This window comes from Cygnus olor, chromosome 2 (genome assembly GCF_009769625.2).
Source record: "Cygnus olor isolate bCygOlo1 chromosome 2, bCygOlo1.pri.v2, whole genome shotgun sequence".
Taxonomy (NCBI): domain Eukaryota; kingdom Metazoa; phylum Chordata; class Aves; order Anseriformes; family Anatidae; genus Cygnus; species Cygnus olor.
The window spans coordinates 15,456,453-15,600,631 of NC_049170.1; the positions used below are offsets into that span (position 1 = coordinate 15,456,453).

General features: G+C 40.4%; 1 protein-coding gene across 6 annotated transcripts; it reads left to right on the forward strand.

Moving 5' to 3' along the window:
• Nucleotides 1–2,401: 2,401 nt before the first annotated feature.
• On the forward strand, nt 2,402–114,497 carry NRP1 (neuropilin 1). 6 transcript variants are annotated; one of them, XM_040550382.1, is made up of 18 exons: nt 2,402–2,581; nt 2,779–3,276; nt 6,469–6,643; nt 48,009–48,190; nt 52,825–53,052; nt 60,365–60,520; nt 63,474–63,640; nt 81,137–81,292; nt 84,134–84,278; nt 85,857–86,188; nt 90,817–90,961; nt 93,872–93,976; nt 96,974–97,033; nt 104,217–104,354; nt 107,070–107,341; nt 107,845–107,938; nt 109,443–109,499; nt 110,767–114,497. In XM_040550382.1, the coding sequence occupies exons 2-18, from the start codon at nt 3,210–3,212 to the stop codon at nt 111,054–111,056; spliced, it is 2,769 nt and encodes a 922-aa protein (XP_040406316.1). In that variant the 5' UTR covers nt 2,402–2,581; nt 2,779–3,209; the 3' UTR covers nt 111,057–114,497. The 6 variants fall into 6 exon arrangements, with proteins under 6 accessions (XP_040406316.1, XP_040406315.1, XP_040406317.1 ...); XM_040550381.1 differs by having other exon boundaries at nt 2,417–2,581; nt 107,067–107,341; XM_040550383.1 differs by having other exon boundaries at nt 2,417–2,581; nt 93,872–93,955; nt 107,067–107,341.
• Nucleotides 114,498–144,179: the final 29,682 nt, after the last annotated feature.

A 144,179-nucleotide genomic window follows, 5' to 3' on the forward strand; every position in this document is an offset into this window, starting at 1 on the left:
CAGCACACTGTGCCCACATCTGCAGAAGGTGACTTTTTAAGCTGATATGGAAACAAATGGAAAAAACTCCGCTGTTGGTTGGTTTGTTGGTTTGTTTGTTTGTTTGGAGCATCTTTACAACAGGGAATGGGTATTCCCTCTCTTCAGATTCATAGACACCACCCGACAGGACAATGCTAACGATGGCAAGAGAGCCATCTGTAATTCACAATATGCACAATCTCTGGGTATCTGCCTGCTACTTTTCACTTACAAAATTAATAGTGGCTTCTGAGACTGGGTTTTTTAAGCTAACATTTATGTATACACTTGCATATACACCTATTAGCTATCATCAGCAGATAACTTCAGAATTTAAAAATAGATGTACTTTAAAGTGTATATTGTCGCTCAGTCAATGCAGACTACGATGTGCACACATTGGACAGGACCAATTTATCTCAAGGACTGCTCAGCAGCATAAGAGTTTTAATAATCAGAGAGCACTGTTACTTCTCACCTTCTCCCTTGTTCTGGTTACTTCACTAAGAGAAAAACAGAGAGAGGGCTTAATGTGCTACCCAGAATGTATACATCCCAATCAATCACAGAAGTGCGTAGGTATTGTATATGACGATCCAGAGACTGCCTAAAGACAGGGAAATGAGCCTGAAGTAAGTCAATCTGACTACCTCCAGCCTGCCTGGTTTCCAGGCAAGGACCACGGCCTGTCTGGAGGCATGGACACATGGACATGGGCACAGACATGGGCATGGATGTGGGCATGGCCACGAGCAAGGTCGGAGGTTGAGGAAGGAGAGGATGAAGTGTGCAGAGAATGTAACAGGATCAAACTCTGCTTTAGTGCATGATATTGCAGAACGGCAATCACAGAGGAGAGCGGGAGTGGCTGCCAAAATTCAGAAAGTAGTGATGAGAGAGCGTGCAGTATGAAAGCAGCAGACAGATTTCCTACAGAGTTAATCTCCAGACTTCAGCTGACCTTAAAGTCGGGGGCTTCAAAAGGGCAGCGAGGGAGAGTGAGTGTGGAAGGCTTAGACTCGGGGCAGGAGACAAAGGGATGGAGGAGGCTGAATCTGTGTACGATTTCTGAACACAGATGTAACACATTTGTAGTTAATCTGTGTGGCTGCAGACTTACAGCTATGTTTGAAAATTATTTCAAACATGGTTACATCTTCAGAGCAGACAGAGATTTACTGCTGCGGCTGCACTGGGGGGGGGTGACCCTGCCCCAGCAAAGCCCGGCTTTTTTCCCTCTGCATCCTTCAGAAATCCTCCTTGCAGAGCAGGTCCTCTAACAGGCCCTTTTCCTGACGAAGCGTTAACAGTTTTCCTCGGCTGTGCACCAGTAACAATTGTTTTCAGACTCTGCTGTGGGAGATGAGAGTGGCTGACATCCACCGCTGGCCACAGGTCATTTTCCTAGTGCAGACCCATCTTTGGGGACCATTTAACACCGTGTTTCAGTTTTCAGCCTTCAAGCTCTTCATCTATCTCCTACCCCTGTGACTGGATTGCCTCCACGCAGCGGGAGCTCAAAGCGCTCCACATAAAAGAAGCGGTCAGGCTCAGCTAAGTAATAACTCCCGGGGTGCAGGGGCAGCCTGTAAGGCAGGGCAATGGGGCACGAGAGGGACAGGCCCCATTGCTGGTGAGCGCCAGACCAAGCAGGCAAAGCAGCAGGATTCAGAGCTCGCTGGTGCTGGCTTGGAGGGATTGCTCAGAAGACAAGCCCTCCCTGATGGAGATTTCGTGCTACGTAGCCTCCCTGGGGAGCAGGGGGACCCCGGCCACTCCTCAGCTCCTGGGGGAGATGGACAGGCTGGGCGACAACGGGGATGGGAAGGAGGTTGGGAGGCAGGGAGTGCGGGAAGGTCCCACCCCGGAGATGCAGGTGGGTCCGGGTGAGCCCACGACCCGGGGCTCCCCCCAGGGGAGGCATCCCCACAGCTCAGCCCCACCAGCACAGCCAGCACCCCGCGGCATGGCAGGGCATGGCGGTGCCCCACGGGGGGACAGCGGGGGCTCGGGGGGGACACGCGTGGGTCTGGGGGGGGGAGAAAGAAGGCAGGGGGTGAGGGATGGCGCGCCACGGAGGGTAGTGCAGAGAGGGGAGGTGAGGGAAGGTGAGCGGAGGGGCACGGCTCGGCACGGCTGCGAGGAGCCACGCAGGAGCCAACGGGGCGCAGGTGGGTGCCCCCGGCCGGCTCGGCGCTACCTGCCGGGGCGGGGAGGCCGCTCCTCTCCACCCCCTTTATCCCCTCCGCGCCCCCCGCCTCGGCTGGGTGCCAGGGCTGGGGCTGTGCCCTGTTTGTTCGGCGGCTCTTCCGCGCTGCCGATGTCTTGGGGGGCTGAGGAGGAGAAGGAGGAGGAGGAGGAGGAGGAGGAGGAGGGCGGGGAGGGGGAGGGGACTGGGGCTTGGGAGTCGGCGGCTCCTCGGCCTCTCTTATTGCCGCTGAGTTGCGCTCCTCTTCCTCAGGCTGCGAGCAGGAGCCGCCCGGCCGCTTCCCCCTTCCCCGGCCGGCCGGGACTCCCCGCGGCAGCGCCGCGCCCGCCCGCTCGCTCCCCACCGGGGCAGGTGAGTGCGGGGCCGGCCCCAGACCCAGCCCCGGGCACCACCGGGCACCTCCGGGCACAACCGGGCACCGCCGACCCCTGGGGAGCCGCGGCGGCGCCGCAGCGGGGAGCGGGGCAGGCGGGGGGGCCGCACTTTGCCAAACTCCGGCGCCCGTCCCCGCTCACCGCCGCTCTCCTCTCCTTCTCTCCCCTCCGCAGAGCACTCCCCGGAGCCCGCCCCGAGGTGCCAGCAGCAGCCGCCGGGATTTTTGTCTGTCTTGTTTGTGTGTTTTTTTTTTTTTCCGTTTTTTTTTTTTTTTTTTTTTTTTTTTTTCCCCTCGCTTTCATTTGGCTTTGTAGTCTCGCTGGGAATGGCAGGGGCAGCGGCGCCTGGAGAAGGAACAAGTGTGGGGAAAGGGAGAGGGAGCCGGAGCTGAATGACAGGATGCGGGCGACTTGAGGCACGGAAAGAGAAGCCAGCCTCCCTCTGCCCCGGGGACTGCTCTTGCGGACCGTGCTTTCTGCTCCTCGCTCCGGCCGAAGGATTTAAGACCTAGGAAGAGTTGTGTGTGGAGGGCTTTTTTTTTTTTTTTTTTTTTTTATTGTTATTGTTATTATCATTCATCCTCTCCCTGCTCTCGGAAGGGAAAATGGATTGGGGACTTCTCCTGCACTGCGCAGCCCTCACCTTCACCCTCACCAGGGCTCTGCGAAGCGGTAAGTGCCACGGGGGGGGAACGTCGGGTCTCAGCCTGGGGAACCGAGGGCTGGCGACGGGGCCCGGCGGTCCCGGGGCCGGCCCCGACCCGCGCCTGGTAGCAGGGAACTTTGTGCCCGAGGACCGAACCCGCGGAGTCCGAGCCCCGGTGCCCCCCGGCCGGGCACGGTCGCCGACTTTATTTTCCGCTCTTTGGGGTCGTTTTATCAAGCAGGGTGCTCGTTCTCGCAGGCTCAGGACAGCCAATTACCTTCATAGTGGTTCCTCCCATAGGCAATTAAATAAGTCTCGCCTCCGATATCTGAGAGATAATGAGCATTTAGAAAGGAAGGCTCTTTCTTCCCCCTTTCTTTTTTTTCCAAAACGTAGTATTTCAGAGTACCGTGCATGTTACTAGGTGTATGTATACCTGCGGGCAGCCCTCAGACGGAGAGCCCTCTCGCCTACCCCTTTGCGAAGTCTGCAGTTTACGTGCAACTTGCACGGTGCCAAGAGAGAAGCTGAGCCTCTCTGTGAAGGCTCAAGACTCTCCTTTCAGAGAGAAATCCCGTAACACATGACCGATGTAGCTTAGTTTACTATCAGGCAGCCCTCGAAAATACAACTAATTAAAAGCACCGCGCTCCTCCTTGCCCGCACAATGCCCGGGCACCGTGAATCTTTTACTGCATGATGCATTTTTAAAGGCGGTCTAATTGTAGGACTGCTTGATGTTTAGCTCTCGCACACGAAACAGTTCGTGTGAGTTTTCCTTTCCCGGCAGATGCTGTGCAATTATTATTAACTAATTATCAAATATTTACTTTTGCCTGACTGGGTTTTCAATCAAAGTAATTAAAAGAAGAGAGCACCCTCCACTTAGGCTGGTATATTGTTTTAATAAGAGACCACAAGTGGAGTGTCATGTAAGAGAGAGTATTAAAATCGCGTGTTTTATGATGGAAGTTAATCTCCTTCCCAATATGTTTCGAGGAGGCTGCTTAATTTAATCAGGACGAGCTGCCTCCCCCAGTGCCGTGGCACAGGAGCGAAGGCATCAGAGGTGTGCACCAAGCCAGGCACGGGGATGTTCCGGGAGCGCTTCACTCACCCCAGGCAGGTGGGGGGCACGGGCAGCCACCCCCTGGTCCTACGTCAACCAGGAGTGCCCCAAGCCCTGCACCCTATGAGGAGTGAGAGGGGGCATCCTGCGCTCCTGTTGCTCATTTCTTCCCTTTAGAAGATGGGGAGTGGGGCAGGGTGCTGGGCAGAAGCCTCCAGTATGAGCAGTTAATGTGGTGGCCCTGCTGGTGTCATCAAGGCCATCAGCCTCCTCCGTAACCTCCCAGACCCACTGATGCCACCTTCACCTATGTCCAGCACTAGTGTCTGCTAAATTAATTCATTAACCTTATTTAGAGCTAATGGTCCAAAGTCATTAGAAACTGCTCTTCTTAATCAAGTGTGAGAGAGATTGCACAGAGCCAGGGAGTCTAGCAGACCGCATTATCTTATTACACTGTCACTTTCCCAGAAGTCGCAGATTAAGGAGCGCTGGTGGTAGCGAGTCCACCTCAGTGTCCTCTGAAGTGACTCTGTCAAGTGACTAGAAGCAGCACTGCTTTATTTCAGGCATTTAACAGATGCCAGACTCTGCCATGTTGTTTGCAGGGCTGGAGTGGGCTTAATGAGACAGGATCACTTTCCGAGTGTGCTTACACAGGGAGGAAAAGGCAAGATTCCCTGAGAGCCCCAGACAGCGGATTAGCAAGATCACCAGTGACAGCTTTTGAGCTTTGAGCTGCAGCGCCTTTTGTTTTGGTCACAGGAAAACAGTCTGTTTTGCAAAGGCAAAGCAGAAATAAATAATAAGATAGCCATTCCCAGCAACATGCTTAGCAATATCTGATTGTGGACCACACGGCTGAGTATGTATCATCTCCTTCAATCTTAATTTACAGCAAATAATATCTATAAAGTGTGTAGGTTTATGCATTTTTGATGTATACTTCTTCATTCATTTCCATTTGACCTGGTTTTCCTGCAATAAAATCCCTTACATTTATAAATTCATGCTGAGAGCAAAGAATGCCATTTTGCTTTCACAGGGAGGGTATTAGATATAGCATTGCAGTCCCTATGTATCATTTTGGGGATGTAGTGATGTATAGGCTCACTTATGAGTGCAGACAGTCTTCCTCTCTGTAATTTACTGTCATATTTATTGCTCAAAAGTAAACAAATAGTGTGTAGGGAAAGTTTTTCCTCCCCAAAGATTTGTATGTAGAAAACCATAGTAGTAAAGAAGTGAAAACATAAATCTGCACTGGACAGTGAAGCAAGCAACCACATAGATTGGGTTTCTTGCCTCCTTATATTTTTCGCACAAGCCTTAAAATGCAACCTTGACAACACTGGCCAAAGGACCAAGGTGCAGCATGCCACATGTCAGAGTTACACCCAGTGATTTTGAAAACTTTGGCAACTATTTTGTTATTAGAAATAAACCTTTGTTGTTGTTGGGGGGAGGGAGGGAGGAACAGAGGGAAGAGGAAAGGATGTTGTTCTGCTCCATTACTTTGATGCAGTCTCCAAGCATGAACAAACTTCCTTGAAGGAATAAATAGTGGATGATTTCTGCTTCACTAAAACCACTTTGTTCTCTGCTAGCCTGGGTTTGAAGAGCACAGATAGTTTCGAACTGCCTAGATTTATGGACTGATAAAACAACGGGAGGGTCTGCTGCAAGCGAGCAGGGATCCACCAAGACAATCCCAGTGGTCAGTGACACAGACCAGGCTTCTCACGGAGCCGGACAGGGGGTCAAATGGCAGCCTTTTAGCTTCCCCACCCCCAGCTTCCCTTAAAACTTCATACTTAAGCAGATTATAGTTGGGGGGATAATTGAGGCTCTGACACCCTTCTGAGGCAGCACTAGCACTGCTGCGAGGAGGCAAGGATTGAACGCTGTATGGGGCGGTGTTTCCTCAGGGGAGCTTTTAGAAGTTGAGGAGCGGGGGATCTTCTGCTCCTTGCTGGTGGGTTCTGCCGGTGGGTTTACGGGTGGGCAAGGAGTGTCAGGCCCTTGTCCTTCAGAAAATGCAGCCTTCCCTAAGTGTGTGGTAAAAGTTTGCTTGAAGAAGGCTGCCGTGCCGGGTGATTGCCGGGGGGCAACCACAAAAAAAGCCAAATCTGTTTCGTTCCCACTGCAGACAAATGCGGCGACACCATCAAAATATTAAACCCCGGGTACCTCACCTCTCCGGGCTACCCCCAGTCCTACCACCCCAGCCAGAAGTGCGAGTGGCTGATCCAGGCCCCGGAGCCCTACCAGAGGATCATGATCAACTTCAACCCCCACTTCGACCTGGAGGACCGCGACTGCAAGTAAGTGCGGGCGCCGCGCTCCGGAGCGCCACGGCGCCACCTGCCGGCCTTCGAGGGGCAACTCCGGCCTCCCCCGGCCTCCAAGGGGCTCCCCCGACTTCCAAGGGGCTCCTCCGGCCTCCAAGAGGCTCCACGGTGCTTGCCCCGCCGCCGGCTGCAGCCTCCCTTCTGCCGGAGCCTCCCTGCGGAGCCTCCTCCGTGGGGCGAGGGGAGGCTGAAGGGAGGCTCGGCAACTTTTGCTCCGGGGGATACGGATATGGGTTGGATTTCGGCCTCCCCGGGGTGGGGAGAGGCAGGATGTTGAGGTCGCGGGTTGCGCTTTTTGCCACGCCAAGCACCGTTCGTTTTCCTGCTTGCTTTTTTTTTTTTTTTTTTTTTTTTTTTTTTTGAACGAGGCTCTAAAGTGTTAAAGAGCGGTTCTGTGTCGTTTTGCGTCCCCACAGCTACTGGCAGCCTGTGGCAGAAACGGGCACCTTATAATTTGCCAGCTCTGCTTAAGGCAGAATTAGTCTGGAATTTACTCTCACCCATTAAGATGCAGTGGACTGCAGGTCCATAGATGTATTTCCCTCTTTCTCCCCTTTTCTCCCCTTGCTGCTGATTTATAGCCAGTAGCTCTTCTTTTCCCTCCTCCTGCTCTTCTGTAGTGCTCTGAGAGGAGGAAGGGGAAAAAACAAGGCTCCTGTGCTCCTCTGTGCTTGTATTCCCACTGACCATCTATTTCCAAGAGTGGGAAGGGGAGTAAGAGCCTCCCAGAACACTGTTCTCCACTTTTCCCCAGGTCTTTGACTGGAAACCACATAGTTTGCACAAGACAACACATGGTCAGATCACTCCCCTCTTTAATACACCCTCTAAATTCAGCCTACTTATTTCATGAAGAAAATATTTTAATGATTCACTGTTTAAAAATTTGAGTATCATGGGTTTTTAATCCCCTTCTGATAACTGCGAGACTCATTGTTTATTAATGCTACCAGCTAAGATTTTCTCTGCATGTCAGAGAGAGATTAAACTCAGTTGCCATTGATGCTTGACATTTCATGTGCGTATTCAGTATTTTACAGGCTCTGGTACTGTACAGTGGTGCTTAGCATCATCAGGAGTGGTAGTAACAGACTGTGAGGTTAGAGTGTTGGACTTAGGGACTGTACTCAAGCACTTAATTTTTATCATGCAAGCCTGTGTTCATAATGTTTAATAAATAGATTACTTAGATCATAATTATTGATTTCTCTTAAAATGAAGTTCTTTAATGATGCAGTGTGGTGGTGCTTAGCCGCTTTGTTGTTGTTTTTTATAATCTCTTATATATCAGCATTTCAGTACCACAGTCAAGTGATAATGCAGGAAAACCCTGTGCTCATAAAACTAAACTGACTCTTTGTTAAAATGAATTTTTATTGTGGTGTTGGAGCTGTGGCTCATATTCACACCATATGTTCACACGCTCACTTCCCGTTCTTTAATTTTTAATTTGCTGTACTCAGGCAATGATTCACTTCCCCATGCCTTCTTGATACAGATTTACTTTCTTTCTGTGGGACAGTGCTAATGCTTAAAAATGTCTGCGTGTGTCTCTCTCTCTTTGTCTTTTAGACAGAGATTAGGAAATTAAATCAAACATATTTCAGTGTCAGCCCCTTTTTGTTCCTTGCTAGAATACATGTTTTTCCAATGCTATAAAACCAACATGGTCTTTGACAGCAGTAAAGTGGTGTACAGCATACAATTATTTAAGGAACAAGTAATCTTTGTGGCATAGTGTTGTGCTAAACAGTGCCAGATTGAGCTGAACTGGGTCCAGGGAAGAGATTGACTCCCTCCCTTCATCGCTCCCTTCTCAATATTCATTGTCCACTCTCCCCCTTGCATTATTTCTTCCTCTGAAAGGGGGCCCAGTGCAGTAATGAGATGGTAGTGGGTGGAAGGAAGTCTCTAAACAGGGTTGTTTGCATTGTCTTTGCAGTATGTGATGGTGATGACTTTACCGTCATTTGGTCTATGCTGAAATGCTAATCTTCTAGGGTATGATAAATTACTCAGCTGCTACTTCACTTATATTTAAAATTGCTCTTTTTAACTTGAGAGGGATTGTGTTTGTGCCAAGAACCTTAGGACCAGAATAATAGAAAATGATTTCAGCAACAGGAATTTGTCAACAAGCTCTGTGGTTTCAAATTTCACTGTCTACTTACAAAATTCACATTCCTCATACCAAATATTGCGTACAAATGGAGAATAATGCAATAAAACCTATCACAAGATTTTTTGGTTTTGCAGCTAAGTACATTTTGGTTTCCTAATATTCTTCATTTATTATCAACTCAGTGTGCAATCTAGAAATGTGCAATTTCGGTTACACACTAGCTTATTGAAAGGTTTATCACTGGAAATTAATAAGCACTTAAATATGAAATGCAGATAGAAAATGAGAGATAGGGGAATTCATGTCTGGGAACAAAAAATGCCCCATACAATTAAAGTGGACTAGAAGAGAAGATTAGCTTTCTGGCCCAGCTCCCAAAATCCTCTTTATAATGCTGTTCATTGCATCTCATACCTTGGTTAGAGTTGGAAATAACTTTAATAAGAAGAACCCCTGAGCCCAAGGGGGGAAACAGTATGACTTTGGAAAGGTGGAAAGGTTACCATCTTCTTCTGTAGTGTCAACAAGAAAATCAGGAGGCCTTGCCTAACTTTTGTAAATATCACTGTATATAGAGGGCTAGGCATATTGAAATGTAAAACTGGTGAAAGGTTGATTCTCTGAGGAGAATCAAAAGAAGCAAATCTAAGTGTTAGATGTACTGAAGCTGTTTGCAGTGAGTCTCTTTGTATGTTAGGGTCTGGGATTCATTTTAAAAATGTGCCCTTGATTTACCTACTTACTATGCTGTGCTTTAGTGGATAAGTATTTCTCAAATGACTCCTAATAAAATGCATATATGTATGATTTTCTGATGATCATTTGAGTTGTTTCAAGCAAACATGGTGAAAAATCCTGTTTTTCTGGAGACAGTCCAAAGGACTCAACTTTCACAGTTTCGAAGAATAAAGATATGCAAATTATTAAAAATATGTTCACACAAGCTATGTTCATCTAACAAAAAATCTTCTAGTCAGAACTACTGAAACAGCACAATGGAAATACTGGGTCTCAACGGGAAGCATACAATCATGTCAACCACAGATTGTTATCAAGAATATTAATACATAATGAAAAAATACACAGTCTCTTTTTAACTTTTAACTTTAATGAATGTTATGCCTCCTCTTCAGGAGGCAAAGAAACAGAAATTATGGTTTACTTTAAGGGAAAACCAGTTTCTGTTTGCTGTTTTGCCTTTTTTCAAGCAAGCTCCGATAACATCCATGCATTTGTTTTAGCCAGGAACACGGTAAAAATCAATAGAAGAGACAAAACATATGGCGACATATTAGTTAAAATGCTGCAATGTTTGTTGCATGTGGTAAATGCTTTTCAGCGCTCAGTGCAAGCTGTACAAGTCTCGTGTTGCTGAAGTATCCTACTGTGTAAATGTAGCCATCTTGAATCCAGTAAAACTTTATACCTAGAAAATAAACAAGAATATCACTGATACAGTACTTTGAATTTATGGAACTTTTCCGGTTTCCCAGCAATGCACACTATCAGCATGATAATTTATAATGGTTTGTGACAAATGTTGCTGAGCAAAGAGGTGTGTGGTTACATTCAGATCAGATGTCATTATCTAGGGAGCAATAAAAATTTCACAGACACTAGGTTAAAAACATTAAGAAAATGAATGTGAAGCTTCAGAAGAAAAGGGCTTAAGAAAGGTGGAGGGCTGTGTAGAGAAAGCCCAAAAGTGGTTTTCTTACTGACAAATTATTGACTTTGTTGCCAGACTTGACTGTATTGTTTTACAAGGTTTTCATAGACGTACCACACGGCACAATTGTTTTATTGGCCATCATTTATAGATGTATAGAATAAATATCATCCTTACGCGACAATTATAGAGTATATATACAATGCTGTCAAATCAATTTGGGTGGAAAATTTGGCCCATTTTGGGAACATTTCAGTCGTAGGAGAGATGTCATATGTAATTATTCTTTATATTGTGTTTACCAAGGATTAGTTACACCAATGAGATTAGGGCTGTATAGAAATTGCCGTCAGTTATAAAATGCAGAGCAAAAAAATACCTATGTTTGTTTATATAGAAGAAAGCAGTTCCTCCAGATCCTTGAGTCTGGAAAAAAGCATGGCTAGCCAGACATGCTGAGTGCAACTGTAGCCCCGCAGAACTTCTGTAGCCCTTAATGATGTTAGAAATTCATCCATCTTTTGTATTTCTAAATAATGTCAATGGATTTATGCTGTAAATCTGTAGGCATAACAAACTGAGGCTGGTAAAATAAACAGGAGCAAGGCAAGCCATGGCTCAGCCTTTCTTTAGTTTCTGCAAAGTTTAAGCTTTCATTTACTTTTGTCTAAATCCTGGTTCCCATTCCTCCACATGGCGAAGGCTGCTTTCTGCAGACTTCATGGTTTGTATTTCTCTTGTGCAGAGGCAGTTTGAGCCCCAGGTGGCACTGAGCTGCTGTGGCAATGCAGCGATGTCCTACGAGACCTGTGCGCGAAGGGCACAGCTGGGCTGCCGTCAAGCCTCAAGTGTCAGAAGGATCCTTTGAACTACTAAGGGCTGCACACGTTATAGCTGCTTTCTGACTGCCTGGAGCTGTGCCTGGAGCTTGGCTCAGGGCTTTCCAGCCCTGAATTGCTCCCAAAAACTGTTCAAAGGTCATCTCAGGAGTAATGCAAGGTCTGGACCCCACACTGTCTTGTTATCGTTGAAAGCAGTGGGAATTTTGTCTTCCACTTTCGCAGAGCTGTATCCCATTCTTCTTTCTGGCTGTGAAGAAAGGTGGAACACTGGCTCTGTAAGACTTTTATAACTGCATCAGTCATGCTGATGTCAAATGACAATCAGAGTTTCCCAATTTGTTCTCCTCAGCTGCTGTTGAGCTTGGTAGGCAGTGAGGTGACTGCAGTGAGCTGACAACACCAGCTAAGCAGCAGAGACAGCAAAGGAGCAGATTACTTTGGGCCTGTGAGAGACAGGAACAATATTTGACCATGGTTGAGCACAGTAGAGAAGCCTGAATGAGTTAAGGCCTCTGAGCTTTCAACCAGAAATACAACTTTAACAGCCTGGCCCTGCTCCTCTGGGCATCAGGGCTGGACTTTTAGCCATTTGCCTCAGGACAAGGTACTTAAGAAAGGTGTGAATGTCCCCTCATCATCTGCTGAGGGCAGCTGGAGTAATGCCCATGTCCATGTGTGTCTTTTGATTTGAATGAGCTAAATCACCCATCCCACATACCTTGAGCCACCCCACCAAGCACCTCACCACAGGAGGCTGGCATATGCCTGCCTCCCTGTCGAAGCCAGGCTCGATGTTGCCATGAGAGGGATGTGGAGCTCAGCACTGACCTGCTGGAAAGGCTGCACCAGGGCCGAAGGGGTGGCTTCTCCAGACCCTTTTCTGTATCAGAAACCTCTCCTTCAATAGGAACACCTAGCTGCTTGGGGCTACTAAGAGATTATTTGGGATTACTGAGGGGATGGAGGTGCTCATCCTTCATTCTGGTCCCCACAACAAGAAAAAAAGCATTTCTGGTGGAGTTTAGGGTGAGAGTTGCTGCAGTGGACTTGAGGGACATATAATATCTCATGTTTCTGGGTGCAGTCCTAGAGCATTTCTCTATTTCATTTAAAGTACATGAAAGGCTTTCTCAGGTAGTGAGCTGTTGGTGACCACCACTATGTGATACTCTCTGGAAGGCTGTGGTAAATGGTGCCAAGGAAAAGAGTTAAGCTAGAGCGTGCTCAGGATCAGGGAAGCAAATAAAACCTGTTGCAGTAGAGTCAGAGTATGTTATTGCTTACACCTGTGTGCACATGGATAATACTTTTCCTTAACTTAAAGGTTCTGAATCATAGTATTTGGTCTTTGCTACAGGATTCAGTGTGTATTTCCATACATGTATCAGACACAAGTATCTAAAAATAGTTCTGCTATTTTATTGTGCTTTTGATACCAAATAAAAGTTGAAAGAAGTTGGAAATTAAATTGTTTTTCTGATTACACAGTATAATAAATAGATTCTTTTGTTGTTTATCTAAGCAGTTAGCTCTTGTGAAAGTCTCTATTGTTAACCTGGCTAACAATTCTTTCTTTTAGAGTGGTGGCTTAGGTTTGAGTTTTCTCAGGAAAAGTTTTTAGGGGAACCACGTCCAAACTACCTGGCATCTCTGTTTGTATGTGTTAGGGATGGAGATGCTGGATGCAGAGCCTGTTTTTGCACTCTGTGGACATGGGTACATGCCTGGCACTGTAGAGCCTTGATTTGGGTCCCTGTATGATGTAGCACAGTGCAATTATAACAACAGTTTTATGCAGGTGTTTATATTAATCCGGACAGTTAAGTGAACTGTGGGGAAAACTCTATCTTGATGTGCTACAACCAGATGCCCTTCAGACAGGAAAAAATCTAAGGGTCAGATATGGATTCCCATGAGCCTCATCCTTCAGCCTTTCTGCAGACACAGAAACAAATTCAGAACAGAGAGCTGAGTCCTTTCTAAACTGAAACCCAGAATCATTGGCATTAACACCATGAAACACTCAATATGCTTCCAGTCAACCCCACCCCACTCTCATCTTCACCCCCCTCCCCCGTGCTAATCTAATTAAAACAAAAATCTACGTGTTGCTGAAAATTAGTTTCTTAATTATAGTTTATTACAAGCTATAACATTGATAATTATGATATAGAGAGAGCTGATGTAAAACCAAATTCAATTATTTTCTTTTGTAGTATTTCCAAAGAATGAAATTATGTCTGAAAACAGGATACACATGCACTCACATGTATATGTCTAGACTTATGTGTCATACAGAACAACTTGGATACAGATGTATACGTTACGTGCACATCTCTTAAGATTGTGCATACATACATACATTTATACATATAGTATAGATTTGTTAGTTTATTAGAAGTTCCTAAAGTAAATCTACTAATTAAAGCGCTAATACCCATCTTAAGGCTGATAATTAGGTATAAAGAGAAAAGGAGACAGGATTAGTGTTCAGATCATGTTCCAAATGCCTCTTAATTGGGTGTTTGTAATCAATCCTGATTGCAAGAGGCAGTGGTTTGGCAGTATAAAGAATGAAAAAGGCTTAGCCCTACTATTTTCCTGTTAGTTGACTTGGCCGTAATATTTAGGTCAGGATCCACTGTCAAACAAGGTAATTTTGTCAGCATTAGCAATCCTGATAAAATATATAAAAAACTTTTCTAAAGATATTTTCTTTCAAGCTAAAAACTCTCAATCTAAAGAGTTATTTTTATCCCGAATCTTAAAAGTGTTTTCAAAGTGAACCACAGAAAAGATTTTGTTCTCCTGGCCTCCATCCACCACTGACTCCTGAAATCAGGTCTGAGTTCACTGTGGGTCTTTCATTGCATTGACCTTGGCACTTTTCTCACCAAGCCACAGTTTTCCATCACAAAACCACACAGTTTGGTATAATGATTATTTCTTTATCCCAAGTAACCAAACAATTTTTTAAACAGGGTGACAGATTTCCCTCTTGCGTTGTGGGAAGCAAGCACCTGGCCATTTCCAAATAGAGTTTTAATGAACTTCCTGAAGGAGATTTGAGAGTGGTTTATTAAGTCACCTGCCAACTTTCTGGGAGCACAGGTCATTTTCTTTTTTCTGTACGAATTCACAAAAATGTGAGAATAACCCCCCTTCCCAAGTCCTAAACTTCCACAGAGGAAATTGATTTTCATGGGCAATATCAAAGGTTTTTAAAATCGTAACCTCAAAAAATAAAATTTCTGATCATTTCTCACACATAAGGTACTTGGAAACTGAGCCACAAAGCTGGTTGTGAACTGTGTGATCATAATACATTTAAACAGAAAATGATTGTCCTTATTTAGACTTATCTTGCATGTTAATAACATTACAAATGTTACGTAATGCTATAAAATGAAGAATTTAGATGGCTCAAACGGACCATTGAGAAAATATATGCATATATGGAAGAGACACCCACTTGACGTGGTGATTTCTTCCAGAGGAAACTATGCACATCCCAGAAGTACAATAACCAGCTGTTGTACAGGAGAAACAGGGGCACTTGTCTGCTGCCTTCCACGCTGATGTGGAGCTGCAGTGGCCCCATGCCTCCCCTAAATACATATGTCTCACACTGAATGGGAGCCTGGGACAATCCCTTCCTTACGTTCCCACCAGCTCGAGCTCCACTGCACATTTGCCCTGTGGGCTGCCCCCATGTGCAGACACAGCCCATCAGGGCTGTGGGGCGGGAGGGGAGTTGAAGCACCCCACTGCAGCTGGGAGCACCCACACTGCCCACAGAGCTCAGCCCTACACTGGGGCTGCTCCCCACTGCTTTTCATATGGGAAAAGAAGATACAGATATTCTTTTTTTTTTTTTTTTTTTTTTTTTTAATATACTCCTTCAATTGGAAGCTAGGCACCTAGGGAAAATTGAGAGGTCTGTTCACACGCACGTGATTGTTCTGCCTCAAGCTTTGAGAAATGCTCCCTCAGCCAAATTCCAGATTTTTCCTCATCATGTTCACATAAACAGTCCCACCGAAGTCAATTAAAACAACAGACTCACTTGTGCAGGGCTAGCAGTGCTTGAAAGCTAGGACATACATTTGTGGCACTATACAAATTAGTAGTCACTTTTGTAACAATGGATTTCAGGTGCTTGCAGAGAAATTTACTGTACAGTAGAAAACTCAGCTTCAATCTTTATTGTCCCCTCAATTCATAAATCACCATATGTAACTTATAATTTGTGCTCCAGAATCTGAGCTCATAAAAGTGAAGGTTTGGGACAAATTGCTAAGTGCATTGGTAAGAATTGAAGTTTGTCTCAGTGTAGAATCTTGTGCCAATCTGTCATTAAGCCAGGCAACTTCTGCCGACTCTCGTCTGATGTATTCATCTGCAACAAGGGAAGCAGATCAGCAATTTAGAAAAGCTTTAGCTTGATCACCATGCAGAAATTTAGACTGTGCTGCCTATTTCCATAGCGATCACTCAACTTTGCCAGATGCAAAATGGGAGGCTTACGTCTCCCATGCTAAAAACCCTTCTTATAGGAAATGCTAGTCTGTTGCTCCATTTGAGTAGCTTTAGTTAAGTCTGGAAAAATATGCAAAGGTGGCTCTTAAATAAAAGCTTTCTTTTTCTTTTTTTTTTTTTTCTTCTGTTTCATAGCCATCTCCATAATCTGTTTTGGAGACAGAGGCATAAGATGTTTTAGCATGGAAGGCATATGTTCTGATTGCTGAGCGTTTTTTTGTTGTTGTTGTTGTTTGTTTGTTTGTTTTGACATTCCCACAAAACCCCTGAGACTTGTGTCACAATTCTATAAACTTTATCTATTTGTATATTCCTATTTGGGCTCAAATCCAAAACTTCTTTACATATATTTATAGCAGAAAATTTAGGTTCATCTCTGTGTATTTCAGATGGCAAACAGTTAAAGCAGGTACATATTTTAACCACTCTATATAGTCTAACATCATTCTATTGCATTTCAAAAATCTTTTTGTTTGTTTCTTTTGTTTTGTTTTATATACATAGCATATGTACTATATAATGTAGGTGTATACAACAGATACAGGACCACAGGGAGCTGGGGAGCAAGTGAAGACTGTTCCGCTGATGCCCAATAGTCTTGCACCTGCTAGCATCTCAAACATAAAATACCACAAACATATTGTATTATGTTCCTTACTGGTTTCCATTTTCATTTATGCTCCACAGCTATACTAGATGATGGCCTTCAGACAGTATAATAGTCTTCTTTATCTCATCTCTCTGACATCATTTTCAAGTTCCTTATTACTCTTGAACAGTGTAGCTAATAGTGCCCAAATTGCTTCTCATTCTTCCCATCATAGCATGTCATTATTCAAGAAACCAGTGCTCTTCAGCCTTTCCCACACAAATAGCTCTCCCCCAAACTAAACTTAAACTTACTACCAAGATCCAGTCTCAAATTTCCCAGGCAATCAGCGTACCCCTGTTGCCTAATACATTTTTACTTTCTAAGTTTTTACATATATATATGTATATTTTATTAACAATACTTGTGTGCTCCTTGAGACTTGAATCTTTGTCTTCTAAAGCCTAGTCTTCATGCACTGATTTTTGTACTGGTTTAATGACTTCAATTAGGGATTTGTTTGTGTATAGTTAAAACGATTCAGCACACACAGGGGGATGCGTTTATTCTAGTATAAAGATGCCTTATGTCAGTACATTTGCAGAAATAAACCTTACTAGTGTCAGCAGTTTGTAGCAGGGGCTGTACTGCTTTATCCATAATGGTTTCTAAACTGGTATAGCTAAAGTGGCTGTAAAAACAGTGTATAGACTGGTACATAACACTTGTAGAGATTTTTGTGTACTGTAATAGCTAATTTTGTGGGCAAATTTAATAAGATTCCCCTGCTGCTTGCAAGTTTTGGATTGCAATATATATATATATACATGTACATATTTATGTGTACTTATTGGGGTACTTACCGACAAGTAGATTTTTTCCCAGCTTTTACTCTTTGAACGCTATCTCAGGCAAAGTGTCTAAGCTAAGCAGTTCCTCTGCGTACTGTAACTTATTCTTTCCAGGAAGGTTTTTTTTTAACTTGCCTCACTAGGCAGCTAGATAAATTACTGTGGTGTGACCTTCAAGCACCTCACTCACTCCATGGAAATCATCCATATGCACACTCTCACTGCATGATATTCCATATGATGTGCAATGTAGTTTATCCCTTTTTTAGTTATTCCTCCCCCCACCCCCAAGGCTGCAAACTGAAAACACATTCATAGGTGTAACCACAGCTCAGCTGATGCTCTGAAATCAAATTCTGAGTGCTCTGAAAATAAACATCTGATCACCGGGTAACTTTTGCATGTCCCCATATGCTCAGCATAGAAAGGAAAATATATCCTTCCTTGCCACATCTCAGCTTCGGCTATTTCTCATCTGAAAGATTTCAGGTTATTTAAATTTATATATCTAAGGAAAGGAAGCTGGTTTTCTTGGTCCACAATCTTAATTTGTCCAAAGAACACTCCACTGAAGTTAGTGGATCTACAGAGATTTATGTCAGCTGAGCGAGAGCTGACTGTACACTTTAACAGCGCCCTAGAAATTTTCAGAAGACCAGCATTGTAGCTCAAACTGTATTAACTTAGAGTGAAGTCAAAGTTCTGCCATTCAGCAAGATCAGACCTCAATACTTGTGGAGAATGGGTAGGAACTTCTTAAAAGAAGGTAGAATATAGACCAAAGTCCTCTTTCTCATGTTTTCAAATATATTGAGGGTACATTTATTGATGTTTGTGAAGTCCCTAGAGACTTCTGGGTGGAAGTGTAGTGCAGTGTAATAGTTATTTGCCATTGTTTTGCATTTCTTAATCTTCTAGCTGTTAATTTATTTTTTTTAAACAATATACTGCTGTATAAAAATGCATGTGGCAATCTATCGACTTTCAGAGAGAAGTGTTATCCAAACAAAAATGAAGAATAGGACTCGTGCTCACAAGAGACATATTATCCGTGATGAGAAGAATCTATAACAGACACAGCACTAACTCAAAACTGAACACCAAATAGCATCCAAATGCAAGCAATTTCCAGTGTGTGCATATTGCCAGTACGAAACCAGGCCATTCTGAAAGCGCGGCGGCCCCCGAGGAGCCGTGAACCGCACAGCAGCAGCGCTAATGGCTGTCTTCTCATGTGCAGCGAGGGAAAGCAGCACTTTAGAGCTGCCTTGGGCAGCTTTTAAGTTATTCATTCTTAACTTACTTCTATAAAGCTGTTATTGGGTGGAAGCAGATGACAGAAAGATTTGGGGCCTGCTCTGTCTGCAGCAGGGGAGACTTCTCCCTTGCACATAGGATAAAATTCTGGCCTTCTTTAAGTCAGCAGCAAAATTTCTCCCCACCTGTGTGAGACTGGGTTCTCACTTGAACTGAATAAAATGATTTTAGGCTCCAGAAAACCCTTTTTTGAAGAACATTTTTCTGGTGCCAGTATATCTTGTAAACCTTTTCTGACTTTGGACGTTATTTTCTTTCTAGCACACAGTGCACGTAGGGGAGCAAAGAGGCCCATGAGTTTTCAAATGCATTTGTACTGCTAGAGCAATAATGAAATACAAAAAATACCCCATTTTCTCTTGCACATTTAATTCATGGAGTATGGTGCAGGTTCTACCTGTTTTCCTAACCTATTTTCAGAACAATTAGGGCTGCTTTTTGATTTGCTTGATCCCCCGATGCCTAGTCCTTCCCCATCTCCTCTCTGTGGGTGATTTACTCTCCTGACTAAAACACAGTGGTTTTCTTTCTTAATATCATCCTCTCCAAGTTTTGGATATCATGTCAGGTCTCAAAATATTGTGAAACTTTATAAAACTCCTTGAATCTCAAAAAAGACTGAGGATTTCTTTTTTATTTTAGTATATTTTTGGTGATTTTCCCCGTGATAATAATAGCCAGAAAATTCCTTCATCTTAAATGAGAAATTTGCCAATACCATGATATAAGCAGCTGATGCTTTAAAACCTGCCATCAAATTTCATGACACTGGTGATAAAAATCATGAGAGCTGGCAATGCTGTATTCTTGTTACAGTCCCAGCTTTCTGATGCTGCTTCTTTCCTCAGCCACAGCCCTGAATCTTCTATCACTCAAGTGATAGATTGTTAGAAAAAAAATAAATAATCAAAAGGAAAATAAAATATTAACTTCCATTGATTTCACTGCTTGTCTATGTTTCTTCACCTCTCACTGCATGACCAAAACTTACAGAAAACAGAATTCATCCTAGGAAAAAAAAAAAAAATCCCACTTAGTCTACCACCCTTATCTCTGAGTATATATATATGTAATAATATTAGGCATCCTACAATTATGGAAGTAAAATTTTTGTTTGACTTCAAAATGAATTTACAGAGATGAGGAGAAAAAAATAAAAATAAAGGCCAATAAGCACAAGGACATGACTTTTGGCTAAGGAAGGCACAGATCTGTAAATTACTGGCATATTTTGGGCAAAGCTCATACTGGCTGCTGCAGGGTTCTTGCACTTTCCCACTGCTCTTACCTGGCAAGTGTACCGGAGATAGTAACTAAGTGGACTGACAGAAAAAAAAAAAAAAAGAAAAAAAAAAAAAACACTTTCTTATTCCATTTTCTTTTATGCATTGCACAAGCTTATGTTTTCAGGCGATTGCTCTTTTTCAAGTATTACACACACACAAAATGTACAAAACAGCAAATATTAAGGGTCCCACCCTCACCCTAACTATGCCATTTTTATGTTGGCATGTTTCAGGTGAAGACAATAAAGTTGTGACTGATGGCTTTGTATTTCCCTCACAGGCTGGATCCTTTCCTGCTGCAGTTACGTTAACTGCAGTGGAGCTGCTCTGATGTGCACCAGCTGAGAAGCAGCCATATAGTTCTAAACTCAGGGGCTGTTCTGAGGACAAAACTAATTTTCAAAACATTTTTATGAAGTCAAGGAAATCTTAATGCCTTTATTCTGTTATTACTCTAAAATAATAATCCCAAACTGACCTGGGAGCTATTACTCGGTGAGCACTGGCCCCTTGGAAGGTTTCAACTTGTCAAGTTTATCCATTTTTTGAATGCACAGAGGAAGTCATTAAGGCACATCAGGCTGCTGATTGCTATTAAACTCTGCAGAGAATTCTGTGTAAAAATCAATGCCATAACAGGGCTACAAGAATCTAGGAGTCAGGAAAAGCACTTCTTTACCCTCTGGATCTCAAAAATGGATTAATAGATTTCATGAAACCTCAGAAACAATATCGCCTTTGAGCTAGGGGCCACATGTAAACCTCCATGACAAAATAATACAGCTCAGAAAGCTCCAAGCACGTGAAAATGGGATTATAAAAGAATTGTCACTCCCGTGGCCTCAGCTGTATGTGCTGGAGAAATCTCACACATCTGCACATGTACCCATGCACATGCTCATTTATTGTATCCCAAGGAACACCTTTTTTGCTGTATCTACACTAAGGAACTTGGAGAGAAAAATTCTGTCTAGTAAAGCATGATCTTACATAGTTCTTGCCAGAAGAGTACTGAAGAATTTTCCAGACAAGTTCAGTCTCAAAAACAGTGAAACTGTATCTTAGATGGCTGGTGGGTTCTGCTTGTGTGGGAACAGCACTGAAAAATGCAACACAGCTTACTACTAGTTGAAAACATTTAACAATATTTTTTTTTTCCATGGGAAGAAGTAGTTTAAATCCTATTAGGAAGCATTATTGTAAACATGTAATATATAAACAGGCAAAGTCCTTTGGCTCCAAAGCCAATTGCCATGTAATGGCTTAAATTCAAACCGTCCAGTTCTCTTCCCCCAGAAAGAGAAGTGGCAGCATTCATTTCAATTTTTGGCTTGAATTTCTTTCAATTTTTGATGAGAAAATGTTGAAACATCTTTTTTATTTGATTATTTTTCTTTGATTCTTAGATGAAAATATAATTTCACTGAGTTGTAATTAATTTGCTTCATTCCATCATAGGATCATTTGGGTTGGAAGGGACCTCAGGAAATCATCTCATCCAACTTCCTACTCAAAGGAATTGCATTTTATATGTACAAAGGCTAAAATGAAGTAATCCATATAAACGAAGTGCTTCCATAAAAACAAAAGAAGACCTTTTCATTCTGAATTAGGATGCTTAAGACCCTTTATTTCATGTCATATCCCAGCCTTTTTGCCCAAGTCAGTACTAGTTTCTCACTAGCTCTCCTTATTCATATTAAAACCTTAGATTTCATGTTTTTAATTAAAAAAAAAAAAAGTCCTCTTGTTTTTCAATTTTAAAACACATGAAAATGTCAAGTACCTCCTGGCCATCCCAGGAGGAGAGCTGAGGGGTAAGGCCACAAGCCTGTCCCTGCCTGAGTGGGCCTTGGTCCACCATCTCAGCTAAGCCCAGAAAATGCCTTTTTAAAGAGCCCAAGGATGAGCTATCTAGCATCAGGGCTTGGGGCAGGCAGGATGCAGGGCCAAAACTGCCAGCTTTGGTCCAGAGGGAGGTAACCTTTGCCCAAAGCTCGTGAAGGTTGCAGATGTCCAAGAGCTCGCCCACAGTCCTGGGGAGCTGCTGCTGTGCATCTCCCTGAGTCCATGGCAAGAGCACGAGATTGTGGATGCAGCCAGTGTCAGCAACCCCACCCAGAGTATCCAGGCCCAAGACTAAGGTCTGGAGAAAAGGATCAAAAATAGGCTTTCTGCTAAGGGCTGGATCAAGCGCACGCAATGAAAAAGTTCTTAATAAGTGAGTTGTTAAAGCCTGTTTTAGTGTGTATGGTCTGGAGCGGCTACAGTGAGGGGGCAGATTGCAGCTCAGCATCGAGGATGGAGGCTCCTACACTCTCATTATAGCAGGGAAAAATCCACTCTTCTTGCATGGATAATTTGGAAGTTATGAATCAGCCTGTTGTTTTTATTTCAGTGGAGTACAGACAAGAGTTGTGTAAAATGAGGCTGCTGCCTGTCTGTCAGGCAGCTGTAGTTTTTTACCCTGCAGCCTCTTTTAATGCGCATTCTTGGCAAATTCTGAAGAGAAGCAGTCACAACTGTGCGCTCAGACATTCGAGCAGATCTCATACCCTTGTCATTGAGCTGAGGACTTCACTCGTGCATCGCCCTGTGTTTGATGCAGCCATTAAGCATCCTGACCCAGTGACCAGAAAACTGATTTGGTGTCTAAATCAAAAGGCACTTTAAAAATATGTTCTTGAATCATCTGGTTTTGAACAGAGGTTAATATTTTCTTGCAGTATATCTACTTTTCCCAGGTGTTAAATAGATCATTCGCTATCTGCTGGTTCTTAGTTGTTTTTTTAAAGTACGTGTTAAAGGCTATTTCAGCCTAACTCTACAGGGTTTTAGGGCATAAGAGATAGTTATCTGCAGAAAAAAAATGCCCTTCTCTCAAATAATTAGCAATTATCTGTAAAAACAGGAGTAAAAAAAAAAAAAAAAAAAAAAAAAAAAAACTTCTGAACTTACTATGGTTAAAATAATTTTAAAAAAAAGTAAAAAAAAAAAAAAAACACTTTTCATCTTTAGCTTTTTTCATCTCACCCTTCCTCCCCCTTTCTCAGCACCCTCCCCTTTTCCCCTCACATTTTCTGAGCAGGCTTTGCCAAAGGAAACACTGATGAAAGTAACTTTCAGTGGCTGAGCAGTTCCCTCCGTCACCTCCTCCCTGTCCACCCCCTAGATTGCAACAGACATCTGCCTTTGTGCACACCATGTCAGAGTCCAGCAGAGACATTTTATGTTCATTGTTTCTCCAAAATAAATAAAAGCAGCGCAGACGATGCGAACTGGCTGTAGACATCCCATTGCTAATAATGGAGCTATGTTGGTAATTGCTAATAATGATGCAGTGTTTCAGCATGGGAACGCTGTTCTATCTGTAATGTGGATCTGGCCTGAATAAAGTGGCACAGATGGTAACATTATTGCATATTTCTTTGTAGTGGAAGTTGACATTTTACTGTGGTGGAAAAAAAAAATCTATTCCTATATTTCTCTCTAGTTATTTCTTTAGCATTACTGGCATACTTGATCCATGAACTGTGTCAGTGGCACCTAAGGAACTTGCAGAGGAGCCTGCAAAGAGAGGAGAAGCAATTGTTTCCACTTAGGGAAGAGCTTAGATGCTGTTTGACAGAACGGTATTCAAGTCCCTTGGCAGGGATGACCCATTCTGATCACACGCAACAGCCCAACAACAAACGGCCAATTTGCAGTAAATCAGACATCAAACATCTCCGTAGCTGCTATCTGCAAGACGGGTCCTGGAGTCCTCTCTCATCAAGAAGAGCTCCCACATGTGCACCGGGAGTGTTTCCTTGCATTTTGCAGGCTGCAAACAGCAGGGACATGTGCTCTGCTGGCTGGCTCCTGGCTTCAGCTGCCTTTAATGCGCACTAAGTACGTGCTCCTCTGGGAACGCCCGGCATTCTCCGTGCTTACGTGCCCAAGCCCTTCAGCACCCTAGTGAGCCAAAACCAGTGGAAGGGCATGCAGCTACTTTGGCCTGACTGCAGCACATTTCCTTTGAAAGGTGTTTGTAAAGCTGTGGCAGCATGTCAAAGATAAGAGAGGCAGGAATTGGTTGTATTTGCCAAGTGTCTGCCTTTGTTGGCTCTGGCCACAAGAGCAGCTACCCTCACTTTTGAACTCTCCAAACTTGCTGCGTGTTCCCCCACAAAAATCACTAAGCTCACTCAGAGCATGAGTGTTGGAGCCAGAGTCGTCCTTCCTGCAAGATTAGGTCACAGCATTAGATCAAAGCCCTAATATGCCATTTTACACCACGCGGATGCAACTACCAGCCAAGTTTCAAGTCCCCAGCACAGGTGTCTACTAGCTGCACTGTGTACACATGAAAGTAAGGGCCAGAAGCCAAAATTATGAGCTAAATTCATCTTTGTTCCCCAGCATTACACCTTTCTCATCCACACTGATAACTTCATCTCCAATTTAAATTCCAGAAGATTTGCAGGTCATTGCTAGTGTCTAAAACTTTGCTGTTTGCCTTTCCCAATGCTGCAATCTTTTGCAATTTTCCCTCTTCCTCTGGCAATTCAAAACTGAGCTTACTAATGCTGTCTAAAAAGAAACAGTTGTGAAAGAACAATCTACAAAAGAAGCTTCTTGCTGGCAAAAGAAGTGCTGCACAATATTAATTACTGTGTGGAGGGAACATGTAGCAGAAAGCAGTGTTAGCATGTGTGTAGGAAATAAACAGTATATTTGCTGCAGAGTGGCCATGCAGCTGGAAGTGCAAGGCATGAGCCAGAGTGACAAGCAAGTGCTACTTAGAAATGATTATGAGTAAAATAGTGACAAAATGCAGAGAGTATCCTTCATCTCATTAATTTACACTCCTAAAAGCTGGGTGTCTCCTCTAACCTGGATACTTGGGCTTCTCTTCTGATTTATGGGAGGGGAAATACTTCCAGCAAAAATACTTTCCATCCTAAGGCTGATCAACAGGCTAAATCATTCTTTATAGGTGCCTCTATCTCTCTCCCCAGACTACCAAGGGATAACTAGCTCAGAGCACCTCCCTGACTTTTAGATAACTACTGTAAGGTGAAATAAATTCCTCCTGAAGTCCTCAGAAATAGCTGCCTGAAGTGGGCTGGAAAGGTGGCAGACTGAGATAGCTACAGCCATTTCATTTCTGTCGTGGTGGGCACGGAGCTGGCTGCCAGGGCTGGTACAGTATTACCCATGTCAGCGAGGCGAAAAATTTTGCAGAGGTTTGGAAATAGTTCACCACGTGACAGGCTTAATGCACAACAAGTGCTACAGTCAGGTTACCAGTAAAAATGAAAACAGAAAATGAGCACAGGAACTTTATGTTCTGTTTATTTAGCAGTAAACATTTTCTTCAAGAACTGAAACTCCTGTTTTAATACATATCACTTGTTGATGTGCTTACAGTGTAAAAGCGCGCTTGCTGGGACAGTGCTACATGCAGCTTCTGAGATGAGGCTTGCCACTGTACTTGGCTCAAAACTGTCCTGAATCCCCCTGGGGCAAGCTGACAACCTGTGCTCACTGGTCTGTGGCATTCAGAGTCGCTCCTGCAGAGCACGTGCACCACAGGAGCACACTGGTTGGCAGTGAGGGATCTTCTGTAGCAAAGAAGAAATTTGACAGGACATAAGAATGTGAAGTAGAAGGGAATGGAAAGAAAATACCAGAGTATAGGAGCAGCATACAACATAGACCGCCTAACTCAGCAAACACATTTCATTCACTTGAGCTTCCTCAGCCTTCCCTCAGTGCATCCTCAGCTCTGTTTAACATATGCTTAAACCATGCTTAATTTAATGTGGCCAACAGGTGCTTACAATTAGGCACGTGCTTAGTAACGTGACTGAATTAAGGTCCAAATATTCCTGCTTCAGCACATGAACAAGACTGTTTCTATTAAGAAAGAGCATTGCATGCTAGGGCTTGTAATCGCTGTAGACCACACCGTGTGGAAGATGAGGCACTACAAAATGCTTCTAATTCAGAAGACTGTTCACATGCATCCATTTAGATCTGAGCTTGAAACTTTCCTAATCAGGGTCAAAGTAATGACCCTGTCTTAGACCACGTTCCAAGATCAAGAAGCCCAAATCCTGAAGTTGCTATTGCTGCAAAACACCAAAAGACTTGAAAGATGCAGGTCAGACGCAGGTCGTAGACTCCTGGCAAATTGTCAGGGCAGCCTCCTCAAGTTTCAGATGTTTTGCTAAATTATAATAAGTAGTTGTGTACTTTGAAAGTCAGGAAAAATAGAGGACACTAAATTGTCACTTACAGACTGATTTGTTGTCTTTCTACCTTGCATAGTTAAAATAGGGTGGGTAAAATTAAGCAGCAATAGGGTAAGCAGCAATGATGCCAGCATTTTATTTTGCTGAGGATTTAGCAAAGCCAAGGATGCAATGCTAATCTAGAGTTGTTTCTCTTTCTCCTTAAATAATACTTTTATTGAGCAAGAAGCGGATGTCAGAGTGGCCTTTTGATCAGCTAAAAAAAAAAAAACAGTGTTTCTAAGGGAATCTTTCGTGTTTATTGTATGTTGCTGCATTTGAAAAATGCTGGCCTACAGTAGAAATAGACTCCTTAGCATACAAGAAGTAGGACAAAACAGGATGAGGCCAAAATGGGAACTGTATATCACAGGAACTCAGAAAGGCAGGAAGTAACAAAAGAAGTTGAAATTCTTGATTAAAAGTATAATTGTACCAGCTTGTGCAAGAGGATAATGACTTTAAAATGTCAGCCTTTGTGCCTGTTCATAATGATAAAGCTATTAGACCATATGTACTGTTCTTAATTCCATTTCTCACGGCAAGTCATTTAGGATCTGCATCTATTCTGTCCACTAAAATCTAAAGTATTTCTTAAGCAGTATATTCAAACAGTAGATTAAAAGCAGTGCTAGCTAGAGCAGTGCCAGCCAGGGCTGCTGCACAGTGGTTTAGAACATGTCAGAAATTCTGTTGTAAGCCCCTATTTTTAGGGATTTAAATTTGAGCTATAAATTTCAATCCCAAAATGAAAGTCCGCCAAAGAGTGAATATTTAAACCTAAATTCTTAAAAGAAAAATACGTCATTTTTGTATTTTAGAAGTTCTATATGTAAAAAGGAAGGCCTTAAAATACTGTCTGCAGATCTGTAACTGAAAAATGGGTCTATTTCAAAAATCAGCGCAATAAGGAATGAATTCTTAAAGCAATCAATGGCTTCTTTATTTCAGAACATAAGTTGTAACTAACAAGTTACCCTGCTTTAAAGCTGCTGCACAGTTGAATTTGTCCATCTCTGTGTAGCTATTGGAAGAAAAGAAAAGAAAAAAAAAAGGAAAAAAATAGCATTTACTTTCAATGGTTATTAGATCAAATGCTAACTTCTTCATCAGGAAGTTAGATCCTGGAAGAAGAACTAAGAGCTCAATTTTGCGACCACAATACTTAGCAAAATAGTCACTTTTAGTGTCAGTAAAATTGCCTTCAAAGATAGGAAGACAAATGTTGTGCTAGTGTCCCTCAGAGTGCTTTTGCCTTTCCCAGCATTTCTGTCAGAGTGTCAGGGCTTCTGATCCCCAGACGTGGGTTGTGGTGCTTCCAGACTGAAGCTGGTAATAGCATGTTTTGTAATTATAGGCACATGCCAACAGAAAAGCTATAGAATAAAGCATCATTACCAGATGGTTCAATGTTTCGGGAGTTGGGGAAAGATGTTAGCAGAGAATTCTGCAACAGCTTCCTCAAGCCCTACCCAGCAGGTGATATTTATGGACTATTTACAAGATTTTCGCATATGGCATGCTAAAGAAGTTTGTAACTTTTATACTCTCTCATCCAGTTTATTTATTTCACAAAAATCCCACTCCAAAGGTCAGCTATGTTTGGTCTGTCTCAACAACTCCAGGCCTAGGGAAAAATACTGAATGTAATCTCAGCATGGTGTAGTTAAACAAATGTGTTTTTAAACATAGTAGAGATGTGTCTGTTTGTGTCTTGTTCTCATACATCTTAGGCCCTGCGTCTCTTGGCTCTAGCCATCATTTAAATGAGAGGACTGCTTAGCACCTCTTTCACATTCAAATGATATATTTGTGTTCTTTTGTGTAGAAATGTCTGTATATTTTCAACACTGTTCAATTCATGTGAAAGTAGACAGGAACAAACCAAGGAGACAAAGATTATGTCAAAAAGGGTGAATAATACTGAAGTGATCATGATGCATCTATTCTTCTTTTCAAAATCCTCAGAGGAAACCCTCCTTTCCTTTTCTAGCTTGCAAGTGGCATGAGGAAGCTCATTTCAGACTCTCCCGGCCTGATGCTCTTCTCTTAGTGCTGGGTTTCCATCCCTGAGCCTCCTCTCTTGCATTCAGTTCAGGAATGGAGAGCAGACCCAGATTTAGTGACTTCCCTCCTCACCTGGCAGCAAAACAGGATGGCTTCTCTTTCTCTGTCCACCTCTTATACACATACTTTAATAGATCCCTTGCTAAGTGACAAACTGCAAGTGAAATTCAGGTAATGAACATGCCACCACTCTGGTCTGCTCAGTTCAGTTTTGAGGGTGCAAAACGTGCTTGCACACAGCCACAGATCAGCTTTTCAACTTGCATCCCAAACATAGCTGTAGCTGGGAGTTATTAGTATCTCAGAGTTAAATTTACTGTAGAAGACCAGTGAAAAATTTCAACAATTGCTTGAACAGTTGACTCTCTTGATTCACAAAAGCAGTATGATTACAGGGCAACTATTATATATACAAAGTCTGATTTGTGATATATGTATATAATCAATTGCAAATTATGTGCCTTTCAAACATCTGCTGGGGTTTATTGTGAGTCTATTAGAGGATATCTAATATCCAGTAAGAAATGATGTGTAAGAAATCCATCACCTCTGCTCTGGCAGGAGGGGTTTGCAATTCAAACAAGATGCTCTGTCTTTGTTATATAGAGCCTCTGCATTGGAGGATCTGAGACTTTCCGCTGAACCATCATGAAAATATTACAAAGACATTTCTGCTATAAAAAAAGCCCAGTACACAAACATACAGTACACAAAAATGTGTACAGCTTTAAAACAGGTAGTTTTCAAGTCAAAATTACAAAACCATTATTTTCATCAGCTGCTAATATCCCAAGGACTGTTCCTTTAGGAATACTGTCTGAGAACATAGATCCCCTTTGCTCTTAGGAGTCTGATGTACAAATCTTGGAAGCAGGATGTGTACAATGCATAGGGAGGTTTGTGATTTCTGGTTTTAAGCACGTTTTGTCAAACCACCTCAATTTACAAATTCCATGTTCTTCACTGGAGCAAGAACACTTGAAACTGCATTTCAGCTGCAAGACATAAAGGCAGCTATTAAATAAGCCTTGTGCTACATGTTTCTAGGTGTACTAAGGAGGACTTGCCTTGGGCAAGGCCTCCAAGGGTTAAATTGTGTCCACTTAAATTGATAGAGCCATGTCAGTTTTTGACTCTGGTGGAGCTGTAGCAGCCAGACAGGACACCAAGTGAGTCCCTCAGCTACCAGCATCCATGGGGTTCCATAAAAAGAAATAGAGACAAGGAGGGTGTGATGGCTGAATGCAGATTTTTGGGCCTCCCTTTTGGGCCAGGTTCCTGCCTGGTCCTCCATGCAGGAGCACCGCTGCTCAGCTCCCCTGTTTCTCCCAGGTTGATTTGCATGGCAGACTGGTCTGGCTGTGGTTTTCCCTTTTTGTTCTCAGCCTAAAGTAAGTTCCATCGTCTCTGTGAGAATTTAGCTTATGCTGAGACCGTGGGATCGGGACTGTGGCTTACCCTGTTACACCTAATTAGCCCTGGGAGTTCATCTCCACCACACAGAAGGCCAAGAATATAGGTAGCTTTAAGAAAGAAAATTCAGGATTTGCAAGGAAGATGTAGAATATCCACAATTACATTTCATATGATACAAAATAATTAAGGGATATAAGCCATAATGGTTTGTGGCACAATCCAAGTTCTAACAGATGGGGATACGATGAAATTTCCCCACGGGAAAGTGATTTTGTAATTGTAGAGGTGGGTGTATTCCTTTTACTTCTGTATTTATTTTAGCTGTGCATTTATGTTTGTATAAACATTAAGGAAAAACATCAATCTATAACCTCTGGGTATTTTTACCATTTCTTTAAAATACAGAAGCAATTGCTGCATACTTCTTAAAGAATAAAAGGGGAAAAAAATTAAAACCCTCATTTTTCCCCACCCACACGTTTCTCTTCACTTCAGAGATCCCAGCCCTCAGATTGCCCCTCCCTCTGCAAAAGCCTGGGAAAAGATTCACAGGCACATGTGAAAAATGATAGTTTCACATGGCTGCAGTAGGTTCACATCCTTATTATGTAAATGAGTGGTTTTGGTTTGGGCGTCTCTTTTGTGGTTTTTGTGCAGATGGTTAAATACTTAAACACAGTGGGCCAAAGTGTTCCTACTGGAATTTCACTGGCTGTGGCTAAGCTACACCAGGAATTGAAACAGGCAATGGAACCCAAATCTACTTTTGCTCATAATGAAATGGCCAAATGGGTAATGGGATTGCAGCACAGTAGCAGGGAGGGAAAAAGCAACCACGGACAGATTTCCCTTTGTCTGTTCAGTAATTAATGAAGTACCTGGTGCACAATAGATCTGAGGAACCTCGCCTTGCTGCTGTGATCTGCACTTCCTCCAGACAGGTAAGCACAGAGCTGTGTGTGCTGGAGACTGAGTAATTAGCCCAAGCAAGCTGTAAAATCTTTAGGAAGCAAGTGGTGTCTGTTTTCGTTTGCACAGGATGCCAAGAGATGTATTTAAAGTGTGAGAGTCAAAGGTCAGTTTGACATCACGTACTCTGAGCGAGATTCCTGTTTCGTGTTAGAAATACCAGCTGAGAGCCGTGAAGCTATTGTGCTTGATAAGGAGCAGGATTAATCTGCAGCAAGGAAACTTTAGGTTCAATATTATGAAAAATGTTGTAACTGCGAGATCACTTAAGCAAAGTAGCAGGCTGTCAAGGGAGACAGCCGAGGCTAGAAGTGACACTTTTCCATCAGAGATGGCTTGCAGAATAATTAATAAGTGTTTCTCTTTGAACAAGGAGGGGTGTGGGGCTCCGCTAGAGGTCCCTGCCAGAGCAAATGAGCCCGCCAATGGAGCAGGCAGGCTGGGGCTGAATGCCTCGCACAGATAAAACGCAGCTCCCTGAAAGGAGTCTTCCAGCCTCTTCTCAGCTTGTGTTACATATTCTAAATGTAAATTGAATGCAAATACTTTGAGCTGCTCACTACAAAGCAGCCTACAGTCTCCTGCGCCACATCTGACCCGCTGGAAATTTAAGGGGACATAATAATGGTTCGTATAATTCTTTCAGAACTAATTGGGTTACGACAGGGAAAAAGGCTGCCCCAGTCTCTATGATTTCTTGTGCCTGTTTCATATTTATGTCCATTATTTCTTGTTTCAGTTACAGTATTTCTAAGTTTTTCACCAGTCCCTTCCACTTTCAGAGTTAATGAATGTGTTAACATTGCATTCAGTGACAAAATGCATAGGCTGTATGTGAGGCTGAAGTTCTAAATATTCTGCTAAGGTTTTTATCTTCAGATTGTTCAGGCTTATCCGCTTGCACTAAACCGGTGATAACAGCGTATCTTTCTTTCTGTCTTTGCTCTGGAAAGATAAAATTTGTCATTTCCTAGCATTATATCCAAGTGCAGAAAATTGCAAAACAAATACATTACCTCTGAATTATTTGGGGGGGACAGTGTGTGTTAAATTCAATTTCAAAATCAAATTACGTGAGGTTAAATCTCAGTCCCTAATTCGTGCCAACAAAATTGGCAAATCATCTTAACAAAGGGCCAAAGAATTATTGCCTTGATGATAACAGCAAATTTGAACTTGGCAGTTTTATAGATTGGCCTGTGTCTAAAAAGCCCATGGCTTTCAGAAGCTTTAGTAAAGGTTGTTCTCCACCATCACCAATGAAGCGGTGCTTCGCAAAAGCAAACATTCATTTTGCCCACTAGCAGGGGGGTTGGCAAAGTGAAGGGGGGCATATGCAACACAAAAAAATAATCCATAGCTTTCCATCCACTGCACCCTAGAAAGCCACAACCCAGGGAACTAGAAGAAAGAGATCAAAAGGCTTTAAAAATGTCAGGTGACAGGATCTTATTTAAATTATTAGGTGAGATGCATTCTTGCTTTTAACTATAGCAAAACATATCACGTGGCCTGTTTACCTCTCTCCCTTTTATGCTGTTTTTGACAGGCTGGTGCAAATTGCATGTAGAAATTGTATTTCTGCTTTCCAGCATCACTTTGGATAATGTTTGAAAACATGTTTTTGTAAAACAGTGTAATATTCAAAGGTACTTGAATCATGTAGAAGCTGGAGGATTTGTAACATTCTTTACCAGTATTGACTGAGATAAAACTAATTTGAAGCTAAAGGAACCTGCCTTAGGTGAGACTCAGGGAATGTAGGCACTTGGGGAATATAAGAAGGCTTATCTGTAATTTTGTTAAGTGATTCAACTTCAAGAATTACGCATTTCTAATTCACATGCATGTCTTAAAAGTTTGGGGGGTTTTGAGCTTGCAACAACTGAAATCACTAAATCCATATAAGAAGAGTTTTTTTGTTGTTGTTATTTATGTTGGCTTATTTGCAGCAAGTTAGATGCTGGCCCAACTTGATGTCATGCTGAGGAACAGTAAAACCTTTCTCCGCAGCTCTGTGTCCAAGCTCTATGCGGCTAAATCCTTTTTCACACGAGTAGGCTCGCTGACATAAACAAAACCAGGGTGGTACAGTCTAACTCTTAAAGTACTTCATGAACATATCAGTTCTTGATACTGTTGTTCTTATCGCAGGTTTTGTAAGGTAAAACACATGGCCTGGGTAAGAGACTGGCTGAGTATTAAACTTCTCTGGTTTACTGAGTAATTTATGTTTCTACATCATGTGAGTAGTGGATAGTACAGATTTAATAAAGCACCAGTCAGCTGAGACTGATGTGTTTAAAATGAAAGAAATGGAAATAAAAGGTCATCGATTTACACATGATTGACGATCACACTTAAAAACAGTTTTCTTCATACCTTCTAATTAGGGGTTTGCATGTCTCCATGTCTGTGTATGAAGAGTGGGCTGAAATGAGTGCAAAGACCTCTGCACCATTCTGTCTTCCTTACTTATGCTAATGCCCCAGGGATTCTTCCATAGAATAACACAAATATTATGGAATAAGGAAAACAGGATGGGCTATTTTTAGGATTCATAAGAAACCATTGTCACTTACCTTATAGCAACTCTCTGTTTTTCTTCATGCAAGGGGTGTTGGTTTAAAGCATGGGCAGGGGACTGCAAAGCTGAAGCGAGCGGGACTTGCATTCTCAGGGATTAAAAGCATTAAAATCTGTGTTGGAGAAGAGCAAGCTTAAGCTCTGGGTGTAAAGGGCACCAGTCATACTGGGTGACAGGCACTTCACAGACAGCATGACTTGCTGTAGGGAAGTGTTTCGCTAATGGTGCCTGCTTCCTCTCCTGATACCCCAGGTAGCTAAGGCAGCACCTGCATGGCAAACAGAGAGAGTCCTTACAACGTGACAGGCTCACGGCAAGGCTGGCAGGGAATACTGTTAACCTTACAAGCCCTGATGTGACTGAAGAGCCTCGGGATCTGTATGGGAGACAAGTCTCAAAATTAACAGCCTCATTAATCAAATCACAATGTTTTGACAACTTCATGGTGTGTATGCAATCTATCTTATATACAATTTGGCTACGGCTTTCATGAAACAAGATGATTTTTGCTATAACTTTATGTGGTAAAACTCCATCCCACAGTACAATTACTGGGTTGTATGCTGATTATCAAAGGGTGAAAAAGCTTAATCAGCTGAGCTTTGAAACTAAAATACTGCCAGGAATGTGAAGGAGGTATCGCATCTCCTTGTTTCCTGTTTGTTTTTTCTAGCTGATGCATAGCCATCCTCATCACTTGCTTAGAAAGTCTGGGTTAGGGTGTCCAACCTCTCACACCTGGGCTCAGGTACAGGACATAGCCCTCCTCACAGAAGAAATCCTTTGAATTCATTCACCAATTTGTTTAGTCAAGAGTGAAACACGTGGAAAACCTTCTGGGTCCCCTTAACACAGCACACCAGTGCTTGTCCCTCAGCTCACCAGATCACCAGAGCAGCAGGATGCTCAGCACAGGGTAATTCAGGGCAATCCTTGGTCCCTCAGATGTCAGACAATCATTTTCTGCTTAAAAACAGACTCTCCCCCAGATCCTTTGTTCTTCAGGTTTGTCGTAAGTACCTCTTCTAAGGAGCTTAGGGATCACAGTAGCCTCCTCCCGCACCTAGGGATGTATGCAGAACACTTATTAAAGCTTTGGGGTTTTAATTGTGTAAATGTCTGCACACCTAGACAAGACTATATCCACAAGTATTTCTGGGTTATAAAGAAATGTTACTGCTTGTTATAATGTGCTTATGAGAATGAGGCATGATGTAGTGGCAGGAGTCGCACAGTGCCATATTTCATTACGCACATTTTGAAGTGGAGACTCACAAAAATACATAGTATTACAAGTCCCTTTGTCCTTCTTGCTCATTGTCCATTTGCAAAGGTAAAAATTTAAATCAAAGTTAGAAAGGATTAAGAGCAAGAACACAGTTCTTTCAACTACATTTAGCTATCTACAAAGGATGTATTAAATCGCTGAGTTAATGACAGTGTCACTGTCGTAGCCATCTCACTTCATCCAACACCTTCGAATGCTTTCAGGGAAATATCACTGATTTTCCAGACTAGGAAACTGAAGCACAGAGAAGTTAGCTGACACCTGGCTTCACTGAATAACAATGCCATGGGAACAGAGCCTGTGCTTTCAGCCTTCCAGTCCATTGCTTTGTGCTCTTTCTGCTGTCATCTCCCATCTCCATGAATGACCCAAGCCCCATCACACTGAGGGTCAGACTCTGGCAGCTGATTGACTCCCAGCTTCTAACCTGCCACATGTTGGATGTCTGTGTCCACACTGCAGTTGAAGACATGACTGCAGTATCAGTAATGGTGCAAAAACTTTATCCAGTTAGTGGCAAAGCTGTAGTGGCATAGGTTTTATTGTCCCCAGTGGGAACATCCAGCACTGAACAGAGCCTATGACATTATTAGTACCTCAACCGGTTAAGTAAAAATAGCTCAGACATGTGTCCCTGTGCTGTAATCACATCTCCAAATGCAAGAATAGCAAATTCTGGTGGAAGTTATCACTGCTCTGAGCAGCAGCATTAATGAGAAATACTGTGATTTTCCCAGAGCATAATTCTGCACAGAAACCTTACTCAGATTCTTTCCAGCTCATATATCCTTTTGTTGTTGGCACACGAGGCTCTTCCATGATCCTTATTCCTATGGGAAAAAGAGACAATCCTTCATGAATTCCTCTCTTATCCCGCTGCTAGCTCTGATTTTGGTGAATTGCCATGCGGAATTTTCACAGGGGAAGGACCAAAGGTTTGAAATATTTCTCAAAGTCGTCTGCCTGGTGTGCTTCCTAAACCAGACATGTGGCAATCATGCAAGGAGGGGGAAGGACACTTCATGGTGTCTGTTTTAGGAGAAATGTGTCGTAAAAGAGAAAAAGATGAAATATGGGATATTATATGCCAAGGACGTGAAAATCCAATTCTTTGGAGCTGTTTCAGGAATCTGTTTGCCTCAACATGTGTTGTTACTGTGAGTCGGGCAGAGTTTTGCCTCAGTAATATTCTGCTAGTCTCTTAACATCCCTTTGTTCAGAGAGAGAAAGGAGGACCAGCTTTACAGTGCCCGTGAGACCCAGCTCAGGTTAAAGCTAATGAAGAACGCGTACATTTAATTTGTTGAAGGGGTTTTCTGCCTGTTTCAGGAAAGAGGGGGGGATTATTACCATTTCACCCCCTAATAAAAAACAGGATCCTGTATCTTGGAAATGTTTACAACATAACAAAATGAGGTTATGTTATGTTGTAAAATTTTAAAGGGGGCTGTGCACTGACACCTAGGCTCAAGGGGCGGGCAGAGACTTTGCTGCCAAAAGGAGTCCCGAGCTCCTTCTGTGCAAGCCAGACATCTCCGTGAGCCAGCTCAGGGGACTCGGTGCAAGGAAAGGGATGGGGCATTATCTCATTTCCTTCCCAGACTTCCTACTACTGTTTTGGACAATTTATACCTTTAAGAATGCATAAGGCAAACAAACCTTGTTCTCCCCAGTGTGTGAAAACCTGTCTTTTGCATTATTAAGCTGCAAAGGAAGGCCTGGCTTATCTTGCTCAGATTCTCTGCACGTACAAGAGGATCTGGCCCAAATGTATTTCACGGCTTGTCTGTCTGGGTTAGTGTGCTGCTTGCCGTGAGTGAAGGAGAGGAAAGAATCAATGCTTAATACCACAGAGCCTTACAGAGATTGCTCTTGTATGCTTATCACTACCAAATAGACAAACAAAAATAAATGCATTAATAGATACCTGACTGGAAGTGTAAATGAAACAAAAGCTATCGAATCAGGATTTTATCCATTTAATTGCAGAATAGGTGTTTTCATCAGCCTTATAATGGTTTATTGCCTTTCAAGGCTTGTTTATTGTAATTGATTAATGAAGACTTAGAGCACCACTCTCTTATGGGTTAGAAGGGGAATGAAGTTGCAATACCATCTATGTTCGTAATTCACTGTGTTACTGCAGGCTCCCTTGATATTTGAGATAATGCATTATTATAGCTCCATGTCACACTGTCCATCTCCCGGAGCAGAAAGCAAGGACAGAAGCCTGACCCATGAAACACAGAAGGCAAGTCTACACCATTACCCCATGCTTGCTTGGGCCCGGTAACAGCTATTTCCAAAAGACTATGTTGTTGTCTGGATCACAGTTGCAGAAACAGACAGGACAAGGATGAGAGAGAGTGGTTCCAGGAAAACATTACTGTAGACCTGAAAAACAGCAATTCCTGTGTGAGTGCATTAGTTCTGACTTATGTTTTGTGTATAGTGTGTATATATCTATATATTATATAGATAATAAATATTATAATATACGTATTATGTATAGGTCCAAATGCTCAGAAAATTTAAAAGACTGTATCTCAAAAAGTTGCACTGATGAGGGAAGAAAAGGAACTGGAAAGACAAACTCCATCCCATCTAATGAATACTTCCTTGACATATGTGCAGCTCCCGCTGGGGATTTGAGCTGGTGCATTTATGCAGTATGGTCCCAATTATTGGAGCCCACGAGCTGTGTATGTGTTTGGGTTGTGTGTACGTTCATTACCCTGCTTACTTTCTCAAGTAAGTATTTAGTACTAGAAGAAAACTATGCAAAAATCCTTAGCAGACACTTGTGAATTCTGGCGGGTTTTCAACTCAGTTTCAAAACAGTGTAGGTCAATGCACCTCTGATGCAACTCAACTAAACCCTGTAAATTTGCACCAGGGATGACGCTGATCTGCTGTGCACATTTTCCTTCCTGAAAGTCATTGTCACATGCCTCTCTTTCTAAGGAAGACATTTTTATGAGAGGTGGATCACTGGGGTGGGTTTCTTTTGCATGGCTGATTTGCCCCATGCTCCAGCCGTAACAATGCAGTTTCACTAGGCGCTGGGTCATACGGCTGACCTCAGCTAACAAGCTGTTCCTGTTTGTAGGCTACTGGGAATGTTTATTGGCCACTGTTTTCCTCCATTCTAAACACAGTTATTTCTCAAGACCCATATAAATCATAAGGTCACAAAACTCATAAAAACTGTGACATTCACTGTGATACAGGATACAAATGAACTAACTTCAGGCTTAGCAGCTTTAAACATCTATGATATATTTCACCATAATATAAATATATTCTTTGAAGTTATATATACTTTTTAGTTCAATGATACACACATTAAAATGGTAACAAAATTGCTCAATGGGACAAAATTTTATATACTGACGTTCCAAACTGGTGCAGTTTAACCGAGCTGTCTTAATAAAAAAACAAATGTACTAGAATTGTGCTAAACTGAGCTTAAGAGAAATACTGGTTTGTTTGCAGTAAACATTAAGTATCCATGTACTTTATAAGAAAATGATGCTGAGGATGTTATTGAATTTCTTAATGTAGACTTCAAGACCAGAACCTTATGGTGAGGTTTGAACTAACATGCTGGATTGATAAACCCATGTGTGCAAAAACCAACTATACCTATAAGAAACACACTCAGTTATCAATACTAGTTCTATTCATAATGTCTGTACTGAAGCTGGACAACATATCAGTAGAAAATAATTGGTAGCCATTATGTATAATATATATATATTATATAGTTTAATTTGCAGAAGTTTTCATTCTGCTTCTCTGTTGTCATTTGCTTTAGTTGTTTTGAAATGCCTGTGCTGAAAGTTTCTCAGGCTGCTTCTGTGCACAATAATGAACTTTGGAAAGAGAGAGCTAAAATGATTCAGGTCTTTTTCAGTTCAAGGAATATAAAAACTCATGCAGTGGGAAGCACACATACATGCATTCACATGTTCCCATTGCAAAACAGAAGAACCATGGGACTTTTTTCAGGCAGCTCTTCAGACCAGTTACTGAGACCAGGAGGATGAAATTTGAAAGCAGCCTCCATGAGCAAATGTTCTTTGCGCTGTTCTTGCAAAATATCGTTTAGATTTCCCAAAGCCATGGCTTCTTTAAAGTTGCCAGCTACACATATTACTCATGCTGCTTAAGGGCTGTTTGTTAAAGTGGCAATGTACACAACCAGATGATTTTGTGCTGAGATAACAGCCCGCCAGGAAGCATGCAGACATTGTAAGTGGGTTGATCTCTGAACTACAAATGCTTCTTATTCAGCTTTGTGTGCCTCCCGTGCCAGAGAGTGCTTCTAGATGCTATGGTCAGACACTTTGTCTTTCCATGTTTGTATTATATGAGAGAAGTAAGGAGAGAGGGTTTTCATCTCTAAGTGTTACAAGAAACTGCTAAAGGTCTTCTCAGTATTATGACAATATTTAGCTAGTAATTCCCCAAATTTCACACACCCTAGGAATTAATTTTCAAGCTAGAAAAGCTTTGAAAATTTTGATCTTCTTTATTGAATTCAAATATGTTTTTTTTTCTTTGACAATAACTTACGAGTCCATGTTCCCCACCAAAAACAAACAGAAAGGAGTTCTAATTAAACGCTGACAGCTCAAAAAAGTCAGCAATGAAGCTGTATGTTCTCCAATAACTCTACTTCTTTGTAAGTATGCCTTACACCCTAGTTGTGTGACTATATACAGGTTTTAGATCCAGTTTCAGCAAAAATCAATGCATTCATTTACATGCATCACACTTCCAGGCAAGCAGGACCAAGAGAAATCATTTATATCAATACCAACTGTGTATATGAAGACACTAATCCAACAGTGGATTTTTCATTTTGGCCAATGGCCTGCCCAAAGGGAAAGTGATGCAGAAAACAGAACAAAGAGAAAAACATTGAGAAATATTGAGTTCTGAGTCCCTAACACTGCATCCTTAATGCTCTCTTAATACAGTTCCTAACTGAAAATAAATGAATAAATACCCATCATTTTACTGCATTTACAGAGCTTCAGGACATGGTTGCCATGGAAGAAAATTGCCGTAACTTGTGTCCTAATGCTGATATGTATGTCTGCAATTTCCTTTCTCCTTTAGCCTCTTTTAGTTTCATTAATTACGGGTGTTGCTCAGAGGGGTTATAGACAGCCCACAAGGGAAAAATATTTGAGAGTTTCAAAAGCGTGAAACTTATTTTATGTTCTGAACTTTCACAGTTTCTGTGAAAAGCTAACATCTACCTAATACTTTTGAAAGTCAAGTTCCTTAGGTTATGATTAATATACCACATAGATCCCAACAGGATAATTACAAATTAATCAGCAGTTCAAAACTCCCAAATGGAGTACTATAAGGTTGCCATCCCTTTAAAGCATTCCTTTTCTACTTTCATAGAAAGAAAAAATAATCACAGAAGAGCCTGATTTTGGTTTGATTCAGCCCTTTCTCTGTTCTTCAGGCATTTGAGGAACCAAACCTGAAGCTTCAATAACTTAGCAATTAACCAGGCTTTTTAGTGAATTCAGCAGTACTTGCTAACAGCGCTAATCCAACCACAAACCATTAAACTAGTTAGGCACATGAAAACAATGTTTAATGGATATAGAGGCATACAGATAGAGTTTGGCTCCCTGCAACAGTGCGTGTGTATATAAGCACGAGTCTCTGTAAGTAGTTTAGTCTAGCTCTCCTACAGAAATCACACAAATGTATTTGATTTTTAATTATGTGAGACTTTTCAGCCCCTTCTTCTAGTTGTATGGTTTAAGAAAACTTCCAAGTTTTGAGCCTCTGTTAAGAAGCTTTATTTGACACCCACAGAAGCTGCTAGGAATCTTTCCATTATTTCAGAAGGAGCTAGACTGACGTTACTTAAAACACGATATCTGGCTATCTAGGCTTTGTTCCTTGCTGCTTGCAAAATTTCTAGAAGGCTGTTGGCACTCCATCTCTCTCTTCTGTCTCCACATATGTAAAATGAGAATGACAACTTTACCTCAGAGGAATGTTGCAAAGCTTCACGTATAAACAGATTGGCATACTTGGGTGAAGTTGCTCAACTAATGAGAAGTGTTCTGATGGATGGGCATCTCTTGGGAGGTCATAAAAACAAAAACAAAACTCTGTAATTGAGTTTGGGGAAATTATTTTTGGGGCTTTCATAAGCCAAGTCTTATGCAAGATGATTGATTGTGCCTCCTTTTTTCTCTCTCTTATCACCTATAATATCTTTCCAAATTTAACCATGTTGACTTAGTGGCTTTATACATAACTAAACCACAGCATAACCCTCATACCTGAAATGTGCATACAAAGGAGCACAAAACTAAAATATAGCCAGTGATAAAAGCAATTACTTAAAAAAAGAAATGGACTTTGTTCCAGTTTCTTAAGTCCTTAGCTGGCTCAACATAGATAAAGTAGCTATGAAAGAACCAGTAAAATTTAGCCGGCATTTTATTTTGTGAAGAACACTGGGAAGTTGGCAAGAGGTAAGATTTTGCAGTGAAATAGGGAGGTGAACAAGTTGTAAATGACTCTAATATCTTCCAGATGGCATATTTTACTTGTGAACTGAGTTTAGAGTAATTAGAGGCATGTGAATTTCCTATAAATACTAAACTTCACCAGTTTGACACTAGAAAGCTCCATCGTCTCTGAAGCCTTTCAACTCCTAAGTGTTTCTTTTTCCCCACTTAAAGTGGAAGTCATGGATTTGTAAATTTGTCTTATTTGACAGACAGAAACCTTTTTCTGTGAAAATACAGCATTTTCCTATGCCAGAAAGTTATGAACTGAAGTTCATCACTGAAGAGGTTTAAAATTGAATGTTTCTTCCCAGAAGACGTTTTCATTTTTATATACTAGGATCATTATATTATAATTTATTACAGTGTGTGACAAGCAATGAAATCAGTGGAGTTTGCCCTAACTTCAAGATCAGATCATTTCATTGGTAAAATGATTTTTGCAGATAGACATGCTGAAGACCTTAGCAGATGAATTTTGCTCTTACTTCCCCTAGGACTCTGCAAAACTGAAATGGTAAAACCTGGTCCACAGCCTCCGATTCTGTGTGACATTGTTACATTCATTCCTGGACTGAATCCTGGTGTTCACATTTCTGTTGAAGAATTTTCCAGGTTTTATTTGGTGTAAATAGAATAGAACTAAATAAATATAAGGAAAAATATTCTGTCACCACTTCCACCCCCTTTAACCATATATCAGTGTAAACTGGCTTAGATCCATGGACATAAAGGGGCTAATCTCATTTGCAGCAGCTGAAGATCTCTCTGCTGTTCTCAGTGGAGCAGTATAGATAAAAGTACAGATATAATCTTGCTTATTTAGTTCAGATCTTTGGTTCTGCCAGTCCCAGGTATTCAAAACACATGAGCCAAACAACCAGAAGCATGTGATAAGATGAAGGATAATCGGATTTTAAAATAGTAGTGATTATTTTTATTACTTCTGGGTTTTCAACTTTTATTGGTTAGGGTATGTTGTATATCAGATTCCCCGGCCCTGCAGAGAATTAAAAGCTTGATTTTAACATAAAAGGTCAAATCCCAAAGCATTAGATGATTCCAGAAACCAGCGTAATAACAAAACCATTGCTAGCATTAGTTGTAATCAAACTGTTACAGTGGGTAACTGTAGATCTTCATTGATGTCTTTGTTACATCTTTTCTCTTTTTCTCTACAGCATTGTCTCGCACTAAAATAGAACCTCACTAGTTCATTCTTAATGGGGACCCACTGTCAGTTAATGGCATTAGTAAATTACTGAACAGTGGCCAAATCCCAATGGCCTTATTCCCAGAAATCTCTTAGGTTGACAGGAGCTCAACATGAGTAACTTCAGTGAGTTTTGGCCCTGGATGAAGACCATGAAAACAGCAGCTTAGAGAAGACCAACTGAAACAAAAGCCTCCCAGATTGACAAGGATTTCAGTAAATTACAAATCATTAACTGATTACAAATTGCTAATTTAAATATCCAGCACTTCAGAGAACTGTGTGATTCAGATGATATACTGTTTCCCTCAGGGTGCTCCATCCACACTGTGAATCCTGCAAAGCCAGAACCAGCTTAAAAGATTCCTGCCATGGGAGCTTGCTCCCAACTCCCCTGTTTGCACAGAGTGTGCGTGGCCTGGCTGGTGCTAATTCAAGTGTGTGTGTGTTCCCACTCTGAGAAATGATCTCCTGGGGTTTCAAATAGATTTAAGAAAGAAAGCAAGAAAAACAGCATGGTCATTTCACTCATTCTGCCAAAGACATGTCCACATCAACAGCTGACTTGGCAGGATGGAGGAAGACTTCTGTTCGGAAGTCTTCTTGCAGTGGGAGTTACCTCCCCTCTGGGTGGACACTGCCACCGAGAGTCCAAGCCACCAGCAAAGGCTGCCTCTTCAGCACCCCCTCAGAGGTGTCACCTCACCAGGGTTGGGGACAGAAGCCCTGGAGAGCAGTCGGGCTGTGCGAAAGCTCTTATGTAGAACAACCTGACAGACGCTGAGGTTCCTGGCAGAAAAACAGCCTCTTTGGGGCTGTGCCTAATTTTTTTATTTTTAACAGCATGTGCTTCTTTTTCTTGTTGCTAATAAACTGGGATTAAGGTTGGTATCCCTTGAGTGCCTGCCGTTCTTAAGCTCTTAGCTCTGGGATACAGATTGCCTTGTGCCACAAGCACTGCAGTAAATCCCACACCGCTAACCTTCAGTCACTAATGGGGCACAAATCCACAGAGCAGAACCACTCAAAACTTGTTATTTAACTTTCCTCTTCCAATGCCTTCTGTTCAGCTAGGATGGAGAATTGTGAGGAATAAAAAAGTTTATTATAGAATAAAGGCAAAAGAAAGATATATTCTGGGAAACAAATTCTCATAACCAAGGATAGTCTGTCCAGCATGGATAATTTGAATCAGGGAGAGATTTAACAACTTGTTGAAAGGGGAATCAGAGAAAGAAAAGAAACAGAGAGGTGGAACATCTTTTCATTCTAACAGGTGAATAACCAAAATATTCATAACTGCCCTATAGGTGAACGTCATAGTAGGCTGCAGAAAAATACGGCATATTCAGATGTAAATTATAGTTGTATACACTTCACTGATTGCTTCATAACATAAATTTACATTTCAGCTGAGTTCTACGTAGGTCTTAGGAAGGATTTTTTTTTAGGCAAAAGGCATAAGCTTTTGCTGCCCTAATAATAGGAAAATGTGCAGAAGCATGTAGCTTGGCAGAGTGGCTGGCTGCAGCACTGGCAGGGCTTTCCAGCACTCTCACTTCCCTTCACGTTGTGCTGTGGTGCATTTCAGTGGTCGCCAGCATGTTCACAACTGAAAACAGACGTGAGCACTGTTATCACCTACTAGAAACTGGAAATGAAAAATCCACCAAAATCTGTATTCAGCAGCTGTTTATGTTTTTTTCATTGCCCATTGCTCATTTTTATAGGTATGGGTTGGCCTTTTCCTTGAACCTATAACTTACACTTTCAAAAGAAAAAAAAAAAAAAAAAAGAGCATGCTTTTTGCAATTCCTTCAAGAATTTGCAGAGGAATTCTAGATTCCCTCATCACTCCAATGGGAATATTTCCCAGCCATTGTGTTGCTGAACCATAAAATTAGGACCGCCTAGTGAGAGCATGCCCAAGCACTGGCTGGGAGGAGTGGGGCAGCACAAGATCCCTACCCTGAGCTTCAGCAGGCTTCCCTCGAGAGACTACCCCAAACAAAACCGAGAGTTTTATTACAATGCTAACTGAAAGTGAACACAAGTGGGATATCTGGAGAGACCCAGGCAAGCAAAAGGGAATGCTTTTTGCATGCTGGCATAGCGGCTCCATGAGTAAACCCGCTGACAAGCCACTGGCGTGGGCACACCTTTCCTATTTTCACACATGAACTCATGTGCTAGTCTTTCACCTGAAACTCAGAGCAATGGTTAGCACCGTGTTTATATTTACATCTCCATGCCATAAACCCTAAAGGACTATAACATTACAAGAAATATTTGCCACACCATTGGCAGCAGTAACTGAGCGAAGAATTGCCAAGTGGGAAATCCGAATTTGCAAACTCAGTACTCTGGGCTGTGTGCCAAGGCTGTCTGGGCGCTGCAGAGGTGACACGTTCAGGCTCCTCACAGGGAAGCCAATGTGCCAACTGCATCCCTGGCACAGCATCTTCTCCTGACATACTTATGGAGAAGAACTGCTACCAAGTCCAGAGGGAGATGCAAGCTGCTTTCTGAGCTTCTTTGGCAGAAACTCCACTTTCGAGTTGTGACTGTACTTTCCCCTATTTACAAGAACAGTTGTTTGTGATACACTACGGTCTCGTAGGATATTGAAAAGTGCAAAAATGACAGTAGGACCTCGGTTTCCAAGGATAAACTAGTAAAATCCAAAGTTAATTTCCCTATAACAAAAATACTCAGTTACTGCAGCCCAGATTTCAGATGTTGCTGCCAGTGTGGGAGAATTCAAACCCATTGTTGGTTGCTAAGTGAAAGCCATGATCCCTAAAACATGAAGGTTGTAGGGACGATCTCTAGTGCTTCCCTTTTTCAAATCTTACTTCATACCTGTTGTCTCACATCTAAACTCTTCTGTCTGTCAGTAATTTTTCAGAGCAATAGAAAAAAAAATCCTCCAGTCTCTGCAGGCCTGCATGACCTATAACTTGCAAAATCCATTAGAAGACAGCCTTTTTGTAACCAAATTGTTTCATTTACAACTGCATAGCAGCCAGAAAGAGCACTGTAAATTACAGTTCTGTCACTATAAGGGACAATGGAAAGGTGTGGGCAGGCTATTGCTGTAGAGGAGGAAACCTGGGAGAGCAATAGAATTTAATTTGAATGTTTTTTGCCTAATATTATTTCATATAATAGCAAAGCTGGTACTTACTCATCAATGATTTTTTTAGTGGTATATGAAAGCTTTAGTAAGACTGTAGAAGATTGTTTATTCTTAAGGTGCAGCAGAAGAAAGATGCTGAATTCAAACCTTTTTTTTTCTTTCTTTCTTTATACAAATAGTAAAGTCATGGAAAATTGGATTAACATTTATAGATAAAATTGTTCATAATATGTAACAATTCAGCAGTAGAGTTCTCAATATTAATTTGAAAAATCAGGTACTTTTGAGGCTTGAGCACTGAATGGCACCTGGGTAACTGATGAAGTAATGCTGTCAGAGAAGAGCAAAGAATGTCACTCAAAATCAGAAAGAGACTGACATATCTGAACCCCACTAATGTCAGAGGATGCAAAACACAAATAACTTTAAGCATCTGCTCTTGAGCTAGAAGAAAATTCTCTGCATCACAGTGTTTGGAATGCTGTGGTTTTGAGTGGTTACTCTTTCTCTTTAATAAGCAGTTAAGAATATGGAGAAAGGTTGTCTAGTTAAAAAGTCTTAACACTTATTATTCCTTAGGGTCTGAAAACCAGCAGCCTACAGCCCTGAGTGCATCCAATAGGTATTCCAAGGAACTTAGAGCTGGTATTCTTAAGTATATTTCTAATGGGAAAAAAAAAAAAAAAAAAACACTCTTTCTGAGGTCTTCTAATAACTCCTTTCACAACTTTCAGATCCTCCTATCCATCATAATGAAATTGTAGCAAGAACAGAGGTTTCATTAAAAAAATGCAGGTTACTCAAAGAGTTTGTAAAATTCTCTCATAAATGAACATTTCCTCTTTGTATTTCCACCAATTTGAAATGGGACAGTGAAGCTAACTAGCTGAGCAATTGCTACTAGAAAAATCAAATACATAGGGGGAAATGCAGTTAACACAATATTTCACATATGTTAATGCTTACAGTTCCATCAGTGTCAGCTTTATTTTCTACTTGATATACACCAAAGCTGGCACACAGTTTTAACTGATGAGGTAATGTCATTTTTAATTTAAGGAGCCTTAAGCCGGCCACTTTAACTAGTGATATCATCTTTGCAGTTGTCTCACGGGACTTCATGTAAACATAAGTAATATGCCCTGGAAGGTTTGGAACAGGGTTGTTAAAAATGACATTGGTCATCACAAAGACATTCTTTTTCCTTTGATCTCTTTAAAAATGTCAGACACGCTTTATTTTACTGTCATTTTTAGCTCTTCCTTGTATATTAATATGTTCAGAACATTTCAGTGAACCTAATAGTAGAATAAAGGTCTAAACAAATTAATGGCTACATTTTAATGTCAGTTGTAGTAGGCTAATGAAAAGTAAATGAGATTGTCTGGCTAACAGCAACCTGTTAAGTAAAACGGCAGCATGCCTGAGATACAAAGAATTACAGGCAGAGAAAAGCCTTTCACTACAATCCAACAGAGACCAGACCAGAACCCAGCCTCCAAATGCCACTGCATTTTAGGAAAAGATTAAACCAATTCTTCAGACTGTGTCTGCCCCTCCTTCCCGCCTAGGGTTGAGTGAAATCGTCTGCTAATAAAACTTAAAACCCGACTTGTCTCTGCACCTGCAGCTCATGCCTCTCTGTGACCATGATGCTCATTTGTATTCTCTGCGCTGGCTCAGTGCACCAAGATGCCGGGCTCTCCCCAGCCCACTGAAATCCAATTTGTGAGACCCAGCCTCACGTATTGGCACTTCTGGTCACCCAGCTGAGGAACCCCAACATGACTGGTGCTCCCAGGCCTATCAGTATTGCGTATTATTGCTTTTTCTTATGAAGTCCTTGAGAATCTAGCAAGTAACAAGAGAAGGATTTAGCCCAGCCTGTTCAGTAATCATATGCTGAACAAGCATAAATATTGTAGCGTGCTCTTCTTGATTCAAATACCTAAGCAAAGGTGATTTGTAATGAAATAAGTTTTGTCTGAGAAAACTGAAGTGTTGATTGATGCGTGGATTTTGAGATTCAAAATTATTTGTCCAAAGAACGGGGGAAATAACAGATTTTTCTATCACTGAGCTGCAACATGGTGGAGTTTTGAAGAAAAACTAATGTTTATGGATTTATTTATTATTCTGTGGACATATGTTTGGAGGACAGCATATGGAAATCAAAGTATTGTTCATAAAGAGCTCCAGCCAAAAAGACATTTTTGAATTCATAACAGAACTTCACAGTTTGAAAAGAATGCTATGCATTATGTATTGATAACAACACTACACAGACAAAGAAACACAATTTAATAATACAGAATTGTGCTCATGAGATTTCCTTTTTTTTTTCTTGTTAATTGGTTACTTTAGCTGACATTGTCTGCAAGCATAATGGACACCATTCTTCCTAATAGTTCCATGTTGCCAGATGATGTCTACAGACATAATGTAGTCCATTTTAATTATTTCATTTTGCTTACATCTTTCAGCATAATGCATTTTCCAAGCAAGCTAGCATTTTTCTTGATTATCTATGTTGTGTTATGGTTTCTAAATTAATTAGGTCTCCTTCTTTCCTGGAAGTTAAAAGTTTCTTCCTTCCATTTATCTACCAGGTATGATTATGTTGAAGTGATTGATGGAGATAATGCTGAAGGACGCTTATGGGGAAAGTACTGTGGAAAAATTGCTCCCCCTCCTTTAGTGTCTTCAGGACCATATCTTTTCATTAAATTTGTTTCCGACTATGAAACACATGGAGCAGGATTTTCTATCCGTTATGAAGTTTTCAAAAGAGGTGAGAAACAATTTATTGTTATATAGCTGATCACTTTGTGATTTTTGCTTTCATCACAATTTTTAGGAATGGCAGGAATATGGGAAAATGCTTGAAAGAGAAAATTGTATTGCCCTTGTCATTGCAATGTGGAGCATGTATTCAATGGGTGTAAATCGTTATGAATCCAATGGTCAGCTGCATTTGAGGATTGACTCCTCTGGGTGTAATCTGATAGTCTTCATCAGCTGTTTGTTTGGATCTTCTTAAAACCATTAGCTTTCTTCTTTTTTTGTGATAATAATTGCTGTATGATTTACCATGTTACTGCCTTAACAGCACCTTCTGAGTCCCCGTCTTATTCTGGTTAGTGCTTTGCTCTGCATTCCCAATAGACAGCTGTGAGCTCAGAAAGGACCAGAGTACACATGGGCAGCAGATGATATTGCTGTTCCTTTCACAAATCGTGTTTGGGAGGTAAGGGAGTGGGGAAGGTCACACAGTTCAGAAATTTGTCCTACTGGATGCCTGTGCAGGGAGCACAGATAGCGGTATAGGGTGCAAAAAAGGCCCAGAGAAACAGTCCAGGGTTAACCAGACCTATAGACAGTCTTTCTTTGATAATTCTCTGAATCAATAGCTAAAAGGACCATGAGATAATTTTTTTGGCATATGCTTTCCCTATAGTTGGATGGAGATAAATAATTCATATATCCCATTCCTGAAGAATATAGGACCACAACCAGATAGTATACAAAAAGACAAGAAGCTTAAGACAAGGCAAAACCAGCCAACCAACCGACCAACCAACCAAAATTAAATACTGACTTCAACATCAATGATTTGAGTCATATTTACAAAAGCAGATCAAAACTCCAAATTTCCAATGCAAACCACTCCCAGACATTGCTGTTTTAAGAACCAGTTCAAGTCCCTTTTACGTACCTAAATCAGAGCCGGATTTTCAGTTGTGTTCAGCACACACACTTGGCGGTAGCCGTACTGTTAATGAGGAGAATCTCAGTAGTGGGGTCTCTCTTCAGTTGCACACTAGTGCTGCTCTGCACAGTGCTAATTGGGGCCACAGACCTCTTGTTCACCATCTTCCTTGTCTGTAAATCCACTCTGGGCTCCCAGAAATTCTTTTGCTGACCTTTAGGGTCAAATTTTTTGAAAGAGCTCTGCATCCAAATGACACCAAGCTTTCCTGAAAAATATCTCTATTTATTTTGGTGTCTTTAGGAGGCTAAACTCTTGAAATTGTGTCCTGAAGTTTCTCAGTGCTTATATATATACAGTACCATCTTTCATAAAGACCAAGGCTGAAACATGAGAACAAGTGAAAGAATGACCCGTGAAACAATCTATTTTAGTAACTGAGTGTTTTCAAGAAGAAAAGCTTTTATTTATTTTCTAATAGTGTAGTGGCAAGTCAGAACTCTGACAGGAATGTTGTGCTTATTTCCTTGTGTGGTCATTTACATTTCTCAGTGATACACATTAAGCACGTTAAGTTGGCATTATGAATGTGATTTTACACACACGAAAGTCAGGAAACTCAAAATTATGGCTCCCAGAGCAACTTTAACTCTAGTTCATTCCGCATAAACTGTATATTAATGCAGAAAAGTTATCACCAGGTACAGCATTAGAAAAAGCTGTGTGTACACAAAGGGTACAAGTTATAGTTGCTGTGGGAACACATCCCTTTTTAACTTCTAAGTTAATGCATAGATGCTATTCCAAATTTGCATTTTAATTTCTGTACCAAATAAAGCTGACCAGTTTACCCTGTTATGCAGATGAAGCTCAGATGTGCACACCAGACTAGCATGCCCTGTTTTAGCATATTCACCACCTCACTTATCATTTCCCAGACATGAGAAGCATTAAAATGATCCCAATCCCAAGCTCCTGCGGCACTGAGACGAAGGCTGAGCTGTACTTCAGCACTCCTACATCCTAGGATGTGAAAGCGTCTTTAGTTTTAGAAGAAAAAAAAAAAATTTGCATTACCCTACCTGTGCCCTAAGCTGAATGCTGAACCTGATGCTCAAAGTTGCCACAAGTCATGGAAATTGTGAGGAGAGACCAGCACATGTGATAAATGATAAATGCCATAAGGTCTTTGAGAGTAGGGTCTGCCTTAACTTCTCATCCAGCTCCTCAGCCATCAAAGTAATGAAGGATATGTTGAGTTCCAGAACAACATGAAATCCATATTGCCTAACATTTAGCTCACCTGAAATGTTCCTTATTTTGGCTCTGGCAGCCAGCCTCCCATAGGATGGGTGAGTGGCCTACTGACTAGAAGAGGATCAAGATAGTTCACGTCCAGCATTCCTAACCTTAGTTTATGGTGTAAATTGAAAGAAAAGTCAGTGTCAACCAAGAAGGCAAATGATCTTCTGGCTCAGTGACACCTATAGAGAGCAAATGAAATGATCCCTTTCTCTTTCTTTGCTCTCTCTTTTGTCTCCTCTCCCTTCCCTTCAGCTCATCCCTTTTACTATGTTGCATGCACACACACACACGTAATCTCCCTGCCTCAAAAGTATCTATTTTGTTAGGTCTCTGCAAGAGCTTTTTCTGCCAGTTTCACATGAAGACTGCTTCAAGGAGCTCATCGTTGATTTAATTCCTGAGGTTTCTTCACAGTGTCAATAAAGGGTCAAAATCTGTGGAGGGCATTTTAGTGAGGCAGCTCTTCTGAAAACAGTTTTTTGTTTCTTGCACCAGATTGGCTTGAACATGTTTAAAACAACGCAAGCTGCTATTGAGATGCCATTGGTGAGTGTAAGGAGCCTGATGATCACGCACTCACAGAGCCAGGATTTGGCTGTATTTAATAAAGCAATAATGATCCTGGCTTACGTTTTATATTGCATCTTTTATAGGATTCCAAGAGGAGTACAGAGCACTTTATGCTATGAATGGCACACTCCAAAGGTATTTTATCCTGGAACAGGAGCTACTGGTGGGAGTGAGGAGCAACAACTAGGATATAACCCTCCCATACATGACAAGGAGACAAGAGAATGACAGGGAGAGAAGAGAAATATCTGGCTAATGTGTACGGGAGTGATATAATTATAGGCAAAATGTAATTTCCCAAATTGGACTGGGTCAGGTTACATGAGCATTAATATCTACATCTTCCAAAATATGCCATGAAGTGTTCTGAATATTGATGTGATAGCTCAAGCATTTCCCGTCAGTGTCTGTTGAAGGACAAAAATACCTGAACTGACTAAATGCATTCAGCCCTCTCTCTTGCATGCTGAATTTACTTGGGAGGTGGCCAAATCTGTGGGGGGTAATATGTTTGGCACATTCACAAGGAAAACATTTTCTATGGTGAAATAAGAGTATTCATATATGCAACAAGCCAGACTGTTTTCCTTCAATGATCTGTGTTAAGCATTGGAAATCCTCTAAGGCTCCTGACTACAGTCTCTAAGGAAGCTGGGCATCCTCATCCACACTGAAAGCTCACACACACTCATTCCCCAGCACAGACCTGTTCCAACCAAACTCGGTTGCCTGTGTCCTTCTTTTACTCCATGTCAGAAGAGCTTCATCTGAGTCATCCTACCCAAACTCCCCAGGTCAGCTGCCATCCACAGATGTCCCAAACCCTGTAAATCACTTTCCATTAAACTGGGAGTGTCAAAAGTCAGAGAGGGGGGTACCTGAGTTGACTCCATGGGAAGATTTGTGGGCAGTGCCTGCGGCTTATTGCGAGCACACCTGCAGATGTGGGATCCACAGAGAGGATTCCCGAGGGACCTAAATAAAGGAGAAACATGATCTGTCAACAAGAGATGGACTCGTTTTAGTCCCTTGTATTCGCAAAGGCAAGTCCAGTGACCTGGCCTCGCATCTGCAGCGCCACTTTCCTGCTCTACCAAGAGCAGTGTTTGGAGCATCACTTTATGCCATGGTGGGGACATTGGGGAAACCAATGTGTCAACATTGACATTAGGTGACTTCTAGCAACACCGCCTGTAATCACACAGTTTATCATGCCTGCACTAACAGCAACATTTTACTAGTGCACCTGTGTCAACACCACTCAGAATGAGTCACTCACCCTTGGTACATGTACGAATTACCTTTCACATTTAGTTTGTCAAGGAGGCATAGGTCACATCTGGCAGAGTTACTGAGTCAGTGCTCCAGGAATCTGAAACCACTACTCCCTCTACTGAATTCACTCACCCGCTTTTGGAAAAAAAAAAAAATCTATTTCACCAATAAAAGCCTGTCAGCCATAAGATTTAAAGATTTGAGCTTGAAGGGGCTATAATTATTTCTCTAGGGCTCTGTCGAGATTTCTGCAGCTTACACTTTCATTGTTCCCACATGACTTTGTATTTGTCATATTTTTTTCCAGAGCTGGTACAAGTTTTCATATTGTTCCATACAAATTGAAAATTGGAGATCAGACAGTGTATGTGAATTGTGCTTTAAAACCTGACTATCAGTAATACAAACAAGCTGGCTGAATGATTAATACAGTGATTAAAATGAGGTGTTTCATTGAAAAGCCACCTTTGCTGCTGGAGAGACAATACAGCCTAATTTGTTTTCCAGCTAACTACTTTGCTTAGTAGCATAGTGTTAACCCAGGTGATTTTTTCTCTCTCTTGCAGGACCTGAATGCTCCAGAAACTTTACTTCGTCAAGTGGAGTGATAAAGTCCCCTGGATTCCCTGAAAAATATCCCAATAGCCTTGAATGCACTTATATTATCTTTGCACCAAAGATGTCAGAGATTATACTGGAATTTGAAAGCTTTGAACTAGAACCTGATTCAAATACCCCAGGGGGAGCGTTCTGTCGCTATGACCGATTGGAAATCTGGGACGGATTCCCTGATGGTAAGAGAAAAATGGACTGTGATACACATAACCATTACTCCACAGTGTGCTGCAGAAGGCATATTCTCATTTTTTTAAATGCCAGAGTAGAAAGGTCCTTGTTTGATTTATATGAAATGAGTTGAATTAAAGAGAAATGGGGAAAACGCTCTGTAAATTCATTCAGTAAAGCATATCACAGTGTGAAGTACTTTTTTTATGAAATATATGTACTTTTGAACAGTTGGCTTGGGAAAAAAATGCATTTTTAGAGGGAATATGTGATGGACTTCCTACACTAAAATATGAAACTCTATAACGAGTCTCAAACTTTCACAGATAAAACACAAGGATTTTCAAGTAATATCCAAAAACTTGCACAAATTGGAGTTCAGGTACTAACTCTCCAGCCTGAGGAGGAACCAGGTTTCAGAACTGCTGTCCAAGCAGAGAATTTCTTTGCCAGAGCAAATGTGGCATCCATAGTAACACTCACTGAACAGTTCCCTAGGTCAATGGGCAGTCCCATTGCCATTCAGGTGGCATTGGTGATCAGGCACCACAGGGTTCCTCTCCCACAGTGCTCTCTCTTCCAGCAGTATAAACAAATCCAAAGGCTTTATCTTACTTTGCTAATTTATAATCTCCGATTAGCTGGGCACACGTGCCAAGGTGGGTGTGTTGGTGCCCGTCTGGAACGTACTTCTCTGACATCTCAATAATTTTCCACTTACTTGTTGACCACACTTGACTTTGTGTAATTCAGTAAGTGCCTAACTAGATATTAGCTAACTCTATGGAGCCAATGAGCCCTCATTTCACCCCACATCAAATCTCACATCCCTTTTTTACACTGAGACTGGTAAACAAATTAGCTGTGTGACTTCTTTATTTTTTCATCTAAGTAAATTGTCCCACAATAGCTAAGTCCCCTCTAGGTGGGGCAACCATGGACCCAGCTCATTCGGCTGCAGCCTGAAAGGGGCTGCTCAAGCTGAGTACTTAACCTTTAGGATGCCCAACCACCCATACAAATTGTGCAAACCTCTATGTAAAACTTTTTGTGATGCCTTTTTCACTATTTCCATGTATGGTGCAGACTGATAAAGAGAAGCATCATGTAGCTGCCTTTTTTCTTCTTTCTTTTGTAACTTGTTGCAAAATTCATTGACTGATGAAAATTCATGATTGATGTTGTTTTGTTGGGTGCTAATTACAGATATTTCAGTTTTTCCCTGGTGTGCTAACCCATATTAATAGATATTTTCTGGCAGTTTCTACAAACTGCTAATGCTACATCAATATTTCATTTAAATGAAAACATAAATTCAGGAACATATTTTAATAACACATCTAAACTTGCCTGCTTTCCTAGATAAATCCCCAATATCATTTTAACTAAAGTATTTATTGATGCTGTGATAAATAGGTACGTGCTTTTTAACATATATTTGTTCTTCCTTTTTGTTTTATGCTTAATGGTTTTATCATGGCTCTTTTCAATCCACTCCAATAAACAGCAAAGAAAGAGCCATAACAGTAACTGAAAGACTACTTAGTATTTAATGCCTCAGTTAGGAAAACAGTATTCTAGCAACACAATAATGATGTCTGGAACATTTAATAATAGCTTTATTTGTATATAGGCCAAATCTTTTCAAGCTAAATTCCTGTAGAACTTGGATTTCAACTGACTTGTGAAAAGATGATCCAATCAATCAATTTATGTGTAATATTACCAAAAAGAAATGCATTATTGTTAGTGTCAGAGGGTTTCAAAGTGGTAATTTCCTGGTTCAAGAAAGTGACTGAGCCATACTGAAGAGCAATTAACAACAGGCATTATCTGCCTTCCAATTCCCTCACAAACAGTCTAAATCCAAAATGCTCCTGACATCCAATAATGGTGTTTACATGTTTGTAAATATTCAGCTGAATTTGTAGACTAGAAAGAAATGTTTCCTTAGATACAAACTATTGGAGCTTGTAGTGGTTGTAGGGAAGCATTTCCTACATCATTTCACTGTGGGATGCTCTTTAGCCAGCAGTCAGGCTTTCTTGTTTAACTTAACAAAGGCAGAGAGGATGCGATTGCTTCTGTATACATGCATCACAGGATGAATACTTGAGAGGGAGAACTATTTCAGCCAAAGAGCAAAGATGACACAGGAAACTGCTGGTATGATCTGGCAATAGACTGAAGATAGGGGTGGGAGGGAAGAGAGGCAATATAAATCTAATTTGCATCTACATGGAAGTAGTACATTTCTGAAAAATATTTAATAATGTGGCTGCCTTTGAGCAAGGGAGGCTCCTCCAGGATGAGTCTTTGTTCCTGTTTCCCTACAGTCCATGAAACAACATGTTGAGGATACGTTTTGAAGAACCAGGCTTGAGTCTCTGGTTGTGTGTACTGCTTAATCATTGGCATGCACCCTTGCACAGTTTTAGCCCACATCAGCTTACACTTCCCCACGTAATTCCCAAGCATGGTCTGGAGGGCAGCAGGAGCTGGGGGCTGTTCCCAGCAGGCACGCTGGTTATGGCCATCCTGCTTCAAAAGGAAGAGCCATATGGGAGCGAGCTGTGTCACACTGCTAGTCTGGTCCCAGGAACAGTCCCTGGCCACTGACCGCAGGTCCAGAGGATGCTCCCTGGCCAGCTTTATTTCCTCATGTGGACATAGACATAAAGAAGGAAGCTATTTCACTTTGCTATACTACATTACTGCTCACATGCCCAGTTGAGGTAGAGGTTAAAGCCCCCATTGCACTACATTTATATAAACACAGAGTAGAAGGATGTCTAGCTCTAATAATGGGGCAGACAGCTGGCCTTAGAGGAAAGCAATGTACAAGGAGTTTAACACTTTGTTTTGTTTTACTATAAACTTTTATTCTAAAAATGTTTGGGAAAAAATGTATGTCCTTCAGTTCAAGTTCCCTGATCCAAGCAACAGAGCTCTGGTTTGCAGAGATTATGATTCTTCTTGTTGTTGTTTCTTTCTTTTTTTTTTTTTTTTTAACAATATGACACAGAGAACAGTTTGGTGGAAAGTAGTCATAACTGTAACCAGTGCAGAATGAGGTGGGCAGTCTGCTGAACATGGTGCTCTCCCCTAACTCTGGAAAGCAGGCATCAATGTTTGAGCCAGGTACTGCCAGTCCCTGAGCAGAGAACACCACCCCTGCACCAGTCTCCTTCCCCCCAGAAAAAAAAAAAAAAAAAAAAAAAAAGAGAGAGAGAGAAATTTTCTCTTAAATAAAAAATAACAATGATATTTAAAAGGATATTTTTTGTTCAGGCCATAATGATCATTCATGAAGAAGTTAATTCTGAAATCTCTGTCATGTTCGTGAAGTCCTCAGCCTTCCTGGTCATCCTTTTAGTTGGTTGAATCTGGCAGGTGCTGAGTACTTGCATCTTGATTCTGCAAAACAAGTGCTTATCTTTGGAACACACGAGCGGTTAGACTCACTTCAAAAGGAATTCACAGAGGACACTTACAGGTCTGAAGTTAAGCACTAGTGTAAGTGTTTTGCCGGTTCAGGATGGGAATGGTAGGCATTCAGGAATGCCTTAATCCTGGTATTTTGTTTCTACATAACTGTATGCCACAGGAACCCTTTGGTCTATTCTTTAAAAGAAAGCAAAAAGTGAAACACTGTTGGAGAGTATTTGGGAATTACATGTGCATTTTGCAAATATTGTGCAGAAAAGGGATGGTGGTTTGAAGACAGTAACAGGTAGAGCAGGAGCAGGAGAGAGTAGATCACAGAATAGAAATGTATGATTTTGAATAAATAAACTAGACACCAAAAATGTCTTTGCCCAAAGCACAAATACACCTCAGCGAGCCTTGGCCAAGAACAGTCCATTGATGACTTTGAAGAAAAATAGCCCACTCAAAACCAGGACTAGCTTAAGTGATGAATTGCACATATTCATCATGCAGCTCTCTTTGAAACACTATAGACTGTCTACTAGGGCTCAAAAGTAATTTAAAGAAGTTTACATACGGTTTGAGAACCACAGGCTAAGCATTGCTGCTTCGGTCAATACCACAAGAGCTTCCACTGAATTACAGAGCAAAACAGGAGACTTTACTGCAGTTGTTAACATCAGTGCAAATGAAGGTTGCTATTAATCTGGATGTTTTCCTCCTCTATTGTGGTTGCTTTCTACACTCTTGTGAGAAACCATTACGATATAAGTGTATGTAAGCTCAGTGTGACTAGTGGACTGCGAGAACAGGATTCATTTTTCAATTCTTTTCTTTTTAGCATCCTAAATAGTGTGCAAATGTTTTGCCAATAACAATCACACTGCTGTGAAAATACTGTTCACAGCACACCAGCACACTTATAAAGGCCAAGTTTAAAATTCAGTAAAAAAAGGCTAGTTAACCGAACATTTCTTCTAATATTTTAGAATTTTTTTCTAATATTCTAAAAATATAGAATATTAAACATATTCTAATATTCTAATAAAATATAGTATTTTTCACTGCTTTTTTTTTTAATTATTACTGTATTCCAAAAGCTCAGATTTCAACCAAAAGAACAAATACATATTTCAACAAGTCTCAAAATTAGCTGATACTTACAGTCTTTGAAGGCTAGAAGGGCAAACAGCAGATTTGGAATTAATTTCACCTTTTATGCTGTCAGTTGTATGAAGCAAAAGAAAAGAAGAATAAGTAGGGACGATGTTTCTATTTAGCCTTAAGCTGTCAGCCGTATTCTATACAGATGATAACTCAGATCCTGTAAACCTTCACACATATTTACTAAGAATAACCAAGGATTTATTCAAGCACTAAAATTAGACTCTGCATTTTGGTGAAAGCTTGCAAAACAGCCCTCTCAGTTATTCCTACATCATTTAATCTGAAAGTAGCTGTTTTCTACTACAACATACCATGCCAGTGGAGAGAGGAGCCAAAGTCTTAGGAATAGCTAAAGCATGTGCAGTCAAGTGAAGTAGCAGGCTCACAAAAATGCCTCTGTTCTGCAGGTAATGTAGAAGTGACCTTGAGTGAGGACATCTCCAAGTGGCTTATGTTTGGAGTAAGCCTTCCTGTGGGATGCCAGCAAAGTGACATGATGGTCTACAGGCAGAGCCTGCAAAGAGCTTTCTGGGCCTAATGACTTTTCAGCACCTGCTAGCCTAAAATTCCCATCTGGGGCTATATCTGGTCTATTATGAAAGCTCATTTCAGGTCATAAAGAAGAGTCAGGAAAAAGGAAAAAGGCAGGAAAAAAGAAGAATTTTAGTTGTGTTAGCTATTTGTATAAGAAAAGTAAGAATCTCTATTTGATCCAGTTCTGCTTAGATCAATACCATATTAGCTCAGACGAGTAAGGTTTACATGTTGTGCAAAAAAATTCAATACCTTTTTCTGTCATGTTCTGCAAGTTTTTGGCTCCCGCATCTACACAGCTAGCAAAGGGAATAGTACTGTGATAGCAGTGCCAATCTGCAGAAGACTGAAATGCAGAAACATTAAATGTGTCTTAAAAATTATAAACCAGTGAGTCATGGGGAATCTTAAAGCCTGTCTGCTTTAAACAAAGTTCTCTTCTGTTTGTCATTTGAAAGAGGCTTCCCTGCAGGAAATGGGAGGAAGGAGGCTCAGAATGTCCTAACATGATGGCCTTATACTCCCTGTTTTCTTGCAGTTCAGAGCAAGATCAGCGACTGTAATGTCAAAAGACCATCATGTGAAAGAGCAGGATCAGAGCTGTTTACACATACAGAATTATATATATGTACCAGAACTGCAGCAATTGGAGCCTGAAGTGGGGTATTATTTTGTTTTAAAAAGGCTAGTAATGATAACAGTCAAAACAACTACTTTCTTGCTACAGATAATAAAACTGTAAAGCTTTAATAATTTCTAGAATGAGAAAGAATCCAACTCATATGCTCTGTAGGGTGTTCCACACTGTCAATACCACATTGAACAACCCTGGTGAAAAAGGCTGGACTGGCAGGTACTATAAATGCCCTGAGATTGCCAAAGTAACTGAAGACTAACTCTGGCCAGAATATGGTTTGAAAAATAGATGCTGGCAGGAAAAGCTATATCATCTGAGCTCTCTCTTTCTGGCAACTCGAAGGCCTTACAGAAATGTGTAGCTTACATAATGAAGTTATTCCAAGCTGGAACTGTTTTACGTGTTGGAAAATGCCAACAAATGACTACAAAATGATGTTAGCTGTGGATTTTCTTTGAACTGTGAATAATTAGGATATATAAACATTTTATATTTTAAACTGAAAGTTAAATGGAGTTCCTAGAGATATGACAAGGTGTTAATTTAAGCCTGGAAACCAGTGGTGTAAGCATTAGAATGACGTTCTCTGATTAGTTTTATGATTGACTCCATGCATGGCATTTTAGCATTATCTGTTCCTATTGTTTGTAAGCACAGATGTATCACTACTCAACAGCCTAGAGACCTATCTGTAGGGAATGCTCAAGTGCAAGAAGGCCACATATGTTAGTTGTGATTTGAGTAGCTTAATTAAGGGAAAAGATTATCTCACTGCACAGGAAATCCAGAAAAATATCAGGAACCAGTTTATACATTATTAACACTGAGAGAAATCATGTATATGTGCATGTGTGCTTGTTCTGTGACATGGAGATATACTTAAGAAAGCCTTGCACTTTTGAACAGATTAATATTTTCCTCTTGAATTCTTTTACAATATTCTTTAATATTGAGCATATGGGTGAACAATCCATGAGGATGTCCTGAAAGTCTAAATAGGAGGGAAAAAAAGAGAATCTGGTCATTGCCTCAATACAAGAGCTTTTTTTTTTTTTTTTCCCAAATCTGCTATAAAATTAACAGATTGTCTGCAGCATTGGGCATAAATCCTGGAAAATGCTGTCTGAGCTTTTCCCAGAACTAAGGGTATTCAGCATCTTGTTGGCTGGGTGGGCAAATCAGGACATTCAGATGTCCTTGTCATAAATAGGTGCTTCAACCACACTTTGGAAAATACTTTTGCTGGTTTGTACATGTAATTTTGTGCATCATTGCCCTCTCTGTGCACTTTAAAGGACACGTTTTTGAAATCGTGGTTCTTTACGTTTTCAGAGGTTTTATGGAGTGTTATCTGGAACATTTTAGAAGTAAGATTACCGGGGCAGGGTAAGCAATTTATTGTTCATTGCAAAGTTATTGATGAGGCTGTGATTTTAAACCGTTGTAGAGGTTCACTTATTCCTGTTGAGGGAATCTCTTTGGGAAGCTATTGTTGTGTCATCTATTGTTGCAGCAGAAGTGGTAGTTTACTATTATATTCTGTCTTTTTGCAGTTGGCCCACACATAGGGCGCTATTGTGGGCAGAACAACCCAGGCCGCGTCCGCTCTTCAACAGGGATTCTTTCAATGGTATTTTACACCGACAGTGCAATAGCAAAAGAGGGATTCTCAGCAAACTACAGCGTGTCGCAGAGCAGTGTATCGGAAGGTCAGTATTTATCCATCCTGCAGAGCTTCTTGGAAAATATTCTCTGTTATGTCTTCTTGCACACCAGGTGTTGCATTAAACTTTAAAGAAACCTTAAATAAATAAGATGGCAGGGGAGGGTTGGTTCTGTTTTTCTTTCCTTTTTTTTTTTTTTTTTTTAAGTACAGCTACCCTTTGAAAAGCTATGTTTTCCTCGCAGTTTTATTCCTCAGTATTGCCAGGAAGTTGGAAGAATTATCATGAAAAACTGTGCTGACCGAGGAAACACAGGAATGCAGAGCAATTGAACGGTTACATTAAAACAATGAAACATGAACAATGAATGCACTATCCAAAGCCTTCTTTTATTACATGGAAAAAGCTTTGATGATCGATTTCTTGAATAAAAAGAACTCATTTAATAATACGTGCTCTTGTTAAACCATTTCATAAGCTATCTAAGCTTTGTTCTCTGTCTGTTACTTTTCTCCCAGTTGCCTCATTTTCATGCTTACTCTTTGCACAGAGAATGAAACAAAGTGAGGGAGACACAGGAAAATAATGGGCTGTGTTACAACATGTCCTTGCAGATTTCCTTGCTTTGCTTGATGATAAAACACGCTTTAAATCAAACTCTCCTTTCTGTGACTGAGTTTTGAGTAGATTCGGAGTTGATGTTGCTGTTTAATCAAAGAAGGAACAAAGGAAAAATCAGTAAAATGAAATTATTCGTGTTTCTCCTCACCTCTCCTTTGTCCTTGCATCTTCATTAGCTTCCATGTAGATGCATAGCAAGGAGGAGGTAATGAGACATACCCCAGCTGACATGGATGGGAAGAATCCATCAGACTGGACACCTGTTTTTTAGATCTTTTAATATGACTCCATGTCCTGGTTTCAGTTAGGACAGAGTTAATTTTCCTCCTAGTAGCTGGTAGGGTGCTATGTTCTGGATTAGGATGAGAAGAGTGCTGATAACATGCTGATTGTTGCAGAGCAGTGCTTACACCAAGCCAAGGACTTTTCAGCTTCTCGCTCTGTCCTGCCAGTGAGCAGGCTAGGGGTGCAGCAGGAGCTGGGAGGGGACAGACCCAGGACAGCTGATCCAAACTAGCCAAAGGGGTATTCCATACCATCTGATGTCATGCTGAACAATATATAGGGGTGGCTATCCAGGGTGGGGGGCCGGGCTGCTCAGGAATAGGCTGGGCATCGGTCAACGGGTGGTGAGCAATTGCATTGTGCATCACTTGTTTCGTACACATTATTAGTAGTAGTACTATTATCATTATTATTATTATTATTATTATTATTATTATTATTATTATTATTATTTTCCTGTCTTAATAAACTGTCTTTATCTCAACTCATGGGCTTCACTTTCCTGTTTCTTTCCCCCATCCCAGAGAGGGAGGGGGGAGGGTGAGCAAACAGCTGTGTGGTGTTTAGCTGCCGGCTGGGTTAAACCACAACACTCCAACCTACCATGACTTGTGCCCTCTGTAGTGGCTAATCCTTCTGATTCCAAGCAGAAGTTGATTTACTTGAAGTCTTACCCTAAAGTACTTCAGTTTCAGTACTTCACCCAAGACCCCTACTACACTGAAGCAGCAGGGAAATGGGGAAATGGGTGGTACACCACAGGAAATGCAGTTTTTTCAGCAAGCTTGATAATTCAGTTATGGAGCACCTTAACTACAAATTCGTCTCCAAGGCTAAGTCAATTTTCACTTTCACACTTTACAGAATGCTTTCTACTCTCCTCCTCTTTAGGTCCAATGCACAGAAGCAGTAAGCTGTAGCTCTCAAAGCTCAAGATTGCATTTGCTCAACAGATGAGGTGAATCAGAGGCAGCAACAGAGCAGGCTTCCCATAGTAACATGGAAATAGTAGTCCTGACCTTAGTACTGAATCCAGACAGCATTCTCTAGTAGGGGGTCTTGAAAACTTTGACTAAGCACCCACCCCTCTGTTAGAGACACAGCTACTTCTCTCAGATCCAGACAAGGTGTGCTAAGAACAACTATGTACCCAAATGTCAGGGCCTCTACTTCACACACTGGCATTTTATCTTAAGCTACCAGTAAAGGAATGATTTATACTAATATATGGTGAAGTTCCCAAACTGAAGTGTAGGCACATGTTCTGCCCTTGCAATGCAGGTGGTAAACCCCTGGCAGAGGTCCACAAGCAGCTGTTTCTGAGGATCCATCTAAGGCCACTGGCTTCCATTGCTTCAGTAGTAATATCTTTTTGAAGAGTGAGAAAAGAATTCAGACTCCGTGCCCTATCAGCCTTTGAACTCACTATATTGACTGGATTGTCAATTGACTCTAAATTATCTAGGTAATTTTTGTGTCAACAGAAAGAGATTGGAGGGAGATGGTCAACTCATTTAAAATACAGCACATTACAGAAGAGGTGGTAATTCCCTTGTGTCAATACTCTTCTGACCTGGATTCAAATTTAGTTGATCTGTTTCTTTTCAGTGTCCAGGACCTAAAAAGAATAGCTTGAATTTTGATAATATTTTTAAAACATTTTACACTTTTTGTACTGGAGTAAATAGTTCTAAAATAAAATTGTTTTGTACAGTCATATGGTTTGTCTTTCCTGGCTTTGTGTATAATTATGAGTTGAACATACATTGTTTTATATTATGAATCTACAGAAGTGAGTGTGCTACCCTAGAAAAGAGAATTCTATTGTCCTGTATTGAAATGGCAACAATGTTGGGCTAAAAATATTTGTATAGCATTATTATTGCAGGAATTGCCATGGCAACTTGAATGACAGTATTAAGAATGACACTATAAGCCCCATACTGCCTCACTTAAAGTTGCTAAAGAATTCAAAGTCACATAAAAATAAATTCTTTAGATATTCATATTCAAAGCAGGAAAATGTTCTCATTATTCAAAGTCTATATCAAAAAGCTGACCATAGTAATGATGGTAATTTATTTTTCTTCAGATTTCCAGTGCATGGAACCACTAGGTATGGAGTCAGGAGAAATTCACTCTGATCAAATCACTGTCTCCTCCCAGTACAGTGCTATCTGGTCTTCAGAAAGGTCTCGGCTAAATTACCCTGAAAATGGATGGACCCCAGGGGAAGATTCTACCAGGGAATGGATACAGGTAAAAAGATAATACTTTAAGGATATTATTAATAATACTCTGTGGAATTTTATTGAACGTGGAGAATGCAAAAGAAAGAGCAAAATAATACAGTAAAGTACTTCTACATAATCTAAGAATCGTTGCAAGTGAATAGCTCACATTCCTTATTAGACACACACAAAAAGACTTACTCCCAAAGGTATAAAAAAAAGGAAAGGTCAGGAAGATTAATTCTTCTGCTTCCTATGTCTATTGTTTTTTCAGTATTCTGGGCACAAATAACAGAGATTTTGGTTTAGTGGAAAAGTCAATATTAGCTTAACATGCACTTAAAGTGGAATGTCCCAGTAAACTGAGCATGTGCTATGTCTCAAGCTGATTATAGTTAAGCATTAATACAGGACGGTGTTTTCATGCACTCAGATTTCACCTCAGAAGACCTAAATCCCTTCTAGAATATCTCACATATGAGATGAGTTTACCTGTCCCTGTACAGTGGCTATTCTTCCACGTCCTTAAACACAGCTTTTTTAGCAAGACTGGACACTTGGGCTTTGAAGTGATAGTGCAGGAGTAATCCTGCAAACATGTGCCCCCATGAAGGGACTTCTTGGGTTCAGCAGGTCTGCTCAAGCTTGTTGCTTGCTAATTGTAACCAGCTCCAAGGCATTATGGTGCATGATTCCTGAACAGGATAAAATTGCTTGTATGAATTACTGTATGCAAATAGCAATTTATAGTAACAGGCCAGTATTAATTTCATTAGGTGAAAAATACTGATTTATCTTGATTATGTGGGTTGACTTACACTTATTGTTGTATTCTAGTTTCTATTTCTTTTGGCAAAAAAAAATAAGAGAAGGACTTGAGCATATTAGACCAATATTAGTGATATTGACAGTTTGTTCATGTATGTGAAACTTTCTTCCTGCTCCTGTTGTTTTCTGTAGGAAATTACTAACTGACATATAAAAACAATGCCTCGTTAGCCATCAATAAGAATGTTCACATTGGTTTTTCCTGTGAGGTTTGCGTCTGCAAGAAAGCTTAAAAACGTGTTGAGTAGCAGTTAGTAAAGAGAAGAAAGAGGGGGAAATCTTTCATTTCTGATCCTTGGCACACAATGGGACTCTCAGGTGTCCTGTTTAGGAGTCCCTACATGTCCTGAGCTCTTGGCAACTTGGTAATTGTGTATGATGGACCTAATCAGGCTACAGAGTGGCAAAAAATTCTGTTGATCCTTTTTCCTTACTTCGGAATAAAAGTTAAAATCTCCCCAGCCTTATCTAAGTGCTAGGCTTGTTATTAATCATTGCCACTTGAAATCTGTGGAATGCATGTAGAAAAAGGGTGGAATGCAGCAGAATCAAAGTCCATGTGTTTCATATGGTCAGAAGGCTGGCACTTTTTCTTTATTTCCTTCTTTTCTGCTGTCACTTATGCATTTATGACTGGATAATCAAAACAAGAGAACTAGTCAAATCTCATTCATGTGTTCTATGTGCTTATTAACTTTATTAAGTTATGATGACTACATACGTATATATATAGCTTAATCCTTTCACTTAGAACTAGATCTTTCTGAGAAAAAGTTTCAAAGGCCTTTTTTAACCATTAACTTTTTTAATAACAAACACATAACAGAATCCAAGCTACTCTGCGGTTTATGCTTAAAACATCTGAGAGTACCTCAAGCCTCCTGCCCAGGAATTTCTCAGCCTCCTTTGTGTTCTGCCATAAACCAGGGTGCTCAGTGGCTGAAACAACTACCAAGCAAAACATTGAGCAGCTTTACGGTGCCTCCAGGTACCCCATCAGCCAAGAAGTTGGAGGTTTATTGTATGCTATCCTGCTCATGCCACAGCTCTCACCTACTTCACCCAGTCCCTGGTTTGGAAAAGGTAGCATGTACCATTTCCCTGAGTATTCTAACACTAGGACATCTCCTCCACTGCCCAGAAGCCATGCTGGGGGGACAAGCACCCCAGAGGCAGACTTCGCACCAGAGAAACTAAGCTATAGCAGCCTCCACTGCAGAGCTGGGTCTTGTTTGCAAGACTGAGCCTACAAAATCCTGCTTGAAGATTAATTGCATTGTATATGCGTGCTTTACACGCGTTGCAGAAGAACTGTTAATCATACCTACCACTAATCCTGTGTAGCATCTCATCTTATCACTCATCATCTGTGTAGCAGAAGTGATAACACTGATAAGCTAGTCTGGGGACTTGCCATCCCCTGGCTTTTCACAAGGTACAACAGCCTAACTCCTCTCTTGTTCCATTTGTGTGATGAGAATATGAATTATTATAATTAATTATTATAGTTTTATTCAACAACCATACTACTAATTCAAGACTCCAAATGTGCTTTAGGTACTTCCCCGTTAAAGTTAACTGACAATCTTGAGATGGGTGCTAAGCACTTCAGATCACCAGGTACCTCAGTAGCAGTGTCCTTGAGCATGTGAACCACCATCTTCTACAAAGGCTTGATGCCACTGGCAGTAAGCATGTGCTGTGGGTTTGTATCTGGATAAAGTATTGAAATCCCATGTTTTCTCTGTACAAATATCCCCAGGAACAGATGTTCATCTCCATAAGAGCTTACAGACAAACAACCAAGGACATGCAAATAATAAAATGCTCTGAAATTACCCATTGAAAAAAATCGTAATATTTTCTAAAAGGAGGAAGGCACTTTTATATGAAGGACTGAGGTCACTTTGTTCTGTTTTGTTCTGTATGCTATTGTAAACTAGTCATTTGTGTGAAGTATATGCTTTTGTGCAGCACAACTTAAATAGTTTTTGTGGCACAGTGCAAGAGCTCTAGATATTATTCAGTAGCAAAAAGGAGGCTGAAGGATACAGCTGTGACGAACCTGGAACTTTTAAATTAAAAATTTCTGCCTATATGCCATTGTCTGAGAGACAGAGTTTTTATGTATATCATTATTCATTGATCATTCCACATTTTGCAGGTTTCCATACCTGCACACACACTGCAGCTGGTTAAGTAGCAATGTCTGCCTTTAAACTGCCAAGACACATATGCAACTAGGGCATATATTTGAGATATGTACAATTATACATGACCAAAACAGCTTGAAAATTCAGCTCCAAATACTAATTTTGTTAGTGTATTTTTTTTTTTTTTGTATAGGGGAAATATTATAGGTCTCCTTTCCTTTCCTTTTAGCCCTCCCTTTAAGGTTAATGTTTTTGCTAAGACAAAAGAAACAGAAAACCTCAGTTACGTATCAGCAAAGGGAGATTGGTATCTACAGAGGACGTCTAGAGGGCATGCGATATGATTGTCTCCTTTGAGGTGTTGACGTCTTTTGGACCATTTCACTGAAAATAATTAGGAAAATAATGTTGTCTTGCTGTTAGCAACGGATTTACATGAATTCCATCTGTGGACATGAAATCCATTCTTTGGTGGAAAAACAGGGTTTCTCCTTTGTGTCTGACAAGGTACTAGCTCCTGGGTGCATCCAAATGCTGCCTGCCTGCCAGGCTCTGTGAAACGAAAGCTGCCTGTTCATTCCTTTCCTTACTTGTTTTGAAATAAATGCCAAAGCTTAGATTCAAAATATCAATAACATGCTCACACCATCAGTCTGCACAGTAACTTCTCCATTGTTTTTACCCTCAAATACACTTTTTAAAATTGCTCAACTGACTTGAGATTTGGAGTGACTCCATAATCAGAAACAGAGTCACTCCAGATTGAATTTCTTCTTTAAAATTGCATTAATAAAGTCTATGGACTTTCTAATATGTATGAAATAAAGATATGCACGAGGCAAGGGTTGCCAAAAATAAGCACGAAGTTAGTTTATTGTCATATGGGATGTTATTAGCTCCTCAAGCTTAAGCTAAATGTCCTTGTTTATTACGCTTAGGTTTTCCACAGTCGGCTGCCCTTCAGTGTGAAATAGCATAATTTAAAATAAAAAAATAAAAACAGACTTTTAATTTAATCAAGAGCAGGGAACTGCCATTGCAGTGTAAGTCATTGTCCCTCATTAATGTATCCTTTCACAGGAAAAATAGTATAGTGTTTCCATTTCTGTAATCTGAACAACAAACATGTTAATAGGTATCAATTACCAGCCAGTTTCAGTACTTAGAACCAGTAAGAAGGCCAGTGCAAGGGTTTCACATCTGGTTTTAGTGAAACTGTTCCTGTCTGTGGTATTTAAAATTTAAAGAACTGCTGTTATTGTGCAATTGGGAATCCTAGGGGAGTACAATGTTAATGAAATCCATAATGTGCAAGGATTTTATGATTGCATTTTCAAGGCATTCCTTCAAAAGGGACGACTGATTTCTGCCATGGCAGCAGTAATTGCGTTTTTACAGAGTAGATTTAATGTTTGCATTTAAGAACAGCAGTCACGTTTACATGCATCTGAAAAAGTAACATGCGGAGTCTTCGCATTTAGGAAACTTTTTGCAACTCACTTTTGAATCCCTTGAACAGAAGCCATGGTTGACTGTGCATGGCAAGCCTTTGCTTTATCAGGTCACACCGATGAGAGGTGGCAGCGGCGCCCACAGGCAGGGGTCCTTGTGGGGTGCCCGGCCAGGGAGTGCCTTAAGGCAGAGCCACTTGAGACCCACATACGTGTGGTTTTGAAGGGAAACTGATTGCCTATTACCAGGGTCACTGGGAACCTCTGCTGTCATCAATCCTCATAATGGTGTGGGTTTTCAAACCCGCAAGGAGCAACACCTTCTGGGTACTTTTACTGCAGAGTCTGTATGCTTTCTATCAAAACGTTTCTTCTAATGCATATAACACAAATCTTTATACTCCCACCAGGCTGGATGATAGTTTCTGGGTGGCATAATTTTTCTCCCATCCTGTAACACTGAGCAAGACCTACAGCTTGCCCAGAAAAATAAATAAATAAAAATAAAAATAAAAAACAAAAAAGCATGTTTGTTAATAGTACAAGATCCTCAGTTTGTATTATGGCTGAGGTTCAACACAACCATAAATTATTCAGCTTTAAGAATCCTAGTATCAGAGTATCAGATCAAAACTTTGCAGCCATAAGACAAAAGGCATAAGACAGAAAGCATAATCTGGTATAAACACACTCTGCCAGTTCAAATTTGTTCAAAAAGGTTAACAGGGGGTTAACATAAATAGACATTATACTCTGGATTGGGTATTATCTGCCATTCTGCTGCTGACACAGGACCATACAGTAAGATGAACTCCATATTGTGTGTCCTGGCTAATATGACAGAAATGGCTCATTCAGCCCAAATTTACACAGCAGGGCACAGATCTGGAATGAAGTGAAAACAGGGTCAGAGGTCCACAGGGGAAGCAGGCCTGGTGTGCTGCCCCTGGCGTCCTCCTGCCCACCCGGACCTCTCCCCACAGCCGTGCCTCTGGCACCCAGGGCTCTCACAGGGCAAACCTCTAGCCCAGCCGCCCCTGGGAATATCAGCTGACCTGGTGTAAAATTATCCCTCTGCATCCTGCGGCAGTTAGGGCTCTGGAGAAAGGCCAGGGAGAGGTAAGAAGTGGCCTCCTCACAAAGCAACCTGGGAGATCCCCTCGCCTCCACTGATTGAAATATCAGTTGTTTATTTAACACTAACTCTCCCGTGCAAGGAAAATATACTTCCATTGATTTAAAACACTTCTATGTATACACTGCTTCACCAGAATGAGAGGGACCTCTGAGGTGGAATTTTCCTTCCACATTTGTCTTCATTCCTTTACATTTGCGGTAACCTACCTTCTCTGTTATTTGCTCCTTTGTAAGTGAAACCCACGAGCATGCATAGTTGATGTAAACTGGTATATAGTTTAGTACAGATTTATTCCTGCACCACTTCTGAAAATAATTGCAGTTCATCACTTGGTGTCTTGACCTTTCATCTATGTCATAGCTTATTTCCTTATCAGGTATTCACTTAAAAATGCAGTCAGTATTTATATATTGCTGCTGCACAGCACATTTGTTTCATTAACAGGTTTATTCTTACATCAGGCAGCTGCTCAGGTTGACTTTACTGAGCAAGTTTATCTAAATATTTCACATGAAAGCCCAAGGAAGTGCAAGTCAACAATGCCTTTTGGTTTTATTCTTATTATTTCTGCTTCTTTTGGAGTTTGATATTGCAGTGAAGAGCATCGTCTTTCTGCATAGAACAACATGAAACCTGGGAAACCTCAGCTTCCCACTTCTTGTAGCCTTTGAAGGACTGCCTGAGAACTGAGGTTCAGAGGCTTTGTGGCAAGGCTTGCCCATCATTAGGGAGCACACTGACATGAAAGTACAAAAACTGTCAGTCCTTTGTCTTCTCTACCACTTAAGAATACACGTTGTGCATGTGGTTCATGTCATTTTACAGTTCATAACTGCACTCCAGAAATTACAAAAAGCAGAGTTAGCTTTGTGTGGAAAAGTGTTACAGTTATCTCATGGTCTTAACATACGTTTGCACACGGGCAAAAAATGACAAAAGAATATTCCTTTCTGGAAATCACAGCCAGTGCAGGCTGTGACACAGTGCAGAACTGGGGTTAATTGACCCAGCAGGATACATTCATACCTTTATTTACTGTGACATGGGAATAAATGGTAGAGTTTCACAAAGGCAAGTACTGAAATTAGACAAGAGGGAGAGGGAGAAATAAAAGGGCCCTACAAAGTATGAAGGTTTTTTTTGATTATTCAAAGTGCTTTAAGAGCTATTTTAGTACCAGAAAGTTCCCAGCCATAGATTTATCACTCTGGGGAGGCTGAAGGGATGCTCAGAGAGCTGTGTGCAGCCGTTGGCAGCCTTATTGCTCCAGAAGTGCAGGTGCAAAGTGCAGTTTAGAAGAAAATCCTCTCTACATCCCACTGACATGTTTCAGCATCAGCCCTAATACAGAGGGGAGTCCTGTGTGGCTTCGAGCAATCCTGCATGCAACATATGGAAGAGCAGCAGAAGCAGAGCCCCTCTGAGCCTCCACCACCAGCCTAATCATTATAATAGTTGCAGTTCTTTCAGGGGATCCATTATGCAGAGATCTGAGTAGTTTGTATATAACTCTGTAATTACCTATGCAGCCACTTCCCAGTCCAGCCCTACATCCCTTCAATGGCTGCAAGACAGATGGCCTTATATAGCTGATATAGCGAATTAAAAAATGTGTCCAGCAAAAGCACTGAATCAGCAACTCCGAAAATAATTTTGTAAATTTGTCTCACTTTTGCTAAATAGTTGGTTCCAGGAGGGAAAGAAATGAAAACCTTTAAATATGCTTTTAAAGTAAATGCCACATAGTTTTGTTGTGTTGTTTGGTTTTTTTTAATCACAACATCTTTTCCTTCTACTTTATTTCACAGAAATTAAAACCACTTAAAAACATTCAGAACAGGATGATTCTTCTCCCTCTTATTTTTCCCCCCCATTCAATGGGTTCATGTGTTTAGCTTGACTCAAACCATTTGTTATTGTTTGCTGATTTTTTTAATTGCCATCAAGCCAAGAAAAAACAGTTGTTTGTGCCATGCTGCTTGGTGGGGGAGCTCTCTCCCGGACACTTCGCAGACCCCATGTGGGCCGAGGCAGCCTTGCCCATCCAGCACCACAATGCATCTGCTCCACCGCAGCCAGTGCTTCATGCAGAGGTGAGGGAAGGTATCTCAAAAGAAGATTTTTCTGTGTCCAGCAGAAATAAATTAATCTACAAGACCAGGCAGGTGTCAAACTGCAGGCAAGGCAGAGCTTAAGGCTAGAAGTTAAATGACTAAGGGTAGTGGTAGAAACACAGTCTTGTGTAGGAACACACAGCTGAGGCAGGTTATAATAAGCAGAGTTGTTACTGAGCTAAAGGTCTCTGCTCTCACGGGGCTGACCCCGGGCTGGAGATGATAGGTTCACTGCTGAGTGCTTTGCAGAGACGGTTGTGCATTTTTATTCACTCTTTCCACACCTGCACAGTAGTATGAAGCTGAAGAGTTCATGAGTCCTGTGGGTCTTTCTCCATTCCGGCATCCATGCTCCAGATTTTCTGTTGTTGAGTTATTATTTGCCTCCCCTGCCCTTGTGTTATTCTGCTTCTCTGTCCCACTTCAATTCTGTTCTGCCCATTAGGTGACATTTTCACAGCAGTAGCAAAATAGGTAAAGTGGAAGGATAAATGACATTTCTCGCAAGTGGTAAATACCTGCCCTTCAGACAGCAATTTGTCTTCTTTCCACAAAAAAAAAAAAAAAAAAAAAAAAGGTATATTTCAACAGAGAAATACTTCCATTCTGCTTCACCTCTAACGTTTTTGTTCAAGGTTTTAAAAAAAAAAATTCTTTAAAAAGTCATCACTGTAAACTTCACGGCCGTCTGATAAACAAAGCCTACTGGCAGAGAATGTGAACCAAACATTAAGCTGAGTTTGGGTTCCTGCATCTTCAACAGCAACTGGCTTCTCCTCAGAGGAGCTCTGTTTACAGACAGCTTCCAGCAGCCAGCGGTACCTGTGCAGTCTGGTCTTTCTCTTCTCTGCAGCCTCCTGTGTTGAACACTTTGGCCAAATTCATTTCTGGTGTTGATCCTCTGAAGTTGCTGAAATGATTAATTTGTCCTATTGCATGTAAAACCAGAGAATATTTTAACTGGTCATATTTAGGTTATAGATGATTGTAGTAGGGACTAAGGTGGCTTTCAGCCTTAACACAGACAGCAGCAGCTCTTCCATTACAAATCCTATTAAGTTCAAACTGTGGGCTGAAGGGCTGACAGAGCACAGAATAATTTTAAAATGCTGTTATCAGGCTGTAAAAATTAACAGTCCATAGTGGTGCTCCCCCTTTCTGTGATATGCTTAACTAAGAAAATACATCCTGTGTTTATTTTACAAAGCCACAGCACTTAAAAATCAATAGCTTTGCCCTTTACATAGACAGAGATAGAGCAACTTTTAGAGAGACAAGGTGGGAGTACACAAACCAGGCACCCTGCTTTGGCCAGCGAAACCCTGAATATGAGATCCCAGCAGCTGGAGTTTGAACACGCTTTGCTGAGAGAAGGGCAGAGCTGAGGAGGAACCAGTCTCCTGCTTTGCTTTAGCACCAGAGAAGTTGCGTTGGTAGTCACCAGCCTGCAGCATCCCTTCTGTTGTCTCCATCCTCCTCCTCCTCCAGCATGGGACAAAAGCACCATGCTCAACAGTGGGTCTTCCAAATCACAGCCTCAGAAGGATTTCATCCACATCTGAAGCTATGAGGGAAACACCAAACAGGACGATCTTGGCATGTATAGCCTCTCTCTTGTTTTTCCCTGAACATTTACGGTGCCTTCACCACACTATGTAACTGTAGTTACCTGACATTTTTCTAGAAAGTAGCAGAAACTCATATTTTTTTAAAAAGTGTTGACTTGTTTGGTGACCCAGTAGTAAATTAAAATCATCATACACAATGTGTATGAAATAGAAAATCGAATTTTGGTGCAATGAAACTGACAGTTCCATTTAACAGAGAATAAATGAATGCAGACTCCTGTGGATGACTGACTGATTTAAAGAGACTGCGGCGATTTTCTGAGATGAGAAAACTGATCACAAAAAAAAAAACACATACATTTCTATGTGACACAGGTTATATACCTATTCCAATTGCCAGTGAAATTTGGCTTTAAAAGTATTAAATCTCAGATGCTGGCATTTTTCCACATTTTGCCGCTACTTTTATAGAAAACCCAAAGTTTGAACTTTATAGAAATTCCAGTGACTTCAGTGGCACTTTTCTCTGAATCCAGTGATCACAGAGTCAGATCTGTCTTCACTATCAAGGTCTGAGACAGGTTTAATTCTGCATAACACATCATACCCTCACATGATGAGCTTCCTACACAATTAACATAGGCATGCTGCTAAACAGGAAGAAGCAGAGGTTATTTCTGGGTGTTTACGCATGTGTAATATTGTACTTACATTTAAAATGCCAAAACATATTTCAAATCTAGCCCTGCTGCCTCTACCCCCTGATTTCAACAGGACAGCAGCTGGAAAAAAAAATGCTCCATGAGAACTTCATAGGCAAAATTCAGTGTTTTCTACCCAAAGCCCAGTTATTCACATGTGAAGCAGTCTGATAGAGAAGCTTTGGATTACTTGTTTCCCATTTGTGCATTAGTTGCTCAGTACACTTGGGGGGAAAAAAGTCCTACAATTATGTCCCTCTCTCAGAGAAGAGTGGTTCTGCAAGTATTGCTATAGAGTTTCCCTTTTCTATAGTTTCTAACACAAACTGGGGAAGGTTACATTCAAACTGCACTAAATAGTTGTCTTCATTCCAGATCAGAGGATTAAGCTCAGGTTTAAAATTAAATGTAAATTACAAATAAGTATTCAGAAAACGTTAATTAAAAGTATTACGTTCCTGACTCATTTATGGCTCAGCAAGGGTTCCTAAGTATCTTAGCTGGAGAAAGGGGCCATTCACATTCCTCCTTTTTTGACCAAGTCATTGTAAATGTCTTAGGTTATCCATTTGCAAGTTAATGTAGTGCTGAAGCAAAGGTTTTCATTTTAAAGAAGTAATATTTCACAGCAAGATATGCTCCTGCAAGACGTAAAACAATCTTTTTCTAAAGCACTGGGAGTTAATCAGCCTTTCTCTTCATTGCTACAGAGAGGTTTCGAATGGCACAAGATGCTGATTACTTGGATCCCAGAGTCTATAGAAATCCCAATACTATTACATTTTCCTCTCTTTGTTATCAGAGTTTATTGTATCTCGGTGTTCAGGTTTTAAGTAGTTTTGAAGTAAGAAATAAATTAAGAAGAAGGTATTTTCTGAGCCTCCTGAATAACGATCACGTCACATCAGAGCCCTACCAGGACGCATAAGGTGGAGCTTGGGAATGATCGCTCCCTGCCACTGCACGGGCACCGGCTGCGTTTCGCACAATACAGTTAGCCCCGTCCAGGGGAACAGGGCATTGCCCGAGCTTCTACACCCAACCCCTTCAAAGCCTCACACTCAACATATCGTGCAGAGATAATGTGTACCAGTGGCAGCGCTTCTCTCAGCCTACTCGCAGCATTTCTCTTTCACATTTGATCTTTATAGTTTCCATACTGGAGCGATTTGGTTTGCTGAATTCTGGAAATGTCTCAAGTTGAAATGCTAGTGTATTAACCTGCTGTACTGAGTCTCTTTTGTTTCTCTTCACCAGAGTGCTGCTTGCCAATTTTTACAACTACAGCAGATTTTACTATTCAAACAGAACCAGATGGAACACCAGTTCAAAGAACATGTCAGAATTAAATATTTCTTTTTTAATTAGTTGCTTCTGATTTATGCAAAAAAAAATTAACATAAAAGTGGGAGAATGTGCCATGAATCCAGATGCAACACAGCCCACACAAGCATTATCTTTTCTCTGTCAGAGACACAGAGGCCTTTTCTTTCATTTTTTCTTGTCTTTTCTTTTTTCCTTTTTGTTTCTGGATTTCATTTTTCTTATACTTTCTGCATATTTTCTTTCTTCAGCCAGCCCCATAATGATGACCAAGGTTCTTTTATGTCTGTCAGTCATACGTTTTCATGACTATCTTGAATATTCTCTTGGAGAAACTGGCTGATCTGCCTCTGCAAAAATAAATAAATAAATAAATGAAATCACTGAACTCAATACTGCAATCCCAGCATTGGTATCTCAATGCGATAGCCTGCCTTGAATCAATTCTTTGTTTTCAGACAAGGAATCTTTACGCTCACGTTTTTTCTGCTGCAGAAAAGCATTTGGGCAGAGGGCAAAGAGTGTGAGGAATATTTCAACTGCTAAAGAAAGTTCATTTCCTTTTCTCTGCCAAGCGTTCCTATTTCTTTGGCAAGAATATTTGTTCGTCTTTGCTTTCATACCTTCCCGTTTTTGCCAAGTCACATAAGCATCAGTTCAGTAAAGCATACTGACTCAGGGCAGTTGTTTAGCACAGGCTAGAAGTTGAGCGTGTGATTAGCTGCTTTCTCTTCTGGGGCTTTCAGTATGTTGCTGTCAAGGTCGATGAGAAAGACTTCAGTGACTCAGGAGAGATCCTACTAACAGCATTATTTTCATCTTGCTTTGTTTATGGAGCTGTCACAACACCGAGAATCTTGCACAAAAGTCTGAGATGGTTTATAGGTTTAACTACTTTCACTTAAACTCAGGATGAATATTCACACCCTGTCATTAATCAAGGAGTTGTGCTCTTGTAATGATGACTTATTTCAGGGATGAAGACTTTTGGAAGTAATTTTCCAACCAAATTAACAAAACTCCTTTCAGAATTTCGACTAGAGACTGTGCCATTTTTATTTAGCATTATAATCTTTTTTACTTCAAGCTCAATCAATAAAAGAATTAAGTGATAGTTTTGTATACATCATGGGAGAACATGATTGGTCAAAACAACAGCAACATCTAATAAAAAATATGGGCTTAACTAATGAAAAAGATCAGATCTTGCTTAATTAAAATATTTGACAGAAGAACAGTGAAGCATCACAACAGTTAATCTAACTCAGAGCACTGTATGCTATCTAGGGAAATGACACAGTTCTCTAAAAATATTTACTTTGGTGTGTTGTGTCAAGTGATGGATTATACAGCTTTTCAAGCCACAAGAGATGCCCACAACAAAAAGCTTCCTGTTGTTAATCAAACTCCAGCACTTTGTCCTTTATTTTCTCAGGCTGTTGAGCAGACCTACAGTAGGAGTGTTAAAAGCTCATGAAACTGCTCCCTTGCTACAGCTCCCTCAATGACTGTATTTTATTTAGCAAGGCAGATTTTCATTCTGAGAATAAGGGCTTCCATACAATGGCATGGTTATGTATGACAACAGGGAGAAGCAATATTCATTTCATATCATGCATGTTGTGTGCTGTTCGTTAACCAGCAGTTTGCTAAGACTTGCTACATGATATATTGTGCAGAGCTAAATGTTATTCTTTTTCCTTCTCCTTAACTGCTCTCAAATCAAATGTGCATGCCACCACTTGCATGTCTATGTCTTACAAATGTGTCACCCACCCACATTTTTTGGAGACAGTAAGACAGCAATAAAAATATTTTTCCTGGATGCTAAAAGATATTGCAGAATAAATAGTAGGGAAATAATTCATATATAGAAACCACTACTGTCTTGCAATATGATTTCACAGGAAATAAATTGATTTTAGAAAGAGGAACAACTGGGGCTTTTTTACATGAACATTTCTCTCCAGGTAAAAAAAATACACACTTGAGATATTCCTCATTTCTTGTAAGTTCAAGGCTCATTCCTTTAGGCAGGTCTGCTCCCAGTCTTGTACTTACCAATAAAGGTAGTCACATTGCAACACAGGCAATTTGTTGGATAAGGCCCTAAGGCACCATTTTCCAGAAGGGAGATGCTTTTTAGTCTGAATGAAGGCGAGCAAAATTTTGAAAATGTGTCAGTGTACTACAGTTAGTTAAATCTAAAATTCTGGTCATGGAAATGAAATGTCATGATTTCAGGCTTGGAGACAGCTGCCTATCTTGATCACAGCCATACAGCATGCAATAACTTACAAAATCGTTTGCATCCTGTAAAATAAATACCAGATGTTTGTTTATCATACTTGCAGAAAGTTCAGTGTCAAATAATTGCAGGGAAATGCATTTGATGTTCATCTTCAAAAGTACTGTGTTTCATCACCATATCTCTCTGCAGTTCATTTTTACATGAAATACAAGTTCTTGAAACAAAAAGGACAAGAAGTCCAAAACAAAAAGCTAGATGTTAAGGATTCATATTAATGTCTTGGCTGGCAGTGACTGGATCTGAGAAAAATGGTTTACCTCTGGTCATGTAAACACTTGGAGACCTCTGTTGAGAGGACATATTAAGCTGACTGGAAATTTCATGACTCATGAAGCAAAAGTCTCCAAAAAGCATAGGAGTTCCTAACCATTTGGTGACACGTCTATACTAGAGCTACTAGCTACCACTCTGCAGTGGTTCCTGTGGGTAACAGTACAGAAGAGCTGTCTTACCTCTGTTACATTTTGGTACCTTCAGATTCCAGTCATTATTAGCAGTTGACATGGTTGAGCTCCAACCCCGAGCAGTCCCCTTGACATTTAAAATGTGTACTCTATGCACAATTTTGCATTTTACAAAAGGTAAAGCTAAAAAAAAAAAAAAAAAATTCATCACAAAGTGATTAATGAAGATGAGTTTAACAGCTTCTTTAAGACGTTTCATGCAGTTTCCAAGCTAGTCTTCTACATAATTTATTTCTATCCCCTTACTTAGAGAAGAAGATTGGTAAATTTAGAACTTGATTCACAAACACACTTAGGCACTACAGAGGGGTGCTCAGCGTCGCAATTCTGTTTTTATGCACCTGGAGAGGAGCAGTTCCTCTGGAGGCCAGAGCGAAGAACAGCCAAAGGGATGAAAATGCCTTAAGCTCTACCTCTCCTCTGGACCTCCGTGCTGAGACCAAGCTAGTACTAATTCCAACCCTTCTGCTTCCCAGCTGCTTAACCCCACCTTTTTTGTATGCACTGTCCCTCTCTCACAAAACACTGATGGAGAAATGTGATTCTTTTTCCTCTATCAACTTGTGAGCAAACATCCCTATGCATGCAGCAGGTCCGGGGCTGCAGCTTGCCTCTGCAAGGGATTCGAAGCTGCAGCAGACAGTTGAACACTCCAGCCACCTGCCCCTAGGTGAGCTAGGGCTGTTGTTGACATAGCTCCGGTTTTGACGAAGTACATGAAGATTGGCTGATCTGGGGAGAGCACATCTACATGAAGAGATGTTCTTCCTAATGATAGCAGATGCCCCCCTCCTACATTGTATTTCGCAGTTACCAGGGCCAGGAGCATGAATTGCCTCTTCCTTACCTGTAGGCCAAAAAAAAAAAAAAAAAAAAAAAAGGAGGCCTGCTCAGAGTCTCTCTCTCCCAATAAGCTGTTAATTTCTGGCAGGAGAATTTCTGCCTACCTTTTGAATTCTGTCAGGTTTTTTAGATTAAAGTATTTTAGGATTTTCAATGCCCCAAGATTTAAGGGGGTATATTGAATATTGGTGCCTGGGCCTAAGCAAAATTTGAGCGCCTGAAGTTCTTTGATGGGACAAGCATGAGGTGCCTGAACAGCCAGTGATCAGTAGCTGTAATTGTCCGTTCAGGCATCAGCTAATCAAATCTTCCCCTAAATCCCCCATGTTAAATTTTAACTTGTCCTCAGATGTCTAGAACTCTTGCAATAGGCCATTGCTTGACTTTATTCACAATGAAGTACTTACTGTATATTAAAAAGCCCCTACTAGAATCATTTCAAATCAGTTGGAACGGTACAGGCTTGGGACCCTAATCATTTCAAAACTGAAGAGCTGTTTCAAATTGTAAGAGAAGCAGATCATTTAAATAACTTAGCTCTGCACTCCCTCAGACTTCCAGATTTTCAAGTGCACTTCAGCCTGAAAGTGAATGTGGTATTGGACATAACTCAGTGCAGCACACTTTACAATCAGCAGAGTACAGTTTGGAGAGCATTTGAAGTTAAGCTGAGATTGCTCAGTGCAATGATGCCCAGATTCCCCCATTAACTTTCAGATTGCAACAATCTAACATCTGAGACTCTCCAGTTACTTTAAATCACTTGATTGTTTTTGTAAGGCGGTGCTCCCATTTTTTTATTTTTTTTAAAGACTGAATTTTTTTTTTTTTTTTTATCAAGACAAAACAAAATGTTGCAGTATTTCACCTCCAAAGACCAAGGCTGAAATATTTCATATAGACTTTACCAGCTTTAAAATCTGTGGCAGGGGCAGCAGCTTTGTGCTGAAAGCCAGTTTTATTTGTCGCACACAAGGCTCCTATTCTTGGGTTGGAAGACTTCAAAATGACTCGTATATGACATGGGCATTGAGAAAGCAGCCAGCCTGTCCTCAGTAGCACTTCCTTCAGCATTCTGAGAGAGAATGCAGAGCATGTTGATTTAACCGCTCCAGCGCCTTTGGATATATGACATACATCCAGGAAAAAGGATGCCTGTGGGACACAGGGGACCTATATGCTGCATCCTGCATGCTTTGGAAATAATGAGAAGGCCTGAGACATTCATAGGACATTTACATGAGAAGGGTTAATTCAACCTATTATTGTGCTACTAAAGTCTGGACAACTGAAGTTGAGGCAAATTAATTGCTTTGATTGATAATTTGTGAACAGTGTAATTTTGTGTTGAAATTAAAAGGCTTGTTTTAGAAAACAAAGAGAATATTCTAGCTGTGGAGAAGGCAGGGTGATTAATTTGATTTTAATCGGTTTGTTGCTATAGCTAAAGAAAGGAAGTAAGGAAATGGCAGGTGTTTCATACTCTGTGGTTATCGACCAGGCAGTGAGAAAGTTTTGTGCCTAGTTTCAGCCATTTGGCAGCTGGGACAAAGGCTTCTTTTGCTAGCAGAGCTGACTTTGGTAGCCATGCTCTGGCACCCAGCATCATCCTCCCAGCTCAACTTCAGTGATGCCGTGAGATGAACTAGATGAGGAAACAGATCTGTATTGCAAATAATTTAGGGGGGAGAGTAAAGGGGGGTTAACCCACATCAATTCTCCATTTGGTTGCAATGTAACCTCATGAGGGAAAGAGAAAGAGAGAGTGGTGGAAGAAGACAGAAAGCCTCCAACGTGCATTCGTGTGCACACCATAGCCTCCATTTCTCCAGTAAGTTCAAAATGCCAGTGTTTTCTAATGACTGAAGTTCACTACAGTTGTCAGTTGGAAGAGAATTATCGCACTTGTGTTAATGCTGCCTTCTTTTTTTCCTGCAAATACCTCATACAGTGCAAGCTACATTTGCCTTTTCCCCTACAAATTACACCATGATTCATAATTATCTTGTGACTAAGTAATACACTATGGGTTTCTTTTCTCCCTGTCTGTTTGCAAGTGATGAGCTCCTGGGTTTCAGCAGAATTCTTGTTATCGTTTCCTAAGTGCATGGCTTTGATATTGTACTAGTAAATTTCATCCCATTTCTAATACTCCAATCTTCAGGGTCATTCAGCTCTCACTGCTTTACTCTCCTCTGTATTGGCAATGCCTGGCAGCTTTGTGTCCTCAGCAAATTTCATTAGCATCTATGCAAGATAGTTAATGAGAGTATTAAGGAAGATTGTTCACCAGACTGGTCCTTGAGGAACTTCACAAGTAACTTGTCTGCAATCTAGTGATTGCCAGTTGCACTGATAGGGTTTCTGGTTCCTCCCCCATAGAGCAAAAATAAATCTCTGGCATGTGGGTAACACTCCTGAGTGATCAGGCAAATGTTCCTGTCTCCTGTGAGACACTGTTAGCAAAAGAGGAGACTATGACCATGTTGCTGTCAACAATATGCTGCAATTTCCCTTATACAAATCCTTATTATCTCTGCAAAACATGTGGGGATGGTGGGGGTCACGTCTGCAGCACTGCTGTTCTCTGGACTGATTGACCTCACATCCCCATTCGTTCATTACCACAGGTGGATCTAGGCCTTCTCCGCTTTGTTTCTGGAATTGGGACCCAAGGAGCCATCTCTAAAGAAACAAAGAAAGAATATTACCTGAAAACATACCGCGTAGATGTCAGCTCCAATGGAGAGGACTGGATTACACTTAAGGAGGGAAACAAGCCTGTTGTAAGTCTTTTCTCTTTTACCTCTCTTTGTCCAAGGAATAGATTACTGAACTCTTTAGTTACTATCTGTTCTAAAAAAATAAATAAATAAAAATAAAGGTTTAATCAGCATGATCAAGGTTCACAGTATCCCAAATCCAAAAGACAGAAACTGTCTCAGTAGAGATGGGCCACAGAAATTATTTGTGGGCAGCCTCGAGCAGGTGAAAAGGTGCTGCATCGCCCACTGTAGCCATCAGAATTAGAGTGGTTTGGCTCATTTCCCTGGAGCGTGCTGCTGTTTCCCAGTTTGCTAGAATTTCCTGTGTGACCTTGAGAAAACAATATGGGGGACCTTTTAAAAAATGTATGTATGTATCTGCTGCAAAGCTCTGGATATGTGTGGTTTCAGTACCTCAGCATAGCCCTGCTGTCTTGCAGGAGTGCTACCAAGTCATTAGTAATTTGTTAGACATCTAAGCATTTCAGTGGTGGAGGTCATGCAGGCAGATAATTAGGCATACCTTTCCATCCTTATAGATTTTTATCACCTTTCCATTTATCAGTGCATTTACTCCTTGTGACCCCCCAATCAAACAGCTTTAGACACTCATAAGAAAAATCTTCATTATCTGCTACCGTGAGCATAAAGCTTGTTACTGAGAAGTCAGTTCTGCTCCAGCTCTCACGTGAATAGTCCCAGTGAGGCTGTGCCTCCCTTTCTGCCTCACCTGGGACATACCCAGGGGCAGCAGCCCCAGCAACTGCCAAGGGGCTGATGAAACTGGAAAGGTTTTGTGCTGACTCTCTTCAAAAGAGCTTTTTTGTGGCCCTTCTTCAAGGATTCAGAATGGCTGTGTAATATTAAGTTGTCAGTGTAACCATATCTAGCTGTAAATATTTGGTTACTGGTTTGTCCCTTACTCATCTGTAAGTGCTATGCCAAGGCTGCTACACTTATCTAGTCAAAATGGTAGCAGTGATCAGCGTGTTCATCTTTCTTCTTTGAAACACTTTGTAAACAAACAAACCAAATAATAATAATAATAATAATAAAGAATCCTGAAAGCCTCTCTTTGACAGGTGTTATCCTGGTTTTACAGTTGAGAAGGAACTTTAGAAGGTCACATGCCTCACTGTGGGCACTATGTAATGATTTGCAGAAGTACAATATCTGACTTGCCCGAAGTCACAGGAGGAGCCAACACTGCAGCACGTACAAGACACAGAGTTTCCTGGCTCTGGTTCCCGTAATCTGAACAAATGCCTCTTTCAAATTCAGACCATGCCCGATTTTCATTATCAGCTTCAATTTGTAAACTCTCCAAGAGTGTATTTTACATGAGTTTCCATTGTACGTGCTGTCTTTAATTCATAGCAAACTGAACTAAATGTCTCATATTTGTTCAGAGGGTTTATTTAAAAAAATCAGGGTTCTAAAATAACAATATTTTGCTGTTGATTAGGACAAGAAAAAAACTGTATAGTCGGTCTCCCTCTAGTATCTTTACTCAAATCAAAAGTTAAGGAGGCTTGGCTACGGAAAAATGACAGGCAGCCACCAATGTCCTGAAGGAAGCCTCAGCGAGTTGTGCACTCGTCAGGAGCTGTGTGCGTTAGGGAGACTCACAGCCTTGGATAGGGGCACGCCTCGAGAATGGCAGCATGTCCTTCAGAGAAAAAAAATAATAATAATTGCTGAAAAGAAATGTAGATTCATTTAAAATCTCTTGCTGGGTATGAAACTCCGATATTAAATTATTTAAGAAATAACCAGGCCTGATGAGCTGGCAGCTGTGTGCTGCTGGCCTCCGCTGCAAATTAGTGCAGTTATTGCAAGTAACAAACAGGAAAGTAGACACCGTATCTAAGAAATGGAAGAATATCCCATAAAAAGCCAGAGGCCTGCGGCCCTGGCAAACAACAGGAAGTCGGTTCCTTCTACGTGAGAAAGAGGCAGGAAGCTGAATCACCTTCTTTGGACTAGAACATTGCAAGGTTTCAGCTCTGCTAGGAAGGAGTGTGTTTGCAGGATCCTCGACATGAAAGCACAGCACAATCCTGTCTCTTCTCGTGGAAGTCTTATTGTTCATCTGATCTGCCCATTAGCCTCAGGGGACTCAGAGAAAATCTTAGAACCTGCTATATAGATTGTAAATAGACTTCCATCTCAGTATGCAAGGAGATAGAAATACTGAGTGTTTGTTAAAAGGATTTAAAAACAAAAGGTTAACACAGCAAGGGTTGCACAACACACTCAGAAAAACACTTAAGTCCAAGGACAGCAAAACAATACCTGTTTTTAGCTTAACTCCATACAGGGATTTTTACATGGTCTAACTGAAATCCAAACCTTTAACTTGGGCATGAGGTTTTGTAGTTTTTTGCATCGTTCTGTGAGTGTGCAAGGAATAAAACTCTCCTAATTGGGCAGTGAGAGATTATTCCAGGACATGGCAATCCTTGATTTGCAAAGAGCTGCATACAGACCTGGGCATTAGGAATACATTAACATTGGCAAGGAGTGGACAGAGCTTTGCTGTGTTCAGGGAGGCTCCTGCTCTCCTAGTGGCCCTGAGCTCCCCTGGTCTGCTCTGCAGCGTTATGGTGTGCTATGCGACGTGGCAGGTGTCAAGTATTTTTTTAATATAATTGAACATTTTTTCCTCCTAAAGGAAAGCTTATTTTTCTGCAAAATTGTGTTAGCAGTTTAATGAGATAGCTCTCCATGAAAGTCTTTTGTCTCATCCCCCACGAAAATAAACCTGGCTAGACCTTGTATCACTAGTATCTGTAAAGCACAGAATTATAAACACCATTGAAAAGAAAATCTAACATATATACTTTTTCTTTCCACACAAAGGTGTTTCAAGGGAATAGCAATCCCACTGATGTTGTTTACAGACCTTTTGCCAAACCAGTTTTAACACGGTTTGTGCGAATTAGACCTGTGTCTTGGGAAAATGGAGTATCGCTGAGATTTGAAGTATATGGCTGCAAGATAACAGGTAGGTCTTGGGAAGGATTTTAAAAACAAGGGAACTTGTTGTGCCTATGCTGTATATTTTATTTGTATTACTGAAATGCATCTTCACTATTTCCACTGTGGTCTGAATGTAGATATGTAAACAAACTGAGAAAGAAAACCCAACAACACAAACATCCAGTGTTATCTTAATGTTGTTTTAGCATTCTCTTTTAAGTGTTCGACTTTAAGAAGTTTAATAAATAAAGTGCAATTACTTTTCATGTAGTTCTTTTACAGCTCCATGCAAATTACCTGAGATACACAGCTATTTTCCAAATTCACCTCCTGTTTTCCCTTCCTTACCCTCCTGTCCCTCTCTCTCATGACTGCTATTTGTAGTTTGATCTCAGCAGATTTCATATACATATCTAGCTTTATAAACACTGCAAGGTACAAACCCTGAGATCTGAAGCCTATTCCAGCATCTAGACATATAAACCCAGTTTCCCACTGGAGCTCACTTCTTGGAATGTAACTCCTTTATATCACACAGACACCTACCCAAATAACCGCCCAAGATACTTTCTGAGGTAACAGCAAAAGGTGTTCACTACCATGAAAATACTATCTTGAAAAAAATAAACAGGCACAACCAAGAATTATTTTAGACTCCTACAAAAATGTATTAACATTTTATATGTAAAGTAAAAATAATCTTCTATAAAACCTTTTACAAGGTGTATATTAAAGAAGATGTTAATTATTGAGTATTTTTATAAATCTGATTTTTCTATAAAATGTCATTTTATAGTACTTAATACAGTTTACTGACACTAATTTTTAGTAGTTCTATGATTTTTTTCTTTCCTTAATGTCTTTCTTCAGTCTTGAAAATGTTTCTTAGTACTGGCTGCCATGGAGTAGGAAAATAAGATTAATGAATACAGAGTTATAAAATTCCAAGTCAATCTATGAAATCCTTCCAGATTAGATGAAGGTAAAATCAGTAGAAGTGGTATTAGAGTCTATATTGGAAATCTTCATTCCTTGTTAGTAGCTTTTCCTACTTTCAACTTATATTTATCTGGGACTATAACAAAAGTAACTATTTAGTTTCTGTGTCCTTTGAAAATGCCTGAGACCAAAGAAATGCAATAGAAAAACTGAGGTACAACAATAAACTGTATTTTATAGAATATATAAAAGATTTCAATTTCCAGCATCATAAGAAATAAGTAATCTGCAACTGGGTTTTGGCTGATTTGGGAAATTTTCCCTAGGGAAATATTCACAAATTCAGATGTGACCCTGCACTCTTTGGCTTAGCAAGAAGAATAGAAAACAAGAATAGAATAAGATTTTTCTGATCCTTTTGGTTCCCATCAAGCCAGAAATACTTGTGGTATTTTGGTACTTCCATTTCCTGCCAAAACTAGGATGTGCAAGTTTGAACAAATGAAAATTATATACAAATCCAAAAACATTATTTTGGATATAAGAAAGAAATAAGAAATTGCTTATGAGAGTTGAAATGATTGATATGTCCTGTTTCTGTTTTGGTGTTTGTTCAGATTAACTATTTAGTTCATTGGGTTTTTTGTTTGTTTTTTCTTTGTAGATTACCCTTGCTCTGGGATGCTGGGTATGGTGTCTGGGCTCATTCCTGACTCTCAGATTACTGCATCTACTCAAGTTGATCGAAACTGGATCCCAGAAAATGCTCGCCTCATAACAAGCCGTTCAGGTTGGGCGCTGCCACCAACTACTCATCCATATACAAATGAATGGCTTCAAATAGACCTTGGTGAAGAAAAAAAGGTGAGGGGCATAATTGTCCAAGGAGGCAAGCACCGAGAAAACAAAGTATTCATGAAAAAATTCAAAATCGGCTACAGCAACAATGGATCAGATTGGAAAATGATCATGGATTCCAGCAAGAAAAAGATAAAGGTAAGGAGGATTTCTCTGCATGGGGAGGAGCACATATTAAATTTTTATACCTTTATGTCTGATCTTGGAAAGGCACAATGTTAGGATGAAGCTAAACAGGAGGGTTTGTAGGACAAAAACACTGAAGGGATGCTGTGGTAGTGGTACAATGAGTGCAGGAGCTGATCTCAGGACATTAACCACTCTGGCAAAGGTTTTGTGTATTCAGCAGCTAGTTCAGAAGATGACTTCTGCCAAGGGTGATGCGCCTCTTCAGCCCCTAGGTTACTCCAAAATCCCATGTAACTGTAATATCCAGCACTACCAAAAAAGTAGAGTTCCATCTGCAGTTTTCCACTGACTGTGAGTGAGCTTATTTGAGACACAGAATTATTTTTCCTCTGCTTCTTTTTTTTCTAAGCAGCTGAATGAGGATGGTGTTATTTAACTCAATGGGGTACCTGTTGGATTTCTGAACTGCCTGTAGGCTGCTTTGAGAGCTTCACAGGCTCTCCATGATGGTCTGATCTAAGTCGCACTGCAAGAGTGATGTCATTTTTGACGTTATCCCATCATAGGTGGAAAGTACTATTGTACTATTACAAGTGAAGCATCTTGGTGCGTGATTGGGAATAAAGGGCAGCTGGTTTGTAGGATCAAGCAAAAACCGCAAGGGATTTACAGGGAAGGGTCAAATGAATTGCTGGGTTAAATGACAAGAAAAAGAAAATGAGTACTCTCCAGAAAAGCTTCTGAGAATGTACCTACTTTGCTTTGTCTTTGAATGTATACTCTTCAGGACATAAAATGTACTGTTTAGAAAATTTACCCCAAATCCCATTCATTATTTTCCATCTAGTTTTGCTACTGTTGCTCAACGAAGTGTATTTTTGCCTTGAGAGTCACAACCCTTTCTCAGTCCTCCTTCCTTTCCCTTGAGGGAAGCAGTGGGCACACACAATTGTTCAGGGACTGGTGCTGCAGTACTGGAAAGATCAGGGAATCTGATCCACCAGAAACGTGCCCTCAAAAGGCAAATCAGTACAGTGTTTGGCAGACGGAAACCTTGAGAGTTGTTCCATATCTTAGCTGTGTCAGTCTGGAAATTAAATGTAAAAGCTGTTTTGTTATAGAGACTCTTCAATTGGGCAAACCTATGTTTCGTTAAAGGAAAAGCTGAGTGGGCCCAGGGATGTAGCTTTTCCAGGCACATTTGGTAAATATTGGACTTCATTCTCTCCTGTTTTAATCTCACTGAATATGTCTGCATTTTCTCACTTCTCATCACTTTTCATCATTTGTTTTGGGGATTAAAACTAAATGAATTCAGCCTTTGCAGTCAGCTCCTTTCTCTTGTTACCATGAGTTTTGACTTCATCATAAAGTGTGAAGAGAGTGTAAATCAACAATGGGATCTAACCATTTTCTTTCTAAAATAGATGTTGTTTTGACATGTACATGAGCACTGTGGCTCAATGAGGGAAAAAAATAATGCCATATGCTTTCAAAGCAGTGCGCCGTCTGCTGCATGGCTTTCTGTTTTCTAATACAAGCACTTGCCATCATTGTCAGAAGTTAACGGTTTGACAAGAAAACTAGAGTGCTAACTAACACACTGAGCCCATCCTCAGCTTTCATCACTACCAGAAATTAACTTTCAAAGATTAATGGAACTAGGAGGGCTGGAATTCAAATCTCTTGTGGCCTAATTATAATCCTTCCCCAAAATTCAAGACATTTAATAAACTTTCCTCCAAAGCACAAGTTTTCTTTAAAGAGAATTAGATAAATCCTATGATTTGGGAGTCTGAGGGATTTAAAATGTTAATACTGGAATGTAGTATTTTTAAATGTAAGTAGAGCTGGATGGGACAGAATGCTATAATGAGTCACAGCAGGAACGTGGATTAGAAACAGCCCTACTTTATGAAATGAAACACATCGTTTCACTTGGTTAAAGTCTTGACTTTCAATAAACAAACAACTGCACGTTAGGAAAAGAAAGAGCAATGACAAGCTAAATGTAAAAACAGAATATGTCCAAAGGACGAAACATCACCTTGGTCCTCAATGGAATCTTGTCATCCATACCTGTAGCTCCTTCCATAGGACTACCATAACTCTTTCCTCTTTAGCTGACCCACTTTCCGCTGTTTTTTATTGTGCAGAATGTTTCCCCCTTTAGCCTCTATCAAGCACACAGAGGAGTGAACACCACTCAGATCCTCAAATGATCATGCACAACTCCATACTCATTTCAAAATCCAGCTGGTATTTGTTCTCCAAAGTCTTGCTCAAGCTTACTCAGTACATTCATCTTCGTCTTCCATACTTCTTTCCTACTTCCACTTACCGACTGATGACCTTTTTTGTTTTTCACACCTCCTCTGGTCATGTCTTGCACAAGAAACTGAATATCCTGCCATCTGGAACAACCTTTTTTAATTTCTCTGCCATATTTATTTTGATTTAAAAAACTATTAGGAAGACTTTTTTTCCCTCTTGCTTATTTATATTCTCTTTTGTTTAGCAATTATTTATTATATTTGTTTTTGCAGTGCGAGTAGTATGCAAGAAGTAAAGCGATTTGTGACATAGCCTATATAAAAGACACTCACAAAATGAAGTTTTACTGTATACTTTTTTCTCCTCCCCCACAAAGAATATCAGTATGTGTTTTAAATGAACAGTCAAAATTGAATCACAGGCAGCTCTGCACTACAAAGGACAATGATTCAATATAATTATGATTCAATATAATTCTAGATGCCTATTGAATTCTAATGTCTATGTGTCAGTACTCCAGTATTGATGTCTTTTATAAAACATTTTTCATTATTATATGTTGCTATTAAGACTACTATTAAAAAGGAAGCAAGGATTCCAAAGATACATGTGTCTGTCTACTTTTTGCACATAAAAAGGCATTCATTCTTTCTCATATGGTAGGTAGCTTTTCTGATCATTTGCACTACAGTGCTGTTGAAATATAATAATATATAATTGCATGTTAATTAGATCTGACAGGCCATCTACATGTGAATTCTTGACAACTGTCTTCCATGCACTGTCAGAACACCAGGTCAGCCAGTGCCCCTTGAAGGCACCTTGGAGATAAGTCTTCCCTAGGAAATAGGAGCAGAAGCATTAATGTAGAAATTATTTCTTTTAATCCAGTTGGTCATAGCCACCCATCATCATTGGCTTTTGTGACTGGCACTCTAACCAAAGGCCAGAAGGGATTTTGGACCATTGGTTCATTAAACAGATGCAGAGCAAAAACAAGCAAGGCTTTTAGGACTGCACTAAAAATACAAGAAGCGATTGGTTTTACCTATGCTTTTTTTCTGTCTTGGACAATGCAGCCTGTTTTTCCCATGGCTTCTGTTTTCTCTGTCCCCAGGTCAATAGGAAGAGTTTATTGCAGGTTGGGTTTTGTTATCATTCAAAATGAAAGACAGACAGGTGGTGGTTTCTTCCAGAAGAAAGCTTCAGACCTCACAGCTATGTGTTGGAAGTAACAGCGCTTCTAAACAATTCATATAAGTTAGTTTTAATGATTTGTAATTTAACTAATTCGTACAAAGAAAAGTTGAAAACACTTTACTTTTACTTCATCGTTACATGCATTTTCATATATTGTTCTTTATTCTCTATAAGATCTTCTGGAGTTACTTTTTACCATAAAATGGGCTAAAAATAACTGTTTGCCTGTCTTGGCTCATAAACACTTCATGGCAAGGACTGTTTCTTTGTACAGTTAATTCATTCTCATGACCGATTATCTCCATGGATGCACCCAGGGTGTTGCTTTAAGTACAAATTATAACATGTTCCATATGCAAAATTTCACTGACGGGAAGCTGAAAGTATAAAACAGATGCCATTGAGAGCTGTATTATGGCTGAAGAACCCAGAGTGCAATTCAGACAAGAGATTTTTGTCTGAAATGTACATTCGCTGACCTGCCTTACCCATCAGATTATATTGCAGTTTTATCAGGAAGCAGCTTTCTTCTTTCTTTCTTTCTTTCTTTCTTTCTTTCTTTCTTTCTTTCTTTCTTTCTTTCTTTCTTTCCTTCTTTCTCTTTCTTTCTTTCTTTCTTTTTCTTTCTTTTTATTCTTATTCAATAGCAGTCTCACTGGAAGAACTCTTGCAGCTACTGTTCCTGGAGTTTAATTTATGCCTTTTGAAATAACTACAACTTGTGAAACTCTGTCACTGGGGGAAATCAGATTGAAATTTTCTCTTGAATAGTTGGATTATTGTTGTAACCACTTAAAAGGTGACAGGATCTTCACCTCAGTCATTTTTTTTCCCTAAGAACTGTTGAAAATGTCACCCAGCTAAACCCCAGATCAGAGCGTCATTTAAAAACATGTCTCATTAAACACTCAGCTCTTCTTATGACCCTGATGGATTGGTTGCTACTGAGTTTATGAAAAAAGAAAAATGAAAAATGAAATGCGTTACTTTTCCAAGAAGCTTAAACTGTGTATTTTCCGTTCTCATTTAGGGCAGGAAAGTCTGACACTTATTAAATGGTTAGAATCTGGCCTACATCTCACCTAATTAAAAAGCTAGAGAATGAAGAAAATGTTGAAAATATATTTTCTTTTTTAACAAGTAGCATTTGTTATGCTTTGCAGACTTTTGAAGGAAACACCAACTACGACACACCTGAACTGCGGACTTTTGAACCTGTATCGACAAGATTCATCCGTGTCTACCCTGAGAGAGCCACACATGGAGGACTGGGACTGCGAATGGAGCTGCTGGGCTGTGAACTCGAAGGTAATTGCTCTGCTAGAGATGAATGCACTTTATTATTTTCACACATACATTCTGTACTTGGACTACTGCTGAACACTGCTGTTCCTGTACAGGCAGCATGTTGGACTCTGGCTTCCGTGACTGCCATTAGTGCTGTTTCTTGGACTAATCAGTTCCTTCTCTGCAGACATTTGAATATGCCCAAGGCACAAATATTATTCTTTCTCCCATTCCTTTGTTGAATCACAGGGATATTCTCCACATGGTTTTCTGTTCCCTTAAGCAACCTTATGATTATACTTTCAAGAAGCATAGAGCTATTACGAGAAAATAAAGGAACTTATATTTTGTGTTACCATGATACAACCCAGGAAGAGACATTTTCTGAGAATGCAGAGGGTGTGTTGGACTAAATACAGCAATTATGCCTCCTGCTCCTTCAAACAACGTGAAAGTCGCACCAGACAGTATAGTAGACAATGATTACTTGTCTGAATAGGGTCTGTGCTCTTCTTTTTGGGGAGCAAGGGAGGTCCCCTTTGTTCCATACCAAGCTTTAATTTTGCAGTAGTATGTCAAGAGATGAAAGACCAGGAAAAACAAAGTTTAGACATTTATCCTTGGGCTGTTACGTGAGGTATAATAATGCTTTGATTTTTGTTATATAAACAATAATTATTTAACATCGTAGATAACTACATGAATTTCACATTTTTATGTGGTGGATAACGTTACAGTGGCATGGGTTATAAATCACAGAGCTTAACAATACATATATAGTAACAAAACACATTATTGGGGGTTTCTTATGATACCTCATAAAGAAGTAGCTGAACAGGCTCTCAAGATGAATGAAACTGAATGTTCTGCCTCCACTTCTTTCTCACCATTTCATTCCCAAGGCAGACAAGTGGGAAGTATTTTCTGTGAGAACTACCACGTTCTGTGTTGTTTTTTAGTGAAGGCCAGACTGAATAAGTGTGGTTTTTACTTGTCCCGGAAGGTGGGTAGGTTGGAAATACTTCTTAGTTCCTGCAGGAAGTCCTCATTTCCTGTGGGAATTCTTAGTTCCTGCAGACTATTGTGCTGCTTGCTCAGAAAAGAGAAAAGAAAACTCAGCACCTGCCCTGTGTAAACTCGCAACCCGTGGGTAACGTCCTCCTGCCACAGGGGTCCTGTAGCCACCTAGACGTCAAGAAGTGAACCCATGGACCACCTTACAAGAATGTGTTACTCAGTGAGATGGAGGAGCCAAAGAGGAGACTAACTAGGCAAAATGCCTTTGCTTTTGGGGAAACTGCTTCACCAAGCATAATGTTCCCCTGGGGCACATTACTTGCATTTATCTTCCCACTGTGGTGCACTTCTGAAGGTAGCTCACCTGTAGGTCACCCATGGACAGGCAAGGTCAATTTCAAAGCACCCATGGGAGAAGCATAATAAGAAAACTTTGTTGTATAACTGTGTCTTAAGGAGGGAGTTGAATGAAGAGAAGTTACTTGAGATTTCCTGAGGAGGACAGGAGCTGAGATGAGAAGAGAAGCATAGAGATAAGCACAGACAAGAGTAGAAATCAGCTCTCCAGCAGTAATGAGCAAGGGGAAGCTTTGTGTGCTCAGAGCATCCCAGGGGGTTTATATGAAATGGTGGCAGAGATGTAGGCAAGCTTGAGGCTATACAGGGGCATGAAGACCAAGATAAGAAATTCAACTTGATGTAGAAAGCTAGAGGGAGCTCCCAGAGGGGTTTTTTAAGAGACATGGGGAACAGACACTCTGTATAATTCATAACAGGTAGAGAAGTGTTTCTTAAACTAGGGCTAGATTATACCTGTAAAGCACAGATTGGGGTCCTTGTTTCAGCCCACAATATAGCTACTTCAGAAACTACCATCCCCTCTGACATTATCAGTCTAAGTGCATAGGGTCTTGTGCGGCCAGTGGACTCTGGAGGCAGTAGAAGGGCAAAGAAGAATCCACGGAAGAGAAGCATTATTGTATAGCTTATAATACAGTAAAGCATTGTTAATGAAAATAACAGTAGTCGAGAACAGGCAAAGCCTGGACCATGTTCCCAGCCTGGTTATCTTAAGCCAGGGAACTATACTTAGAGCATAAAACTTAAACATAACACCAGGTATCTGTATCCTGATTTTCCAGATGTGATATGTTTTGCAGACACTGGGATTTAGATATATTTTCTGGCATCTTTCACAAATCTCAAGATCTTAATTGTAATAACGAAGGTCAGATTTTACTGGTTATGCAGCAGCTACCGGAAAGTCATCACCAGTGAGAAGCAAGCAGGTGGCCAGGAGGGATGACTGACATCATTGATGTCTTACTTATTTATAACTTCAACAAAAACAAAAGCAACTTCTTCCAGATCTTCTCATTGAGCACAAAGTGATTCTACATCACATTGCCTTCCTGCCACTGTTACCAGGACTCTGCTCAGACATTTCCTCTCTTATACGTGCTCTGCAGAGAGATTTCTTTGGCAATGTGGTAGGTGCTGCAGAATCACCACCTTGAGCACGCAGCCCTCCTGCTGCCTTGTACAGGCCTACTCACAGGTGCTTTGGCCATGCAATAAAATGATGGGTTTTCTATCCTTCCCTGAGACTCCCATTTTGCCTTGCCAGACCTCCACTCCTGTTTTTTAGGAACAAGTGTTCATCAGCCAGTCCAGGGCTTTGCTGCACAGCTCCACTCAGCCCTTGAGCTCAGACACGGCAGAGTGCCCTAGGGCAGGACGCAGAACAGGTACTTTCCATTGCAAAGAAATGCTAACTAACCTGCAAGGTAGAGTTGCTCCTTTCCTCAAAAACAACACATGATGACAGCATATGATACTCATTAAAATGTTAGTGCCAACTGCATGTTGATTCTCCAGCACACTTTTTAACTGGGCAACTGAATTTTGTTTCAGCTCCTACAGCTGTTCCTACCGTTTCCGAAGGCAAGCCTGTAGATGAGTGTGATGATGACCAGGCGAACTGTCACAGTGGCACAGGTGATGACTACCAACTGACAGGTGCAGAAACCATCCTCATTCCATTGCAGCTTCATTGTAGCTCATACCCATCACCAGTAACCAGCTAAATGTTTGCACTGATTTAATCACTCAGCATAAATGGACATTGGTATGCAGTTTGTATTGTCAGTGCTGTCAAAACATAGACATCTGCCTTTTACATATGACAATACTTTTGATTGTTTTCTCAGCTATGTAATTTTTGAAGCAAATAATAGTGACTAGTTGGAACAGAGGGCATATTTTTGAGCAGGAATTGTGTCTAATCAAATGTCCTAATCAAACTTCCTCTTATTAAGAAAAAAGATGGACAAACCTTTTGAGATTTATTGTCTGAGACTGAAGAACTCAAAATGAAATATTGTTTAAGCTGAAGATACTCTTCCACACCTAAAATTTAGCATAGGACTCAAATATCAGCCCCAAATCTTTCTCAGACAGAAACAAAGCAGATTTGTTTCATCAAAGCATACTCATACATACACCACCGGAAAGACTTCCATGAGCTTCCCCACCAGCACTGCATTACAGCCACAGAGGGGCTGACATTCTCCAAACTGCCATCACTAGCAGAAAAATAGCAGGGAGGGACATAGCGTAGTCTGCATGTGGAAGGGAGAAAGCTTCTTAAATTTCCTGTGTTCTCACGTCTGCACCAAACCACTGTCCTTCTGATACAGCTGACACTGCACCACTACATTTTTTCTCTCTTCTTGGAGGTCACTTGCTCCACATAGCTCTGGGCCCATTTGAGGAGATCTTTCTGTAGCAGATCCATACTGCTACAGCAGCTAAGCTTATTTTTGGACAGAGCAACACAGGTTATTTCATCACTTCTCCCTGGTGTACTTATCTAATAAATGTTTATTACTTCTTATATCCATGACATAAAATAGTATTAAAACCTGGCAATAGCTGTCCAAGAGGACTTTGAGAAATCTTAGGTAAGAGAGAGATCAGCTTTTTGGAAGCAGCCAAGTAGAACATCCGACAGCAAATACAAATGAAAGTGCAGTTTCAGCTTTCTGAGCTTTGCCAATGTCTCATGTAAATGCATGTTGCAAATCAAATATTGAAAAACAATTCTTGAGCAGAAAAGACACTGCACAGTCACTGTCACCGCTTTTCAAATCAGTGTTCCAGATGAATCTTATTCTTTATGAATAAGAGCCATGCAGGGAGTCTGATAAAATAGTCTGTATCATGTTAAGGTAGCTCAGGAAGCTTTCAATATTACTAAACGTATTTTTTTTATTTTTCTGCAAGCAAAGAGTTGGGTCAGAAAACCCTGGGGCTTCCTGCAAAGGCCTGCGCTCAGGGTTGTCTTGCAAGACCCAATAGGTAGAGACACATTTCAGATAGAGGCTGTGCGAGGGGAAGGAGACAGATCTATGCAGGCACCTTCCTCTTCATTTGTTCATAGTCTGTGTGCTTCAGGCAGCTCAGGACTGCATCCCACATATCCCTTAGGGAAGGGTTATTGAGCAGAAGAAACTCCCTCTGGCAATTTTTGCAGGCTGTGCTTAGGGAGCCATTTATAACCTCTAAGACAAGGGAACAGCTATCAGACTTCCTGAACACCAGCTTTCTGGGGAACTGAACCTTTTTCACTACTAAAATTGAAAATTACTACATTGCCCTTCTACCAAAGTGCAGACACTTGAGTATAATTTACTACACCACCTAGAAACCCTGGCCAGTGCATGCTCAATTGTGGACACTGCAGAAATTCTGTGTTTTACTTATGACGCTATATATAACACAAAAATGCACAGAAGTGATTTTACCAATAATTTCATTGCAAACATTCTTTTCTTCCTCCAAAATGCATAGAAGGAAAGTATGTAAATCTCACAGCCCATTAAGGCTAGCAGAGAAAGGCAGAGGGGTTTTATCAGTGCCTTCCCCTCTTCCATCCACTCCCAGTGCGAGCATGGTGCCTGCGTTCTCGCGGGTACGGCTGCTAGAGTCACTTCCCTGATGGTACTCGCACATATGTGAGTATCACAATGAAGCCTTCCTTGCAATTAACTGTAATTGTGCTGTAGGCCAGATTCCTTCCTGCTCTATTTGGACCCCATACAGAGCTGCTCTATTTGCGTGGCGTATAGCATTTCCCATCAGATCATTCTCACAAACATAAAGCTGATATAGCTCAGGCATTCATTCTCATTGGAAGTCATCATAGTCATCCTTTCTATAATGCTTTAAGTACTTGCTTGCTGGAGGAGAGAAAAGCCATTGACTGGTAATCAGCACCCCACTGCGCATTTATAATTGCGCTAATTTACTCTTTGTTTCCCTTATCAATATAAGGCTTACCTTAAAAAAGTCAAGTATTTTTAAAATTAGTGGGCTTAGGGAGAGGGCCGTGACCCCACTCACCTCTTTTTCAACTGCTTGAAGAAGAAGACAAAGGGAAAGTTCTTAATTCCTCCTGCTCTTTGAGACAGAAGTGAAACCTGCCTTTAGACGATAGCCAAAAGTTGGGCAATTCCCACACACCTCTCCTGTGAGCTGGGGCCACAGCGCAGCCGAGCAGCAAGGCACAGGGAGGACCCAGCACGTGGCAGGGACTGGAGGATCTCAGGTCTCTGATGTGGCAAGCATGTCATAGCTGAATGCACAGATGGGTGAGTGTTAGGAGGGGCTAGGAAGATCAGTCACTGATATTCCATGTGATTTTGAGCAAATCACTCTCTATAAAATGAGGACAGCCATAGGGACATGGTGAGGATTTATTAGTTGGTGTTTGCAAGGACTCCAAAGACAAAAAGCTTTATTTAATGACAAATACTAATTTTTTATTTTATTTCATTTTATTTTTTATAAAGGAAACCAGACCTTTAATGTCATATTTTCATGCTTAACATACTCAGTTACCTACATGTCTAGTAAAGGTGGTAATATTTCAGATTTATATATAGGATATTCCTGATGATTGCTGTGTCCTTTGTTGTGTCCCATGTATCATGACATGCATAATTTCTTTTCCAGGTGGTACTACAGTACTGAATACAGAAAAGCCAACAGTAATAGACAATACACTACAACCAGGTAAAAAGAAAAAAAAAAAACTTATTAAAAACGTAATAAATTCCATACCCAAATTTCATACCAGAGACAAAATAATGAATTGCAGCACTTCCTGACTCCCCATTCCCTAAAAGTCTCTGAAGTAAAGAAGCATCTGGTCTCTCAGCTCTGTACAGTAAATATTTTATTCCTTTCATCCACATGTAGACACAGCAGAGAACAAGATTTCCTTCTGCATCAGCAAATGCCAAATGCTGACAAAATTGAACTAACTTAATCACACAGTGCACTGTCTCTAAATGTGGCATGTCAGTAACACAAAGTGTGTTTGCAAACTCCAGGAAAACAAAAACAGAGCCACACAAGCCATTCACTATTTATATCCATGGTTTTACAAAACTAAGACAAGTAAAGTTTGCCAGTTTTCTCCACCAGGGAGCTGGCAGTTTTACAATATTGTTTTCTAGCAATTTTTCTCAAAATGGGGTTACATAAACTGCTACCATGAACTTGAAAAGGGAGAAAGAAGTTGTCACTGGCAGCAGGTCCTTTTTACTTAATCAATACAATGACTAGCAGCTTTTAAAATCCTTACTTTGCTCCTTCTGCAGCTTTCATAACATTTTTTAATATCCTGTACAATTTACTGGGAGTGGAAGAGAGGACATATTTGGGCAGAAAATCTGAGCCATAGAGACTGGGAACACCAGTTTAAAGCTCTGTGCATTACTGATTGCAGAGCGGTAAGGAGGTCAGTTTTCAGCTACTCCCATTTCCTCCATTAAGGTACAGTCAGGCACAGTCTTGCAAGTGATTTATTAACAGGGTGGGTAAGTGTTTATCATTGTTTCCTCAACTATGTGACACAAACCTCTTTTGCTTCAAGTAGAAGAAAGGTACTAATAATGCAAAAATTTCCTACAGGACACCAGTGGTGTCGAGCTGATAAAAAGATAGAGCTGGCTTCTCTCTGACATTGTTCCCCCCCTCGGCTTCTGCGTTCTGATATTGCAGAAGCAAATGCATTTACTGTCCCTAAAATTTGTCTCCAGGGCTGTACAGTTTGCTTGGTCAGCATATACTATTTCTAGCTCTGCCCTGCTGTATGAGTGGGGCAGATTGAGGGGTACCAGTGCCTTCGCAGGACACTTCTCTGTGCTGTTCTCCCTCAGCCAGCAATTCTCCCCCAACCCCAAAATTTAGGGTTGGGGAAGGGGAGGGAGGTATCGCAGCGGTTTTTGAGTAGAACATTTGGATTTTTCTGTCTGAAACGATCTTGTAGCTTTTTATTTGGCTGAAATGAAGGATTTATTTTACAGTTCTTTTGACTGTTTTCTTGCATTTAAACAAATGCTAATTGAAAATTCATAAAGTGTCTCCATGGTATGCAGTTTTCCTCGCTCCTCCACAGTGCCAGATGCAGTTACAGGTTGTGTTTAATCCCTTTGGCTTGGGTGGGACTCTCCAATAATAGATTGACTGTTTCTGCCAGAGATGAAGATATCCTCATTTTCTCTCCTTACTTCCCTCCTGCACCACCTTCGTTTACTGCATGATGAGCCAAGTTTTTTCTCTACTGAAGAAGTTTATGAGGTTCCCTTCAGAGCATGCCAATGCTACTTCCCTGCATTGTGTTGGTAGAAGCTGTTTCCTTCCGGGGAATAAGGAACAAGTTCACATCCCAAACTCCAGGCTCCCACATGGCAGCACATTACAAAGATCATAGATAGAGTTCAGTCAGATGCCAATAAATAAGGTTTCCCAAATCTGCAGTTTAAGACATAAAGGTTTCCAGCTGCTTCGTAATCCCTCACTGAAAACCAGCCAGAAAACTCCCCAAAAGGGGCAGCCAGAAATTCCCCTCAACATGGGGAAAGCCTTCTTGGCATGGCGGTGGTGCATCTCCCTCTATGGAGGGGGCACGGCTGGACCTCTTTGGCACAAGAAAGTGTGTCCGAGCTAGAGGCCATGCTGCAGGGAGCAAAAGCCTGCTACAGCAGCCACAAATAGCATAGTTTAAACTGGCCTTGAAGCTACAGGGCTGCTTGGGCTCCCCCTGGCCTCAGCTGGCCGAGGATCAGGGGATCAGCACACTCCAGCTCTTTCAGCTATTCTCAAGCTGAATGAGGTATCCATTTAACACACCAAGGACTGAACCTTCAGCTTCAGCCATAATTCCCCCTAAGGTTTACCTTAAGATGCTAATACACCTCGAGGCAAATGGTGACCTCCAAGCCAAAGAGCTATTGAGGAACAGCTGCAGGATGCAGGCTTCTGCGGGTAACCCTGCATGAGCTACACATGCCATTGCCAGCCACAACAGCTCATGTCACGGTGATTCAGGACATATTTCCCAGCCCTCTCAGTACCAGCTCCTGGCGTGGCACAGGTACTTCTGCAATAATACGTGCTAACAGCTACGTTGCTGTCCACCTGCCTGCACTCATGCCTGCAAACACCCCTAATCTTGTTATCCCAGACTAACACACTTGTGTGTGTCAAAGCCTGAGATTATCCTATTCCCGCCAGCTTTCATACACTATGGAAACAGTTAAGTGCAAATAGCTGGAAAGCCTTGTGTATAAACAAGCTTTCCATCAAAGAGACTTTTGCAGTTCATTTCAAGGGGACTGAATTGTAAGAAAATAAAAAAGAATCATGATTTCAAACTGCTAAAAATGTTTAAAGCTTTGATTTTTTTTTTTAAGAGAAGTAAACTAGAACTGTTATTTTATGAACCTCAAAGGAAACCTCAAGTGAGTAGGTTAAGACAGGACAGATACAAAAGGATACTTTGCTCCTCAGACTTAAAAAGGTGCCTTTAGCAAACCTGTCCATCAACATAAATACCTTTCAGGCCTCAGTCCTACGACTCACCAACATCTAGCCTTTTTGAACACATCTCTTTTAAGTCCACAGAAATATCTGAAACTCTTGACTCTTAGCTATTTACATCCAGAGCAAGCAGTTCATTTACATTATGTACTCTCAGAATGTAAGCTCAGTCCTTTGTAAAGCAGTGTTCAAGAAGTAACTTATCTTGTTTTTCATCCATGTAAGAGGTATTTCAGGAAAATATAAATAAGAAATCCTGAGGTTAAAATCTACACAAAGAAATAATTTAAAGGTAGAATAGGTCTGATCCTCATTTATGGCAGGACAACTTTGCATCAATAAAGGGATGTAAAGGGATATTAAAGCACTTAAATTAAAATTTACTATCACTTAAGGTAATTCTATGCCACCAGTATAAGCAGTATAAAAAGGTGAAATGCAAATAAGAATCAGACCCAATATACTACTTTGAAGTGGTCCAAATTATGTTTGTAATTTCTCATTTTAATGTTGATGTACCCTTTGGCAAGAGCATCCTATAGAGAATTTTCATAGCATTTTTAATGCCATCATGCTCTTTCTTGCCTCTTGTCAGAAGAGTTATAAAAATATGTCAAAGTCTGTGGGCCGCAAAAGATTAATGGACTTGCAAGAAACTCACTCAACTAGATTTTCAAATGACTTTCTTGTTCGTGTGCAGTAATGGTTCCAGCTGTGAGCAAGATGTGGTCAAGAAGTACAGCTGTTGGTTATTCTTTGAGAGGATAAATCTGTTTTAATTCAGTATCACGTACCCTACATTTTCAAAAAGACATATGGGATTTCGTCACACCTCCCTCTCAGATTCTCATCTGAAGTGGTGCTATTTAGTTACATAATAGCGGGTTTTCTTCATCCTCTCAATAGGCACAAACCCCAAGATCAATCACCTCTTGGCAAGGGAATTATCTTAGCAGGGGAATGGGTCAGCGCTGCAAAGGGAGCTCACCAAATGCTACTCGTCCTTCCTTCCTCTCTACTTTCCTTCCTTCCCCAAGAGCTGCCAAGCTATAGTTCAAGGACAAAGAAGAGGACAGATTGCCTGTAGATTACTGTGAGCTACTATATCAGCCCCCTGGGACCTTTAATAGAAGAATTGAACTATTATGTCTTTTGCTGGGACAGTCCTCCTGTCCATACGACTAATGAACCTATCCTGATGCTACAAGTGTCTGTTATTAATTGGCTAGCAGGTCTATTTTTTCTTTTTATGCGTCCCTGGGAGAAGTATTGGAAGAGACTTAAGAACAGACAATAAGAGATGGCATGTTTAAGGAGCCCATAAAATGAGAGTACTCTGAAATGCCTTGCCTTTGACCTTCAGTTCCATTGCTGTGATTGTCTAAAGAACGCATTAACACGATCACTTCTGAGAAAACAGTAAAAAAAGAAAACAGCAAAAAGTAGCTGACTGAGAGCAGGTTACATGCCTAATCCTGCTCAATTTCAGGGGATTCTCATTAACTTCTGCATGAAAAAGAAGTTCATTTTTATGTTACTCTATGCTGTCTGTGAGACCAAAGCCAAGGAACACAGGCATAGCCAAAGCATATCAGACTTAGGCTCTTTGCCAGTTTACTGGCCTATATGTTTCAAATGAAAGTGTACAAAAATTCTTTATTAGATGGTGCTGTGAAATTTCGTCCTGCTTTGAAGCTCTCCTTCTAATCCCAGCGTTCAGAGCTTGCTTCAAACCATGAAGCAGAAGGCTCTTGTGACTCCCTGCATTTTAGAATTAACAATTAAATTTTGGATATTTTCCTCATCTATTTCAATGTCCAGTTTTCTTTGAATTGTGCTCAGCTTTAGCAGCATTCAAGGGAAGCAGTGTTGTTCACACTATATGAGAAGGTATTTCCTTTGATCAGTATTGAACTCCACTGGATGCCTCATAGTTTGTGGGCTATGAAATGGGGAAAACAGAACATTGTAATCTTCTTTCTTCTTCACCCATTTATATATTTCTCCTGTGTCCTCTGCTATTTATTTTTATTCAGAGTTGAACAATCCTTGTCCTATCAGTCTCTTTGTGCTATATGCTTATTTATGCTGTTACATCTTCAAATATATGTGATCTCTCTACCACTGTTCTCCTTTCTTGTGGTTTGAATACCACGCAGGCTATCACAAGCTTTGCATGATATAATCCTTTGGGATTAATAAAATTAATTTTGTTTTAGGTTTTCTAGGGCCTTTTTTAAAGTTCTCTCTAGGCCTCCTTGACAATGAAAGGATATTTTTCACAAACTTAAAACCCTTTAATTCATTTCAATGTCACTCTGTTTCTTTAAAAAAAATTCCCCTTGATTTTCAGATGTCCCCTTTGGGACAAGATCTCTTTGATCATGGTCCCATTGTCTAGGAAAGGAAAAAAAAAAACATATACTGAAGTAAGAAACATAATGGATTGCCTTTCTGTATCCATGTGTGCACAGGCTGAGTTCTGCTTCTTCAACGTTGTGAGCCCAAAGACAGATTGTTCACCATGATCTTCCCCTTTCCTAGAAAGGGCTGGGGTCTGCCGGGAAACACGTTTTCTCCACATTGAATTCCTGCAACAGACAGTATCTGTTTAATTCACTTGTTCCCAGTTAGGATGCCGCATCCGTGACAATGTCGGGTAGACCCCTCTGGAGGCCGGCAGGAGGGCGGGGGCGGCGGGCGGGATGGGGCAGATGAAAGGCAGGAGAAGAGACAGGGCTCAGTGCTGAGCTGCCGTAGCAGAAGGGATGGATGGGATCTGCCATGCACCCAGACCTCTCTGCTGACAGAAGGGCATTTTGGGGGGCCCAGAGGGGAGAGGGCACCGTGGCTGCCATGCAGGAGTACGGTGAGTTGAGTTAAAACTTTGTCTGGGAGCGAGGTCTCACTGAACAAGGACACAGCGGGCAAGGAGAGAGTGATAGATGAACCCCTTTTGTATCTGTCCTGTCTTAACCTACTCACTTGAGGTTTCCTTTGAGGTTCATAAAATAACAGTTCTAGTTTACTTCCTATTAAAATCTGGCTTGTGAGTTCAAAAGCCTTTCCAGTCTTCCCTGGGCTGCTCACTGTGTGGAGAAGGTCTTTGCCTCTTCAGACTGGAGGAGATCCACCTCAGAGGTCTGCCCGGCTGCAGGTCCCAGCACACTTCCCACATTTCTCCATATTTTCCCACAATAAACAAAAGACATTCTAAGTTTTACATTACCTCTCTCTCTCTCTTTTTTTTTTATTATTAATTTTTATTTTTAAGTAATGGGAGAGATAGCAAAAGAACACAATTGTTCCCCCAGAGCTGATAGTGATGGGAGCACAGAGTCCTTTGTTCTCAGTTTATATTTGCACAAAGCATCTCGTTAAATTAAACCTAAGTTTTTTCCTTTAATAAGGCGTGAGTCATGTCTGAGAAAAGACTTCAGAATTTGGTCACATTGCTTTAGAAAGAGTATTGCTCTAGTGGGAGTTGCCATTGCTCAAGGTGAGGTAAAAGTTCATACCAGTGGGGTAGAAATCAAAAGCCCAAAAGATTTCAAACTGGTTCTGAAAATAAGAAATACAAGGGATTTATGTGCTATCTTTGTATAATATTCCCATCCAAATTCCAAGTTGTATTGAATAAAATAAGCTACTAGGTATTAAACCTTTGGGCAGAATTGAAGAGAAGCTGAAAACAAGATATGATCTCATCCTGACCATAATACCAGACTTCCCTTGTTTTACGTGGAGCTTGTTTTGAAGCTTATTTTCAGTTCACTTGGCAATCAGCCACATTTGTCCCTTTTCTGTCTCAATTTGTCCATTTCAATGCTGCCATCTTGTGGGCCTACTTGTCTGGAAGATGCTGAAATACTGTTTCACACTGAAGCCACGTATTATACGTTTCACCAGAAATCCTTTATGGACAAGAACATTTCACTAGTATTCCTGACTTCTCTTATTTTTATCCAAATCTTATTGTGATTTGTTGCACAGTTATGGTGCAAATGTATATTAACAACCAGTGAATATATCTGATAAGCCAGAGCTTTCTTTTTGAGTCATATATATTACAACAGAGTTATCAGACAATGTCTATCAGACAATGTGGGCAAATCAGAAGAATTAATCTAACGACATAATGTCACAAAATATGGTTCATAAAGAGACAAAAACCAGGTATATCATTTACTAGACATAGCCATTCTTCATCTTTTTCCTAGAAGGGCTGCTCTTGTTATGGCTTCTCAGACTTTCAAGTGGGAATGGCTCCCTTAAATATCAAATAAATACAATTGGTTCTGAAATGCAAAATCTGAATAACGCAATTAATAATCATATTTCCTTCCTTCTTTTCTCTCTTTTCCTGCAGAGTTGCCAATATACAACTTCAACTGTGGGTTTGGCTGGGGATCTCACAAGACTTTGTGCCACTGGGAACATGACAACCAGGTGGATTTGAAGTGGGCAATTCTGACCAGCAAAACTGGGCCAATTCAAGACCACACAGGTAATCATGAGTTCATGATTTAGGCATTTTACACAGGAAGAAGTTGTTCTGTTTTATACCAAGATGCCTTCCAAAACCACAGGAGCGTGAGTTATACCTAAAATATGTATTATGGGAAAGATAAGTCTGGGCAAACTGATCCGTAATGTGTAGACACAACTGATCATAATTGTCCCTTCTGTTGGGGAATAAAGATCATTTATGGTCAGGAATTGAAGATATTCCCTCCTTCTGACTAGCCTTTGGATAACTGCCATCCAGGGTAGGGGGGAAAAAGAAAAAAAAAAAAAAAGAATAGCCAAATATTCTGCAAATATAACTTACCAAATGATACTGTCCTGAACAAACCTCATGAACTATTCCTGTTTATAGTTACTGTCTGCTACAGAAAGGTGTTGCAAGTAAAACTTCCCCAATGGACTTGTTTCGATGTCCTCCTCCTCTCCAACAGGAGCTGGCGATTGCAGTGATCCTTTTGCTCACACAGAGTTTTTCCAGAATTATTACCCTGGGAAATAGATTGGTTGGTTTTGTAGTATCTAACTCATGGCTCTGCATAATTAGGCAATAAATATGCTGCTGGCTAGTGGAGAAGGGAAGGCAGTGTGTGACCTGCACAGTCTCTCACTTCAGTGTTCTCTCTTGCATACGTGCAGATTAATCAAATGTGTTAGAGATGAACCCCCCCTTCCCACTTCTGCAACCCCTTTGCCTAATGAGAATGACAAGGAAATTAGACAAAATTGGACTTTTTAAATTCTGAGACATTTTCAATTGAATCTTAAGACAAGTACAGTAGTTTCAGGGAAAGAAAAAAAAAAAGAAACTTATAATACTTTGACTATAAATGGCATTGTACAAATAAATGGCATCAAATTAACTAAATGCAGTTAGCTGAAGTGAAGGCTGTAATGGTGGAAAAATTGATGTAAAGTAAAGTGAAATGGCTCAGTAGGATCTGACATTGAAAGGAGGTTAAAAGCTATGTTAGCCAGAGACTGACAAAATCTAAAAGGCATGCATAAGTAAAGCTCTAATTAAGACAATGAAGACAGAGTTCCTGACCCAGCACTGCAATAATATTCTGGAAATGAGAGCTATCTGCACTTTGCCACCAAGGATTATAGAGAGACTGAACCTGTCTTCAATCAAGAGATGAAGAAATGATATTTTTCAAATGAGATTTTGTTGTTTCTGCTGGGCCCTGCTAGTGCAGAAGGCTTATCCATTCCATCAACTGTAACTTCAATAAGTCTTCCAGGCAGCTCCTTTCGCTCCTTGCTACACTCACTTTCAATATTGTCCAGAATTTTCCTTCATCTCCAAGGGCACCTTCACCTGCCAGGTTTGCCATCTGGGCGGGGTGAGTGTGAACGCAGACCACAAGCAGTCTGAATGGCACTGCCATCCTAACCATGCCCCTCAGTGTGGCCATTAACCACCAAAGCCACCTTGCACATTGGCAGAACAGCAATGAGCAATCCCCAGGTATATCTTGCTCTCAGCTTTACTTGTATAAAGCTGAAGAAACTCCACATAAGTGATATTCAACAACAATTGCTTTATGACAGCAGAATATTCTATACACCACTTCAAAATGTACGTTATGATTAATTTTGGCCAGTTAGGTCGTCTGGGATGACATCCTAATGCTGTGATTATTTTCCTTTTTCCCTCCCTTTGGATTTCCCTATCACCATTCTTTGATGAGATTTGCACACGTGTTGTGCTGCTCTCTACACAGAAGCAAAGTTGGAAAGAACATATAGGCAAATAACATATGCCAGTAAATGCTGTTTCCATCCTGTTACGTGACTATATAATGTATGCAATTTACTCACCCACAACAGGTGAACTTTGTATTTTTCTACCCTAATCCTCTGCAAATAGGCTGTTCAACAGCTGACTGAAATGGCGGCTTGGCTAGTGCAAATCACAAGCACTTCACTGTAGTCAGTATCTCACTTAGCATTTTGTTACCAAATTACATTCCCCCCTGCTTCCCTCCCAGTGTGATTAAACAAGTGATTTTCAAAGTTAAGGGGATCCAGTGTTCAGATTTCAACATGTATAGATCCATTCTGCTCTTCAGAAAATACCAACCATAATCTTAATCTTCTGGAAAATGGCTCACAAAAATACGGAGCCCAATATATTATTGCCAAAATCAAATGGAATATCTCTGGCACCATTTGTGACAACAGTATAACTTGATTTAGGAACACTGTTTAGATTTCAGTTCCTGATCTCAGACCGTAGCTGCTCACAGCTATCTTCTTCTCCAGTGCTCTTCCCATTCTGACCTTGCCTTCTCAAACACAGACTAAACAGAGATTAAAATAGCTCTTTGCACAATCAGTGTGGAGCAGGCCCAAGGGATTTCTGCCAAGCCTGCTGCACAAGGACTGGCTCTCCTCAAGAGGTGCCCACTGACTAGTGCAGCATACGTTGTCACACTGAACATGCTCTTGCCTCCTTTCCTGAGCAATTCTTGGCACAGGCCATCCTGGTGAGCAGCGCAGGAGACAATGGCCAGCAGATATAAACTCTCCTTGGAGCACGTGTGCTTCCCCAGAGCTCCCAGAGCACCGCCCTCAGCTGTGAGACTTGGCAGGAAGCAATGTGAGCAGGGGTGGCTGAGGCTGGGGTTTATTAGGTGAACAAATAAAATGACATTTGGTCACTATTTCTAACGCAGTCCTTCTGTCACAGCAGGAGATGGCAACTTCATTTACTCGCAAGCTGACGAAAGCCAGAAAGGCAAAGTTGCCCGGCTGCTGAGCCCCGTGATTTACTCACAGAACTCTGCCCACTGCATGACCTTCTGGTACCATATGTCCGGCCCGCACGTCGGCACCCTGAAGATCAAGCTGCGGTACCAAAAGCCAGATGAATACGACCAGGTGCTGTGGACCCTAAGCGGGCACCAGGCAAACTGCTGGAAGGAGGGACGTGTTCTTCTGCACAAGTCTGTGAAACACTACCAGGTGAGTGTGGCCATCGTTCGCTACGCTGACAGAGATGATGCCATGGAGACCTTGCTGGTCATGTTTTATACGCTTTAGCAGAAAATGTCACTGGAGGATTTATGTAGACAGGTTTATACCTACAGATGAGGTGCTGCTGCTGTGACAGTAATAGTAGTGGCATATTTCATGGTATCTCAGATGACAGTGATACAAGCAATTTGTTATAGAAGGCCAAATAAATACATTAGAAATCATTTCTCATCTGTCACAAAACTGCATCCTTGCCACAGTTTTGCTGCTGATGTAGAAGACTTCAGTGAAGTTATGACATTATATACATTCACATTTGCATGTGTAAGTTCAGAAAGGCTTACAGTGCTGACTGACAGGCCACAATCAAAATATACGTAATATGGCATTGTGACAACTGGAGACGTGTGTTAACAGCTAATTAAAATTTCCTGAATGCTTCAATTGTGTGTTAACATGAAAACAATGTGAAAATTATCTTATTTTTCTAGGTGGTTATAGAGGGAGAAATTGGAAAAGGAAATGGAGGAATTGCTGTGGATGACATTAATATTGACAATCACGTAGCACAAGAGGATTGCAGAAGTAAGTACAAATAGGAAGAACGTATCGATATCTCATCCAAAATATGATTTAATTAGGTAGCTGGTTGGGGGTTTTTGGTTTTGGTTGTTTTTCTTTGTTTCTTTTTCTGTTTGTTTGCTTTTTGTGTGAGAAAGCGACACATAATTACTGCCTATATCGGAAACTTTGCACTGAAAACACCCTGATTTGGCCCATAGCTTAATTCATAGGCTGACCTCAGTGCTGCAGTGATGCTGTCTTTTGGTTCAGAACTGGCACCCTACTGATGGGTCACAGCACGTTCACATCCTCACATCTCTCCCTGTATTTTTATTGATGTACTCTTAAAATTATTCTGCTTTTCCTAATGCTCTTACCTGACTTAAGTACTGCTCAAAATTCCAATTTAATTTCTTCACCCTTTTTAGATCATTTACCACTTGAAAACTATCCTAGGTTTTTTAAAGCACTGTATCAAACCCGCATTGGATGTGCAAGCATGGTGCAATGGCCCCTGCCCTGTCCTCTGCTGTTCTGCAGCTCTGAGGTTGCTGTGACTCGTTTGCTATAGTCACCAGCTCCCAGACATATATCACTGAGTAATGTTAGATCATGGCCTGTTCCACATCTGAGCCAAGCTATTCTTGAGCCACTATTTCAGAGGTTTTATTTCTGGCCAGTCTTGAGTTATTCCAGTCACTGCTGATCATATCTGCATTGCATACTGCATGTAATTTGGCAGCAGCACCCGCAGATAAACACAAGAAACTGAATCCTGTCCTTCACGATGGAGATTAAGCAATGACTTTCACATAGGAGAGGAAATAGAACTGAGAAGCGTCGGCATCAGAAATATAAACTTACGCCATCTGAGTTGGCAGCACAACTGAGAATAATAATAGAGGGTGTTCCTCACCCTTTGTGGCTAACAGCCATTTGGGGATAACATGACAGGCTTCCACTACATGGTAATTTCATTGCCAAATAAGAAGACTGTACAGTCTCTTCATGGTGCAGTCCATCTCCTGGGGTTCATCCTAGGCCACCAGAGTGACTGTTACCAGGAAAGAGAGGCAGGGCACGGTGCCTGATCTTTCTGTGGTGTCCTCCTTTTAGGAGCCAAAGCCAAAAGCTCAGTCTGCAGCCCAAACATGAGTGGTCTTGCTGCAGTCGGTGAAACTGTTCTTGTGATTAACTGTGCCTTCACTGATGAAGTGTTATGGAATTGGGCTCCAAAATTGTAAATACAATGAATGAGATGCTAATTTATCACACTGATTTCTCTTTCCTAGGCATGGAAAACCCCTGCTGATAACTCTAAAACTGTGCCAAGACTGGGTGGAGAGGAGTTTTTAAATCCTTTTTTCTCCATTAATTTTCAGAGCCCATCATAATGAACAGTTCTGTCAAGCTGACATAATGATGCTCTGACACAGAAAAATCTGCTATACCATTATTGCCAGCATGATAGTCAATCAGTGTTTGTAACCTTAATAATCAATGTCAATTCTCTTTGCTTCATTAGAATCAACTGATGTGGAGAATGAAATAGATGAAGAAGACCCAGAAAGTAATCAAACAGGTAAAAAATGTGTTATTGTTACAAGAACATGAATTTAAAAGTGTATTTTCATGTGAATTTTTGTATTCTATTTATCTATTTATTTATAGATTGGTTCTCTTAACTGCTTATAGTACTATGTTTTTTTATTTATCTAGATCAAATACTAAAAAAGCTTATACTTATACTAATGATTTCATATTTTCATTCTTCTATGCCACACAATCTTATAGATTTTCTATCATTTATAACTATCTCAAACATTTAAAATTATATTTTTATATATTTGTTACATTGCATACATCTATACGTACAGACACTATAGATCCATAATATTTTGTTATCTAGAAGGCATGCCCAAAGCTGAAGAAAAGCTATCATTATATCTTACAATTTATGCCTCATGCGGTGTCTAGGTAATTAGGCTCAAAACTCTTCAGGCTAATCATTTCTCAGACCTTGCTGAAAATGTCATTTTATGACCAGTCTACCAAAGCATTATCGTTTTCAATGATGATAGCTGTAAATGGATCATTAAATGGATCATAATTGTCATATTGTCCCAATAATAAAATATAGTCACATTTTTTCAGGCATAGAGCTTAGGTGTTTTTTTTTTTTCCTCTCTGTTACAGTCAGTGGGATTGTTATCATTGGTTTCAGTGAAAGCAGCATTTGTCCAGAAAGAGTTTTTTGCTTTTCCTGCAACAATTAGCAAAGTTTGTAAGTTTATTTTATGTCCTTAATAAACTCAAAGAGGTGAGGGAAAACGTTATGATACCCAGTGAATATTTACACAAGGGGGCAGAGTGCTCTGCTGTGTCAGTTCCGTCCCTGTTTGCATTTCAAGGTCCAATCCTGAAGTCAGTGAAGTGGAGATGGACTCAAACTCGGTGGAAATTCCTGATCAGTGTCTAAGACTATAAATAGTCACACTGAGCTGTATAATATTTATTTAACATTTTGGAGCTAAATACCATAGGCAAAATATAACCAAAAGGTCTGGTTATTCATTCCCAAGACTCCTATGTAAATCAAGACAGAGTCAGACCCCTACTATCATGTAGCAGATTCAATGGCTGAAGAACAGTATGAAGAAATCAACAACTATTTGGGCCACATTATAGTTTTCAGCTGTTTATGACTACCCTCCAGGAAGCTAGATTTTCAAATTATGTAGCAATTTATGCCAAAAACTTTATATTCTTTTTCTAAAATTCCAACTCATCAAACAAAGCTCTAACTCTAATCTGTTCTGAACATTTTGCAATTCTTTACTCCATTTCAGGGTTTACGCCTCGATATCATACAGATGAGGACTACGATGACAACATCTCCAGGAAACCAGGCAACGTCCTGAAAACCCTAGATCCAATCCTTATTACTATCATAGCCATGAGCGCACTTGGGGTGCTTTTAGGAGCCATCTGTGGAGTTGTCCTGTACTGTGCTTGTTGGCACAATGGGATGTCAGAGAGGAACTTGTCTGCACTGGAGAATTACAATTTTGAACTGGTCGATGGTGTAAAACTGAAGAAAGACAAACTAAACACACAGAATTCTTACTCGGAAGCATGAAGGTATAAAGTGAGTGGAGAAGTTTCAGAAAATCAAGATGGAAGGACATAGCTCGGTCGTGCTGGGGAACTGTTGATCTTCTTTTACTGTACAGGCTGAAAGTGCATTGATGACACTGAGCCAAGCTTTTCTCAGGAGCTTCAATGAGTGTGTAACCGATAAACATGGACACCAACCTGTGTTAACAATCTGAATCATGTACAGTCTGCTTTTTCTGTTGGTTTTATTTGAAATAATCAAATGCTGGTGTTGAGACCAAGTATGATTGACTTATAGTACATTTTGTCTTTCTTTCTCTCCCTTTCTTTTGTTTTCTGTTAATGGATAATTTTGTTTTACTGTGCAAAATCCAAGATGCTGTCACAAAATGTATTCAGTGGGGTCCTTTGGATGGACATGCTGTCTGTAGCTCAGTGCCCAGAAATTATTGGAGTAACAGCAATTTAGTGGACTCCTGCACCTGTATTTGTGTATAATTGCTCGTGTTGTGCATAGGCAAAGAAGGTTTAGGATGTTTTTGAAAGTACTGCTGCATCAGTACCAATATAGTGTGTCAGCTCTGTTTACGAAGCAATACAGTCAAATTTTATTGATGTTTTTCAGTGTTGTACTAAATTTTGTGCTTGTGAACTCCATAAAAGAGTATGTGCCATCATCAGACACAACTGGTAACTGAGTGTACTGCCTAAAATCTAAACAAAAAAAGTCCTTGGCACTGGCTAGTGTATGTCCTCTCAAGTGCCTTTTTGTTTGTACTGCTTCTCATTGTGTTAACATTGACTACAGCTCTGCTTCTCTCCAGTTGCGCCCTTGTCTTTAATCATATACTGATGGCTCACTGACTAAAAGAAAAGTATATTTTAGGGTAAGAAAGTAGCCTAAGGAAGGCAAGGGCTAATCAGATTTGACCACCTGGCTCGATTGTTCTGCTTTCTGTATTTCAACTTCATGTCTCTTGACCCTTTTGTATAAAGCTGCAATATCCCCTTTTATTGTTCTTTCATATAGAATGTATTTTCAACTGTAAAATCTCTCTCCCTTTTTCTTCTCATTCTCTCTTTCTCTCTCTGAGTAGATTGCATAAACATTTGCCATTGCCAAGGAAAGAAAACTGCAGCTTTAACTTGTTGGTAATGGCAAAGGATTTTATTAGAGTTTGTGTTAAAAAAATAAGGGAAAATTCTTAACTTTACCCTCCAAAGTCGAACTTTGGGTTTCTTCTTAACAGCATAAAGTGACAGTATCTTTTTTCCTGAAGTCATGAAACACATCTTTTATCCTGAACAACTTGCCTGTTAATTACACTAGGGAAAATGAATCCCTCACTGAAACAATTGCCTTTAAAATGAGAAACTTTCCTCCTGCCACTACCTGAATCAGACTTCTGTTCTCTCAGTAAACCTGTATTTTCATGCTAATCAATGCTAATTGGGCTTGCACATGGGTACTGAGGGCAGAATAAAATCCCACAGTGCATGTAGGGGATGTTCGTACCATTCTGTTATATCTGACTGGCATCTCATACCACGAGGTTTCTGTTTGACCAGAAGTGCATATAGTGGTAGATTCAGTGAGCTGAGATAATTTAAGCTGTCAGGAAAATGTGCTCAACAATTATGTGGCAATTTTTTAATATTTAGGGACAAATATTATTGGACAAATAATATCCAACAGCTTATGCAGCTGGTCCAGAAGGGTAAAAAGAAACAAGTATGTTGTGCTCAGGAGAGCACAGGAGGAGGTGAGGGGGCAGAGGGTTTCTCCCCTCCTACCACTGTGAGGGCAGCCCCAGGCCATCTGCAGTGACCTCCACTACACAGCTGGAGCTGGGGAGCTTCAGCCAATGCAAACCTGGTGGAAGGAGTGTCCTGCAAAGTCCTGAACTCCTTCCTCACTGAATTCCCTCCATAGAGCCAGGGAAGTGATGGTGACTTTTGGAGTTAGTCCTTTCCAAAACTGATTTTGTAGTAGAGCAATGAAGTATCCTGCCCAGGGTTAGGACTACAGAAGGACTAATTCACCATTGAATTACTACAGCAACAGAATACACCCCTATTTCTCAATTAAATGTTTTGAAGCATATCTACCAACGTAAACAATGCTAATCATAAAACAGAAACTAATCACAAAACAGAAAATCCTGTGGAAACCAGTAACCCAGAAATTGAAGAAGAGGGAGGGAGACTAAAGGTTAAAAATATGAGGTAGGTAGTTGAAAATATTTTAGAGGAAGACTCAATAGAAAAAACAGTGGACAGTTGCAACTTCAAAGAACTCCTAAAGCAGAGACTATAGTGAATATTCAAACACACACTTCAGGTCTTCATACCTTTGCCTAAATTGTAAGAATTACCTCCCCAGGCTCTAGACCTTGGGTCATCCAGAAGGTGAGACGGAGCACCTAAGGCCTGAAAATTAAGCCCAAAATTTAGACCATGAAATGGCCCCAGTGACAAGCTCACTTTGGCAGAGGCAGAATTTTCATTTATATCTTACAGTGTAAGTTGACCATCATGGTATCGCAGCAGCTAGTTAATTAACCCAAAGAAAATGGATTTTTCAAAACTATTTTCAGCATACCACCATGTGATTCAGTTTTGTTAGGATCTGCTCTCCTTAGCTCAAAACACTTCTAGTCCACTAGCCTGAGAGTTACATTTATGTATTGCCTTGAAGAGAAAATCCCACTGGGGAGCCCAGATGCAAAACTTTTTGAAATATTCCCATGGATTTCAATAGATTCTGGACCAGCTCTTGGTCTTGGTCTGTTTGAAGAGTAAAGCTGGTGGTTGGTTTTTTGTTTTTCTGTAATATTTTAACATACTGAGAATGGTAAACATAAAAAGAATTGTATCTCCTTTGTGGTCTTCAGACCTTACTATGATAATGAGGATCTAGCACTGAAGATTTGATTTCTCTGAAGGTAATAGAATGAAAGTTGCCCTTCAAAAAAGGAAAAATGATACTGCAACTTTACATTGAAAAGTATCTTGCACTGATAAATATATTTAAAAAAAATTATATGTTTATAAAGTTATTAATTTGTAAAGGCAGTGTTACAAAATGTTCAGTTTATATTGTTTTAGATTGTTTCATAATTTTTAAAGTGTAAAATAACATATTTTTTTCTTTATTGAAAAACTATAAAAATCTTCTGTAGTAAAATGATTTCATTTTACTGGTATATTATTGCTTCATGTTTTGTACCATCATAAAACTTTGTGCAAATTTTTTTTACAGAAATTTTTATTTTCTATGACAATATGACACTTGTAAATTGTTGTTTCAAAATGAACAGCGAAGCCTTAACTTTAAATGACATTTGTATTCTCAGACGCTGAGTAGCATAAAAAAAAAAAATCACATAGAACTGAACTGTAACTTAAATTTCCAAACTATGACTACTACATTCCAAAGAAACAGTTGAATTAAACATTTTCATAAAATATCCCATACCTGATGTATTTTATTATACTAAAATGGATTTATTAAATGTCTGTTTTTCTTTATCTTGCAACAAGCACAATGTTTTAATCATGGCTACACTTGTTCGAAGGCAATTAGTTAGAATAAAAGTTAGGGTATATCTTGCTAGCTTTAGGTATTTACTGAACGTTTCTAAACTTAAGTTTCTCATCTAATCTGGTTGTCTCAACTGTCCTTATGCACAATGGACAGACACCTGGGTAGGACAGTTCATTGTTTAGGGTGGTTTTAGCAGCATGGTTTTAATACTAAGCACTTTGCACATTAAAATTTGTCAAATCTTTATTTTGCACTTATGAGCAGTGCACATACTGTCAGTATGTCATTAGTTTGAGTGCTCATGGACATACTTACCTCAGCTACTTTGCTACTCCTGGGAAAAATATTGTGCTTATTACCATATTTTTGATGATTGTGATACTTGAAGAGAAAATATCAAATCTTTTCTCCTTGAGAAAGCAGTATTGTGGGTATGGGTTTAAAATATGAGCTGGAACTACAGCAATGCTTCTAACAAAACTTTGCTTTGTGGTTAGAGTGGGGATTGCTCTTGAAAACTAGTTGTAAAGGTTGTTGTTCATACAATCACTAAATCCAGATTCCTTAGGAATGTACTTCATTGCATTCTGTTTGTTTCTGTGATACTCAGCCGCAAGGCATTTTGAGGGAAAATAGATGACAATGGAATTAATTAGTGGGAAAAAGAAAAAAAAATCTATAAAGTGAATCCATTGAGGATGAAGTTGAGAAAAGACAGACAAGTATTTCAAGTTAAGAAAATTGTCTTTCTTTCATTTAGGGGAAATTGATTAGCCTAGAAGCTAATATTTACTTAGCACTAAGCCTTCCATTTCCCACACTAAAGAGACTGCATGAAGGAAAGACAAAAATACTGCAATGGGTTCTGGTAGTGAAACCCACCATAACCTGTAAACTTGGAAGAAAATAATGACCAGATGGAAATAACAGATTGTTCATCTAAAGAAAGCCAAAGCCAGGAGTACATAACTCTGAGGTTCAAATATTAGGGTCATGGTCTGCAAAAAGGGTCTTAGGCAAGTAGACACAAGCAAACCCTGTCATTATTTTACAAATCAAAGAAACCAGCCCTAAATCAGCAGCCATGTAGCTGCAGTGCTGGACCCAGTCTCATTTCATTGCCCTTTAGCAGAACATAAAATATGATTATACAGCATCAGGCAGATGCGCAGGAGAAGCAGGGGCAGCCCAGCTGACGTACAGTTGGGTAAGGACCCTTGGCATCACGGAAAGGACAGTCATGCCTACCTGTACAAGCCTGCCTGCTGGACCGAACCTACTGACCCCAGTGGAAAAAGAGTCTCCTCAGTCCTCATAAACTGCCTTCTGTGAGGCATATGAGGACTTAACAAGTGCTTACTAGCATATTTCTAAACTTGATCCCCATATGTCTTTTCTCATGTGTAATTAGTCTATTTTTAATTCAATTCTCCTAACCCACTTTCCCAAAGTCAAATGTCCAATTTGGTTTTGATTTTCAGATCACAGGTAAATTTGCAGACATTATGGTTGTTAGATCCCAGAACTAATTCCCTTCCTATTCTTTAATTATCCTGTCCTTTGCAATGCATTATGCCTAACAGCATATAGGTTCAAGCAACATTAATTTGTTAGAGCTTTAATTTCTTCTTTTATACCATCTTATGCATCAAGTCACCCATAACCACAATTTTATCTACAAGTGTTTGTTGAATTATAACAAAGTGTATTTTTTTTTCCATAGGATACTTTGTATAGCTGTTTTCTTTGCCCATTAGTCCCCCTGTAGACCCTAATTGGTTTTCTACAGTAGGTCAGTTCCCTGTATACAGTTCTATTTTCATAGTTACACTCATTCAAACTGTAATCTTATCACCTCAGGACTGATGGTGCCTCAATGGTTATAGCTGAAAATCTCATTAAAAAATCTTCTGGCACTTTTCACAGATGGATGGATTCTTATCATGTTTCCAAACCTAATTTCACCTTCAATAATCATATTCTCCTATTTAAATTTACATTGTTTTTATTCATCTTAGGCATTTAATTCATGTCCCTGTCACTGTGCAGCATCACTGTGCACCATGCACTGTGCTTCCCTACAGACAGCTGCATTTTCATCATGGGTGAGCTGGATCCTATTGAAAAAGGAATGACAGCTTTACTGGAGTGCCATTGGTACCAGAGGGAGAGGTCCAGTGGTGCTCTCAAGTGAAGAAAGCAAGGAGGAGGTGTTGTCATAATGCAGACTGAAGGATTTAATTATAAGAGGCTGGAGGATGAAGGGCTTGCCTGAGGAAAAAAATATTTCAGGTGATACAAGCTGTAAAAAAACTCCCATGTTCAATTCTCTTGTTTTTCCCTCGCCAAAAAAATAAAAATATAAATATAAAATTCACAATTTCCCCAAAAAGGTTTGCATTACAGAAATCTCTCAAGAAGTTGCCATGTACTTTTAATTCCTCATGCACAGAGGAAGGGAAGGGATCCAACCCATCTGTTAGCTGAACCTAAACGGTGAACTTCTTCACTCAAAGAGGCAAATGGGTGCAGACGTGCCTTTGAAGACCCAGGCAGCATCTCAGGACTGTAAGATGGGCATTCTTCACGCATTATTTTCATCTTGAGCACCTCTATTCCCTTTCCTCTGTAACATGTTTCTCTATGCCAGTTTTCTGCTTCCCTCCCTTCCCAAACACTTTTACATTTCGTATTACTAAGGCGTGCATAGCATGAAATAGCCCTGTTCAGTGCCCACATACTCTGTGTCGGAAAAGAGTAGAAGAGCCCACTTCATCCCACCACTCCTTTTCCACATCCCTGCCAGGGATGTGTTCTCCATGTCAGGGGTACAACTGGTATCCCTTTAATAAATAATCTACCTTTCAGGAAGCTTCACTGTTTTATAGATCAGGAGTGATATCTTTGCATCAATCCACTAATTAAATATTGATACCAATCTTCCCGCTTAGTATTTACTTACCGGCTTCATAACTGTTAGCATAATTGAGTGGGTCACTCTTCTTTTGCCTTTTGAGACTACTGACTAAACCCAGTGTTTTATCTTTCTCTCCTTTTAACCTTCCAATCTGACTGTGTTTCCCATAGCTCTGTCAGCAAGGGAAAAAAAAAATGGAAGCATAGTTGCCCCCTTTCTGTCAAAGAGACTGAAATAACTCATTGAATAAGTAGGAGAATTAAATTTATTTTAAAATGAGTTTTTGTGGAGTGAAAAACAAAGACATCTGGCTGGTTAGAGGTGTTGTTTGAGATGGCTGTGAAGCATTAAGGAGGGAGTCACTGGATCTGTCTGAAAAATATCCTGTAACACCTGTAAAGGTTTAACTAGACTGCAAAGTCATGAGAGCACAAGACTATTGAAGTAGGCAAGATGTAAACATATTGGTTTACCCCAGGCATGGTTGGAAAAATGAAAGAAAACATGAAAATACTTAGTGCTAAGAGTAGATCGGAAAGGATCTTCTTACTCTAGGATCTACTAGTGTCTCTTTCAATCAGTTCTCAGAAGATGGAAGGCAAAACAAGGACTGAAGATAACTAAAGCTCAGTCCTACTTACAGCTCAAACTGGCTAATTCATGTCCTAGAGTTACCAAGCAGCTCTGAGACTGAAACAAGGAGAAGTTGCTTGCCACCACCCTTTGTGTAAAAGGTCTTTGACTCTTAATCCCAACTCCATTGCATAACCTTCAGTTACACACAGGCAGCAATACCACTTTGCAGCCATTGCCCACATAATCAAAAGTATAAGAAATATTTGTTGTAGGACATATTTTCTTTCTTTTGCATTTATTTGGCCTTACTTATTTTTAAGACAATACTTGCAAAATAAGCCATGTTCCCCCAGACTCTGTTTTGCATGGTGCAGGGCACCCCAGATCCTGTGTGTCGGCTTAGGAAGCCCATTGTGGGAACAGACCTCCCATCTGCTCAGCTGATGCTGTTCTGCTGCCCTTCTTCATGGCCTGCTGATTGTTTTGCATCACTATCCTGTTTGCAGTAAGGTCACTGAAAGTTCATTTGAAATCTAGACTATTTCAGTGCCATAATATATAGACAACTCAGGATCATCTTTGCTACTTTTAACAAGTCTTTTCACAATCTATTCCCTTTTCTTCATGCATGCTGAGGTCTTTAAGTGGTCAACTTAAATCCATATATCTCAATAAAGTGGCTGAATCACTGCCATTGAATGGTAGGCCATTATCTACAATTAGTTTATGGCTCTTAATAGCTATTATTGCAAAAGATGGATTTCTCTATAGCATGTGTCTTACCAAAGATCCTGTTAGTACTCTTGCTTATGAAAATTTAAGTGGTAGCTGCTTTCTGGAGGAGATCAGGTTACTCTCCAAGTTGAAATAAACTGGTACCAGCTAATTACTATGGGTAATAAATAGGTTATATGCTTTGTGAGGACTCTGGTTCTTCTTTGCTATGTATTGTTTGTAATAATGTAAGTGTGCACAGCACTAGATAGCCAAACAGACTGAAGAAATTCTGTGAAGGTGTCACCATCTAGTTTAAGAGAAAAATACTAAACATCTATCAGCCACAGGGACATAGTAACTTGTCTCAAAAGAACAGCTTTTCTTTTTCTGTTTATAGAAGTATGGTGGTTAGAACACCTAGAATAAGTGTGCATCATTTCGATGGAGAAAACGATGGATTTATGAATCTCCTTGAGGAAATGCCTTCTGATGAAGGACATGAAGGAGCAGAGAGTAGAGGCAGAGTAGATAGGGTCATGAACTTCATTTTACTTCTCATCATGAGTAATAGTGCTAAACTGATAGTCAGTCAGATCTTTCATTTTCTTTAATTTAACGCTATTCTTCTTGCTCCTTGCATTACTGACCCCACATTATAACTGAACCATGTGTTTTATTACAATGCTAAGCACTGCTTTAAATGCACATGAGAAGATTTCAGTGCTTTTTATACTGCACAGTTACGTGTGGTGAGTTTTGCTCTTTTCACATAAAGAACCATCTCAGAACTAACAACTTGTATTATTTTAATCAAGTCTCATTTCGCACAGGTTGTGAACTTTAATACAGACTGCCATTTCTTCTGGGTTTCAAATATAATGCACAGCTCAGCACAAGCCTGGCCTTCGTGGTTTTATCTCTGCACATATTTGCTGAAGGTACTTCATTAGATACCAGTGCTGATAAAGCTTTCAGCTTTCTTACTGGCTTTTTTGGAGCTGTTGCTGATTACCAATACACACATTTTAACCAATAACACACTCTCTGTATATTAAATATAGTAAGCACACATATATACTATCCCTTTAGATGCAACTGTGATTCTGCAGCAGACAATGAAGAAGCACTAGAAGTACAAGAATGGAAGTTTTGCCTAAAGGTAAAAGCCTGTTTGATTATTAAGCATATGAAAGTCAGGTTTGGAGCTTCCCTGTGACAGTGCAATGCACTTAGAAACACAAAGAGCATCTCTACAGGCAGATGTATTTTCAGGCTGCTCTCACATTGCTCTCCTGGCTCACTTCCTAGCTCAGATTTTGCAGGTTAAAAAGAGTATTTAATATTCAGCAACTATTTTCCTCTACTACTTTATGGATCCTTTTTTTTTTAACTAAAGCAATTTGTATTTAATGTTTATAGTGTGACAGTGCCTGCAGGATGGCGAAGTTGGGATCCCATAGTGTAAAACAACATAAAAAGATACAGAAAATGTACATTCCTGCCTCACAGACAGGAATCATAATGTGGCTGTTATGAGGAAAGATGGCTCTGAAGCCAGTGTCTTCATCAAGTGCCTTTATTACCAGCTATGTCTCTTGCATTTTCCAGAGCCGTTGCTATTTTTTATGATCAATGTATCAAATGAATGGAATGCTACTACAAACATTGCTGACCACTTGAAAGTTAATTGATTAGCTTTCAAGGGTAACATTCAGCTTACCTGCTAATGGCTAAATGGGACATCATCTCCAAAGCCGAAGTCACAGCCACTGTTACAGATGCCTACCTCACCGCAGGGTGAATTTTCTTCTCATGGGATCAGTTTCTCCTGTCTACAGAATAGTCTGGGCTATAGTTGAGATTATATAGAGCCTACATTTTCAATGGATAAAATGAAATGAATAAAATTTCCCAACTATTTCTAGTTATGAGCAAACAAGTGTTGGTTTTGTTTAGTTTTCCTGGGGATAAAGATCTGAACTGTTCTGACTGATTTTGGCCATGGTTGCTTTTGACATCTTAAAGCATTGGTACACCTGCTATCGTGCTAGCTGAAGCTAAACTTAAGTGTTTGGTTTATGGTAGGACTTTCAAAACCTACTGGTTTAGTTTCAGTAGCAAAGGCAGATAAGCAGTGTGAAGGTAGGCAGAAGATTGGTTCCTTTGTAACTGTGTCATCCACTACTACCTACAGAATTATGATATACCTTGAAGAGGTCTTGTCCTACCTTCATACTTCGGCAGACTTGGGTTTGATTGTACCTTTATTCAGGATCTAGAACTGAGAATTAAGCCTGGATTTTTATAGGCCTCTTTGAAGTTGCTTCTTAGGTTGGTTTTACTCCAGCTGCTGTGAGCTAATTACCATGCATTCCTGCAGTGCTGCAGTTCAGATTGATTGTTGCCTACCACACAGTCATCTAATCATTTTCTCACTTCCTCATCTTGTGCTTTGGTTTCATTCTGATCTGCATGTATAACTTAACAGAAAGGTGTTTTTTTCTTCTCAGAGATTTGATCTACTTACAATTTTATTGTCTTACACTCCTTCTGAATCCTTGAGTGAAAAGTATGTATTTTTGAAGTGCAGTTCTCTGCTCTTACTAGGAAGCCTCAAACTCCTGCAACATATTGTGGTATTTCATAACTTGCCATGCATTTCAAGTCATTATCTAAGATGGTTTCCTAAGTATTTTTCTCAGCAAGAAACACATTTATGACAGTGACAGGCAATATGAAAGATGACCCAAAATTTGTCTGCTTGTGATACAGGAGTCCTAGTGAACATATTAATGAAACCTGACAGAACGTTACAATGACGTGGAAGAAACTATCAGAAGTGTTATTAAGGATTATTATAGATAATGTTATTGACACTTCTATGTCTGCAGTGAACCTTGAGGTCTTTTCTGATTACCTTTATTAGGAAAACCCATAGTTCTTGTCTGCTTATGCATTTTAACAAAAAGGTCATGTCTTTCTTCTTTTTGTATTTATGTGGGCAAACAGGATAAGTACCACTATATGCCATAGTAATCAACACCTTTGTGAATTTTGTTCTGATTTTTCAGTGCTTCCTACACAAAAGAGACAAAGGCACCCATGTTATCTCCATGCTACTCCTCAAAGATTTAGGGGTCACCAAGTTTGGGAGAGTTTTGATTTTCATGTCTTCCAAGCCCATTTTCTGTTTCTCCATTTTCACTATGCAAACCAAAGATGAAGATTTGCTGTGCCCCCTTCAATCATTCTAAAAAAAATACCTGTTTCATTTATGATTATTGCCTCAGGTCAGTTCTAAAGCAAATAAAATGCATGCAATAGACAGCTGTCATCCCTTAGGTGCATATGTTATAAATGGCTGGGAGACATTGTACAAACAAAGTATATAAATGATAGATAAATGGGAACTGGCTCATCATTTCCAAGTCATTTAAATAGGAGTGAAAAGACATCCTGAAATCCATTAACCTGTGCTGAAGCTGGGGAAAGCACTGAGCAATCAAAATGTCCCTTCTCTTCCTGCTACTGGTGCTACCAGACCCAGTTCTGCAGGTCACACTCAAGTAAAACAGCCCAGAAAATCAGATGGAGCTTTACAAGAAGGAGAAAGGTTTAGGGCCACTGTCCACTGTTGCCAGCTGAAAAACAATGCCAGTGTTTTAGAGGACTGTTATCAGATAAGTAATAAGTACTATAATAATAAAAAAAAAATAGTTAAAAAATAAAGTAAAATAAATAAGATTGTAGAAAAACTACAAAAAAAAAAATGCAAAGTTAACCAATTACAGAAACAGAGAAAACTGTTCAGTAATTCACACAGACTTTTAAATATGAAATAATCATCATTCTTTTGCACAGAACACAATTTTATCTTTTATCATTACAGCTTAGATACAGCTCCCAGCACTGAAACTATTTTTGACATTAAATCCAGTATAGTAGTTGATGTCACTGTATGAAAATCAAGACCTGTAAGTTCAGAATGTACATTCAGAATGTAAGAAAAATCCAGATGGCAAGTTTCAGATAACTACTGTTGCTAACAAATATCTAAAGCCAGTTTTTATGTCATTTCCTAAACTTAGCATCTCTTCATTCTCTAAGCAGCTGAAGTAATTTCTGAGTCCTAGGCACACTGTTTGGTGCATAATGGCATACAGATACCAGTTCACCTTAGGCACTTAACTCACTGAATTAACTCACTGAACTCATTAAACATCCAGTTTAGCTGTTCTGACTTACTGTCAGCAAAAACATATTTCTCCCAACACAGAGGAAACGGTGGAAGAAAAATTTCCTTGCCTCTTTTCCCCCAAAGCGGTTCCAATGCCCTACTCCTGATGTAAATTACTATTCAATGTAATCCAAAGTCTCAAGAACTTGTTGGCTTGTTTGCCAATAGCCAGTAGTTTGCCAAAATCTGCAAAACTGGTATATGATCACGGATTATTTGCATCATATAGCAGGTTTACAGATTTTTGAAACTCTTCTGCTCCTAATTTGACTGTAAAAAAATGAAAGCAGCAGCAATTGATTAATATGCATATAGAATCCGTCCAAGATTTTTGACCCAAGAACCTGGTGGCCATCACATATAGTAGAATAAATAAGTAATACTTTAAAATGCATCTGTAAGACCTGGCATCATCTCAATATTCCATACACAACAGAACTATATGGCTGTAAAATGTATTTGATGGTCAGTGGTAGTGACAGGACTTGTCTTTTTAAATTCCATGTCATCTCTAGAGTAATTGAACTCTGGTGCAGCTGCAAGAAGCTTGAGTTCAACTTTCCAATACATCATTATCATTTGATAGTAAAGCCTTTACTCTTTTTCCAAATACTGAAGAGCAATGCAGCAACCCTAAGAATGAATATTCCAAAGATCATAGATATTTTTAGACCTCTAAAACAACCTACCCCTGTGGACTGAATAAAAACATATCTTGTCAACCAATCAAGATGAAGTGATTCCCTAAAGCAGGGGTTTGGCATTATGAGAACTTTTTTAAAGCTTGGTTTGAAACCTACTTGAACACAAATTCAAGTATATTGAAGGAGTTACTGGAGAGCATTTAAATTATTATATATTTTATATCTGACCCTAGATTCTATGTGACAATGATTAAATACAAGTAAAGAGAAGTAGCTCATTAAGCAAAGAGTGTGACTGCAGTTTCCTACAACATGTTTTCATCTCCATCTGGACAATGATTTCTATTGTTTTCTCTGGCTTGTGAAATAGAACCAGCTGTCACAAGTCCCATTGTCTTTTCAATGAAATAGAGCATTTGGCTGTGGCAAATAGTCTAATTTTTCTACCTATTCAATGTACTAGTTTGGTTCTTTCTTTTCTGAAGACTGCACTGAAGGCCTAACAAGAAGATACACAGCTTAGTCATATTACTGCCTTAAGCACTTAATTAAAGGGGGTGCTACTAGAAAAGTGGATTTAATCCCAGTGTTTTAATTAAATTCTAGCTTGGCAGAAGTCCACCTGTCTGGATGCAATTGGATATAGCTCTCTTTCCTTCTTGAACCAGACATTACTACTACTATTGAACTGCTGCAGTGATTCTCCCATTGCACTTCAGTGCATATAAAGGCAGTCTCCAAATACAGAAAGCCTCTTGCATGAAAGGGACTGTAACATCAAAGCTACTATTTAAGACTAAAGTATCACACCATTTACATATTCAAGTCGTCTGAGCAAGGCAGTGTTCACATTGGTCCCTTACTGAGTGTAGTGGTGTAGCCATGCAAGCATGGAGCTCAGCGCAGGCTACTAGAATTAGTTTGGAAAAGCATTCACTATACTGCAAACAGGAGCCAAGTCATCACTTCAGAACTGTACTGGATATGTTTATATAAGCAGCAGTAACTTCATTCTGAACCATAGAGAGAACAGAGATTTTCCCTCAGAATAGGAGAGAGGGTCAAGTCAGAATACTGAATGTACTGAAGGTGGCTAGTATTTTGCAGCTTCACTTTATTCATCTTTGAAAATCCTAAGTAGTTAAACACAACATATTTCAGAGAAGTAGGTTTCTCAGGGGACAGGATTGTGACAAGGAAGTTACAAAACTTCTGCTATTAAAACTCCCATGTCAGTAGTCTAGAGATGGAAAACCTGCAGTGCAGAGGAGCTAAATATGACCCAAGGTCATAGTCCGGTTGATCTTATGGTGAAAAGGTCTCCAAATCATGCAGATAAGTACCATCACCAGGCTTTTGTTCATTAACCAGAAAGAAAATAAAGCAACACAAAGTGGAGGTCTTATTTTCTTCCACTGCATACAAAGAATTTTAAATCCTGGCAGTATTCTTGAAACAAAAATGGTCATTTGCTGCCTCTTGCCAAAGAGTTGCATGTGGTGGGGAAGAGGACAAGTGTGGAAGGAAGCAAGGGATGAGGCTTGGAAGCTGGAAACTTGAAAGGAGTGTGTTATCATCCTTCTGCAAAACAGCAGAGAAAGAGATCAAGCTCTGAGTCACAGCAGTGGGATTCATCTTCATCCTCTCTAGTCATCCAAAAGTGAGGTCAAAGCAAGCCATGTAGTTTTCTTCTGTGAGTAGAGATGGGCACCTCCAGATGGCAATTCAGCCCACATTTCTTTGATGTCTATCTTAAGAAAAGATGAGCCCCTGGTCTGTTCCAACAGCCATGTAGCTACATGCCACCACTGACTCAACGCTTCTTAGTTAATTAGAGTTGAAATGTCAACATATGTATGAATCGCTCACCACCCCCACAGCCTTAATCCTCTCTCACATCTAACTGTTACTGCTCGTCTTTTTACTCCCTTCTTCAGGCATAGGAAACAACTGTTGAGAGATACTTAAGCTTCTAGAGAGCATGCTGCTGTTAAGCAGAAAGCACAAAGCATGTGATTTATTATTTTCTAAAACTACTGAAAAACAAACTAGTCTCAGCACAGATACCGGTCTGTACCAGTATGATGGCTCTGTTTCCCCTTAGGTGACATATGTGAAATATTGAGACTACACCCCCTCCCCACATGAAAGCAAGTACTAAGAAGTGCACATGTTTACCAGCCTGAAAGTCGTGCCACATAATACCGCTACAACCTGGCAGGCACTTGCCAGTTTCACTCTCCAAAAAGCATTCTGCCACTCTCAGTTTGCCCATTCTGCAGTTAAAAAAGAAGACTTTTTTTTTTTTTTTTCTAGATAAAGAACACTAAAGCCCGAGAAGGAGTTATTAAGGGGAATAAAAAGAAAAGACATTTCTTGCAGAAAATAACTGCGTAATTAAGTAGTAAACCATACCACAATGTGCATTGTTAGGCTTATTGAACTTACATGACTCCAGCATATTAAGAAACTAAATGCATTCAGATACCTGGTAGGAGGCAAATTTCTAAGTCAAAGTTACGGGTGCCCAGTTTCATACTTATGGAAAATTATAAAACAGCTAGAGGTGTGTTTTGTATTGTTGTTTTAATTTAAGGTTCACAAAAGCTGGTAGATACACAAGGTTTCATAACAAGAAAATTCTGGAGATTGGAAAGCATCTGCTAAACTCATCTAAATCTCAAGTGCCCAATAACCCCATGCCACTATGAAACACACCTATCTCAGTATTCAACCAGGTGGCGGTCCAGGGAGGAGTTAGGTGGCTGCTTGCTTCTGCACAGAGTCACTGAAGGCATCTTCCCGAAGGTGTAGCAGTGATCTGTGTCTGTGTTTTTGCAATTCTTCTCTCTTTCATGACTTCTAATTTTAAGAAATACCAATGCTACTGGCAGGCAATTTTCTTTTCCTCAGTGAGGCAATTCCCTCCTCTCTATCACGTTGCAGACAACTTGTTAACTTCACAAGTTACTTTATTGTTGTGATTAGTCTGAGGCCCCTTGGAAGGCTGGAATAGGGGCTGCCAGCTCTCAGAGATAAATGATTTGGAAGTATTTTTATGCTCTAAGCTCCTCTAACATCAGTTGGACTAAGCTCCTCTAACATCAGTTGGGCAATTTTTTATTTTACTCTCATCAAATGAGAACTCTCTGTGATCTTTTACCCACGAAGACCAAGAAACAAGTTACAGATGCTAAACGTGAGCACTGTCAAACTTTCATTGGTCATTCTTCCCTTGCCCTTGGAATAGCCTTGCTGCCTTTCCACTCTTTCCCTGCCTACCAACCTACTATGTCTGCAGAAGGCACAAGTTTGGTCCCACGCCTTCTGTTGCAGTATTAGAACCGCAAGAAGACCTGGGAATGGGAGAAGCCACTTGCAAACAGATACCTTGCCCATGCCTAACACAGAGATCATGCTAACTGCACACAAAGATAAAAGCAATCCACGAAGCTCCCCCCTTCCTGAGCTAACCTCCCACTGTGGTGCCTTCTCTTCACAGTCCTAATGCTTCGGGACCACGATAGAGAGCAGACAAGTGACACTTTGTCATCTGCACACAGCTTGCCAGCTCCCCCAGCCTGCTGTCATTTTCTTACGCCAGATGTGCCAGAGCGGGAGGGGATAACAGCAGGTCAAACACCAGGAAGGGGAAGACCACAGCTTGCAAGGAGGCCCCCCTGCTCATGGAAACAGGAGGGATGATGTGCATGCATTCGCCTCTCTGCAGCTCAGGGAGCTCCGCGAAACAGGGCTGGCAGCTGCAGGGTGAGAGTACCCAGGTTGTTTGGAGAGGTGGGAGTGTGACCAGTGAGGGGCTCAGGTTGGCAGGAGGATGTGGGGAGATGGAGAGGGATTGCGGCAGGGCCTGGGAGGGCACTCGAGTTAGGGTACTGGGACTCAGTGTCTGAGGGACATATTAGGGAGGGAGAGGCTCTCTGCCAGATAAAAATTTTGGATCTTGGCTGGTAGGACCTGGCACTACCGGCACCCCTGTCATAAGCATTTAGAAGCACTTCGGGTTCTGTCTTTCCCAAATGAGTACTTGTAAGTCGCCTTAATGTTAATGAGAATTACATGCACACATCAGGGAAAGAATAGTCCCTCTACAATGGGCATGTGACAGCTAAAGTGCATCAGTCAGCAGGGAAACAAAAGAGGTCATAATTTATGTAAAAGGTTCATTTTTAATGTAAATTCTGCCCCCAAATGCTCTGCTTACCATCCTGAATCTGTGGTATTTGGCAGTGGAAAATGAAAGGGGTGAAAAACTCACTGCTGGCAGGTAAATGCATAATGTGATAGATTGATTTAAAATCCTTGTCATCTTCCTTTTTCACCTGCATACATAACGATTCTCTGTTAGTCATTAGGGCTCCTTGTACCTTCAGCACTCTAAAAAAATATTGGCTTTGAAATGATACTTCATTGTTAAGGAATTTTTGTCAGCTAGCTCCATTTATCGATGTATCAAAGCCATTTTACAAGAGATAGGCTCCGCTTTGGCACCAGTAGTGCATACATTATGTGCCTTGTGAGGACTTGCATCTCATTCCAACACTGAATGGAAGTGCCAAGAGCCACCACAGTACATAATGAGACATGTCACCCAGCAATGGAGGCAGCAAGGAGACATGAATGAATCGGCCCCCGATGTTTTCCCATGGCCAGAGATGAGAGGAGCAGGCACACAAGGGGTCACATAGACACGTGCTCGGGGTACATCCCTGCACCAGCAGAAAGGGCTCTGCTGTAGACCCCCAGGGTGGAGGTAACATATGTCAGCAAGCCGAATTTTTCTGTTGATCTATTTACACCTCCTCCCCAGACAGCATGAGCCATGCCAGCAAACACTCTTTTCTCCAGCCATATGTGCGTCTGCTACAAGGGCTTTTTTCAGCATACCGGTGATAACTGGGGGTGTCACACTGTTTTTTGAGCAAAATTTTGCAGCATAAGCCAAACCACAGAAAGAGTACTATGAAGTAACTACCTCCAGAGCTCTTCAGGGTGTCTTGTGAATTAAAACATTTTTCTTTGTCCTTTTGTTTAGATCTTTGCCTTGTGTTGCCAAGCAACTGGACAGGGAAAGTTAATGGCAAAAACCCCCTTTTAGACTAGGTAGGAGGTCTTTGAACTGAGTTGGTACGGAGTAGAAAAGACAAGGGTTAGCCCCTAAGAGAAGAGAAAGAGCCCTCAGTCATTTGGATCTTTTTGTCTTTTCCATGCATCCTAGAAATAGAGGATGCTGCAGCAGAGATGGCCAAAGGCAGGGCTTTCCTGCACATGGTTTATTAACACGTCAGTTCAAGGAAACTGAGCCCAAGTGCAGGCTATGCACTGAGAGATGTCAAAAAGAAAATAGCATAGCACCAGTGATTCCTACTCCAAATTATCTTACCAATATTTCTGCCTCAAAAGAAAAATCTTGACCCAATTCACTGACACTCAAACCACTTTTAGCCTTAGCCTCTGCAGCCCCAGAAAGAATCTCTGCCTGCAGTAAATCATAGTGAAGCTATAAAGGATGCCACGGCTTCCTGCCAACAACACCTACTGCACTTTTCAGATGACAAAATCAATGCCCACAGCTTCCCTGTGATTTGGGACATATATTTTTTTTCAGTCTGGAAGTTGATAGCTTGAATGGGAAAGCAGGGCCCAAGACACAAGGAAACTGTTGCCTTACACTGGCTCCCACATACAATTTTGCACAACTCACTGAACACAGTCATTGGACTCAAGGAGTCCTGGCCATTAGGCACTTCTACCCACCACCACCAAAGAGTCCTGACCCTGGTCCCTTCTATTCACTGCCTTGAATTTTCTTTTAGTAGTATTATTAATGATCCCAGTCCTGTTTTCTAGTTATACTACAGAATATCCACATGGCCCAAGGCTAGGATTTCAAAAGACTGGTGTTACTTCTAATTACATGCTTCATTTTCTAAACTTGTGGTTTTAGAAAGTATTAATTAGATTGGTCTTGTTAGTAGTATTTTCAATTCATGTTTTTGTCATGCCTTGTACATTTGGCATTATTCCCAGGATCTCAGATAGTGGACTCAGGACACCACACAGGGACATTTCCAGCTCTCTTGGCAGAGAAGAAACCCTGGGAAAGTTTAAGCGTTTTCACCTGAAGACTCAGAAGAACGCCAAAAAAAATATTAAAGAAGCAGCTTCTTGATTTTTTAAACTAAAAAAAAGTCAGTTCAATGACACAAGAGGTCCTGTTTGACTCGTCTAGACAGAGCCTGTGAGGCCTTGCCAAGATAGAGGAATTCATCTTCAAAAGTTATAGGTGCTATTTGTGCCTCATTTCATCTCTGAAGGTCAATGAATGCATCAGTTGGAACATGTAGGAGGTGTGAATGGAAGCCAGATTCAATAAGAAGAGAGTTTAGAGTCTGTTGGGTATTTATGAGAACCAACAGGAGCACAGAAAAAGACATGGGAAAGGCAGATAAGTTCTGAGGGCTCATGGGAAGAACTTAGTAGTCCCAAATGGAGCTGGAGAGAAGTCATACTTCATAAGGATGCAGACCTGGAAACAACCTCCTCCCCTGTCTAACTGGCAAACCTCTTCTAAAGTGAAAAATATTCTATGTTAATTATTCTCCATGTTTGGAAAAAAAAAATATTGCAGATGAAAAACTGGATCACAATAAGAAGAAATCACAACCAAGACTAGTTATTGCCACAGAACGTTATGGGTGCTGTTCTGAGAGTTGTGCTGAGACTTTGCTACAAACATATTCCTAACACATTTTGATCTGACAGTGTAGTTCCTGTGATTCTGCCTAGTCTAATATCCTGTCTCTGGGAAATTCTAACACCAGCAGCTTCTGAGGACAAGAGAAGAAACGTCTAACAGTCAAATAGCATGGCCTACACTACAAAAATATTATCCAAAGGCGTAACAGTGAATGATTAGTTTCTGAAGACAGAGTAGTTCCACGCTGTAACAAATGCCCCATATGCAACAACAGCACACTGTTTACAGCTTATATGAATTACAAATGAAAAAGTCTTTTCTTTATGTCTAACAACATCATGGAATTTAGCAGCCATTTGTCTGAACACAGTAAAGGTTAACTGATTTAACCTAGCAAGGTAAAATCAGTTGTGAGCTGTGAGAAGTAGGAAAAGATCTTGTAGGTTTAAAATCAAGGAGATCCAACTTTAAGATCTCAGCTAAAATTATAGAAAGTCATGGATATGCCAACATTATAATACAATTGTACACAGCCCAACTCACAAGACTAGGTCTAATATTTCCTTATTAACACCTTAGCTCTTCTAAACAGGAAGTTACACTGCAGACGTTTCTTCCAAGATCTCTGATAAGGTTGACACGTATGTGTAAATATGCATATATATACATATGCGTGTGTGTGTATTGTTGTTGTTAAAATCTGTGGTTTTTACACTTGTATTACTTTGTGACTAGATGTGTTCACACCTGCCAAACCTCTTTTTTAGCAGAAAAGACAATAATAAATTTCTCTTTGCAAGTATCTGCTTCTTCAGAGTCACCTAACCACCATTATAGCCTTCCTGGTTCTTTGCTAGTCTACCATAATTAATGTCAGTTATAGATTAGTAACAATATTGTGTGACAGACATAACAGAGCAATTCTAGTCAGACTGTAGACAGATCAAATTGTGTCTTTAGTTATATTTTAAAACATGAGAAATACAAATTTTACATAATGCTAAGAGGGCTAGGAGTACATTGTTCTGGTTTCGGTCCTCCTGAAGGGACAAGAGATAACACACTAACAGGAAACCACAAGGCAAATACACAGAGTTGAAAGAAAATGCCTCATAATTTCAACATCAGTCTTTCTCCCTCCTCCCACACACTGGGTTCTTAATGGAAAAACAGATCAGTGTGGATGACCACATTTCAGGTGGCAACAGGTTGCTTGCTTAGAGGCTCAGAAGACAACCTCAGGCTTCATTGTTAAGCCAACCTCATGATCCAGAAGGATCAAAGATCTCTGTAGAAGACAGACTTTGCCTGAGAGAGGTCCCTGTGCCAGCATCAGCTACCATTAGAGTGTAGAGAAGACAACAGATCACCTCCAAAGAAAACTGTGGAATAAAACAGAAAGAAGCCTTTGTAAAGGCTGCCATGCTACTGCTTTGCTCCCAGCTGGCAGGCAGCCCATGTTGCTGGTAGTCTGAGCTGCAAAACTTTCTGGTACTTAGGAGATAAGGACAGATACTGAGCCTGTGGAATAAACAAGATGTAGGCTTCCCCCTTCTAAGGATCTATGCCAAGCAACCAAGTTCCAACATCAATGCCTGTATTATACTTTCTGTGGTCAAGCATATTGCCAGACACTACTGGAAACTCATAGTATCCTATGTAAGCTACTTTTTTTGGGTTGGTATTCCGAGATGAGACTTCAGGGTATGAGATGCTATTGGGAGCACAGGGGTGCACAGTCCTCTCCTGCCATTTCTCCCACTGACTTCTCATGCTATGAATTTTAAATTTTTCATAGTGCTATTTGAACTATAGTGACTTTGTAATTTGAACCTCCCACTTACGTTTGAGTCATTCTTCCCAAGAAAAGTAGTTGGTTAATATAAAACTGTGGCCAGGAAATCAAGGGCTTTTCTTTCTGCTCCTAGTTCTGGCACTGCCTCTCCCCATGCCATCAGAATAGTCTCAGGCCTCTTACCATACCTGTGCATATAGAATATTTTAACGCTTGTGCAGTTTGGAGAAACAGTCTGGTTACCTGTAAGACAAAAGCAGCCCCATACAAATACGAAGAGTTTTATAAGCAAGGAACTCTCTATATGCCATATGGCATTGATATTGATATATCAATGTACTCCTCCCTAACTGCAGCAGATGCTTAGAAGTCAGTAGTTTAACCACACAATATAATGCACTTTTGTGTCCTTTTCTGTGAGCAAGAATAAGCCAGATGCTTTTCCACAACATATTGGCAGAAATATGGTGCTATACAGCCAGAGAAAGCAAAGTTTACCTCCACTGCAGATGAACCCCTACAGACCTGCTTTTTAAATCATACTTTCCTAAACCTGATTAATCTTGACAAAAGATTTACCTACTGATAGCTATCCAGATGATCAAATACATCTGAAACTGAGACTGATGTATCATCAAGGAATATGAAACTCCCCTAATGTCACAATTATATTTTTCATATTTCTTTTTATAATACCATTAGACAAAGGAAACAAATTAGTGATTTTCATTTTTCCTCCATTAACTATTTTTTTTGCTTCTTTATCTTTTCTATTCACTCATTTATCTTCTTTCTCATTTCCTCAGAGAGCAAACAGTGCTAGCCTCCTTTCCTGTTTCCCTCATTAAATATAATTTTAATTATTTTTACTTTACCCCTACCCATTAGTTCTCTAAAGTTCTCTTCCAGCTGCATATATTAACACCTCACTACTCCAATCATTCTCTGTTGCAAATATCATCACCTAATTTTGGCACCTGGATCTTTGCTCTTTGAGCTTTTCATTGGCATCTACTGTGGAGTTCCCGTGGGGATTTGCTCATTCACTGCTAAACTCCCCGGCAATTCACATCACCGACTTCTAAGGCTCTACCTGTCTGTATTTCATGGTGTGCTTTCACAAGTGTTTTAAGCCAACTGAAGACCATGCAGCCACTGAAGAGGGGTGACTCTGCCACCCCAGTGTCTGTGGTTGTATGTCCCCACCCCACTGCTTGCTCTGGCATCACCACTCGTGTAACCGCACTGCCAGCCAGACCACAACTATGCTTTCAGTTCTTTGTGCTTTTTTTTGGTAGGGTAAATTTTCAGGGAAGTTAGGTGGTGCATGCCCAGCAGGGACAGCAGGGCTACAAGCTGAGGGAGAAAGGCAGGACTGCCTCTCTCTGTCTTGGGGCACATTGACGGGCTTACAGTACGCATGACACTGCTGTCTGGTAAGTGCAAAGACCACACAGTGACAGGGAGAAATGTGCATTTAAACTCTCTCCAGCTACCACTTTTCTCTTTAAATCACAGTCACAATTTTATGTGGGCAATGAACTGCCCTTTGCAGGGAGAGGCTTGCTGTTTGCTTCACTGAGCAATTGAAACTTGGCAGGCCTTCACTTCAGCCAAAATCAGAGCCCACTGCAAGAAGGGGACAAGTCTTGCAGTCCTTGGTGATCGACTTCAACAGAAGTTTGGCTGGAGTGGGGGAGGGAAAACCATTAACGAATAGGTCTAAAAATAAATGCAAGGGTTTCCTGACATTGTTTTCTATTCTTCTGTATTCACCTAATGAGGGAAAAAGAACACTGGGTTTCAAACTGCATTTTAGTTTGCAGTTAATATTCAGGTCCCATGAACATATATACACAATAGGAGGACTCAGAAACAAGAGCAGGTCTTGACTGACGCCATGATGACCTTCACTTCTATTGTTCCTGGGCGTTGTGAGAGAGAAATCACTCACCGTCACCAATACCTCTTCAAATTACTTATTACAAGGTTAGGTATCCAAAGACTTAACACTTAAGGGTTATTTTTCCTGCAAAAGCTCAACCATTTCTTTTATAAAAGAAACCAGTATGTTACATTTATAGGTAACATCTTAAACTCTTACATGTCAGAGAATATAATGAAAGCTCTAATTGTTTCTTTCAGTATCTTCAGGGAACCTGTCAGAAATTCTCCCACATCTGCAGCAGCCAAATACATAACTTTTCTAGCCATGTATCTATCTATGTCATAGGACAGGCTTGAAAAAGAGGCGACAATATTGATCTTTCAGAAATCTATACAAAAACTATTTAGGTTCATCTATCTTGAATACCACAATTACAAAGCACAGCTCTGACTGTTAGATTCCTTGATACATGCTGAAAGCTAGCAGTTGAGTATTTACTTTCTCCTTCTTACAAAAGTATCTCATTGCAAACTGCCCTGAAGGTGTTCAGAGAAATTCACAAGTTTTCCTAATGGTTTACAAAAGTAAAAAAAAAAAAAAAAAAAAAAAAAAAAAAAAAAGAAGCTTGTTTCTTAGTTTTCTGTTATGCAAGTTATATGCAAGGGGCAAGCTCCACCAGGGTCTGGAGGTATACGGTGTCTGGTGTACTGAAGTAGCAATCACTAGGGAGATATTATGATGAAATGAATAGACAAGAAAAAACAAAGTTCTGGGGCAGTTTACACTGATGGTTCCCAAACTTGGGATGACATGGTTACAATAACTGCCTATGTGCTAACTTCTATAGCACCCCTGGGCTGCTTCCTTCGAGTCATTAGAGTAGCAGGAAATTCATTTCTACTGTATTCTCTCTCAAAAGAAAATGACTACAATCAAAAAAAAAAAAATGAATACAATACAACCAGCAGGATGAGCTTATTTACTGATTTTGGCTGGGATGGACTAAATTTTCTTCTTTGGTGCTGTGTTTTGGATTTGTGACCAAAACAGTGTTGATAACACACCTACCTTTAAGCTGTTGCTGAGCAGTGAAAAAAATTGGGAGGGAACAAAGCTAGGACAGCTGACCCCAGCTGACCAAAGGGATATCCCATACCACGTGACATCGTGATCAGCAACAAAAGCTGAGGGTCAGAAGCAGAGGGAGCAGAATGTCCATTAATGGCATTTGTCTTCCCGAGTAACTGCTACATGTGATGGTGCCCTGCTTTCCTGTGAATGGCTGACCATCTGCGTGCCAATATGAAGTGGTGGATGAATTCCTTATTTTGCTTTGCCTGCACATGCAGCTTTTGCTTTACCTACCAAACTGCCTTTGTTTTGACCCATGAGTTTTCTCACTTCTGCGTTTCCAATTCTCTGATTCCAGTGGGGAACGTGCAAGCAGCTGTGTGGCACTCAGCTACCTACCAGCATTAACCCACCACAACTTATTTCATCTTTTTTTCTGTGCCAGTCACCCTTGACTCCATTTCACAGAGTTTAAGATCCCAAAGGATCGTTGGTTCACCTTGTCTGACCTTCAGTGCACAAAGGGACGTATAATTCACTCACAGCCTCAGGCAGCTCCCTACAGAACTCTCAGACATTTTGCCATATCTTGCAAAACAAAACCTCTCCAGCAATACTGTCTGCCTGCCCTTTCCTCTTCATGTGGTCAGCTTCACAAGACAGACTCAGACGCTACCTCCCTCACACCTTGGCCACCTCCAAACAGCCAGCTGGATTAGACTTCTGCACACTATTACACCTACAGAATTTTCTCTGCTTATTGGATAACAGAAATACCTTTCTAAAGCTGTAACACCATGCAGGAAGACAAGCCTATCTCAAGCCTGCCTAGCAGTCTTTATCATTTACCTCCCTTTGTATCCACTGATGGCTACAGAACATGCTTCCATGTCTGGGCTCCTTCTCTCTGCAAGATTTTCCTGAGCTACTTTCATATTAGGCCTTTGTCATAGGGCTTACAGGTGTGTTACTGCACATTTGGCATTTTTTAGAAAACACCATACTGGATTTTTATGAGTTCATGAAGTGATTCAGATAATCCCATAAGAGCAATGCAGGATTGTAAATAAGGCAACACTGGCCATTTACTATGATGTCCTTCTCTCTCCTAGAGTTCTGGTGAAGATCCAGAAAAGAATTAGAGATGGGACAGATTCTTCTGGGATCCCACATCCTTTTGGCCTGGGTGAGTAACTATCCACCACTCTGCCATCAGCTGGGTAGGAATTATGAAGCCCAGGGCCACAGTGCCAGGTTACCTGCTGCTCTTTTAATCGTTAGTTCCTACCCATTGAGTCACAGCGCTATCATTCATTAGGGGGCAGAGTGCCTTGAACACAAGATAAAGATAGTATCAGCATTGTTTCTGTGTACATAACCTGTTTTAGTCCTTTTTTCTTCTAGGTTGTGCCCTCCCTGTGACTTCTCCATGACCTTACCACTTGCTCTGTGTGAGTGTCTCTGGTAATTGCACATCTATGTTCATATGCTTTCCTGTTGTTGCTTTACCTTCATCTGCTGCATGTGCTCCCAGCAGACAAAATACAAGGTGGAGAGGGCAGAAGTTGTAGACAAAATGCATTAACTGAGAAAAATAGGGGTATGAAAAAGATCTCAAAACCCAAAATTGTGCTAGATATAACAGAGTAGTGTGTCCACAGCTTCCCCATGTAGTTCTTCTGATGTAGTTTAATGTGACAGTTTACAATGTACAGAGACCTGAGTGCTCCCCTTCACTACTCTGTTCTGCGAGCATTAGCTGAGGAAAGTGGCTAAATATTACATAAACTGGTTTGGGGATTTTTGATGGTTTGTCTTGTTCTGTTTTTAGGTTGTTTTTTGTTGGTTTTGTTTAGGTTGTTTTGTTTGTTTGTTTTTAATACGATAATAAGTTAGAAATTAGAATAATTCAGTTGAAAGGGACCTACACAGGTCGTCAAGTGTAACTGCCTAACCACTTCAGGGCTAACCAAATGTTAAAGCATGTTGTTAAGGGCATTATCCAAATGCCTCTTGAATGCTGACAGGCATGGGACATCAACCACCTCACGAGGAAATCTGTCCCAGAGTTTGACCACCATCATCATAAAGAAAAGTTTCCTAATTTCTAGTCTGAACTTCCTATGGTGCAGCTTTGTGCCATTCCCATGTGTTCTATCATTGCTTTCCAGGGAGAAGAGACTGTCACCTCCCTTTCCATTTCCCATTTTCAGGAAGTTGCAGAGAGTAACAAGCTCACCTCTTGGCCCCCTTTTCTCCAAACTGTTATTAGGGACAACTGTAGAAAATACTAATCTACATGGAAGAGCAAATGATCTGCAAGGGGGTGAACTCTAGTGGGCAATACCTTTCAGCACAGAAGCTAATGATTGCTTGTCCCTTGGAACATAAGCATCACTTTCCATGTGATGATTGCATTTTATTGGTGCACCCCTTTCTGCAGAAGGACCTAGGGCTGCCACCCTCTCCTCCGCATTTTCACTCTCCATCTCACCAGCTACAAAGCTTTGCTCAAGAGGAGTGTGAACATGGTTGGCTGGTGAATCTAGCATGTCCTCAGTGGGAGGTACAGCACACAGAGAGGAGCCAACCAGGCCAGGAGGCAGCTGTTTCTCCTCTGCACTGATTCAGACAACAGGCACCAGCAAAAATCCCTTTTCCAGCTCCTGCACATCTCCAGATGATATAATTACTTGATCAAGCCACAAGAGGAGATTTTACAGTCAGGACAGAGCTGAGAGCAGAGTATTTTTGGAGGCTGATCATGAGTTACAGACATTCTTCTTTATGAGAAAATACTAGTCTGAAGTCTGATCATATTCAGGAAACATTGCAAAGTTTTCTTGAGAAAGATATTGTTCACAAAAATCCCCCCTAGTCCTACCTCTTTAGCATGAGAAACACCATCCCATACAGAAGAATTGCTCTGTAAAGGCAGAAGCATCAAAGACTTTGTGGAACCAATGAAGGACTTTGATGTTAATCCTTTACTAAAATATATATATATATATATATATATATATATCTGCATGTGATGGTATGAAATAAAGTGAATGGATAGACAAAGACTGTCCTGTCGTTCTGAAAACCAGCCTCCCTTCCAGACTCACCACTGCCCATCTTCAGGAATGTCTTTTCACTTCTTGGTGCTTTTTTCTATTTTCTGCTTGAGATATTAAACATATTGGTTCTTTAGAACCAGTAGGAATAAACCATTACTTTTGACAATAATGTTTGAGATCTAGCTAATTTAGAATTATAAAAATATTGTATAAAAATGAAAATTATATAATACACAATTGGTGAGGTACTTGTTATAAAACTATGAATATAATTTAAAGCTGGAATAGATCTCTGTATTCATCTAATTTCGTCTCCTAGAGGTCACTGAATAAACGAATTCCCTGAATTCTTGATTTAAAAATACAGTTTGACATAATTTATTACAAGCCTCTGACCAATTATCCTCCTTACTAATAAACTACACTTTTATCAGCTAAAAATTAGATAAAGCATTGTAACTCTGTCTAGAATGTTACACAGCAAAACATTGGTTCCTTTTCTCATATTACGTTTGATTTACAGGTTAAAATTCACATAAGATTTTAAATATGTAAACAAAGATTTTAATTGCTCTGACAGCCTTTAAAAATAGTCAAATACATATAGTGTTGGCATTATTGAAAACCTGCGTAGAAACCGAGTTTGTATCCAAAGTCAGTTAATCTCTTTCCAAAGCGCATTATAAATAAGAATTGATTTGGTAACATTTTAGAATTGTATTATCAAGAAAGTCAGGTCTAAACGTACCATTTTAACTTGATTTGCCATTTCTCATTATCATTTTACTATTTATTTTGTCCCATTTTTCAATTGAATGACTTAAGTATTGCCCTTGAGATGCTCCTATTTATAGCATATCTTAGAATTTATTAGGTTCACAAAAACTCAGTCGATGATGTTGACCTTTACAAGAAAGAATCACTCAGACTCCTTAATTCCATTTCACTGCATTGCAGTGGTAGCTATCTTTCTCTGTTTTATCTAAATTTTACTTACTAATTTCACTATCCTAAGGCTGTCTCAAACAAGATGACATTTTCAAGCTTCATTTTTTTCATAGCTTCTTTATTAAATGCAAATGTTCTCCTCTTGTAGTTTTCTTTTTCATTAAATTTAGGATAACAGACAAACTATGAAGAAAAAAAAAAAAGTTTCCAAATTCCAATTGTGAAATATACCTGCAAAGGCAGAGAAGCTTTACCTTCCAGAAAAGCATGGCCACGTTCCACCGAAGAAACAAACTGAAAGAATGACCGACTGGGTCATCTTACACTAATGTGGGTTATCTACTTCAAAATGAATAGAAAGAACAGGAACGCTAGAAATACCAGCATACAAGAAAAAAAAAATATGCAAAACTGAATTAGGTTAGTAGATTATGAAGAGGTTAAATAAAATGTCAGCAAAGGGAGGAACATACATCACTGAAAAACTTCAGTGTGCAGAGCAGATAGCGTGACTACTGATTCACAGAAAAGAAGGTGATGGCAGGTTAATTAACCACATTTCATGTATCTGTAGAAAGATCACAAAAGGAGCAGAGACTCAGAAATGGTAGTAAAAGCTGCTATATTTTAATTTTCAGAGCAGAAATTGGCCTGGAGTTTGTTTGTAATTGCTGTTACTAACTGCTGACTATTTCATTCTGGCATCCAGGAGTATTTGCCCGGTGAGCAATGCCTGAACACAGAGGTAGGTTCATTTAAAAAATCAAAGGAATCTAGAAGGATGACAAGCCCAGACAGAATCAGAATATTTACTCAACCAGAGCAAAATTCAAAACCAAAAACCCCAGTGCAACGACAGAATGAATTTACCATTGCACACAATGGTAAATTTACCATCGTCAAATTTACCATTATCACAAGGAAATTTTGCCGTGTGGAAGGATCATGGGAGATCATAGTTCCAACATTTCTTCCCACTTCCTTTAGTGATTACAAAAGAGGCTGCAAAAGTGTTTCCTCTCTGCAAACATAACATCTTTTCTGTCTTGCAGCATATCTCTGCAACCCAGAGTCAGCCCATGACCTTGGCTGCAAGGAGAGCCACTGGAACTGGCAGTAAGAAAGAAAGAAAGAAAGAAAGAAAGAAAGAAAGAAAGAAAGAAAGAAAGAAAGAAAGCCACAGGGAAACAGCAGTAAGGGGCAGGCAAGCATCCCATCCCCGCTGAGGCATCACAATGCAAAATAAGTAGTATCCAGATCTAGACCCTGGAAAACTCTCCTTCTCTCCAATGTAGAGAGGCAAACCTACAAGTTACAGCATGCATTTGCAGGCAAATGGACACTACTTTACAGGCTCTGGGGACACTCTTGACCATCCTTGCAGTGTGTGGTACTCTAAGAGGTGTCCAGCAATCATAATTACTTACAATACCTAATGCCTACCCAGGCAACTTACAATACCTAATGCCTACTCAGTCATAGCAAATCATTTTATTACTATACAAAATAAGGATAACACATAAGAACTATTTCATTTTGTCATACACAGATTAAAATAGGGATCTGTAATAATAAAACTGCTATAGAAAAACAGGAGGCAGGAATATATCCTTCTAGGTTATGCTTATCGATTAAGATTTCCCCAGTCGCTTGTACACAGGAGCTGGCTTGTGTGTTGGGCTATTCACCCCCTCACCCTGAAGGTGGGAATTTTCCAGAAAGAACTGCACCTTATCAGCTTATATGGTCAGAGATGGTTGTCCCTGTTGTCACCTTTGACACATTGGAAAATCTTCTTTTCTATGAGGATTTGCCACTTCATCTTCTGTGACAAGTCACAAGGCAGTGTGAGAAACTAGGTTATTTTCCTTTCCATTCATCCTTGATGTTTCTATGAGTCACATATCCATTGCATTCCCCAGCTACTTTTCCCATGAGTATTTCTAAGGGGGTGAAAAGGAAAGGAGGGTGATATTTGTCATCTTATAGACAAGTCTCTGGAGTGTGCTATTTATGGGATACATCTACCTTCTCACTGACCTTGCCTCCTTTGCAAATTTATATATCCATTATAATTTATTAACTATGAATACATTAGGCTCCAGGTGCATTACAAAGTGTCTAGAAAACATGTTTTAATAAAATATCCAAACAGCATGTCCAGATAATGCCTGCAATTTCCCCATATGTCTTACTACACAGATCACACAACTTAGTATGCCCTGGTAATATGACCTGCAATAGATATCACCAGCTATATTCATTAGCATTTAAGATAGGACAGAAAGACAAGCTACTAATAAGTGCTTTCAGTTTTCTAGCTGTTCTATTTGCTATTTAAGAGCATAATATTTTAATTAAGATTTTTTTCCCCCATTATGGAAATAATTTTGAAGCAACTTTCCTCCTGGTTGCTTAAGCAGGTTCATTACAATGCGGTGCAATTTACCCAGCTGGACAGGTCTGCAGGTGGCCAGAAACCCATTAGAGAGGTACCTACCTACTACAGGGGAAACTAATATTCAGGAGACAGGAAATCTCACTGGGACTTCGATTTTGCCAGGCATTAACACAGCTGACTGGGTAGCAGGTGGCTGGAAGCATAAATTTCCCTGTAACTTATTTATTAGGGCTCCCTTGCCTCCCTCCTTCTAGAATTATAACATGCTCTTGGCATTGATAAACCCCAGCAAGGGCACACTGTAAAGACACAATTAGCAAAGTCTTGATAAATATTTTTTATCTGTTTGACCTAAACTCTTTGAGCCAAACTGGGACCCTGTGTGGATTTTTTTTTTTCTGAGAGGAGAAAGTAAATTATTCCTATGATGCAAGCCTCCTCATTTAGAAATAACATATAGCAGCCTGTCTTCCTTAACAGAAAAAGATTCAAGGAGGAATTATGTTTTTCTGTCACGGTTCCAAGCCTCTTTTCAGCCAACTTTCTGCTTGGAAAGCTCTCCATCAACTTTTTTTTCCTATGCCATAACCTGCTTTTCCTCTGTGGCCTTTTTCCCACTTTCTCTCTGTATGTTTCCATGATGTTTTCTCTCCCAGTAAAACCCTAGCCCCTCTGCTCATTCCCATGAAAACTGTTTGAGCCACATATGCCTGTGAGCTGTTTGCATGCTTCAGTTATCCAGTACCGCAAAGGGGCTCATCTGTAATTTGCAAGTCTTGGGAAGAAAAGCTCAGCACCACACACACCAGCTCTAAAGAGGTTTACTTGTGTGTAATGGGAACATAGAAAAGAAGAATACTATCTATTTGCTCATCTCCTTCCTTCATTTTCTTTATTGTTTAGAGGACAGCTGGGAGGAAAAGCATAGAAAACTCTCACGAGTGCTTTGGGGCTAGTTGTTGAAATTCCCTAGAATATTCTGAAAATTTCAGTGTTAATTCACAAATACTGAAGGCTGTATGATTGCACTGCATCACAGATGTAGTACCTTGTGAACTGGCACTCATGACACCGTCGTTGCCATTGCACACTCACCTGTCCTGCCAGACCAAGGGTGAAACATTACATTCATACGTTTTTTTCACAGCTCACTCAGGACAAACCCACATTCTCTCTCCAGCCTCATGACCACACTTGCCAGATGTGAATGGCTGTGGGTTTGTGTGGTACCTGACTGGGTAATCCATCGTGAGAGCCCTGTGCCAGAAGGATGCCTTCTGCCTGCCTTAGGGCTGCCTTAGCCTTCCCGCATCCACGTTGCACCATCTGACACACTGCCACCACACATACTGCAGAAAGAAGTCCTGGAGAGGCCTGGGAGGGCTGCAGCATTCATCCTTCAAGCACAAAACTTTTTGGAAAATGCATTGCCTTATGCAAATCAAAGCAATATTTCTCCCTGCCCACTCCCTGCTAACACCCACACATCTTTTTCCTGGAACTTGTAGCCTCCAAGTAAGCAGTAGGTGCAGAAAGTTGATACAGTTACTGTAAGTGGTTTGGAGAATGGAAGTGGGTGTTATGTCTGCTTTTAAGAAATTTCATTAATAAGTAAACATATCCATAAATATTCTGGATAAAACAGAGGCAAGAAGGACACACATTTCAGCTACTTAGAAGCAGGAAAAGCAAGAAAGGATTTCTTTTCACAACCTCTTCCTGTAAATTACATGGGAAAGCTGCATAAACCTTCTTTGACCTAGTTTAGCCATATGCTGTTTTTTCCTGTTAAAATATTCACATATAATTAAGTATCCAGAGGCAGAGAGGAACAGAGCTCGTAGAGATGTAGGAGGAGTCTGCACAACCCCTTCTCCCTCACAACACAAACTCCAAAAATCTCTAAAACAGCCAATGTAAATTCAGTCTGTTGAAAGCTAGCTTTAGCTTATTGCCATTTTCTTTGTCCTTTCTCCTAAATGATTCCAACTTTTCTCTTTTAAAGTCTGCACACAGAAAACAAATCATTACACTTATGTTTTTTCAGCCCTTTAGTACCACACACCATTATTAGACAAACCTTGCATTTTTGATTCACACATCTCATCTTAGTAGCAGTGTAAGATCTTTTAAATTGAGCTGTTAAATAATAAACTTGACCACAAATATACAACCATTGCAATAAACTCACATCAGCCATTCAGACACTATGGTGATAAGAGCTGAGATGACTAGAAAGACACTGTTAAGGCCACTTAAAACACAATAACAAAGAAATGCTATCAGCTGTGTTTTCTCGGAAAAAAAAAAAAAAAAAAAAGAGGCAAACAAACAAAACCACCCTTTCTTCAGAATCTTCAGCTCTTTGCCTTATTTTAACATGGAAAAGGAATGTGCCATTTTTGCAGCCTCTTGACCCCAAGGGAAGTGTCTCCATCAATATCAGTGGTTCTTGCATTTGGCTCCAAAATATTTTCTTCATAGCTATGTTGTGTAAATGAGAACCGTTCCCCCTTTGGAGTACATAGAAGAAGTGTCTGCCAACGTCCATGCGTAGCAGGTCTCAGGTGTGAGAAGGGGTCACCACGCGTGAGGATGGGCAGCCCTGAGGCTGTCTGTCTCAG

What these genes read in the sequence shown, in the direction of transcription:
- NRP1 (XM_040550381.1), top strand. Translation starts at nt 3,210, where the DNA reads ATGGATTGGGGACTTCTCCTGCACTGCGCAGCCCTCACCTTCACCCTC. An exon ending in CTGGAGGACCGCGACTGCAA is followed by an intron (nt 6,644 to 48,008) that starts GTAAGTGCGGGC and finishes TTTATCTACCAG; the next exon opens with GTATGATTATGTTGAAGTGA. An exon ending in ATATGGCTGCAAGATAACAG is followed by an intron (nt 84,279 to 85,856) that starts GTAGGTCTTGGG and finishes TTTTCTTTGTAG; the next exon opens with ATTACCCTTGCTCTGGGATG.